The 144,179-nt window shown below is 47.0% G+C and overlaps 1 protein-coding gene across 1 annotated transcript; it reads left to right on the top strand.

The window, feature by feature from the left end:
* Positions 1-35,847: 35,847 nt before the first annotated feature.
* ITPRIPL1 (ITPRIP like 1) lies at positions 35,848-105,974 on the top strand. The gene is made up of 2 exons (XM_069619089.1): positions 35,848-35,887; positions 103,744-105,974. The coding sequence occupies exon 2, from the start codon at positions 103,770-103,772 to the stop codon at positions 105,594-105,596; it is 1,827 nt and encodes a 608-aa protein (XP_069475190.1). The 5' UTR covers positions 35,848-35,887; positions 103,744-103,769; the 3' UTR covers positions 105,597-105,974.
* The last annotated feature ends 38,205 nt before the right edge of the window (positions 105,975-144,179 follow it).

Raw genomic sequence — 144,179 nt, 5'->3', positions numbered from 1 at the left:
TGTGGCGGCTTCAAAACATACTGCAGCGGAGCTCACATTGCGTCTCAACGTGGTAATGCTGCCTAGCCTTAGCTCAGTGCTCCTGTAGCTTCCCTGCTTTTCTTGTCCTTCTGTGCCTTTCTGTTTTTCTTGTCTTCTTCCTGGATTCCTTGCTTTGTCCTTGCTCTTGCAGTCCTGCCCCTTATTACATTCCATCTCGGCTGCGAGACTCCCTTTCTGCTGTGTCTTACCTTCTACGGACTCCTGCTCCAATCTTGCATCCTCTGCGATCCTCTGGATCACTTTTACCGCACTACCTGTTACCTTTTTGCACTTGACATTTCTATTGCTTGTTACCCGGCATTTGAAAATATCTTGGACTCGACCATCAGTAGCACTTCTGGGATTTGACAGTTACACCTCAACAGTGTTTTTTTCCCTGCAATAGGTTTCTTATCCCACTTTCAACAGAGTCCTACTCCGGTTGTTACATGGTCCGGGATTCAGTTACTGGTCAGCGTGGCATCCAGAGAGGGACTTCCATTTCTTCAGGACTCTAACCTTTACCAGAAACATCGCGAGAGACGAGTCTCATCACCTTCGACTAAGGTGTGCAAAAAACCTTACAGTTTGAGATGCTCATCATCTCCTGAAGAGATTAAAGACATAATTTGTGCGATGCAGGAATTGTCAGCAGAAGCCCAAACATTGAATGCTGAGATTGTTGCTCTTAAGCAAATGGTGTTGGCATGAGACGCATTGTCTATGGAAACCCCACTTTGGGAATGGCCCTAGAGAAATATGCCAGAAAACCAAAGAAGTGCAGTCAGTTTTTGGATTCCTGTACCGTACATTTTACATTCAAGCCCTTATTGTATACATCAGACATGGCAAAAGTGGGTTTTGTGATATCACACCTCACTTGAAATGCCCTATCTAGGGCCACGCCATTGGTTACATCTAATGATCCCGTACTGGATAGCTATTCAGCTTTCCTTGCTGCCTTCAGGGCCATTTTTAATCGCCTCCACTTCCCAGGAAAGGCTTTTGGACTGCAGACAAGGCTCACAGGATGTTATGACTTATACCGCCAGGTTCCGAAAGTTGGCCAAAGAATCTGGATGGTTGGATGACACCTGCAGCATTTTGTATGGACAAGGACTGACTGAAGAACTTAAGGACGGATTAGCCGGGATTCCTAGACCCGATAATCTGAACGCCCTAGTTTCTCTTGCCCTTCAGATTGATTTCAGGCTCCAAGAAAGACATCAGGAACGAAGGAGGAACTGCTCATTCATTCCCAGAGATCAACCCACACAGACCTCTCCTGGAAGCTTTGCCTCTACAGAGCCTGAACCTATGCAGTTGGGTATTGCTAGAGGACCTTTAACCCCTGAAGAAAGAGCAAGAAGAATGTCACAAGGGCTATGCATGTATTGTGCCTCAAGATCGCATTTAGTGAAGGATTGTCCTATAGCCCCTCATAGAAGTTTGGGAAATGTTTCCCCCTGTTCTTAGACAGAGCACAGGACAGGGAGAGGGCTCCGAAATCTCAGTTCTGTCAGCCGTGGCAAAAAGATCTCTGGTAGTATTGGGAATCTCTATTGGTACCTCTAACTTGGAGCCTATATTAGCAGTAGCTCTAGTTGACTGTGGAGCGGTCAGGAACTTCATGGACATATCATGGGCCAACAACATAACATCCCTACTTGACTAAAGTAATCGGTTTAGCCTCTGGAAGGCATCGATAGAACTCCTCTATCATCTGGACCCATAGTGCACAACACTCTGCCTCTACTTATGATAGTCGCTCCGTATTCAGAGAATATCAGTTTTGATCTTATTAAGGCTGCCCATTTTCCTGTGGTCCTGGGGATCCCATGTTTATTTATTTATTTATTTATTTTAACAATTTTATTGATTTATTCAAACAAAAAACAATACAAACCAAACACGCAGTGCATATATCAACAGCTCAATTGTACATTGCTTAATTTCAGTCACTAATCCCCTTATCCCACCCCCCATTACGAGCCTATTTATTCCCACACTCTGTTTCTGCCTCTCGTGGTGGGGTCTCCCTTTCCGTGGGTTCTGTCAGATCTTGTATCGTTCCAAACAATTCCGCTATTAATGATTTCCATGCCATCAGGGTTCCCGCCTCCTCCTCTCCCCCTACATTGCTCGCCTCTTGCCATACCATGGTTTCTGCCTCCGCCCATTTCTGCAACTCTTTCACCACACCTCCACCCGCGGCCTGTGACATGTCTTTCATCCCATGGCAATCCTTCTTTTTGCGAGCACATATGCTAGATCTTTCAATTTACTAACATGCTTAAGTTTCTGCGATCTGGGGCACCCCCCAGCAAGCAGGCCCAGGCTGTATCCATAATAATCGTGACCCCCTTTTCTGCTAGTTTCTGTGCTACTTCACCCCAGAAACGCTCAATTACCGGGCATGACCAAAACATGTGTACCATGCCAGCCTTTTCTTCATCGCATTTGGGACATACTTGTCGTCCAGCATTTTCAAGCCCAGATATCCTCTGGGGTGTCATATATGCCCTGTGCGTAATATATAGTTGTATCTGTTTTAGTCTTGCATTCCTTGACACCTTCTTGTGGTACCCCAGGGCACGTTCCCACATCGCGTCTTCTATCGGGGCTCCTACTTCCGCTTCCCAGTCTAGTCTCAATTGTGTTCATTCCTTCCCGACCTTACACATCATCATCTTGTACAGTCTAGAGATCTCGTGCCCCCCTTCCGTCATGTCATATATGGCATCTATAGTAGCACCTGGTTCTTCTTCCAGTACCGTTTCGGGCCACGTTCTCCTAATCCTCTGCACCATTCTGTGATCCGTAATATATTGGCCCGTATGTAACCCCATTTCCTCCCTCAGCGCTTCAAAATCTGCGATGGTCCCCTCTAGCCAGATATGTCCCATCGTAACTAACCCCACCGATTCCCAGTGGTTCCTGATTATCATCCTTAGCTGCTTATGTCCCCCTGCCAATGCAACTAGTGGTACCTGCGGGGAGCATGGGAATGGGTTCTCCATCATCCGGCATGCCCGGCGCAACATCTTCCACCCAAGCATCATCATCTTAGGGCGCTCTTCCATTTCTATCTTGGGCAGCCAGATCATCTCTCTTAAATAAAATGGGGTACAATCATGTCCAAACAACCTGGATTCGGGGGTCACTTCATCTGACAGCCATTTGGTGATATACTGCAGTTGGCTCGCTACATAATAGACCTAATAATTAGGCAGTTTTATCCCCCCCTTTTTCATGAAAGTTCTGCAGCTTCCATAGTGCCAACCCTATTCCGCGTACCATGCCACAGGAAATCCCTACACATGCTGTTCAGTTTAGTGAAAAACTTTTTGGGTATCAGGTATGGACTATTCCCAAAATAGTGCAGGAGCCTAGGTAGGACCACCATCTTAAGCATTGCCCCACGTCCCATCATTGCTAGGGGCAACTTCACCCAGAATTTCATACAATTCTCGATTTTCTTAATGGCTACCTCGGTATTGTGCCTGTGCTCCTATTCCACTGTGTGGTACACGTCTATCCCAAGATACCGGAAAGTACTAACCGCCCATGGTATTTGTAACACCGGTAACCGTCCCACAGGGATACCCTTATAACGGGAAAATAGTAGATTTTTGAGGATTCACCACCATACCAGACAGCCCTGCATATCTCTCCATTACTTCCAGGATGTACTGGAGATTTTCCTCCGGGTGCCTCAAGTACAGCAGAAAGTCATCCGCATATAAGGAGATCAAGTGTCGTTCCCCTCCCACCTGGATGCCTATAGTATCGTATTGTTGTCTAAGCTATATTGCCAGGGGCTCCACGGGTAGTATATAGAGCATTGGGGACAATGGGCATCCCTGTCTGGTGCCTCTACAAAGTTGCCATCTTTTGGATATCACTGATCCTGTTCTAACCCTGGCCAACGGTTCACTATATAGCATCTTCGCCCACCTTATGTATCCAGGCCCCATTCCATAGCCCGCCAGGGCCACCAGCAGCCATGACCACTTGACCGAATCGAAAGCCTTCACCGCGTCCAAGGACACAGTTGCCATTTCGCCCTCGTTCCTGCTCCCCGATTCAACAACCCGTTGGAGTCGTCTATGATTATGAGTTATATTCCTATTCGGGACATAGCTCGTCTGGTCGGGGTGTATTAGTTTGCCAATAACTCTCCGAAGTCTGTTTGCCAAGACAGCCGTCAATATCTTGCTGCCTTGGTTCAACATCGACAAAGGTCTGTAGGAGCCACAGCTATGCCCAGGCTTGTTGGGTTTGGGAAGCGGTATTATGATCGCTTCTCTAAGTGACTTTGGCAGCCGACCCACCTCAAACGCTTCATTTAACATTTCTAACATTGGGGGGAGCACTTCTTCCTTATATACTTTATAAAAGTCACTTGGGAACCCATACACCCCCAGAGTCTTACTAGTGGGCAGCTGCCTCACCACTTCTTCTAACTCCTCCAAAGTAATCGGTGCATCCAGCTCCTCTCTTTCCTCAGCACTTATCTTAGGCAGTCCTATGTCCTCCAGTGTTTCTGTTATCGTCCCATAGCTACTTCCCTCCTCATCCTCATATAGTCACCTATAATAGTATGCAAACTCCTGATTAACTCCCTCTTGGGTGTCAGCTACACTACCATCTTCTCTCGTTATCATTCTAATCGTGGGTCTGGGGGTTTCGCTCTTGTATAACCATGACAAAAGCCTTCCTGTTTTATACCCTCCCGCATGCTGTCTCTCTATATATTTTTTATAGTTGAGGTTACACAGTCTTTCCCATTGCCTCGCACATTTCTGCTGCAGTTCAAGTATCAGCTCCATGTCTCCCTTCATGTCACTTCCACCCCTCAATGCCTTTTCCAGTTCCCTTTCTGTTTCTTGTAGGTCAGCCAAGATCCCACCTTGCAGGCCTTTAGATTTTGCGATGGCTATGCTGCTCATCACCACCTTAAAGGCTTCCCATAATGTGCCCGCCGAGTCCACGCTACCCGTGTTCATCTCAAAGTAGTTTATAATCTCCTCCCTCATATCTTCCTTAAAAAGGGGATCCTTAAGTGCCTCTGCCCGGAGGCGCTATGTCGGAATCCTTGCTCTCGGGGGGCTTTATTGCCATCCGAGGACCAGGGGCGAGTGGTCCGAGAGGACCCTCCCTTTATATCGTGCCTGTGTAATCTCTGTTATTACCTCCGACGTAGCAAAGACATAGTCCAGCCTCATATGTAACTGCTGCGGGGCGGAATAGTGTGAGTATTGCCTTTCTTGAGGGTGTCTCGTTATCCACACATCTGCCAGACCAAAGTCGTCTAGTAGTGTCTGCAACGCTTTAGCCGCTGGGGCGGGTCTATCAATCTTTCCATCTGATCTATCCACCCCGGGGTTTAATACACAGTTAAAATCCCCACCCCAGATCACTGCACTCCCCATACGCATGCTAAGGTTAGTACAGAGTTCTGAAATATGCTGCCGTATTCTGATTGGGGGCGTATGTATTTACAATGCATATCTCCCTATTCTCCACCAATCCCCTCATTATGACCATCCTCCCATCCGTTTCCGCCATTTCCTGCATCAGTTGAAACAGGACATGCGGCGCCACCCAGTTTAGCACTCCCCTAGCATAAGCAGAATATGTCGAGCCCGCCACAACCCCTTTCCATTTCTTCACAACCATCTCCATCTTTTCCCGTGTCAGGTGTGTCTCCTGCAACAGTGCAATGTCTATCTTTTGTCTGTGCAGGTACAACATGACCTTGTTTCTCTTTAGATAACGATTAAGTCCCCTGACATTCCACGTAATTATTTTAAGGTCCCCCATGGCCCATTAGAATTCCCCTTCCCATCCCACCGGTGCAGTCCAGAACCAACTTCCATCTCAGTCTATATAGGCTTGTTCCCCATTTCAAACTTCCCTTAACTACAAACAGCCCAAACACCCCTTCACCTCTTCCTCCCCCCTCCCTTCCCTTCCCCAACTTTACCCCCCCAACTGTTGCCCTGCTCCATCCCTGGATCTCAGGCACCCCCGCATCTAGCTCTTTCTGGCAATAGCCTGTACTCGAAGCTCAGCAGGGTGAGGTCGCCCTAATGGCTATCCTGCTACTTCTACTGCCACTTGGGGGGGTAAGGTGCCTGTGTTCTGCCGCTCCTATTTGCTGCATTTAGCCACATACTACTATCCAATTTGCTCATATATGCAATACTCTATATTCCAGTCCGTTACACATCAGAAGAATACGGGATATCCTAACCTGGCTTCAACACTACCCATCCCTACACATCTATCAATGTCTTTATCAAGTCTCCACTGGGATACCTCGGAGTGTGATATACCAGTATGCATAGAGTGGCTCAGTCACTTATCTTGCTCTCCTTGGGCCTATTCAACATCTTTTTCCGGGCAGCCCTGTAGGTCCAGCCATGTAGCAGCTTCCTCTGGGGTGTCAAAGAAGAACATTCTACTTTTGTGCAACACTTTCAATCTTGCAGAGTACAGAAGCATATATTTGATGCCAGCCGTGCGCAGCTTCCTCTTCACCGCAACATAGCTATACCTCTGCCTCTGGACCAGCATTGTATAATCAGAATAAGCTGTAATAGTAGCCGAGGCTCTTTCAATCGTTCCCCCTTTTCTGAAGTACTCCAAGATCTTCTTACGATCTTTATAGTTCAGTATCTTGGCAATTATTGCACGGGGAGGGGCTCCAGGCTTTGGTTTCCTCATGAGGGCTCTATGCGCTCGCTCCACTGTGAATCCTTGCGAGAGTTTATCGGCCCCTATTTCCTGCAGGATCATATTCTCCACATAATCCGTAGGGTCCTGACCTTCTTCTCCTTCTGGCAGACCAACCACACGAATGTTATTCCGTCTCGCTCTTCCTTCGGCCTCCTCTGCGCGATTCTCCAGGTTAGCCACTTGCTGAACTTCCTTTGCATTATCAGTGCTGGTGGTCGTGTTAGTTTTGACCGCACTCTCCAGGCTGCTCGCCCTGTCTGCCAGCGCCCTGGCATCTTGTCACAGCAGGTTGACATCTATCCCCACCGCGTCTATTTTAGCCTCCAGGGAGGTCCTTAGATCCGCCATTGCTATCCCCAAGAGTCTCTTAGTTCCGTTATGGCCGTCAATATCTGGTGGTTGTCAGTCCCCAGGGAGCTTTCCGTGGGTAAACTTGCGCCCGTGTGTGTCGACATCGTTGGAGACTGCTGTGTCTTAGCAAATGCATCCATCCTGGGTTGTTTGCTTTTGCTCTTGACCACTCTCCCCGTCATCTTGTGATCTGGATTGAGTGTCCCAGGCTGCTCTGTCCGTGGCGTAGCAATTCTATTACTCTGTTTCGCTGTGATGCCAATGAGTCACCACAGGCCCTGGCTGTTATCTTGGGGTGCCCAGTGTGGATCTGTGAGAGCTGAGCTATGTACTCGGGTGGGTTATGTCCTCCCACATTTCCAATTGGCCTATCTGCCACCCAGCGCAGTTTTATACCTTGTGCTTTTCAATATCGACACTTGATGTGCAGCCCTTGCACTCTTCGGGGCCATCTGCCTTTACTTGGCGCCTCGGGGATCGTGTGGCAGAGGAGCCACACAGACATATGCTCCAGACAGAGCGGGAAGGCCTTCTCTTTCCCTTGGCGTCCGGCACTTTTATTTCGTGTGCCCGATGGTATAGTTCCATTTGTAATAGGTGCTCAATGGGCATCCTCCATAGCTGATAGCTGCCACAGTCAGTATTTCGCCTCCGGTCCCAGGTCCCATATGTGCTTATAGGCAAGGGTATCTCCAATGGATCTCGCTAATTTCCCTCCCTCAGTGCGGTTCCTACGTCGCTTTCACTCTGCAAAATCCTGTATTTCTTTCCTCAGTTTTGCTTTGGAGTGCTACTCGTATTTGCCGGAATTTCACTCAGTGTGAACAGCACTGTGCAGCTCCTCTGGATCTCGCACCGCATGAATCGCCCCACAGCGGTTGTATGTAGTGGCTGTGGTCTGCTTGGCAGCACTCTACGGGTGGTTGCAGCCGCGGGCCCGAGGGACTCACGGCATTCCTTCAGGGCTTTGCCCTTGTTTAACAGCTCCTACACCTAGCTGTTATTCACTGCGTGCGCCTCCTCGTCCCAGTCAAACCAATATTCAGCGTTGGGTACACGGAGCAAGGGGCGAGTCGTTGTATGGCTCGTGCCGTTGTGCTCTCACTCGTGTGCTGGCATCGCTTCGTTTCAGCTGTTTTTAACCGATCTCGCCTGCCTCGTGGGAGAAGTGCCCGGCAAGCAGCGCCGGTCCCTCTCTCAGTTCGGTTTAACTGTTGCTGATCATTCGAGGCAGCAAGCCTCTGTGCCCCGGTCTCGCCCGCACGGGTGCCTTTATATCCGTAGAGCGCTTGATGCGCTATCTTGGAACCTCTGTTCCTTGTTGATCCTGCGACCCGTAGCCGCTCTTGCACGGGTCATCCACGCCCCTCCGCCTCTCACATGCAGTCCCCGTATCCAGGAGCCCACTCACCCGCGGGTGCAGGGAGCCACGTGCACGACAATCCTGTACAGCCGGGGGGGCCGCACGGTCTCCGGATGCCGGTCCTCCCCTTTCCGCATATGCGGTCACCGTACTCGCGACCTGGGTCCGCCAATTGCACCGAGCCTCACATGATGGCTCTGCGCCCTCGCCGGTGGTCCCCGCTCACCGTTCTAGGCGCAAAGATCCTCACGAACTCCAATGGGCAGTGCTCCCTTATCCGCGTCGCGCTCGGGTCTGCAACGTTGTCCTCACTGCCGCGGCTGCACCTTCTTTGTTCTCTGCCAGTTTAGATACTTTGTTCCGCTTTGCTTTTGTAGTTGTGGCAGGGGACCCTTTCAGACACCCGTGTCTCTATTCCTGAAGCAGCTTGTCCATATTTAGTGCATGTTTTCACAAATCAATGTCGGATCCACGGAGCAGCTCTCTCAGGCACGTCCTATTCCATGGCCAGTTAACCACACCCCCGGGGATCCCATGGTTACAGTTACACAACTCCTTCATTAATTGGGGCACTGGAACTTTGTTCCTCGGATTTGAATATCGTGTTGAACATTGTACTGTAGCATCTTGTACTGAGCCCGTCCCTTGTTTCACTGACATTCCTCCTGAAATACCTCCTATAGTGGCTCACATTCAGAGTTTCAAGACGTTTTTTTCTGAAGCTCTTCTAAAGGTCTTGCCACTTAATCATCAAGAGGACTATGGTATTGATGCCTTACAAAATGCCATTGCCCCCTTTGGACGGATGTTCATTTTGTCGGCTCTGGAACAATTGTGGCTCTAAAGACCTATTTGGACATCAATCTTGAAAATAGTCTTATTCGTAAAAGTTGCCTGCTGTTTCTTTGTTTTTTGTCCCAAAAAAGGACACCTGTCCATGTTTGGATTATAGGGGTTTAAACAGCGTCACTCTGAAGGATAAAGACCCCTTAGCTCTAATCTCTGATATAGTTGAGGTCTTACAAGGAGCCCAGGTTTTCCCCAATGTGGAGCTAAGGGCAGATTATCATTCGGTCAGAATACACAAGGGTGACGAATGGAAGAAGAGCTCCAGGACACCTTTTGGCCATTTTGAGTATCTCCTGATGCCATATGGTCTCATGAATGCCCTGGCAGTCTTCCAACGGTTTATGGACCAAGTGTTTTCAAACATGCTTTTTCACTTCGTGATCGTCTCTTTAGATGACATCTTAATTTACTTCCTGGATGAACAATAGCATCAAGATCACGTATGACAAGTTCTGGCTAGACTATGTGAAAATCATCTTTTGGTTAAGCCAGAAAAGTGTCTTTTCAATCAACAATCGATATCATATTTGGGCTATGTGATTTCACCTAGGGAGATTGCCATGTATCCATTGAAAGTTAGAGCTGTCCTAAATTGGCATACTCCCACTAGTTTGAAAAAGATTCAACCATTTTTGGGTATAGCTAACCTTTATAGAAAGTTCATACCGAACTTCTCTGAAATTGTTTTGCCTATAACCCATCTACTGAAAAGGTGTTTCTTTTCTGTGGAATGATGAAACTGAAACAGCCCTTCGTTCCCTGAAACATCTCTTCACAAAGTCACACTCTGACTCTTGTCTCACCTGTTTGTCCTTTGATGTCTTCTTTCTTGGGTTTGGAGGTCTCTTTTTTCCTGGTCATTGGAGACTTGTACAAGAACGGACGAGTCTCCTCTGTCGCCAGTATGCAGGTGTATGTATGCAGTCCGGATACTTGCCTCGATGAGATGGTAAGGTAAGACGTTCAGTGTTCCTGGAAGGGTCAGGTGAGTATTGGGCAAATGTCCAGGAAGGGTCCTGGAGCCAGGAAGGAGCAGGGAACTCGCACAGTTCCATGAGACGGAACTGCGAGGAAAGGTTTCGGATCAGAGTCCAGGGTCCGGGAGGAGTAGGAGACTCGCACGATTCCACAAGCAGAGTATGCGCAGAGCGGTACTGACTGGATACCGGGAAGGAACCAAAGGGAAGAAGGAAGCGGGTGTGAGTCGAAAACACGTTAATGTACTTGCCGGTAACTCGGAAAGTTAGCGTTGAGACGTGCAGAGCCGCGGGGGCGTGTCTGTTTTCTAGGAAGTGGAAGACATAGCTGGTACACTAGACAGCGGTCTGCTTAACAGCGCCGGCCATGTTGGTAGTATAATGCACATGATATTACAGCGCTTAATATACCACATATTCCAGAAGGAGCGGAAACAGTGAATCATGACAGCATGGTCCCTCTTAAACTTCGATCCACCAGGTTTACCTGGATGAGTCAAATGGAACCTCTTCATCAAACGGGGGGCGTTCATGTTGGACAGTTTCCCATGTTCGTTCGCTTGGAGGATCACCTTTCCATTCCACCAGGTATTGAAGACGACCTCTCCTAAATCTTGAATCACATATCCTGGAAAGCTCAAATCCGACCTGATCGTTGACAAGAACAGAGGGAGATCGAAGAGCCGTCCTGGTTGACTGAGAGTAGGGTTTGAGTAAGGAAGTGTGAAAAACGGGATGAATTCTCTTCTAAGACTCTGGTAATTGGAGTCGAAACACCACAGGGTTAATGATTTCCTTCACTGTAAAAGGCCCATAGAATCGAGGGGCCAGCTTATTGGGCTGTAGGTGTTGAGGCAAAAGTCTAGAAAAAAGCCAGACATTTTTCACCGATGGCATAGATAGGACCAGGTCTCCTCCTGGTATCAGCATGTCTTTTAATGTCTATCCTGGCTCTTTCTAGATGTCTTTTTACGTCCTTATGTACAGTGACTAAATGCTCTATCCAGGAGTCAACTGAGGGAACCGGGGTGGAGTGAGGCAGGAAAGTAGGCAAAACAGACGAATGGAAACCTTGACTGCAAAATAAAGGGCTTGTCTTGATTGCGGAGTGGTCAGAATTATTGTACGCAAATTCAGCTACTGGGATTAGAACCGACCAATCGTTCTGGACTTTGGAAGCGAAGCATCGTAAGTGTCAGGACCCTCGCCCAAAACCCCCTCTGGCAAACCCATTGGCCAGGTGAAGTCAGGACTCGGGCCTCTAGAGCCTGGCATCCTCTTCAAAAGCCCTCAAGGGGCCAGTCCTGGCGCCTATGGCGCTAGGCTCATACACCATGAAAAACAATGGGCTTGGGAACTACTTTATTGTATTGTCAGCCAACATGGAGGCATCCACATAGCTTGGTTCCTAAGAACCAAGCTATGCGGTCTAGTTTTTTGGGTGTGGCAGCCTAGGGACTACTTTACCTGGACTATTTTGTTGGGGCTATTTAAACCACACCCGAGCAAGCCAACACGCTTTGCGTTACTTTGCAGCTTGCAACGTGACGCTCACCATGTCCAGCTATTCCCTCGAACCTCGGAGAAGCAGAACCTGCAAGGAGACAAAAGGAACATCATTAGCAGCAGCATCTTACCTGCAGTCTTCATCTTTAAACACTCGCAGCTACTGAGAACAGCTTCCTCGAATCTGCAGCCTCCCGGACAGAAAGACCTGAAAGAGGAAGATAGAGGCAACATTAAAGAAAGCAGTAGAGACATTTACAAATTACGAACTGCTCAAAAGGCTTACCTGGCTGGTCGCCTCTCGGCTGGCACCACTCTGGACATTCCATTCGTGCTGAAGAACACCGCGACCTACAAGGAAGGAAAACACAGGTTAGCAAAGGCAAGACTTTGCAGCGCTGCGCATAGCGCTTACTTACCGCATTATAGCGCTCTTAATGCGCCATCATTTACCAGCTGGGCTCAACCAAGCCAGTTCGCCGCGCGGAAGCTCCTGTTAGGGAGAATTCTCTGTTAAGGCTAATTTCCCAAACCTAGTGAGTCCCCCAGCAGCTTTGCTGGATTTGTTGGGTTTATTTATTTCTCCTGCTAAGAGTGAGACTCTTTTTCTCTCACTCTTAGACATGATTTGAGATATCCTTTGACTTTGTAATGTGTTTTATGGGCTATGGGGTCTTTTACTCCATAGGGTTTCATTTATTTTTGGTGTGTTACACAGCACCCTCAGTGCAGTAACACAGGGGTGTCATAGTGACCCCCAAACATAGACTCCATACCCTGGGACTGACTACTGTCTCCCAGGGCATGTAAAGTCACCATTGACTTTACTAGTCTTAAATTGTGAACAGAACCAGTACAAACCATCATAGTGTGGAAGTACTGGTAGGGGTAATTATATTGCCCCTGTGTCTGTTTTTTGAGGGGGCACCGTGCAGTCCGACCTCGTCGAGTTTCTGGCTGGTGGCAGGGGTTACCACGCAAAATATTCCACCAGAATATTTCCTAAGGGATTTTCCCATTCATTTTAAATGCACCACTTTTTTTGGTGCAATGTTAAAGATACCGCTGGGTTATTTATTTAATATTTATTCCCCGGTTGGGTCTTTTTGCCAGGACTCTGTTTTAAAATGGCGTTTGTGTTCATCTCTGTAACTCCAACCCAAGTCGAGCCCTTTGTTCCACTTTTTGGCGGGCTTCTGCACAGAAACCTCCAAAAGTGGTGCCACTCTGTCTGGGTCTACAGGATGTGTGGGAGGGGGGTTTAGGCACCCTGTACTGAGTTGGCTCGGCAACTCAAGTCGCACTCTTGTGTGATTGGCCCAGTAGTGAGCCGCCCGACTCACCACTTAGCATGTTTGAGTGACAGCTAGGACTGATGAATGGGGGTTTTCTGCATAAAAGCAGGGATTTGGGGACTGGAACTTCAGAAGTCGCCACAGGACCAAAGAATCCAAAGGGGGGGAAGCTGAGCCAACTTGCAACGACGACACCACCGGTGGAGCCCTGCTGAACCGCCTCACCACTTCCCGACGACAGAGAAGTTCTTAATCGCGGAGGGTCTTCTTCCTCTGAACTGGTGGGGATAACCAGTTCGCCATCTTTTCGCCTTCCTGGATCGTCTCGTGGTCGAATCGCCCGTGCCAAGCACCCCGGTGGCCGGATAGCCACGCTTCACCACTACCGCGAATAAAAGGGTAGTACCTTTTAACCGGGAAACTCCGTGGCTGGTTTCTTCCCTGGCAGTGCAACGACCTCCAGCTTTCCTCCACGTTGAGATCTTCTCTTCCCCTGGACGAAGCACTGACTTGCACCCGCTGCCAGGAACAACTGCCCCCGCTCGAGCTTTCTCACTATTTCAGGTACTGTGTCCCGCCTGGTCTCCCTTGCAACAGACTGTTCAAGGTGTCCCGTAAATCCTTGACTCTCTATCCTGGGGTGACTTGGGACCTGCTAACTAACTTTTTCTGAACTGATCCAACCCTTTTTGAACTATCTGCAAAGACATTTTAAAGTATTATTCAACTGGGTTATTGTGGACACATTCCGCCTTGCTCTCTCCAAGAGTGGGCCTGGCCTATGAACTTTCTTTCTCTAACAGTAGACTCTGCCTTTTCTGACTTGCTGTGGTTCTTTTTAAAGTGTTGGTATTGTGTACTTTCCTAATTCTTCCTTTTTCCCTCCCTTTTTTAACTAACTTATTGGAGTGCCATCTTAGGTTAAGCGCTCACCTCTGTCTGCAAATAAGTGGTGTTTTAACTAAGACTTGTTCAATAAGTAATCAGGGATGTATATATATTGATAGTGACAGTGTTTGAACTTGCTTGCCATATTAGTGTTAGTGTATTTTACAAGTGTGTTTTTAAATAAATAATTATATACTTTTATACCAAAGCTCTGGTCAGTGTTTGCTTGTGCTACTGTATCTCTGTACCTATTTTGTATACTCTATATACTGTCTAACTCTTCTTGGGAGAAGTCTGGCTGCTCAGCCACAGCTACCAGGTAAATATGGGTGGTACAGACTGCTACCAATTGGGTTTACTGCCAACACCTGTAGTCCTAAGCCTTTTGCAGTGGTCTCTAAGGGAACTGCACAGGTTTCTGCCTAACACTGGTGTACAGCGGTGGGATTTGTATTGAGTATACATTTTAGTGTGCTTATAGATACCTTAGTGCAACTTACTGCAAAGCTTAGCACTAAAAAGTTTATTTTCTAACCTGTCAACTATGGAAAGTTATAGTCAAGAGTCCCTTGCTACAAAAACTGCTGATTGTTTAAGAGTTCTCTGTAAACATAAGAATCTCCTGACTAAAGGCAAGAAAATTGAGCTAATAGAAAGGTTGTTAGCAAACCAAAGTCTGGGTGGTGGTTCAGAGGAACCTACCACCCCAGCAAATGTAGATAACAGTCATGGTATTGATATTGATCAAAGTATTGATAATCTTGGGTCAGAACCAGAAGAGGAGGGTGAGGATGATGTAGTTGTCCCCCCTAGGCCTCTATCTGCTCTGCCAGCTGTACCTACTGGACCTTTGCCAGGTCCCACATTTAGTCCTCAATATCTGGAACTAGAGAAAATGAAACTTGAATTGGAGTTTAAGAAACTTAATACTCAAGCAGAACAAAGACACCAAGAACTGAATCAAGAACTGAGGCTCAGGGAAATGGAGCTCAAGCATGAGCTAGAGATGAAGAAATTGTCTGTTGAAAATGCTTCTCTCTCGGATCCTCTGGGAGTTCCAGTCCCAAAAGACCCCGGAGGCCTAACGAGCTTGTGGGTATGTATGAGCCTAAGTTGGATGTGTTGGATTGGTTGAGTCTGTTTGAGTATAATCATGGGCTCCAGAACATCACAGGAAATGAGTTTCATTCCTGGTTGTTCTCTAGGCTCACCCCTGTTGCAACTGATGTGGTAATGGAGTTGGGGGAGGAGGATAGAAAGGATTCTGAATGTGTGAAGATAGCTTTAATAGCTAGATTTGGGAAGACCCCTTCTCAGTACCTTAAGAGGTTTAGGACCCTCAAAAAGAATGATGGTACCCCTTGGGCTACCTGGGTGAGTGAAAGTTTCAAGAACTTAGAGGGATGGATTACGGGCTACAAGGTGAACACTTATGAGGGAATGAGAAATCTTGTACTATTGGAGTCAATTTATGATGCCTGCTCCCCTGAGCTCAGACAGCACTTGGCTGATTCAAAGTAATTAGATTCCAGGAAGCTAGCTAAGGCTGCTGACTTGTGGATTGCCTACAGGGCCACTCACAAGGATTCAGGGGTCACTCAGAAAAAGGATGAGGGAAAGCAGCCACCAAAAGGGAACCAAGAGACTTCTAATACCTCCCAACCCAAAGAGGGCCCCAAACAACAAAATAACCAGGGTAAGTCCCAGGGTAAACCACAACAGGCCAGTGTACCTTCTGGTCAACAACCAGAAGGGGGTCAGAACAAGCCACCCTTTCAGAGAGCATTTGGAGTATGCTATGTCTGTAAGGCAACTGACCACATCAAAGGAGATCCAAAATGTAAGGGTAAACCTACAGGGATCAGCACAGTCTCCTTAGCCTTCACTCCTGAGGAGGAAGTACAAATGGCTTGTGCTCACTTTGAAGTCTTTGCTAAAGAACCTTTGGGTCTTCAAGCAAGTGTAACAGTAGAGTCCATGGATCTGGTTAGTGATCAGAATAGGAGAGTGTACAACTCCATACCAGAAAACTCTAAAGTTTATTATATGGACAGTGTTCTTGTCAATGGCCAGGATACTCCTGCCAGGCGAGACTCTGGGGCCAGCCGAACAGTAGTGGATGAAAGCTTTGTCAGTCCTGAGGATGTTGCTAAGGCACCCAAAGGTCCCACTAAGATGTCTGGAGGCCCTGTCCAAATGGTTCCAATTCTACCAGCCCTCATTCAGTGTAATAACATGACAGTGAGGATTCCTGTCAGTGTTCAGACTGAGGTGCCTGGGAGAGTCCTGTTGGGGAATGATCTAAGAACTCTAGGAGTAGTATTCAGTACCCCCAGGCCTCCCAGTATGGAGACCCAGAACCAAACCAAATTGGCTAGGGAGGCCACCTTAAGGAACCACTCTAAGTCTGTGGGAACCTCTACTGAGAACCCCACTGCAAGCCCTGGTGTTGGTAAATTGACCTCTGACCCAGGCAAATTTCAGGCTGAAATGTTAGGGACATGGGAGCCCGAACCAAGCTCCATCATTATTCCCCAAGTTCTAGAGTCTGTGACTCCTCCTGCTTCTGAGGAAGAGGTGGTGTTACGCTCACCTGGCTCCCACAGAGGCGTCGATCTGAACTGGACAGCTGCGGTCTCCACCAATGTGATGCGTAGGGCCGAGATGACGGACTGGACTGGCCCACCTAGCTTTGTTTGCTTGGCCCGTAGGAATATTCTTCTGTAAATGGAGAAACTGAATTAACCACCCGTGGGGTTGAGCATAAATCCCCCCACCCCGCTGTTCTCCCCACAGATCACCTTTGATGTCCCCTCTTATAGTCTCACCTGATGGTTTGAAAAGATGAGCTCCCCATCCTGCATTGAGCGCAGGGGCGCGTTGATAACCAGTTGCTTCACTGGCTCGAAGGAATTGGTGAGTTCCAGAACAAAATTGACTCCGAAAAGTATGTAGTTCGTAAGAGTTCACATGTCTGACTTTCACTCTTGTCCGATTCCTTGCAGTTTGCAGCTTGACCCCAGCGAAGAGTTCCTCGTAGTAGCTGACGAAGTTCAGGTAAGGATTTGGCTTATCCTACACAGTTCAATAAAATAAGGCCAGAATGTAACCTGTGGCTTGCTCCCTTATTCAGGTGTGGAGAGAAAATATGAAGTTTGGGGAATAATGCCTCCGGCGGTAAAATTAGGTAAGTCTATTGTGGTGAGAAGAGTTCCCCTTGTTTGTACCTTCGTCTCACCTGTTGTCCTTTTGGTCCCCTTAGGGGCTGGGGTACGGCGAGGATGCAATGGAGACTGCGCCGACCCGTGAAGAGGAATAGTACCCTCGGCGGTAATCAGGTAAGTCTATGGGGGTAGTTACTATTGCCTCTGTTTATTCCTTTGGCTCACCTTTGCTGTTCTTGTGTTCCCCTTAGGTGCCAGAGTGCGGCGGGAACGTGCAGAAGGATGCGGTGGATCGTGAGGATGCTGCGAAGGCCGGTGAGTTCAGGGCGGCGCTGCAGCAGGCGAAGCGGCGCGCGTAAAATGCTTCTTTCTTCCAGCTTGAAGGCGCGGTGGATCTGGAATTCAGGTAAGGATCGAAGGTTTTGCTCTTATTCTAACCTCTTCTACTTCTGTTCCTCCCTTTTTCTAGGAGCTGCAGACTCGAGGCGGGCGTGACAGAAGACTGGATGGAGGCTTTCAGACACGGTGAGCGTTACGCTGCTGGATGCAGAATAACGCGAAGCGTGTGCTGCTCTTCGGGCGTGGTTTAAATAGCCTCCAAAGTAGTCCCAGGTAAGTATTCCTCCCAAGCCCCACCCGAGTAAAAAATAGTCCCTAGGTAAAATAGTCCCTTCCAAGCCTCATTTGGCTTGGAGCTCTGCAGCATGGTCTGCATCAGGTAAGCTTGCAGCATGGTCTGCATCAGGTAAGTTCTACTCTGAGCCTGGCGCCATAGGCGCCAGGACTGACTCTCCATATGAGCCTGGCGCGTAGGCGCCAGGACCGCACACGAACAAGCCCTAGCAGGGGTTTTTGGGCTTGCTCAAAATAACTTGATGCCTGCTTCCGGGGTTGCTGGACCTGGTCTGGTTCCCCGGGGGTAGGCATCATGACAGCACTCCCCCCCCAAGGCCCCTCCTAAAGTCGTTCTTCCCTGTGGTTTTGGTTTGTCTGGGAAATTTCGGTGGAATCTTTTCACCAATCGGGGTGCATGCACGTGGTCACTAGGTTCCCAAGACCCTTCCTGTGGTCCGTAACCCTTCCAGTCGATTAAATAAAAAAGTTTTGACTTCACCATCTTGGAGTCCAGAATGTTCTTAACTTCAATTTCGGGTTCCCCGTCTATAAGGATGGGGTCTGGTGGCTTGGTTAGTCTTGTCCCTGGTTGCACTGGCTTCAAAAGTGACACATGAAAGACGGGGTGAATTCGCATATTAGCAGGTAGGTCCAACTTGACGGCCACCGGGTTGATAATGGCCTTAATAGAGTAAGGTCCCAAATATGTAGGGTTAAAGGTCCGCGTTCCCTTGAGAGGTATGTGTTTTGTGGCCAACCATACTTGGTCCCCTAGCTGGTACTATGGAGTATCACTTCTATGCCGATCAGCATCTTTCTTATATTTCTCCTTCGCCTGTTTTAAATGTGCAGTTGCCTCCTTAAAGGCTTGTGTAATCGTAGCGTGTAGATGGTCCACTGCAGGCATTTCTAAGTGTTAGGGTGAGTCAAGGTCTGAGGTTCGAGGGTGGTGCCCATATAGGGTATAAAAGGGGCTTTGGCTAGTTCCAGAATGTACTGAATTATTGTATGCATATTCGGCGATCCAAAGAATGTCCTTCCAATTACTCTCAGTCTGATGTAACATACAACGCAGGTATTGTTCAAGAGTCTGGTTGGTCCTCTCTGTTTGACCATCGGTCTGGGGGTGGTGACTGGTCGATAATCTCACGTCAATTTGCGCCAGTTGACAACATTTCTTCCAAAAATGTGAAATGAATTGACTGCCCCGGTCAGAGTGCAACACGGATGAAATCCATGTATGCGAACAATGTTTTCGAGGAATTCTTTGGCCAGGATTGAGGCTGAAGGTAGTCCTTTTAAAGGAATAAAGTGGGCCATCTTGGAAAAAAGATCCACAATAACTAGAATGGTGTTAAGCCCATTACAAGGAGGTAGATCGGTAATAAAGTCTAACAATAAGGTGTGCCATGGTGTAGGCGGAATGTCTGAAGGTTGTAAGAGTCCAGCTGGTTTTTTCTTTTGACTTTTGTTTTGGGCGCAAATGCCACAAGACATCACAAATGATTTAATATCCTTTCACCAGGTGGGCCACCAGAATTGTCTTTTAATTTTAGCTTCAGTTTTTGCAATACCTGGGTGCCCCTCCATTAGGGTATCATGATAACGGGAAATGACTACCTCTTGTAGTTCCTTGTGTGGCAGAAATAGCCGCCCTTGGTAATAAGGCAGATCATTGGTGACAGAGTAGTCCAGGCCTTTCTTTACCCAGTCCTGTAGGGCTGTAGGATCAAAGAGTTGCTGGATCTTTACCTGATTGTCCTCTAATATCTGGAGAGTAGTCATGCCAAGAATACTTTGTTCGGAAATTATAGGTACTGGTTCTGGGTTCTGGGTTCTGGGTTCACTTCTGCCTCTCTCGGGATAAGGCGTCTGCTTTACCATTCTTACAACCATTCTTACAACCTGGTCGATAGGTTATCACGAAAACGAACTCGGTAAAGAACAATGCCCATCGGAGTTGACGTGACGATTGGGCATTGGCTGTTTTTAAATACTGTAAGTTCCGGTGATCGGTGATCACAGTAATGGTATGCCTGGCACCGAGAAGATAGTGCCGCCAAGCCTTGAAGGCAGATTTAATGGCTAATAACTCCTTGTCGGTAACTGCATAGTTTAACTCGGGTGCCGAGAACTTTCAGGACCAAAATGCTACTGGGTGAAGCTGGCCAGTTTCAGGGTCCTTTTGAGACAGGACAGCTCCCATGGCTAGACTGGATGCATCAGTTTCCACTATGTATGGAAGTTCAGGGCGTGGGTGCTTTAACACAGGTGCAGACGTGAATTTCGCTTTCAGCACTTGGAAGGCATTTTCAGCTTCTTCTGTCCACATAAAGCGTTTATTTTTTCGCAAGTGTGATGTGATGGGATGTACGACATGTGAAAAATCTGGGATGAATATGCGGTAGAAATTGGCAAAGCCGAGCATGATTTGTACTCCTTTAACTGAACTTGGTGATGGCCACTTAAGGATTGCGTCCACCTTTCGTGAGTCCATTCGGACTCCCTTTGGGGTCAGGATAAACACAAGGAATTCAACTTCTGTGGTATGAAAAACGCATTTTTCTAGTTTTGCATATAGTTTGTGCTGGCGCAATTTCTCAAGGACTGCTCGGACGTGCTTCACATGGTCAGATTCTGAAGAGGAGTATACTAGAATATCATCGATATACACGACAACACAAACGTCAATGAGTTCACGAAGGACATCGTTCATGAAGTATTGGAAGGCTGCTGGTGCATTGCACAACCCGAAAGGCATCACCTGGTATTCGAATAACCCATACTTAGTGCGGAAAGCAGTCTTCCATTCGTCGCCCTCTTTTACACGTACCAGATGGTATGCCCCCCGGAGATCTAATTAAGTGTATATACAAGCGTCCTTCACTTGGTCTAGTAGTTCAGGGATCAGAGGCAATGGGTATTGGTTCTTAACAGTTATCTTGTTCAATGCGCGGTAGTCTATGCACGTTCTGAGGTCACCTTCCTTTTTGGGCACGAAGAACAAAGCTGAAGATGCAGGGGACTTGGATGGGCGAATAAAGGCATTGGCAAGTTACTGGTCTAAGTATTGTCGTAGGTGAAGGTTCTCAGGTTCCGTAAGGGCATAGATCCTGCTACAAGGGGGTTGTGCACCAGGTATGAGATCGATTTGACAATCGTACGATCTGTGAGGAGGTAAGGTGTTTGCCTGTTCCTTTTGGAAGACATCCTGGAATTCTTGGTATTCTGGAGGTAGTTGCCTGACTGCTGTGGTTACTGTGGCCAGGCCTGCATTCTGATTTTTCTTTGGGTAACAGGTTTGTGCACAATCCAGGAAGGTTATTCTCTTCTCTCGCCAATTAATACAAGGATTATGTGTTTCCAACCAAGGTATCCCCAGTATTATTTGGAACTGTGGGGCTTTGATTAGACCAAACACAATAGTCTCTCGATGCCCATCCTGACCCAATAGTGTCATTTCTGCGGTGGAATGAGTTACAGGCCCAGAGGCAATTTCAGTTCCATCGACTGTGGTGATCACATCTGAGGTGGTTTTTCGGCAGAGAGGTAGATTCATCCTGGAAGCCAATTCATAATCCACATAGTTTCCTATGGCCTCGCTATCAATGTATGCCCTTACTGCGTGCATACGCGCGATGGCTGCCCTGGATCTACGAGGACCATTGGTATGATGAAATGCGAGGTCTGAGTATCCTCCTTCAAGCTCGGCAAGCGGACCTCTACGCTTGTCGGGCGTGGTCGTTTCCCGAGTCTGACTCCATATGGCTTTTATCAGCAGCTCCTACCACCTTCTCGGATGGTTTTACAGGGCAATCCCGTAGAAAATGTCCAGAAGTTCCACAATATAGACACAATTGCATTTGCCGTCTCCTTTCTCTTTCCTTCTGGGTTAAGGGTCCTTTAACCCCTCCGATTTGCATGGGTTCTGATGCATCTGCTCCTTTGGGGTTAGTGTGGGTTTTGACCAACACCTGAATCTCAAACTTGGCTCGATCAGCCTTTCTGTTGTGTTCTGGTCTGTGATCTAACTGGACCACTAAGTCTATATATTCAGTGCAGTCTTGAGGTGGGTTCGCAACTTGAGCCAAGACATCCTTGAGTTCTCCGCAAAGCCCTCGATGAAATAACGTGATTCGTTTTACCTCAGGCCATCCAGTTTCCACTATTAACCTATTAAAGTTTGCGATGTAGGATAGAAGGTCCTGGTTACCCTGTCGTAGGGGCAAAAGTTTGTTATCCATGGCCTGTCCTTGGGAGTGCCGGGCAAATAGTCTTTCCATGCTAGTTTGAAAGCCCTGAAAATCCCGAAGAATTGGGTCATCATGAGTAACTAGTGGAATTGACCGATCAGCTGCACTGCCGCTGAGATATGACAATACAAAGGCTACCTTGGCTTGATCGTTTGGGAAGGCTCCAGGTCTGCATAAAAAGTGCAAGCGGCATTGGTTCATAAACACGGCAAACCTTTTGGGATCTCCGGCAAAGCGTTCGTGTGGGGCTAATGGAATATTTCCTGGTAGGTTTATTTGCACAGGGTTATTCGATAACACAGGAGCTGGATTTCCCCCGGAACCAGGTAGGGGTGCTTGTCCAGCCTGGCTTTGCAATAGTTGCCTAGCAAGGTCATCAGTTTGCTCCTTTGACAAAATCAGTTCTCTCCTAAGAGCATTGGTTTCTTGACGGGCGGAATGCACTTCAGCCCTCACTTCCTCTAGTAATTGGGCCAATTGGTCAGTCTCTGAGGTATACATAACGCCCGGGTGGGAATTTGTGGGTAGGCTTCGCGTTCTGTTACGCTCACCTGGCTCCCACAGAGGCGTCGATCTGAACTGGACAGCTGAGGTCTCCACCAATGTGACGCGTAGGGCCGAGATGACGGACTGGACTGGCCCACCTAGCTTCGTTTGCTTGGCCCGTAGGAATATTCTTCTGTAAATGGAGAAAGGGAATTAACCACCCTTGGGGTTCAGCGTAAATCCCCCCACCCCCGCTGTTCTCCCCACAGATCACCTTTGATGTCCCCTCTTATAGTCTCATCTGATGGTTTGAAAAGATGAGCTCTCCATCCTGCATTGAGCGCAGGGGCGCGTTGATAACCAGTTGCTTCACTGGCTCGAAGGAATTGGTGAGTTCCAGAACAAAATTGACTCCGAAAAGTATGTAGTTCGTAAGAGTTCACATGTCTGACTGTCACTCTTATCCGATTCCTTGCAGTTTGCAGCTTGACCCCAGCGAAGAGTTCCTCGTGGTAGCTGACAAAGTTCAGGTAAGGATTTGGCTTATACTACACAGTTCAATAAAATAAGGCCAGAATGTAACCTGTGGCTTGCTCCCTTATTCAGGTGTGGAGAGAAAATATGAAGTTCGGGGAATAATGCCTCCAGCGGTAAAATTAGGTAAGTCTATTGAGGTGAGAAGAGTTCCCCTTGTTTGTCCCTTCGTCTCACCTTGTTGTCCTTTTGTTCCCCTTAGGGGCCGCAGTACGGCGAGGATGCAATGGAGACTGCGCCGACCCGTGAAGAGGAATAGTACCCCCCGGCGGTAATCAGGTAAGTCTATGGGGGTAGTTACTATTGCCTCTGTTTATTCCCTTGGCTCACCTTTGCTGATCTTGTGTTCCCCTTAGGTGCCAGAGTGCGGCGGGAACGTGCAGAAGAATCTTCTCCTTCTGTTCCTCCCTTTTTCTAGGAGCTGCAGACTCGAGGCGGGCGTGGCAGAAGACTGGATGCAGGCTTGCAGACACGGTGAGCGTTACGCTGCTGGATGCAGAATAACGCGAAGCGTGTGCTGCTCTTCGGGCGTGGTTTAAATAGCCTCCAAAGTAGTCCCAGGTAAGTATTCCTCCCCAGCCCCACCCGAGTAAAAAATAGTCCCTAGGTAAAAAAGTCCCTTCCAAACCTCATTTGGCTTGGAGCTCTGCAGCATGGTCTGCATCAGGTAAGCTTGCAGCATGGTCTGCATCAGGTAAGTTCTACTCTATGAGCCTGGCGCCATAGGCGCCAGGACCGCAACCAAACAGCCCCTAGCAGGGGTTTTTGGGCTTCCTCAAAATAACTTGATGCCTGCTTCCGGGGTTGCTGGACCTGGTCTGGTTCCCCGGGGGTAGGCATCATGACAGGTGGATAGACCAACTGGACCCCTAACTAGGACTAAGAGAACTGGTAATTCTCAGTGCTAGTGGAAAACCAGAAAAGAAAAGTCTAAGGCCAAAAACCTTCAGACTGTTGGACCTTCTACTGAAGACTCCAACTCAAATCCTAGTCTTGGGAGTGAAACTCCTAATGTAGGTAAGGGTAGATCTAAGAGGAAGGAGAAGCATGTACCTTGCTTATCTCCATCCCCTCCAACGAAGAGGCCCAAAACCCAACCTTCTCCCAACAGAGAAGTGGTGAGGAACTCTGGAGGCCCCTCTGGATCTCATGGAATCCTTTATAAGGGCCCCTGGAAAAAGCCTAACACAGGTTCAGAAGTTGTACCAACTTCCGAGGGACTGGTCAACCAGATCCCCTATAGTTTCAAAAAGACTGATGTTCCTCAAAGGGTTTGTAGGTCATATAGCTTACAAAGGAAAACCTTTGATTTGACCATAGAATATAGGTCAGGGTATCACCACCAAAATACTGATGGTCTCTCTAGGATGTATGTCATCGACTAGAGGTATGAGATTCATCCAGGAGTGGATTAAATCCTCCTGTTCCTTAGTGTGGGGGGCGAGTGCTAGGGAGAATTCTCTGTTAAGGCTAATTTCCCAAACCTAGTGACCCGTAATGACCCGGTAATTGCCCATTCGCGGGCGCCGGAAATAAAATGATACCAGCGGCAGCCCTGCCGGTTCTACCGGCACAGCTACCGCCAGTATCATAATGAGGCCCATTGAGTTGTCAACACTGTTACGAGAGAGTTGCATTAATACCTGAATAAAGGATATTTACTTTAAGGCAAACTGTCTCCAGAGCCTGGTCACTTTACAGTGGTGGCAGCGGTGGGATTTGGCAACTCCCCCCCTCACCCCATCATGGAGAACATTATCAAGACACTGACAGAATGCCAGCAACAGCTGCAACAGCTAATTGAGGTGCAAGGACATCAGGCACGGGCAGACCGACAAACTCTGCAGCAGGTGCTCCAAATTCAAGGTGCTGCTCAAGACTACTAGAGGAAGCTGTGGCTGCCAGCAAAACACAACCAATCATACCCCCCACTGTGTTGCAAAAATATCAGACCGGCGATGACTCCAGTTTTTTCTTTGTGAATTGTGAGCGTATTGCCAGAGCCGCCCAGTGGCCCACAGAGAGATGGGGGTTCTTCCTTGCTTCTCTGCTTACTGGTGTGATTCAGGGGGCTTATCAAGCCACCAACTCAACAGGCGACACGCCTTATGCAGACCTCAAGAAAACCATACTTGAAAGACTGGGCATGGATGAAGAAACGTATCGCCTACAGTAACGAGAGACCCGATTGAAACCCAGCGAGAGCCCCATCAGCTCTTCTACAGAATCCAGAACTTGGCTGAGAAATGACTTCAGACCAGTACAGCTACGGTTGCCCAAGTAAGGGACAGTTTGTGGAGGCATTACCTGGACCCATACAGAGATGGGTCCGACAACACCACCACCTGTCGCTATCTGAGGTAATTGATGTAGCCACTGTTTACCAGAAGGCTGGAATACCAAGAGTGTTTGCAGCCAACCCAGGGAGGTCGGGTAATGAAGCACTGACCAACCGTAATGGCCCACCTAGATTGATGCAGAAAGACCCAAATCCCTGATCCTATGTTCGAACCACCCCTGGAGGTCCTATAGCAAGACCCCAACAACCCTTGTGTTTCGATTGCGGCAAGTGGGCACACATTGCACGGTTCTGTCATAGGAAGATCAAAATCGAACCCATGGACATCAGTGCTCTATATACCCCAGAATATCACAGGAAATGTCTCCCATACACCATCACCAAACATCACAAGCTATGATTGACAGCGACAGTCGACAAACTGCCATGCAACCTCAAGTAAGTGACAAACCAAATAGTAGGAACAGGTTGATCCCAGTAAAATGTGTGCACAGTGATGTTAGGACATATCCATCCAGAGGCATTTCATTGGGAATCCATGGCTCCTTACCATTACGAGCCGCTGTGATTCCGTCCTTGCCTGCTCGGCACTTGCCTCCCTGGTTTTTCTAAGATACTATCCGCGACTGAGTGGTTAAAAGAGGCCCCTTTTTCTGACATGTGTTTAACTCCAACTAACCCATCCAGTCTACGTAAATCCCGTTCGGTCAAGAGGCAGTTGAAGGCCAAATGGAGGGAAAACCTTCAGGATGTGGGTTTAGTAGAAACTGGAAGACCACTTACCATCCTTCTGGATGGAAACAGAAACAGATGAAACCCTTAAAAGAGCATGTGAACAGACACAAGACGCTATAACTATCCCTCCTACTCACCCCTACTTCAAAGCAGAACAGGGTCTGTTGTATAGAATTACAGTTGGGGCAAATCAGTCTTAGAAGGAACAGCTGCTAGAACCCCAATCATATCGGATGGGCCTCATCCGGTTGGCAAATGACCACAGCACAGGGGTACACATGGCATAAACCATGACACAAAAAAAACGGCTCCTGAAAGTTTCTACTGGCCTGGCATATACTCCGACGTAGTGAAATACTGTCAAGAATGTTCCATATGCCAGAAAGCAAGTGCCCATATTCCACCTACGGCACCCTTACAAATGATAAGGTCCCCTGGAACCTAGCAGCAGAGGCTACCGATACCTCTTAGTAGTCGTGGACTATGCCACAAGGTATCCAGAGGCCTTCGCTCTACGGGGACCTCAACCAGACAGGTTTGCGATGTGTTATTGCCGTACTTTGCTCGAGTCGGACTGCCACAAGAAATAGTCACAGACCAGGGTAGCAATTTCATGTCCCTGGTGATGAAACGGGCCTTCAAAACCCTGGGAATCCTTCACCTGAAAACTACTATCTATCACCCCAAACAGATGGCCTCGTAGAGAGGTACAATAAGACCATCAAGAAAATGCTCTGATGTGCAGCAGGACCCACAGGATTGGCTGGTAACAAGCTCTCCCCTGGGTACTAATGGTTCTTTGGGATACCCCTCAATCCTCCACCGGATTTTACCCTTTTGAGCTCCTCTTTGGAAGGCAACCAAAAGCCATTCTAGAGATCCTGAAGGAGATGTGGGAAACCCAAGAAGAGAGAAACCTAACTGATTACGTGTGCGACCTTCAAGATCATTTGAGACATTTGAGCGAGTTCACCCAAGACAATTTGGGACGAGTACAAGGACAACAAGAAGAATATTACAACCAAACTACACTGGTACACTCCCTCAAGATAGGCGATAAAGTATTGGTTCCACTCCGTACCAATGAGAACAAATGATTGGCCCAGTGGAGAGGCCTTTATAAGGTGGTTAGAGTACTGGGACAAGTGAATTACGAAATCGAACAATTGGATCGGAAGCAACCACTGCAGAACTACCACATCAACCTGCTAAAATATTGGAAGGAACCACCAATCCCAATACTAAATACTGGCAATGTGGATCTCTCATTACCAGAGCAAATGGTCCCAAGTAGTAACAGCAACATCAATGACGTACTCCTTGGAGACCAATTAAGTGAAACTCAAAAGAAGGAACTGTTCAGGATTCTGGCCCCCATAGCTTCAACTTTTTCCGGCATTCTGGGCAGAACAAACCAGGCAGAACCTTCAATTAGAACTGAAGTGGGAAAAGAGCTAAAGTCACTAAAGAGGGCAATGAGATGTTAAAAATGGGCCCCATAGTACCATCAAGAAGCGAGTAGTGTTCTCCCATCGTATTGGTTCCAAAACCAGACGGCAGTACAAGGTTCTGCATGGACTTTCGACTGCTGAACGCTATATATGTCATGACCCCGTATCAGCGCTGGTCTTGGTTGCGCCAGAGGGGTCTGCACCATGTGTTTCATATACAACATTGCCCTACCAAGATGGTCGCCCGTTCTGTACACTCCTTCAGGTAAATTCACGCACTATGTAATGTCATTTCCACTCCCCGGCTGAATTTGAGTACGGGATATCAACAGTGGAAGCCTGCGGATCTACGCATTGCTACTCTTGTAACAAACGCTCCGAAGTTCGCACCCAGGTACTATCTGTCCTTTTTCTTTCTGATATCTACATTCTGTGCTCCGAGACCTAACCGGCATTTCTCTCACGCTTCCCCCGTCTTCAGAGTCACTGTTCTGCCTGCCATTACGGACCCGACATCTCGCTACCTGAAAACTACCTTTCTCCAATGCGGGGTCACAGGTCATTTCAGAAGGCTTACCATCACCGGCGGTTCAGTGAGCGAACTCTCCATAAAATTACTACACCCCTCCAGGCTTCACTGTCTGTAATCTTTCGTATAGCCTCTACATGAATTCTGTGTGATTTCTCTCCAGCCCAATTCCTTTGTCTCGTAGAATACTCTACAAGCCCATTTCTTGGAAGCCGTTAGCCAAACTTCTCCAGGTTAGGACCCTACAATCTCATAACCTCTCTTTCATTCTATCTCCTTTACTATATTAACCCCCTTTGTCTCCGCCTCAGTGTCTTCAGACCCACCTGTCCTGATACCTGTCTGGTAACATCATCCTGTACCTAAGACGCTGAAGACACCCCAGGCGACCTTCAACTTCCCTGAAGAGCTGCAACACACTTCGCTCTCTAATCCGGACATCAGGGTTTTTTTTACCCCAGAGGGTTTTCCTGGGTCCTCAGCTTCCCTCTGATCCTGTCTATCAGGCGGAGGGATTCTGAGTTTCCGGGGAGACTTGACATACACTGCTGCTGCATTTGACCAGGTTTGTGGCATGTTCCATATGTCAGTGATTTCTTAGTGCATTTATTAATCCACATGACAATATCCCATTACAAAGCATACCCTGTGCTGCGCATAGACGAGCTGTCTAAGGGCTATTGGCAAATCCCTCTCAAACCTGAAGACCAAGAAAATACTTCTTTCTCAACCCCACAGGGTCTTTTCCAGTTCACTGTCCTCCCTTTTGGACCGCATGGAGCACCTGTCCCCTTTCAAACCCTGATGGATAGATTCCTACGACCTCATGAATCCTATGCTGCTGCCTATCTGGGTGACATAGTCATATAAAGTTCCTCCTGGGCTCAACACACATTCGCCATCTCTTGAAAGTTGTAACAGCGCTCAAGGAAGCAGAGCTACATATCAATCCAACAAAAACCCAATTGGCTGCAGAGACAAGCAGGTATCTGGCCCATACGGTTGGACATGGGATGATAACACCACTAACTGATCAAATCTAAGCCATACAGAATTTACAAGTCGCCACCACAAAGAAGGGAATACAGGCCTTCTTAGGCTTCATGGGGTACTACCGCTGTTTTATTCTACACTTTTCTACCATTGCTGCCCCATTAACTGATGCCCTTCGGGCTGATCGTCTTGCAATTCTGCCTGACGAGGCTGTCTGGGCCTTTCACACCCTGGTTTCAGCTATTTCATGCCGCCCAGTGTTTCACTGCCCTGACTACACCAAACTGTTATTTCTGCAGGCCGATGCTACTGGTTGCGGTCTGGAAGCAGTCTTATCTCAGGGTGATGAAATCGACCTTCGCCCTGTTGCGTTTATGAGTAAGAAATTGTTGCCCCATGAACTGCCGTATTCTACCCTTGAGAAGGAGTTGCTTGCAATCAAGTGGGCCATTAAGACCTTGAGGTACTACTTGTTGGGGCACCACTTCACCTTTTATACTGATCACGCCCCTTTTCGGTGGCTCGCCCTCCAGAAGGACTCCAACCACCGGGTCCAGTGTTGGTTTCTTACCCTTCAACCTTTTCACTTTTCTACTGTGCATTAACCGGGTAGTTTCCAGCTAGTGGACGACTATCTGTCCTGGTTGGTGCACCCGCCTGAACGTCCTGGTCCTTTGGTGGGGGTTTGTGAGGGGGCATCTGCCACTCCCCGGGTCCGACCATAAACTGCATTTCTCATAATGCAACATTTACCACGATGTCCCAATGGCCTGGGCGTTTCATGTTTCTGGCCAATGAGACATACATGGCTCTACCCTGTTAGAGTCACTCCATACTCACGGTTCGGATTGAGGGGGCAGTCCCAGTCCTGTACGCGGCCCCATGTGGCAGACTCAACCGTCCTCAGCCCTGTGAAAGTCAGGTGGAGTACCGGGCTGAAGCTTGGCTTGGACAGGGTTACAACCAAGGGGTTGGATGAAATCAGCTGGGAGGCAGAACGCAGCGCAGCGTCCATGGAGCCTGCTGATTGGTTGACAGTCAGAAAGGGCCGGACTCATCAGAGGAGCACTAACGTTTGTTTCTCGTGTTTTCTTTTCCAGTGGATTACAGGCGGAGAAGAACACAGAACACTAGAACAAGGACAACAAAGGTTTCTGCTAGGCGTACTGAGATACCTTTCAGAATAACAAACGGAAGGCATCCATATTCTAGGACCTTATTTTCTGAACTTTGAGAGACATTGAGTTGTCAACACTGCTACGAGCGAGTTGCATTAATACCTGAATAAAGCATATTTACTTTAAGGCAAACCGTCTCCAGCCTGGTCACTTTACAGTACTCTATTGGATGGTTTAAAGTCCCTTCTTGGTTTCACCTGCTTCCCTTCAGTTGTAACGTGTTTAAACGCCTTGGAGTGGGCTTGGGTAATTTGAATAATCGACTCCAGGGAAGGTTAGGGTTTATGGAGTATGGGAAAGATGGAGGTAAAGCATTGACAAATTGCTCCAACGTGATAGCCTCTGACACCTCAGGTAGACTTTTTTTCCCTAACCATTCACCAAGAAGATTTGGAATTTTTCCTGCTAATTCCATGGGGCTTTCATTAGGAAGCATCTGGGTGTTTCAGAATTTCAGATGAAAGAAGCCCTTGGTTTGTCCCCCTTGCTGTAACAGGGCCTGTTTTAACTCTGAGTATGAGGTAGTTCATGGGGGGGGGGGGTTGATGTTCTGATACAAGACCTGTAGATCTCCCCTCAGTAGAGGGGCCAAATAACAGATTTTCATGGCCATGTCCCATTGGAACTGTGCTGCTAACCTTTAAAAACTAGAAAAGAAAATGCAGGTCTTCTCCTTCATGGTATGGTTGTAGGACCCCATGAGGGAGAACCTGGTGGCTTTGTCCTACCCCTAGTCGGTCGAGACTCTCCTGGTGGCACTGGTTGGCCCGGGCCTGATTTTCAATAATCTTTTCTCGGAGGACCTCAAGCTTTGTCATCTCGCTTCTGGATTCAAAGATGTCTTTGGTTGAAAAAGTTTCCAAGGGATGGGACTTGTGGTCTTCTTCCTCCTCGGAATTAGCTGTAAGTTTGGCAGAGAGGGCTGTATGCCCGGGTTTCCCCACCCTCAGATGCCTCGGGGTTGACGCTAACAATGGTTTTATTCCCCAATGTTCTATTGGTGGGGGGCAGTCAATGGGATTGTCATACACTATGGGTGAGGGTCTGACTCTCTATCTGGTCATTTACCTGCCATTCTGAAACCAAATGTGGTGAACCAGAAGAAAGAGTCAGACTAATATATGACATGTTCAAGGGTGTTCATTTAAGTAATAAGAAAATGCCTACCGCTATGAGGGTAATTCCCTACCTAACTAAACTAACAGTGCTTGTCAAATGTCCAAAAGAAATAGTCCTTAGTTCAAAACCTACTTGCTACCTGACCCTACCGCTCAAAAAAACGGAACAAAAATAGACCAGAGCAATAGCCTCATCCTTGGGTTTTGCTTGGTCCAACTACTTGGATCTCTACAAAGAAGATTTTTTAAAAGTTTGTCAATTTCTCACAAAACAGTCCTTCAGCCTCCTTTCAGGTTCTGAATGGCAAGTCTGAAGTCTTCACCCACATCCAGTACTTTCCATTCTTTACATGGCATCTAAAGTATTCATACACATCCAATACCTTTCCTTATTTACATGGAAAAAGATGTTCTTAATGCAATTCCACCATTTCTGACTTGGTATTTGTTAATCTTCTTGTTTTGGGTTTGAGCATTGTAACCCTCCATGTTCTCTCTGTTCCCAGTCTTGCTTGTTATATTTTGTATTTCCAGGGCTCCCCAAAGCCCTCTGGCCCTCGGGTTTTCTTGGCCCCGGCAACCCTTTTGGCTTCCCCATCCTCAGATAAAACTGTTGATCCATCTCAGTGCCGTTACTTCTACGGGAGCAATCTCTGCGCGGCTTGGCCACTGTTGCACTTCTCAGGCGGAGATCAGGGATCTGATATCTCTGCTGCGGTCTGGTCTCGATGTCGATTAATGGGCCCTAGCCCCACCACGACCTCCGTGTGGTCGGCTCACCAGGTGAGATGTTCCCTTTTTCGTCTTCTCTCTCTCTCGACTTCGGCTTCATTGTCATTAGGGACTCCAGCCTTCTGGCATCTTGCTAGCGATCAACTGGCTCTCCGTGCTACCGCAGACTGCATGGTATAGTGTGGCTCTGCCGCTCCAGGGTGTCTTCCCGTCAGAGACTCTTCTCTGCATAGGATTCTCTCTTCTTCCTTCTAGGTTCCTCGCTGTTGTATGTACATCATCACAAACAAGTGGGGTGTGTCGTTCGTCTTTGACTGTGGAGTTCAGGTGGGATACAGTATTACCATAAGCCAAAGAGTTTGAAGACATGTCACCATTTGGTGAATCGAAAACAAGTAACAACAGTCTTTCCGATTCCCATGTAGGCAAACAATGTATTCTGGACAGGGAGTACCTTACATGAATGGGAGTCCTTGCCCCCAAGAGGGGAGTCACTCCCAGTCAAGTCACGCTTTCCCAGACCACTATGGAGGGTCTTGCTTAGCGGGCTCACCCCCCCTCCTAGCCTCAAATGAGGTGTTTCCCCTCTCTGGAGAAGGGGCGAATAGTTCAGATTCGTCACTGTATGAATTTGTTTTAGTCCCATAAAGAATGGGCAGAGCTAAAAAAAATGTAAAGCTGAAGGGCCGGTCATCACATGAGTGCTTAAATACTTATACCATTTTAAATCAACAGACTATGCACAAAGCTTGCAACTTGTACAGCCTGCTACAAAGGCACTTAAAATGCTTTTGATCTCTATAACGTCTAGCATGGCATCTTCGATAATGCTAAAACACACCTTCAAGTGCCATTTACGCAGGCATTTAAATAAAATGAGGAAAATGGTGTAATCCCTGACAATCGGTTAATGGTAGGGCCAACACGTATGCCCCTTCTACTTCTAAAGAGGAAACAGACAAACGTGATAAATGAGACAATGGGCCTCATTCCAATTATGGCGGTCCGGAAATGAGGGTGCCACTTTCCGGACCTCCATACTACAGCGATGCCAGTAGGGGCCACGGATCACCCGGCAGGCCTGAACTGTCGGTTTTCAGGACCCTAGCCCTGGCACTGTTAGCAACGGTGCTGGTGCTTCTGTGTCCCCATTTCCATGGAGTCCTGTCCATGAAAATGTGGAGTAACCATTACTGCCGCCACTTGTGATATCCCGGTGGCACCAGGATATCAGGCGGCGGTACGGCTGTTACAGGGTTGCCGGAAACTCGCTGCCTACTGGCGGGTTTTCCGGCAACCCCGTATTGAGGGTGAAAGTGCAGGAACGTATGTACTACTTAATAACTATCATTTGGAACACTATGCAAATATTTTGCAGTACCAAGACGCAGCACCAATGCACCAACTCAACAGTCATATCAACACATTTGAGTACAGGCTACCCCGCCCTTCCACACATTATGGTACATGTATTACCAACAGCCAGAACGGAGCATTAATTACTGTCACTTTGATCAGTAAACAGTCATAAATTATTAAAACAACATTTATTCACCATTAATATTGCAAAAATGTACATTTTTTTAAAACAACACTTGATAATTATTGTAATAACACAACCTATATAATTGGTGTTATTCTCACGACAACTGTTATATGTACAAGTATCAGTGTAGTTAGTAAACTGTGTGATTAGGTGCATTTTATTTTAATAATTGATGACAGTTTAATGATGAAAGTGACAGAGTAATTAATATTCCGTTCTGGCTGTTGGTTGATACCTGTACCATAATGTGTGGAAGTGTGGGGTAGCCTGTACTCAACTGTGTTTATATGACAATGTATCAGTCCCTCATGAGTCAGCCCCCCCTGTAACAAAAAAAAGGGCTATACCCAAATTTGTATTCGACCAACTCAACAGTGCACTTCAGAAGGTCATACTGCGTGAAACTCACAGGACTATAGCTGCAAAGGGAGTGCAGCAGTGGGTCCGTCAAAAAATTCATCAAGACTTGGTCTGTCTTTCCCTCCATACCTTGTATCCCTGCTTGTAACTTTTGGAATTTTCTCTCTCCATTGTACCCTTCATATTCTATTCTAAATGTGCCGGTATTGTTGTGACCTATCTGATGATGTCTCCTTCCAGGTTCTGGGGACCAGCAAGTTAGTGGCTCCTGAGGTTGGGCCAGTGGGTGTTTGGGAGTGGAGCGATATGCAACCCATTCTCTGGTCGCCCAACTTTGGAACCTATCGCATAGCAGGGGATAATCACAGTGGCACAGAACTGCATAGTGTTGAGCGCCTGGCCTCCTCAAACACTACTAGCCCACCAGGGAAGGCATGACCCTTCAGGGCAATATTTTATCACCACTATTGAGTGAACATGAATGCCTCCATGAACAGGCCCAAGACAATCACACAGAAAAAAAGAAAGCTTTTCATTTAAGGGAAATGATTCCTCTGACCTTCAAAGGAGGAGCATAACACATGTGTAAGGTACCACAATAACCTAAATTAGCACCACCCAGCAGTTTATGTAATCCAGCACCTGACCCTTCATCACAGAATGCTCGGTCCCATTTCACTACTTAAATTAATACAGTGCTGGATATTGAACACTGCGCACATTTGATGTTTGCAATTGGATCCCCAGTTCCCATGTGACCGTACAGGTGTTTATTAATATCACCGAATGTGCCAAAAGATCCAAGCATGATATTGGAGAAAAGAATGCGTGTCTATGTTTGGCTCTTTGGAACAGCAACAGCCTTCTGAAAAAATATCTGGGCATAATCATATCTTGAACTTCTCCTTTTCAATGTCTGCACTGCCTCTTCCTAACCCACCATTTCCAATACAGAGCTCCCGCCATGCTTCCTCTCACGCACAGTGGCCCCCACTGGCCTCGCCAAGCCTGTGCACCCCATTCTCCACTGCATTGCTGTCAGAGGCGTTTCTGGGGGGAGGACGGTCTGAGGGGGCTATAGCCCTGGGTCTTTTGGTTGTAGCTCCGGATAGAAGCTCAGGGGTTACAACCAAAAAGGCTAGCTAGCCCCTGTCCCGACAGCCCCAATATTAGCATAGCCCCGGATCTTTTCCAGACGTAGCAAATTTGCTGTGCTCCTTCCAGTTCCACACTTCTGCCCATTCCTGGGTCTAGATGACTCGAATTGCCAAGTACAGAGCTGAGGTTGAAACTCGCTCTCAAAAGTAAAGCACTGGAAGTCAACTCTATCCATCGATTTCTGGCCTGGACAAGTTGGCACATTAGTCATTAATCTTACATTCTTGTTCCTACTTTTTCTGGAGATCATGCTGCACGCTGAGCCCTTGAACTGTGCCTGAAAGCATTACCTTATATTCAGTATACATGTGAACATGTGCTGTAAAATTCACATTTTCCGTGATTTTCTGCAAAAATGTCTTGGGGAAGAATCCTTCCCCCAATCCCTGTTGGGGTGGTCCCTGTTTAACTGCTCTCCCTTGCTCCGTGTAATAAGGAGGGTGGTTTGACATCATTTTTCCAAGACTTCTTGTGATTTGCCAGTCCAGCCTTGGTGGAAATCCTTGAATTTCGGAACTAGCAGCACCCCATCCCCACACCCTTACCTTGCCCGACCTAGCCCCTTAATGCGTGCCCCTGTGAGGCCTCCTCCCTCTGCCTTTGCCAGCCGTGGCCCTGATGCTGCACACCGCTATAGTGACGTCACCAGCGTAGTCACTCATGCAGGGGCAGAGGCTGCAGGCGATACACGGGCCCAAGACACTCATTCAGCACAGGGCAGGCCAGCCTTCACACGCAGTGGGTAAGGTCGCTCATTTGCATTTCTGCAAATAAGAAATGTATGATTTTATATATTTTTTTAAATTGAAACAATACAAATGGACGTTGATACCAGTAGAAATATAAGAAGCTGTGTTGTGTTAAAACCTGAGGTAGTAGATTTTTTTTAAAAAAATGGCATTTTCATGATGAGTTTTTTTGAATCTATTTAATTAATTGTTTATTTGTTTAGGTGTTGTGGTGCAGAGTAGTTATACATGTGTGGCATAATATGACTAGCCAGGTCCATAGTGAGAGTTTGCATCGGGGAAGTGAGTGAAATAAATGCTTATGTCTCTGTCACACCAGACTTTTCCACAAACGTCAAGGTGGCATGTATTCACCCTCTCAGAGAAGTTCCTTGGACCTAATTTGTTTTGCAGAAGCTTGTCAGGACAGAGGGGTAATTTGTGAAACATTAGGACATCTGAGGCGTCGTGGCCAAGATGGTGCTACAGTTTACTCGATGTCATGTCTATGACGTGGATCAAATGATCAAGCACAGAAAATATACTTTTAAGGTGTTTTATTAGGGAACCTTTACCGTGTTGGTGCAAAGCATAGCTAAAATATCAGGATTGGTTTGATGCCATTGACTAATGGTTCCCTGGTCTTTCTTGCCAGGACAAGATTTTAGAGAAAGTCTTACAACAAAGTCTCTGGGTTCAGAACTTGCTGCCTTCTGGGGTCTTTGGTGATAACCCAGCGAGCACTGATCTCACAGGAGCATCTCACCTTTCTCCTGCTCTTCGGTGCCCTGATCTTACTAGTCAATTGTTGGTTGTCTTTCTCTAGTAGCCCCACTGTCTGCTCCTCGAAACAGTTTCTCTAAGTGGAATGAATCGTCAGTCGCCGTGCCAATGGAGTAACGGTCCCATGTAACAAGTGTGGCACCACCCACAGTCCAGGATGTGGTCCATGTTAGCTTGGAAGGATGTATGGGGGGGCTCCTCTGCCTAAGATCACAGGCCCTAGGCGTAGCAGGTTAGTTACTCTCTCTGCTACCCTTTCAGGCTCCTGCTTCCTTATTCCTCCCACCTTCTCCATTTACCTGGGCACCTCCACCTTTTGGCCACCACTTTTTCACTTCTTGCCTCTTGTTCCAGCTCTCTTGACTCCTTGGTTTGGTCTTCTGGGTCTCTCCTCCAGCTTCAAGGTTGCAGTATTGTCAGGCTACCTGCACCTCTCCTCCATTCCCTTAGCTCTTACTCATTCTCTTGCTCTCTCCAACCTTCTCCCAGTGAGCTCATGTGTCCACTCTCTGGACTTTTTGCTCTGACTCCAAACACCTACACTTTAATGCTGGGCGTATGGGTTTCTATATGGTTTTTGCCATGCCTTCCAGACTCTTTCTGACGAAAGGAGACTTTGGTGTGCTAACTGGCAAAGGATTGGTTTCAGGCTCTGTCAGGCTTTGTCTTTGGGGATGGCTGACAGCCCTGATGTGGGAACCTGGATTTGACTCGTCCCTCCACTTGGGTAGCATTGTCTTGCTTGCCAAACTCTGGCGCAGCTTTCCAGTCCCACGTTGGGTTCATTTGTACACTTTTGTACACCTGCCACCTGCTGGCCGCACTTCATGTTATTGTTTTGTATCCCATGTACAGCACTGCCCCTGCCCCTTTCCCCTGGCACTTTCCCCCTCACCCTTCCCCTGCTCTTGCGCCATCTCAATGTCACTTGGCCTAGTAAGATCGTTGTCTTTGTCCTTCCTCTGTTCCCCCTTCCTTGCCTCGTCGTGCCTTGAAACACTTGTGTATAGGCACGTTACAAATGTCATATCATATCACATCAAGTGTGATTACGTGGCTAGACTAGAATACATTGTGCAGCCACTTTGGACATGTTTTCCTATTGTGGCATGATATTTTTTAAAGACAAAGCCAACAGGAGTGTGTTCTTTTGTTGGGGCATTGCCATACATTGGCAGAGCCAGTTTGAACAGGATTCCTTATAATATCACTACTGGCATTATGTGCGAAGCAAAAATGAGCATGTTCTTAAAAGGAATTCTGGCAAATATTGGTGCATCCAGCATTGAAATGTATGGGCACAGCGGGTGTAACATGTTTTCATACTGGCATATATCATGGGTGTTGTGAAATGCTAATACGCACTGTTGGTGCTTGCAGCTGTTGCACGTTTGGATTGGAGATACCCTACAAGACTAATTGCAAACTGTTTGTCTTTTTGCCCAGTTTTTCCAAAGATAGTGTGCTCTATAACGCAACATTTTAACCCAATATTATTATCCCCTTGGTTGGTACAAGCTTACTCGCTATAGGTAAGGCTATACAGTTTGCCAGTAATGGTAACTTTAAATAATATGCATGAAAAGGCTTCCACAACCTTTCTATGCCACAAATGGTCACTTTAAATCACATGCATGAAGTGCTTCATGCCTGTGATTTAAAGTGACTCTTAATGGTATACATGGGTTGTGGTAGCAGCCTCATGCATGTGATTTAAAGTGACTGTAACTGGCATAGATCGGTTGTGGCTGCAGCCTAATGAAAATAGTAGAAAGTGCTCCTATTTAGTGTACTGTTGTTGGCATGGCATTTCCTGGATTTTTTCATGTGTGTAAAGTGTATGGGGGTCATTATAAGTTTGCCGGTCCGGGAAAAGTGCAGGTAAAAGTGGCAGTAATTCCGTGACCAGCACTTTTCCCGGACCAGAAAACTACAAGTTCACTGATTTATCTCCGGCCAATTGCTGGAGGTAAATCAGGCCCCCACTAATAAAAAACAGCCAGTATTTCCAGCATCGGTATTGCTGGTGCCTGTAATACCAGCAATCTCCTCCATGGTGTCCTATATGACTCCATGGAATGGGGATTTAGCGCCCTTTCCACCGCCTGTAATATCCTGGTAATAACCGGATATCAGGCGGCTGAAACGGTAGGTCAGTTTGCTGGTATCCCGCTGGAATTACCGGCGGGATACCGGCAAATTTATAATGAGGGCCTATGTCTTTTTACTTCTTTTGTAAAAGATTGTGCTGCAAAACGAATTATTTCAGAACATTATTTTAAAAAATCTTATCCACTTAATTATTCTGTGCTCCCTCGCTCGCACTAATTTGAGGAAGTGTTTAGGCCCCTGCACTCAAAATATACACCAGGGATGACTGCCCATGAATCATGAAATGTACTGAATATGTTTTTATTGTATGACTTTTCATGCAATTTTTCTTAGAAATTGTGCTGCAAAATGCATCATTTATTTTATTGTTTAAAGCATGGACCTAGCGCGAGAGCAGCAGAGCGCTGTACAGGTTATGGGGAGCCGGCATTTGGGATGGCATCTTTTAACAGTAGCACAGTACTGTGAGGTCTGTGTGTCAGTATGTGCGTCTATTGGAATAAGTTCTTGGTCAGGTGTTGTTGAAAGAGCCATGTTTTGAGAAATTTGCAAAATTGGAGAATTGCTGGGCATTCCGAGATGACACTGGGAACGAGTTCCAGAGGATCGGTGCATGACAAGAGGATTGTTTTCAGGTCCTCTCTTTGCGGACGAGTTGTGATTCAAGCCAGTTGGTCAATTTGCTGTGTGAGGAGCGTGTGCAGCAGATATGTGTTGCTTAGCCACCAGGTACGCTGGAGTGCTACTCATGACTGCTTTGTAGATAATACAGGCAGTCTTGAACAGTATCGTGGAGTGGAAGCCAATGTAGTTTGCATAGGATTGGGGTAATTTGGTCAAATTTCCGTGCTCCTGTAATAAGACCTGTTGCAGCGTGGTTGACTGCTTTTATGGGAGCCAAGTGACCAGCTGAGAGCCCCGTCCGGAGAGCATTTCCCCCATCAATGTGCGAGATGACAAGGGCCTGCACTACGGTCCAGAAGTCCTGTGGTGGGATGAACGGTTTAAGTTTTTGAAGGGTAGAGATCCTGAGCCATACTATTTGGGCCGTCTAGGCTATGTGTTTCTGGAAGGACAGATTGCTGCCAATGGTGAAGCCTAAGGATTTTGCTAAGACCGAGAGTTGTGATTGAAATCCTTCTAGGCGCACATCATTGAGCCATTTTTGGACAAGTTGTTTTATAGCGCGCGGAGCGATGAGGACGATTTCAGTCTTGGATGGGTTTAGTTTGAGGTAGGCAGTCAACATCCAGGACCGGATGATGGCTAAGTAACCGGAGAGACAAATGATGTCCTGCACAATATTTACTGTCATGTAGAACTGAGTATCATCTGCGTATTGGTGAATGGCTATATTGGGATCTTTGAGGTGAGTGCCCAGAGGCTCCATGTAAAGGTTAAAAAGGATTGGTGAGAGGATGGATCCTTGGGGGACTCCACAGGCGACCTGGAGTCTCTTAGAACGCAACAAGTTCACCTGGACAGCCTGGTGTCTGCCTGAGGTAGGAGGTAAACCAATTCAGGACAGTGCCAGAGAATCCTATTCTGTCAGCAACGAGGGGGAGAAGGATGCGGTGGTCGACGGTGTCGAATGCAGCTGAGAGGTCGAGGACAAGGAGGCATGAGTCATTCTATTTCATGATTTGGAGAGTATCATTCACCAGCTGGATGCTGGCTTTCTCGATGCTGCACTTTGGGCGGTACTCTAATTGATAGTCATTTAGAAGGTGGAGTTGTTCAATTCTGGTGTGTAGTTTTGTAGCAACTATTTTTTCCAAGATTGTTCCAATAAACGGTAGGTTCGTAATATGGCTGTAGTTGTCCCAGTCTGGATCTAAGGTTGGTTTTTTCAAAAGAGGTAGTATGAGATCCGTCTTGAGGGTGTCCGAGTAAAAAGTAGGTTTGAATGAGGCAATCATTTTAGGAGATCCGGGGTAAAGAGAGATAATTGGTCCAGAGGGCCAGTGTGCATATCAGGTTGCAGGAGATGCGAATGCTGTGAGAGGTCAATTCGATGGTCTCTTGGATTTTGTCTATTTTTTCTAATAAAAATGTGTTGATTCAGTCGCATTTTTCCTGAGTTGCTGGTACCTCAGGGTTGGGTGAGGGTTTAGTACAATGCTTTATAACTTCAAAGAGGGCTTTTCTCTTGTTAGAGGCTGCCGCATTTGTGGTGGAGTAGTAAGCAGCTTTGGCACATTTGGCATCATTTGAGCACATTATTTAAAAACCTTTCAGAGGCACACCTCCCTGTACTTGATATGATATGATATGGCATTTGTAACGCGCCTATACACAAGTGTTTCAAGTCGCGACGAGGCAGGGGGGGGGAACAAGGGGAAGACAGACAGCGATCCTACTAGGCCAGGTGTCATTCAGATCGTGCAAGTGCAGGGGTGGGGGGAAGGGAAAAGTGCAAGGGGAAGGGGAGGGGGGGAAGTGCAGTACAAGGTAAGTAGCGTAAAAAATAATAAATAAGGCCAGCTGGTGGCAAGTGCAAGGTAGATGCAGAACAAGTGCTGGGAAGGGGGGGCTGTAAGGATACAGTGACAGTCCCGCAGTGCAGGGGGGTGCCAGGGAGGCAGTGCAAGTGGAGAGTGGCTGGGCCCTGGACCGAGGTCACTGAGAGTGGCCCAGTTGCAGATTCAGAGCAGATTCAGTGAAGAATTAAAGCTGTTCAGCAGGGGAGAGGGAGAGAGAAGCAGAAGCAAAGAGGAAGGTTTTGAGGTGCTTCCGGAACCGGAGGTGGTTCTCCTCAAGTTTCAGGGAGGCAGGAAGGCTGTTCCAGAGGGAGGCCCCTGCTGCAGAGAGAGATCTACCCCCAGCTCGTTGCTTCGAGAAGCGGCTGACCCTGAGGGAGTTGGAGACGGATGAGCGAAGGGCTCGGGAAGGAAGATATTTAGGAAGAGAGAGTTGAAGGTATTTGGGCCCCAGGCCCCAGAAGGTCTTGTGGACAATGCAGAGGGTTTTGAACTTAATCCTCGCAGCCACTGGGAGCCAGTGTAGAGATTTCAGTCCTGGAGAGATACGGTCCCTGGGCTTGAGGCCAAGGACAAGTCTCGCAGTTCTGTTCTGGATGAGTTGCAGAGGGCGGAGAGTGGAGGCAGGCAGATTAAGATAGAGGCTGTTACAGTAGTCCAGCTTTGAGAGAACCAGGGCTCGGGAGACAGTGAGCTTCTGGGGGAAGGAGAGGAAGGGAAGAATACCTCTGAGGAGGTGCAGCTGGTAGTGTGACTTTTTAGAGTCGTCTGATATATGAGGAGAGAAGGAGAGTGTGGAGTCGAAGATGACCCCGAGGTTTTTTGCCTTGCAGGTAGGAGCAGGAAGGGGGCCAAGGGAGGCCGGCCAGAGAGCTGCAGGGAAGGAGGGAGTGGGTGTGCCGATAAGTAGAATCTCAGTCTTACTGGCATTAAGGCAGAGGTCATTGGCGGGTATTAAGCAGAGGTCATTCCTGGATAGCAGACAGACAGTCAGAGATGAGGGAAGGAGAGGAGGAGGCCGAGGGTAGCCTGAAAATGAGCTGGGTATCGTCCGCATAGCACTGGAAGTTGGGGCAGAGAGCGGCGATGCGGAGGGCAAGGAGTGCCAGATACTGGTTGAAAAGCCAGGGAGAGAGGTTAGATCCCTGGGGAACACCACAGGAGGAGAAAAAGATGTCAGAGTGGAAGGACCCCAGTTGGACCTGGGAGGGTCGATTGGAAAGGAAAGAGGTCAGCCACGCCAGAGCCTGACCAGTGCTACCCAGGTCATCACGGAGACGGTTGAGCAGGATGGCATGGTTGACAGTGTCAAAGGCAGAGGAGAGATCGAGTAGAATGAGAACATACGGAGTGATGGAATCGAGGTTCGAGAGCAGGTCCTCACGGATGTTCAGGAGAGCAGTTTCCGTGCTTCTGGCAGCTCTGAAGCAAGATTGATGGTCATGAAGATTACCAACAGATTCGGCGTGGAGGTTAAGCTGGGAGATGGCCAGTTTCTTCTCTACTTGCCTTAATTATTTAGGGCTCCCTCACTACGCTCAGTCGCTCACGCTAATTAGTTGAAACATTTGGGACCATTCACTGAAAACACTCACCACCCCAAGTGAGGGCTCAACCATGAATCATTTAGAATCTTGGTGCCCCTGAAAGGGGGCAGCCCCTTTGGGGCTGTCCCCACAAGATCACACCGGCGCCAAACATCAAAAGCTGCCTTCGCCACGAGAAGCATCCAATAAGAGCAACATTATCTTCCAAGCTGAGAACCACTGCATCAAGGTGCTGACAAATGTAACACCATCAACAGCTTCTTTATAGACACGATCAGGCAACACATGGACAGCTACAAACACAGCACAGACATCCTACACTTACCAGCTGCAACATATCATGATGGACAAAATTCAGGACAGTTACTCCAGAATATCTGTCCAACACGCTTGCAGCCCTCAACCCCACCAACTACAAATATGACAATCCCCCCACATTGTGACTCATCAAAGAAGAAGCATTCACACTATTTCTCAACTTTATCAACGCATCCCTCAAACACAGCACTTTACCAGATGGACTGAAAATGGGAATGATCCTCCCCCGCTGAAGAAATCCAAACTTGACCCCAATTGCCACGCCAAATATCGCTGTATGACACATCTACTCTTCCCAAGCAAAGTGATTGAGAAGACTGTGGCCTTTGAGTTGTACGAAAGGATCACTCAGCACAATCTTCGTCAGGATTACCAGTCTGGTTACCGACCACGATGCAGCACTGACAACGCTGCCAACCAATTTATCGTTGTTTCTCTACACATCATGGACAAAGGGGATCCATGATTACTCATCCTCCTCAGCCTTTCTGCTTGCTTTGATACCTTTGAACATGAAGCCCTCCACATCTTCACAATGTGCATGTTCTACAACGAAGTCTTGAAGTGGTTTGCTGCATGCCTTTCCAACAGAAACCAACTCATCCAGATGGGCCCAAACAGTTCCTAGCACTGTCCAGTAACCTGAAAAGTTCCACAAGATTTCATCCTTTCCCCTTTCTTCTTCAACCTCTAACTGGAAGCTCTGGGGGGTATTCCTGGCCAACACAGACATCAAGATAAACCAATATGCAGATAACACAGCTGACTTAAAGATCAATTTAATCAATTTAATTAAGCACTGTTTTGTCCCTCATTTAAGCCTAGATGTGAAGTGCGTACCTGAATCTCAACCCTACACACCAAATTCATTCTCCTAAGTAACTTGACCAAACATGCCCAAGTCCAGTATTAGCTGACTGACAAGAAGCTTGATGCATTTACCCCTTCAAGTCTCGCCGAATGCATAATCTCTCAGCTTTACTATCAACTGTGAACACTCATGCAAAACAAAAATCAGTAAGAAGACCCAAGCAGCATTGTACCAGGTTGTGCTCCTCCACACATTGGAGGAGGTTGGTATGGAGGTACAATGAATACCAATAGACACTACACAAGACACTACACAAGAATGCTCAGCACTGGAATACTAAACAAATATACTCTTTATTTCTGAGGTCACACAGAAAATATTTATGATGGTAAAAATAAGTACTCAGGTTACACAGAACATAGCAGAGCATAGTGTAGATATAAACAGTACAAGGCCAGTTATGGCCTTACTCACACTTTACCCTAAAACAAAAGCCCAATACATGGTGGCAGGCACAATACATATAGACTTCCAGAGGCGAGTTGAGGAAAAGACAAGACCCCTCATCAATATTATACAAAGTAATGATCATCAATCAGGATCCAAGGTACTACACATAACTTAGCACAGATTTCCTGCTACATTCTAAATTAAGAATTATACCTAATGCATGTGCACATAACGCAGTTGTAGCATGTAGGTGTAGCAAACAGGGCAACACATTGCTCAACGCAGCCAGGAGGCTCTAAAGTTCATGATATGTTTTAGGAAGACAAGCCCAAGGCCCAGAAGAGCATACTACACATCAAGGAGTGAAACAGCAGTATCATAGTGAAACAATGAATATCCTACGCAGGAGTGTAATACAAACATTTAAAGATCCCTAATAAATCAGGGAAAGCCTCTGAAAATCAGGGCTTAGTGAAGAACTCCAGGACACTAGGGGTGTGAAGGGGGTTGGTGGGGTAGACAAATGGCACAGTCCAGGGAGGTACCTTTCAGTGTTGAAGAATGTGCCCCTAGGAAATCACAGGACAAAGGGCTTCATCACAAGTTTGGGGGTTATCCGGCACAATTACCACAGAGAGCGAAAATAGCGTTACTGCCGGGTCGTGCAGCAGTATTAGCTCTCCATCACAACCTGCTGTGAAAGCGCCCAGCGGTAACGGCGCCAAAATAAGGGCTTCCATTGAGAAAACGATGCTAATAGCGCTACTACCGGCGATCCCAGTGCTATTAGCGCCGGTGGAAATTGCATCACCGCCAGAACGGGAAGCATCGTGATGGCCATTTTGAAAAACACAATCCGTTAAATCCACTTGCTGCAGCCATCTGGTCCTAGTAAGCAGAACAAATGTCCCAGGAGAGGATAAGAGGCAAGGTGGCTGAACAACGCATGCAGAAACCCAAAATTAGCCAGGGGGAACTTGTGGTCCTCACAGATGAGATAGTTTCCCACTGTGAGGAACTGTATGGCAGTCGCCAACGGAAGAGCAATGGGCAGCGCAGGACAGCCATCTGGACTTGCATCTCCCAGAAGGTGACAGCAGCATCCAGCGTACCCCATGACGAAGAGGACTGCTGCAAGCGGTGGAACAACCTGAGGATCTGGATGCAGGGACTGCTGTCCCAACACTGCCAGGAGTTCCTGGCTACTGGAGGAGGCACTGTAGAGACATTGGTCCTCACCGCCCGGAGGAGAAATGAAGCACAGTTCTCGACCTCTAGGAGATAGAGGGAGTTGGCAGTGCAGAGGCAGGTGCCAGCAGCCAGGTGGCAGGTGAGTCAACACCCTCCAACACAAATGCATGCACAAATGACAGCCCAGCATAGGATGCCCCAGTGGATAGGGACACAAGTCAGCAGACCCAGAAGCTGGCATGCCAACAAGACAGAGTAACAGGGTGACACATCAGCCACCCTCCACATCAGCCATGGGGCAGGGCCCCAAGGGGACCCCTGAGCATCACAGCAGCGGGAATGAACCAAAGAAATGCCATGGGCACCACACCTATACTGGCACACCCTGTGCCAGCCGGATTGAAGGCCGTGAGCGACCACAACACTATGCAACAGTCACACCAGCATGTTGCACGCCTAGTAGGTATGCCCTCTGTCGGCATGGCAGACAAGCCACAGGGAAGTACACGTCCCACACACTGACATGTGTCCAGCCTGCCAATCACTGTGCACCACAGCGCAGCCCTGCTGGCTGCACAGCGGTGCCCTATAGAGCCATGACAGTGGCACCCGGGGAGGGGATGTGGGGCCATGAAGGACCACAAGCATGCATGCCAGTTGTAAGCTGCCCCAGCATGGACACCCTTTGCTACCCATACAGAGGCCAAAGACCAACAGGCCATGGGTCACACACCCATCATTACAAGCAACCCCATGACGCTGGACCCACATGCATCCTGCCATGACCAACTATGCCTATTTGCCCATATGTTTGGGGTCACACTCTGTACAATATCAATTGTGCCTTACCTGCTTGGTATTAGGTAACCCACCTTTTGGTTTAGGCCTGTACTACACAGGTTGGTAGTGTGACTGAGCAGCCAGGCCTATCTCAAGAGGGGTACGTGTGAGCTGTAGCAATACAATTCATATTTACAAGTAGCCAAGAAACACACTCAAGGTGTCTGATATACATATTTATTTAGTTAACATCAAGGTTTAAATAAGCATTCTTCGAAAGGGCAATTTATGTAGCAATCAAATATACTTTAAAATGCTTTTCAGGATCAGCACAAAAGTTAGTGGATACTCTTTAGATATGCTTCATACACAATTTCTACACCCTGGGGTGACTTCAATCACAAGGACAGTAATGGCATTTATATATCCCACTGGTTACACTTTGCATATTCTGAGGTTGCAGAAAGGAAAGGTTAAAGGAAGGGAAAAGGTTAAACAGGTTCTCAGTACATGTGAGTATACTAAAATCTTCCGATGAAGTCTAGACAAGCCTTTCCCAGCAGTAACAGTCTAAAACAAGTTACCACCTATGATGGACAGAAATATCAAAGTCAATGGGCTAGAAGAGTCTGCAGGGAGCCAGGACAGCCAAAGTCAATTGGGAGCAGTCTATGGGGATGAGGCACTTCTTAGATTAAAGTCTTGCACAAAGTTAGAGTTTGTAGAAATCACATGTAGACTCACAAGCTGTTAAGCCTGTGGAAAGCAGATTTGGAATCATCTCTGCAGGTAAGCCAATGCAAATCTCAACTTAGAAGAGCACAGCTAAAAAGACACGGAGGTAAATACCCCAAGTCCAAACAGTACCTCTGGTTAGAAGAATAGTGGTCCAGCTGGAGTTGGTCCTGTTGCAGCGAGGCAGACCCGGTGTTACTGAGCCTCAGTTGTGGGGGCAAGAGGGAGGACGCCTGGAGGGTTCCTGCGGTGGCAATTTGGAGGTCGTCGGTAGCTACGGGCTCTTTTCGGTTCACTGGTACTTCACGGTTTCAGCGCTGGGTAAACAGCACCACCGCGGATCTCGGATACCGGTTGGGCTTCCTTCACACCTTGGGTCATGCACTCTGGTGAGGGGACTCAAGCTCTGGTCGTCCTGCTTCTGGAGGGTCCTTAGGAGACTCCAGGAGCTTCTGGCTGGATTTCAGATGTTGCACTCGACTACGGATTTCTCAACCCGCGGCACTCGGTTCTTGCAGCAGCCAAGAAGTACAGCCAATCAGGGAAGATGGTCCAGTGAAGTTCGTTTTGGGGTTAGTTGGTCCCATTAACCCAAGGGAAGAAGTCGTCCCTTCCAGAGCTTTTCTTGTCGATTAGAAAAAGGAGTTTCAGCACAGCAGCAAGGCTTCACCAGACAATTCCAAGGTCCAGGAGGATCAGCAAGCTTCGTTCACGGTTTCTTCTTCAGGTGTTTCTCCCAGTGGTCGACTGTTCTCTAGTCCCAAAACCCTCACCTTTTAAGCAGGTTTTTCCAATTCATGCACATCCTAGGCTGCCAATCACACAGCAGGGTGGCAGCCAATCAGGACTGGTTGCATTCAGGCATTCCTAGAGACAAAGGACAGGGGAGTTTTGGGAACCTCCCTCACATCCTGCCTTTCCAGACACACTGGAGCCAGAGGTGGGCTTCAGGGCTGAAACCTGCCAAAGGCAAAGCTAACAAAGGGCTCAAACCTGGCTCAACGCACAGATTAAAACCAAGAAAGACCTCACAAATAGAAAATGGTGAAAAAAGACTGGGGCCATTTTGACGAAATGGTCACCCATGGGTGCTATACTGCAGCCGAGGATTCAGCCTGCGGTAGAATAGCACAAGGGTAGGAAAATAGAACCACTGCCACCAGCCATTGAAAGTAGTGAGGGCAACATAATTTGTTTTACATGAGAATGTAGGATAAGGGGCTACTAGGTAACCCCCCCAGCACTCCTCATAAGATGGGGTGTGTTGGACCTACAAAGAGAAAAGGTAAGTAAAGTCAATTTCACTTTATTATTCTTGAGAACAGTAGTTCACACAAGAAAAGGTATTTAAACCTGAGAAATCTAAAGGATATGTCTGTGGCACTGCACTGAAGGTGCTGTCTGTCACGTCACCATACAAAAACTAGATGCCTATGGAGTTTGTCAGACTCCAAAAACAGAGGAAATACAATCCAAATCAGGTCAAAACACACAAGGAAGTGAGAAAAAGATCTCACTCACTCCAGAGTTCAAATTAAAAAGTCCTAAAGTCCAGCAAGGTTGAAGGGAATTAGCACAGAAATGAGAATTCTCATTAACACCTTGCATGCCAACACATGTGAGGAACCATAGCTGACAACATTCCCTATGTCCCCTACAGGCACTCGCGCATCGTCAGCGGAGGAGGAGGAGCATGCAGTCCCATCAGGGAGCGCCACCTCCAGGCCCTCAAGGTCTGCCACCACCACTCTGCAAAGGCCTACACAGGCCACACCAAGGCGGTGTCCCAGCCCGTAACGATGCAGCAGGGCAGAGCCAAGGCAACGCCCACACCACAGGCCACCAGGAGCAGTGCAGGGCCCACTGCACCCACACCCGCAGCTAGAGGTACAGACACTGAAGCCACACCTGCTGCCAGGGCGACTGAGGAGCTACAGGAGGACACAAGCCCGGTGCCATCACCTGCCAAAGGACCACATTCCCTGGAGAGCCCTCCACGCTGACAGTGCCAACACTCTCCAGAGAGCCCTCCACGCCACCACCGCCAACACTCCCCAGAGAGCCCACCAGGCCGCCGGTGCACATGGTCATAAGAGCCGGATGTGGATACTCCTACATATGTCTCCCCTGCATACAGCCCTGGGCCAGTGCAGAGCCCCTCACAAACACAGCACACTACAACACGCATCATGATGTTTCCGAGGCTCGAGGACATGGAGTGCAGATAGCGGCAGATGGAGGAGATTGGGCACACCGCACACCTGCAGGCCATCAGGGACAGCATCCAGGGGGCTACCAGCAGGGTTGTGCGTGCTATGGCGCGGAACAGGGCCGAGACGACAGCCAACACGTCTGCCCTTACACTGTATGCCCAACGTGTCAGGGAAATAACAGAAGGTGTCTGCACTGGCAGAGACCATCCAGCAGAGCATGGAGGTGCAACGGCAGCAAAACCTGGGGACAGGCTCTGTCCCATCCACTTCTTCCACACTCACAGAGGGGTCACAGCAGGGCACGCCGCAGCGACAGTCACAGCACCTTCTGTGCCCAAAATCATCAGGGGCCGGCAGGGGTGGAAAGAGGCCACAGTTGTTAAAGACTCTGGGACACTGATTGCCATGAGTGGCCAGGCTGGGGTTTTGGTGATGGGAGAGGGGAGGAGGGATAGGGTGATAGGGTGTTGGTGGTGGGAGGGGGAAGGGGGATAGTATGATGGGGATTTGGTGGTGGGAGGGGTATGGGGGTAATTTGATGGGATGTTGGTGGTGGGGGGGCGATGGAGGATAGTGTGATGGGGTGTTGGTGGGAGAGGGAAGGGGGATAGTGGGGGATAGTGTGATGAGGTGTTGGTGGTGGGGTTGTGTTTATTGATTGGGGTGGTGTCACACAGTGGTGCATGGCTTGTGCCATGTGAAAGTGTCAAAAGAAATTGTCTATCAGTCCCTGGCGTGCCATTCTCCCATCCCTCATGTCATCTCTGGAAATGCGTACGTTTTCCTCTGCCACAGGCACTGCATCCTGATCCTCTGGGGTGGCATGTCCATGTCAGGGGGTCCCGGAACATTTCTCTTCCGGCATATATTGTGCAACATTTCACACAGTTATTTTGCTAACTTTCTCTGGAGTGTACATCAGGGCTCCACCGGTACGAGTGAGGCAGCGTAAATATGCCTTCAGGAGGCTGAAGGTACGCTTGATACACACACTGGTCCTGCTATGATCGTGGTTGTAGGCATTCTCTTGCAATGTTTGTAGATCATGCGCAGGGGTCATTAGTGTCATGAGCACTGCTCCCGAGAAGCCAAGTCAAGCCCAGCATCCCCGGAAGCAGGCTCACGACCTTCGTCCCCGGCTCCAGCAAACCCCTATTGGGGCCCTCTGGACCATGTCCTGGCGCCTCTGGCGCCAGGCTCATAAGGAACCTCAGTCCCGGCGCCAGGGGCGCCGGGCTCATAATTCTTGCAAAGGTGCTTGGGTGGACCTACCTGTAGCAGACCATGCTGCATACTCACCTTTGCAAATGCTGGCAGGATGAAGTCCCCAGCCTTCTGCTGGGAGGAACTATTCCCTGAACTGGGACTACTTTCTTACCTGGGTGGGGCTGGTGCCACTCCGTAGCTCTGGAACACAGGAACTCTTTTACCTGGGCGAGGCTGAGGAAGAAGACACCCAATCACTCCAACACTATTTAAACCACACCCGATTGGGAAAACGTGCTTCGCGTTATTCTGCATCTGCAGCAGGACGCTCACCGAGTCAGCTCCAGCATTCTAGTGACATCTCCAGCTTCAGCTCAGCAACCTGTGGAAGAAAGACACGAGAACTATACTTACCATCCAGGAATCCAGACACCGGCAGAACCTGCAAGCAAAAGAAACATAAGGTTAGCAAGTTGCAACACGTTCGCAGCCGCGCTCGCTTACCTGATCCATCTGTGCTTTCACAGATTCTTCGCGGCCTTCTCTTCAGCAGCCTAACGGCACTTGTAAAGACAAAGAACATTGTTAAGTAGGAATCGGGTGAAGGCGGCCGCATTTACTTTTCTTACCTGCTTTTGTGCGCGTATTACGATCTCTTCAACCGCAGCAGCCCGGCACCTGAAAACAAGAAAAGACATTATTTAAGTGCCAATAAAGACTGCAAGAAAGCCTAACACTTACGTGTTTCCCCACGTGCATCCGTGACTGGGAAAACGCCCGCAAGGTCCCGACACCTGCAAATAAGAAAAGAACATTGTTAGAGGTGCTATAATAAGGTCACAGATCATTATACTCACGTACTTCGCACGTGCAATGGCAACGGACGAACAACGCCCGCAACATCTCAAGACCTGAAAACAGAAAACAAGGGACATTATTGAGGTGTCATTGAAATTCCCATACCTACGTACAACCGCACGTGTCGTGCTCTCAGTGACCACGCCCTCAGCATCCAGGCACCTGAAAAAGACAATGCAAAGACTTCATTAAAGGTGCCCATCTCTTCAAGACTATAAACTCTTTATACCTACTGACATCTGCTCGTGCAGTAACGGCGGCATCACCTTTTGGCATCTCAGCACCTGTGCCACTTCTAAGGCCACAAAAGACTTTGAGGACCTCCAGTGACGTAACTGGAACCCACGCACCCCTGCATAAGTCTCAGGATGGAGAGCCCAGCATTTATACGCCTAAGGTGAGAGCTCACCAGGACATTGGACTTTCGGAGAGTTGGCGATTAGTGAGGAGGAAGTCCAGCCAAACGGTCATTAACCCTTTTTTCTTCCGCCTGCAGAAACCTTACCCTGCAAGCCAGACGGTCAATAAGAGGAAGCCCAGTCCAGAGAGTCATCCGAGCTCTACGCTTCTCAATTGAAGAGACTATAACAGTTCAGCCGGGACCAGCGCCTCCGTGGGAATCAGGTGAGCGTTACAATTAGCCAGGGCATCTGTGGGTATCCGGAGTCACCTGCATAGATGGAGGCACAGGCGTTAGTCACGGTGTAAGGTGTGGGGGTGGACTTACCCAATATCAGGTCAATGCACTCCTTGTGCATGCAGATGGGCCTTCTTTTCACAGCATGTGTCTATTCTATATCTGTGCATGCAGTGTCACTCATGGCCATGCATTGTTTGTGCTTTGCATGCACCCTATTCCCTTGCAGCATGTTACGTAAGGTGTCTTTTGGTAACATGTGCAGGAGACATGGTGGTTGTCATGTGGCATGCTGGGTTCCCCATGGACCCTCTCTGGCCGTCTGGTGGCAACGGGTAGGCATTGTGGGCTAGCCGCACATGAGTGCATGGGCGTGGCACTGGCAGGGATGTTGTTCTGTGTGTCAATTTGGCCATTTCTCTGCATTGCTTTGGTGGGTGCATGTTGCATTGTGGTACCTGTAGTCATGTTGGTTTATTTGGTTGATACTGTATGTGTACTAATGCTTCTCCATACAGGTAAGTCCGACATGTGCATGCTCCCTGGTTTGTACTGTGACGTTAGTGCAGAGGTGGTCAAGTGTAGATTTCGCATTTGCTTGTTATTCCATCCTTTGTGTGGTCATTCGCACCGCCCCCCCCCCTTTGGTCATGTGACCCACAGCACATTTGTGCTAGCTTTCCTACCCACCTACTATCCAGGTCCATTTTCTCCTGTGCCTCTCCATGTATCCTGGCAGTGTGCTGTTCCATAGGACCAGGGCATTGTCGGTGGAACCAGGGTAGCGGGCACAGCAGTGGGTGATGATGAGGTTGGGGTTGCAGGTCACCTGCACATTCAGGGAGTGGTAATGGTTGTGGTTTTGGTACACTGCTTCATGGGCTTGGGGGCCACCAGCCCAACATTGGTACAGACCACGGCAGCAATCACATTTGGCATTTGGACAATTTGGACAATGGCATAGAACTGTGCCTTTATGACATTGACCTGGGCTGAGGTGGTAGGCAGTGAGCTGCACTTGCCGTGGGAGGGCTTCAAGCACCTGGGCAAGCACTGCCCATCATGGCCATGGAGTGCTGGAAGGTGCCAGTTCCAAGGAATTGTAGGACAGACACTAGTTTCAGCAGTGGGGACACAGCTGTCTGGATATTGAACATGCTCCCTATGTCCTGTATTTACCCTTGGGATTGGGGTACACCTTGCTTGGGCTCTCCTCCTCCTGCCCCCCCTGTACTCCCTGTGCCCTGGACCGGTTGTCCAGCCTCTCTACTTTCAAGCGCAGCATGGGCAGCTGCCTGTCCCAGCTCACAGTGGCTAGTTGCAGCATGTTGTTGGAAACAGTGTTTGGGGTAGGGGTGTGCCTTATGTAGCCCTCTGGGATGGATTGGGATCACCTGTGGCTTCATTTCAGACACCTGTGTTCGTTTAGCCCCAGCTGGGGGCTGGAGGTAACTGCGCAGTGTTTTCAGCATTAATGCCGGTTTTTGGCACTAATACCGCCGGACATGGACTTGTGATGCGGCTGCGTTTGCGCCTCGTGTGGCTGTCTGGAATAGCGTCGGCTGTAATAGCTCTGGCTGTAATTGCACCGGCTGTAATAGCGCCAGCTGATTTTACAGTCTGTTGTATTTGCGTTGACTCATTATCCGGCAGAGCGGTATCCTTTGCACTAATTTCGTTACTGCCACTTTTAAGGGTCACCGCCAGACTTGTGATGAGGCTGAAAATCTGTAAGTAATTAGCAGAACAACCCAATAAGTAAAGGCTTCTTTTTTTTTAATTCAAGTTTTATTAGGTTTTCAGAACAACAGTCGAGTTATTAAAAGCATAACTTCTGGGCACATGCCCACAACAAGAAAAGCGATACGACATTGTACCTTGGTATGTTCTCCCACCCTCCCCCCACCCACCTAAGCCATTGTCTCGGGACTCTCAATCCGCTTATCCATGCTACACAAATTGGGGCAGCTCCGACCGGGCTCCAGGTTGTCAGTGATTAACCGATTTTTCGTATCAGTTTGTTCAGTATCAAGGCGTGTTTTGGGCCGGGTCAAGGGCCCCTGGGCGCCTTCGGGCGAGTCCTTCCAGGTTCTTGCCCTGGCAGCTCTGGCTGCGAGCAATAGTGAGTGTGTGAGGTCTGGTAACTTTTCCCAATGATCATCTTTCCCCTGCAGACCAAATATTATCAGGATTGGGTCCTGTGGGAATATCCCCTCCCCCGCCTCCTTAAGCCAGCTAAGCACTTCCGACCAGTAAGCTTGGACCTTCCCACGTGACCACCACATATGCCAGTAGTTGGCTCTTTCCCCACATCCATGCCAGCACAATGGGACTACATCGGGAACATCCTCGAAAGGGTGATCGGGTCATACTGCCACCTGTGAAGAAGTTTGATGGCGTGTGTTTTATATTGGCAGGAAATTGATGTTTTAAATGATCTGCTGCAGAGTTGCCCCCAGAGGCCGTCCCCGATTCCACAGCCCAGGTCCCTCTCCCATTTCCTCCTGAGGCTTTTGGTTGTTCCCTCCCGGGGGGCCAGGAGGGCAGCATAGAGGAGTGAGATAAGCCCTTTCATTTCCACATGGGTGTCTAGGATTTTCTCTACTAGGGCGAGTTTTCTTTGTACGTGGGGGTTACATTTCTGTTGCATTAGGATTCCCTTAAGCCGTTAATAAAGGAGTGGGGAGAGCCTGCCGATTCCCAGTGCCTCCCCGAGCTCTTGAATACTTATAAAGGAATCCTCCCTCACCAGCTGGCCGACTCTACAGAGGCCTGCTTCAAACCAGGACTCGTAGTGTTCGTGGCCTGGGATTTCTTCCAGCACTGGCGTGGACCAAATGTGGCTCACGGGGGAGGGCCAAGTGGTCACCTTCTTCCCGTGTCCCTTCCCTTCTAATGCCTTCCACATTGTGCCTAATATCGGGTGGTCCCCAATTCTTCTTGGAAGCTTTTTCATTGGGCCCCATAACCATTCTCCCACCATGACTGGGCTCAGGAGGGAGTTCTCAAGGTAAACACATTGTTTGTCCGGGTCCTCTCTGAGGTGTGGGGCCAGGGCCCTGAGTTGGGCTGCTCTGTGGTACATGCGCTGATCCGGGATGGAGACCCCCCTCTTTCTTTGGGGAGGGTGAGGGTTTCGTATCCTATTCTAGGTCTCTGCCCCTGCCATATGAATTTCATTATACGCTTTTTGGCTTCTTTTAGGTGGGCTTCCGCAGCCTCCAACGGGAGCATCTGGAAAAGGTATAGGACCCTGGGGAGGAGATTCATCTTTATGGCGTTTATTCTTCCGATCCATGAGATTTGCCCCTTACACCATCCCTCCATATCCTTATATAATTTGTCAAACAGTGGGGGGTAGTTTGCCTGGTTTAAGTCCTTGTGGGGTCTAACGATATTAATCCCCAGGTATTTTATCCCTTCAATGCAGATTTGAAGTCCCAGGGGGGCCAGCTCGCCCAGATTTCATTCTGTGTCTTGTGCGAATGGGAAGATCATTGACTTGCGTATATTAACCCTGAAACCTGAGAAGAGACCGAAGCGTTCTATAACCTGTAGGGTGGCTGGGACTGTCAAAAGCACCATAAGAGAGGCAGGTGTCGATACTCTCCCCCGAACCACAGAAGCCAAATGAAGTCGACCCTCCACCCGTGGTTGGCACAGATACCTGATATTTTAAATACAGGATACCGCGTGGCAGCCAATGGGGGGAAGAGGGTTAGGGAGAGGTTGTGGACGGGGAAGGGGAGGTTAAGGGAAACCGGATAGAGGTTTAGGAAACACCTACAGTGAATAGGTTAGGGGGAAACACAGGGAAAACACCCTACACTGTCTAGTAAACCCTGACACATAACACACACATAGATCACAAAATATGCCCCCTTAATACAGGCTGAATCAGGATCTTAACTAGTGTAACTGTGCTCTCTAATAGCCCTTTGATACAGGCACATGTAGTAATTATGAGGACATAGAATACATGTATGCAAGCGTAAATGAAACAAACTCATGGGATATGATTCCCAACATGAAGTACATGACACATGGCCCGTTGAGCAAGCAGAAGCAACATAAACATTCATAGAACATGTAGGACCAAAAGTGTGAGTTCAACACCAACGGAGAATGGATTCCAACAAACATATACACTGAGGGAGCAGCCTAATGCCATGCTGGATGTGGTACGTCCTGACCGCTTACTGCCTCCATAGTAGAAACATTCATAAATCCCAAAACATGGACTAATCAAAGTGTTCGGCCCATATGATATGCTCCTCCAAGTCTTTCATATGCAAACATTGCCCCACGTTAACACACAAAAAGCAACAAAATCATTGAGCACTTATCTGTGCGTCTGGGAGACTCGCAAGCCGTCTCAGACGAGAAATGATGACGCCTTGATAGAGGCCCCGTTCACGGAGTCAGCACCAGTATGGGAGCGGAGCCTGAATGAAGCGACGCAAGTCCTCCTTATACTTCCTGAGCTTTGCCCCTCGTTCTTTCTAGGACGCGTAGTTCACTGTGTGCTGCTGAGATCACATACCCGGTATCCTGATGAAAGGCGTGCGCGGACCGCACCAACCTCCGGCATGGCTTCGCCTCGTGAAACAATAAGCCACACCTGCCGTGCGCCGTTGGCACATGATAAACTGTTGTTAATTACTGACAGCTGGCCAACGCGCATGGCAAGGACTACGAATGGACAAGGGGCTGCTGGGAAATGTAGTTTATCCAGCCCATTATAATCTCTTTTCAGATTTAAACACCTCTTTCGCCTCCACCACCCCATATTCCTGACAGGGACTGATCTTGTGGGTTCCCTCAGATGTAGCAGGATATCGTCTGCTTAAAGGCCAAGTTTAAAAGTCTGGTCTCCCACGTCTATGCCACGAACCATCGGGGAACCTCTGAGATATTCTGCGAGTATTTCCATGATCATGGCAAACAAGAGCGGGGAGAGGGCACAGTCCTGCCTAGTCCCTCTTTGGAGGCCGAAGACGCGAGAGAGGCGACCATTAACCGTAACTCTCGCTGATGGATCTACATATAGGGCCTTGATGGCTTGCCTGATCCCCACTCCAAACCCCAGTTTCGTAAGGACTTCATGTAGAAATCCCCAGTCCACTCGGTCGAATGCCTTTTCAGCATCGATGTCCACCAGAACCGGGTTGCCCCCTTTGGTGCTGCTTCCCTCATAATGTGCACCGCTTTGCAGAGGGTGTCCGCCCCCTGTCTCCCCTGTATAAAGCCTACCTGGTCGGAGTGAATTAGTCCCGGCATATGGCCATCAAGTCTCGTGGCAATTATCCAGGTGAATAGTTTTGCATCCACATTTAGGAGGGAGATTGGTCTGTAGGACCGGCAATCGGTCGGATCCTTACCCTCCTTAGGGATCACTGTGATTAGCGCTTTGCCGAAGGACGGGGCTGCCCTCCCCGTCGTCATGATGTTAGTAAATAGACCTGCCAGGAACCCCGCCAGTTTGCCCCCAAAGGCCTTATAGAAGCCTGCGGTGAACCCATCTTCCCCTGGGGCCCTTCCCAGCTTTAGTCTCGATATTGCCTTGAGGACCTCCTCTTCAGTTATTGGGGAGTCTAGGGCCAATGCCTCTGAGCTACCGAGGACGGGGAGGGTGACCCCATCGAGATATGCCTCAAGTGCCACCTTCTCTGCTTCTCCTCCCCTTCCATAAAGGGTCTCATAGAACCCGGCAAATTTCTCCGCTATACCTTCCGGATCAGCTCCTTCCCCCTCTTCCCCGCCTCGATTCTTGCTACCCATCTGTCCGCTCGCTGGCTTCGGAGCTTGGACGCCAGCATGGCGTTTGCCTTATTGCCTTTTTCGTAATATCTTTGACGCAGGTGTTGGAGGCCCGCTACAATTTTGCCCATCTCAAGTTCTCTAAGCTCTTGCCTCTTCCCCCTTGCATCACCCAGGTCCCTCTCCCTCTCCTCCTCCCTCTTCCCTTCGGACCTCTCCAGCGCTATTATCTCTGACTGCAGTCTGTGGGTCAGGAGGGTCCTTATCCATTTTTTGGAAGCCCCTTCCCTGATCAGTCTGCCTCTCCAGGTTCCCTTTGCCGCCTCCCATACCGTCTCTATGCTGACCTCTGCCGTGTCACTCAGCTCAAAATATTCTTTGATCGGCGTACCCATCTCCTCCTTAAAAACCGTATCCCGGAGTAGGAAGTCATTACATTTCCATAGGGATTCCCTGGGTTTCAGACCTAGGATACTAAAGTCAGATCAGATCGTGATCCGACCAGCTGACCGGACGGATGTCACAGGACTCCACTCTGGTCATGTTCTGGTATTCTGTGAAGAGATAATCCATTCTCGTCCTAGTACCGTGGACTGCAGAGTAGAAGGTATACCCCTTTGTGGTCGGGTGTAGCTCCCTCCATATGTCTACCAACCCATGATCCCACATCAAGTCCTGAAATTTCCCAAGTGGTCAACCCCCCCCCTGCTGCCCAGCGGAACGGCCTCTCCACTATGGTCCAGTTCCCGGTTTGCCCACATGTTAAAGTCCCCACCGAGCAACAGAAGACCTTCAGTTTTGGCCATTATCTCTCCCATTGCCTCTTGGATAAATTCGATCTGGCCCACATTGGGGCAGTATATGACCGCTAGGGTGACTCTGGAGTTGTGTAGATTACCCGATACCACCAAGGATCTCCCGTCCTCCCTTCCTCACTTGGTTATCTCTGTGAGCCTCTGGTTCCTGTGTAGTAGGATCCCGACTCCACCTCTCTTTGTGTGTGCGGATGCCCAGAAGGTCTGGCCCACCTGCGATCCCGGGATGGCCCTCTCCTCCCCCCTCACCGTTCTGGTTTCTTGGACAAAGAGGACATCCAAATTGGCGTTCTTCATTTCTCTCCCCATGAGGGAGCGCTTGGCTGGTGAATTTAGCCCCTTAGCGTTAAGAGAGCCTATCCTCAGCGACTCGGCCCGGCCCTTCCTCTCATTGCCCGCCATAGATTCTTTGCCTTGAGTGCATCATTTCCCCGGTTCTGTGTGGACTGCTCCGTTTCCATACAAAATTGGATCGGTGTTGAGCCCACGAGTTCCTTTTCCCAGTCCCCTCCCTTACCCCCTCACCCTTTATTCTTGATGCCTGCCAACAGGCAAGCCACCAGGGTGAGAACATGTCCCTCCACCGCATTTCTCTTGGCAAGCTCTGTGTCCCCGGCCGGGGGTATGTAATTCGAGCCCTTGCATTCTTTATTAGTGAGTTTTTATCCACCTAGTCCTCTCCAGCCTCCACCGTGGGGGTGTTTGGTTTCCTGAATTTTCTCCTGCCCTTTGTCATCTTCAAGGGCCCTCCGGTTCTCTCCTGGGGTCCGGTGTTGCCTGTATGTCCATCCTGTTTCCTTCCTCCGGGATGTCTACCTTAAGCACCTTATGTCCGGGTCAGTGAGCCACTAGGTGAGCGGCCGGCACTCTCTTCTGCGGGTGAGCGTGAGGGTTGAGAGGTCCTGGTATATTCGGATTGTGTCTCCTTCGAAAATGAAACTCTCCAGCCTTTTAGCCTTCTCCAACACCTCCATTTTCTCCCTGTAGCGGAGGAAGCGCACAACGATGGACCTTGGGCCTCCCCCTCCACCACCCACCTCGATGTGCTCTTTCCAGCTGGACTTCCTTGCCCCCTCCAATGTGAAGAGTTGGTTTATGAGGCCCTGGACTTTCCTTCCCAAGTCGGCGGGAGTCTCCCCTCTCTGCTGCGTTACGCCCATGATGCGCAGGTTATTTCGGCGTTCCCTGTTTTCTAGATCATCCATCTTCAAGACTATGTCCTCCTCTCTTTTTTCTAAATCTGTCAGCCTCGCCTCATACTTCATGTCCAACAGGTCCATCTGGAGGTGGTTGTTTTCCATTCTTTCCATTTTTTCCTCTAGAGTATCCACTCTCCCCATGAGGTCTACTATTGAGGCTTGTATATCAGTTCGGATTGCTTTAATCCCCTGGAGAATGTCCTTGAGATCGTCCTTCATGAGCGCTGCAGCGGAGGGGTCGCTACTTGTGGGCATGTTGGCTCTTTTATTTAATTTATTTTATTTTATTTTATTTTTTATTTAGAATAAAAAATGTAAAAAAATGGGACTTTTTTTCTTGATGTTTTGACTATGAACCGTGCGCCTCACTCAGGGCGGTATATGACCGGTGAAAGCGTTGGAGGGAGATGATATGCTCCCGCCCTGCCTGGTTCTGATATTCCACTTGGTGGCCCCGGTCCCTCTTTATTTTCAGGATTCTATGTTTACAACCGGGGGCCCCGGCATTGGCCTGGGACTCCTTGGGGGACACAGTATTAGGGGCAGGGGCCCGCCTCTCTGGGTGAGCCTCCGTTGCCAAGTCCGTAGGCCCTCCAGGGGCAGGTTCGGCCCATTCCACTCCCTCTGGGGAGCGGGTCACTCCTGCAAGTCCCCGCGGGGCTCTGGGGGGGAAAGGGGAGGAGCGAGCCCTCCCCGGCACGATCCCTCGGCACACGCTCCCCCCACACCCTCCTCACCTCCTCCTGGCTCCTGCTGGGGCACACCAGGTTCTGGCTCCTCCACTTTTGGCCCTGGTTCGTGATGGATTCTGTTCTGGCGTATGCGGGAGGTGGGGAGGTCACGCTCCTGACAGGTAGCTCCTGGGGTCCTGCCGGGGCCCCCCGCCGTGCACCACTCCGTGTCCTCTCTAGGCTCTTGGGGCCCAGGCTGGGCCCTTCCCCACCCTCGGGCCCGTGGGGTGCCCGGTTCCAGCAAGGAATGTGCCCCGGCACCCTCAATTCAAGGCTTTGGGGGTTGTGGCGGGGGGGGGGGGGGTCGCCCCAACCCCAGCTCTCAGGTCCCGTTCTGTGGTGGGGTAGGGGGAGAGTCTCGGCGCTTGCGGCTCCGTAGCTGTCCTCTCGGGGGCCGGTGGTACTGTGGGGAGAGCTGTCTCATGGGGCTTAACTATGGAAAGGGCTTCGAGGCGGGCCTCTCACGGGTGGTTGTTCTCTGGAGCCTGCAGGGGCCCTGTGCGCGTCTGCGGGGGTCTGCGCACTCGGCCTCGGCTCCCTCACTGTTGGCCCGGTGCCTGCGCATCTCCGTTCGGGCGTCTGTGGGAGGTAGATCGTCGGGCCTCTGTCACTCACCGAATCTGTGGCCTCCGGGGGTCCGCTGGGCGCCCCCCTCCCGTGCGCTGCTCCGGGTGCTCTCCAAGCGCCGGGGGACCGAGCTGGGCCCTTGTCTATCTTCGGGCCCGTGGGGGGCTCCGCCTCAGCGGAGGATGTGCCCCGGCGCCCACCACACGAGAGTTAGGGCACCAGGGTGGGGGGGTCCCAACCCCCTGCCCCAGGTCCCGTTCTGCGGATGCAGAGGGCAGGGGGAGGAGCCCAGGCGAACCGGGCCCCACAGCAGTCCTCTCGGGGGGCCGGTGGCTCCGTGGGGCGGGCTGTCCCTGTGTGCTCTGCTTTGCGGGGAGTCCCACTGTGAGCGTTCCACCGGCCATGTCTTTCTGGATCTTTGATCCGGGGCCCGTCCTTCTCAGGTCTCTGGGGGGGGGGCGAACAGCTAGGCAGCCCCCACAGGGCTCGGGTCCTCCCCTGCGCCACACCAAAATCCCGGCCGGGGATGTAGATGGCACACTAGGCCCTGCAGTGCTGGAGGAGCGCGAGAGCTACACGTCCAGCATGCTCCGCGCCCCCTGGTGGTCCTCAAGGCTTCTTTTTAAAGGGTGAAATGAAGGATCTGGTCACCAAGGAACATGCACACTGAGCCAACTGAAACCCTGATTGCCCAAAAGAAGAACACCCATCCTTCACAGGAGTGAGACCCACCCTCCAGAAGTAGAATCCATGAGATGACTCCAGGAGGACAGCAGACCCCAGCACCTCATCAGGCAAACGTGGATGGCAGTTCAGAAAAAATTACCCCTGCAGTTGGACAATGGTGGTTGTGACCACAGACTGCCCAGACAAGCAGATTTGGAAGGGTATTGGACTCGAAAACAATTTCCAGGCAGAGGTAGCTTCCAAGACCAAGGCCCTGGTGAGAAAATGTGGTAAAAAGCTCTAAAAAAGGGTGGAAGAAAGACTCTGGGTGCAAGGCCTGACCCAAGCAGATTAGGAAGACTAGTAGCCGGTCAATGAAGACCCAGGAAGGATGCCCACCAAATGAAAATGTAAACTAGAGCACAAGTCAAAGACACCAGTTCCACCAGCATGGTCAAACTGGGTCTCAACATCCGCTAAAATAATTTGTTGGTGCCAAAATTGCCCAGCAGTTAAGCAGATCTGCTCAACTTCCAAGAATCCAGCAGCATTAATTTTAGGAACAGGGCTTCCCTTAAATGTCCCTTCAGTGAGAGGGCCTGGCTTGGGGCCAGCCAATCAGGCTGTGTGCTGTGACCCATAGAACACAGCTAGATTTCCATGACAAATTTAGTTCAACTGTTCACATAGCTTTTGTCACTTGGACACTTTGACACAGCTCCTGTCCTCTCGCCCTTGGAATACGAGCTGCTGTCAGAGACCTAGCCATTTTCTGCCTACCTTCTATCTGGCAATAAATTCACACATGCATTTACCACTTCTTTAATTACAGTTCAACACAGACCATTGACTTCCAAAGGTCATTCATCCACCATAGAGCTTCGAGACCATACCAATGGCATTAGGCGCTATACAAATATCACCTAACATAACATCAAATAAAATAACATACAAGAAGTTCAGCATTTTTCTCAATCTCAATCCCAATGCAGTTTATCACCAGATCCCATTATACAAGGCCTCCCACTATATAACAACTTTTTAATCACATGTGGGTCTATGCGGCTACAAAGGTCTTAGCTTCAGTGTGTCATTTGTCACTGAGTTCTTCCAAGATCCCATCAGAGGAGTCATAGCATGGATCCCCGGAATCATCAACGTGCATGATGACATCCTCATATTTAGCAAAATAACTGTTGAACAGTACCCTCGGCTAAGAGAAATCCTCCAGCAGCAGAGACCATGGACTCACCCTCAACCAGAGGTAGTGTGAGTTAAACAAAGACAAACTGGATTTGTGTTCCAAAAGGACTCCAGAGCCCTGCAAAGTCAGTGGAATTAAGTCAGTGCAGACTTACCAAAACCAATCAAAAACCTGAAGCTTCTTTGGCACAGTAAATTACTGTGGGAGCTTTGTCTCCAACCTTGCCTTCCTCACAGAGCATTTGCAGCGTCTAATCAGAGGTTCGGAACTCTGGGATGGAGTGATCAACAGGCAGCAGCATTCTGCGTCATCAAGAACGCAGTTCCTGAAAGGAGCAGGGAAACTCTAAACTCTGGGCCAGAGTATTATTGTTATACAGAAACCTGAAAAAATTGTCCATAGGGCGAATTTATTTACCACAATGGTGTATCAAAGTTTATTTGACATGATACAAAAATTCAAAGAAGTCAGTTAATTACATGCTATTACACACTTCATTATTGTATAACATGACAGAACAACAAGGAAGTACATAAAAATGGCTAAAAAAGTCAACCACAATAAGCATTCATAGTGCAACATTCAAACCATACTCAACAGTCAGTGTCATTCAAAAATACAGCAAATACTAAAAGACATACCAACATTCATTAACAGTAGGAAGCGGGAAATACAAATCCTCCCCACAACTAATCTGATTCTTTTTGTATTTCTAAAGGCAGCAATAGAACCGATTAAAAAACAATCTGTTGCAAAGGTGGATCTAAGAGAAAAATATATGAAGATCGCATTCCTTTGAGATTAACTCAACCGGTTTGGACGTAGGATGTAGATTTGACAACGTCTTCATCAGGAGAAAGATGTAACACAACGACGAAGCTGAAGATGTTCCACAAGAACAGAGCAATATTTTTTGATACCCCCGAGGATGCAATGGAGTGGCTGGATGCACAGAACTGTCCTTCGGGGACAGACGACCAGAAGGAGAGTGGCACAGACAAAATGATGCAGTGTTTCCGGAGGCCGAGGTGCTGTATAAACTGTAACATTGGGACTGGATTATAGTCTAGAGACGTAAGAGGATGGCGGGTAGAATAGGCTGTCGCATATGATCGGGAGACACAGAGTACCCGAACTCACACCTCACTAGATAGGTTAGTTGGGTTACCAGAAGTGCGGTAATCCCCTGCTGGCTTACTAGTACCGGCTTAGCCAGGATAGGACCAAATGCAGGATTGCCTGAGATCCAGGGATGGACCTAGGCAACAGTTGGGGTTGGGCCTGGAGGGGGGTGGGAGTCGAGTTGGGGAGTTTGCTGTGGTAGTTGTTAGGGAATGAGCTTGCACCCACGCGCTGCTGCGCGTAACACCAAAGAGGAGGGAGGTTAGAGGTGGGAAAGGATACGGCTGAGGATGGGTGACCTTAAGATAGTAACCTGGAACGTTAGGGGGCTCAACAGTTATTTAAAGAGGAACAAAATAATGATGTATTTGAGGAGACAGAGGGTAGACATTGCCCTGTTACAGGAAACCCACCTCACTAGGGAGAAACAGGAGGTGATACGAGAAAAGTTGAAGGGGACTACTGTTGGGGCTACATATTCGGCATATACTAGGGGGTAATAACCTGGATCGCTCCACACATACCTTTCCAGCTAATACAATCCACAGAAGACCCAGACGGGAGGATGCTCACGATACGGGCTCTGATCGAAAACAAGGAGGTGTGTATTATTAATATATACGCACCTAACCAGGATACTGTAGCTTATTTCAAGACCCTGTATGGCAAAGTCAGCCTGTACCTGGGAGGTGTAGTTATATGGTGAGGGGACTTCAACTGCACGCTGGACCCAGGAATGGATAGAACGGACGAGAGACACAGTAAACCCACCCCCGCTGCCAGATCTTTGAATACCCAGTTGGGGGAACTTCAGCTAGTAGATATATGGAGGTGCGTCACCCACAAGACAGACATTATCCGCACTATGCGGCCCCACAAAACCTATACACACGGCTAGACTACATGTTTACTGTAGCATGGTAACATCTGATGATACATTGGCATAGAACCTGCAGGGATTCCAGAAGGAGAATGTTGAGGAAGCTGGAGGCACTGAAGAAGCAGTTAGAGAGACTGAAGCATCCTCCTTCAGAGACTCCTGCTATATCCCCTTTTTATATATATATATAATTACAATACTTAAATATATTAATAAATCTGTTTATACCCATATATATATGATTCACGCCTCATATGTAATACTACATTTGGCGACGAGGAACTATCTGATGAATTACGACGGATATTGATCAGGATCAGATGAGAAATCATTGCGGCGGTGAGTGTGAACCTTATTGTGCATACTTGATACGACACTGTCCGAGCAAGTGCATCGTGAACGAAAGGAACTATTGTTTTATATACATGTGCTTAAATGAACTCACGGCTGCCGTTAGTCATATGCGCGAGCCCCTCGTGCCGTGCCCTCAAGTTAAGCATTGTTTGAACCTTACCGCGAGCTTCCCGTGTGGAAGGGAGCTCGTCTCTTCAAGTTAGAGGAAAGCACCTGCTACGTAGTGACGTGCGTGCGTGCGGCCATCTTGGATCGGGTGGCTACAGGATAAACAAAGGAAGCTCACGGCGACCGTTGCTCCAGTGGGTGAATTGTTTATCCAAGTGAATACAAGTTGTGCAAGCGACGACTTGGAGGGCATTTCATGATTAGACATTGCAACGGGCTACAGCAAGTGTCATCGTAGACATTATAGTATAAAAAAAAGGGAACATTTTATCAATGAGGAGCTGGTAGTCCATTTCTCCTCCTACTCGTCCCAGTACCTTGTTAGTGTGTCCATAGCAGCAAATGTACATTAGAGAATTGGTACACTGAGCTACAGGGAATTGTATTGGATAAAAGGTCACAGATGAAACACCACAGTACACCACAATAGAGGAAGTGTTGCGCCAATCATACAAGGAATAGTGTGTTGTGAAAATAAAAGAGCACTGCGATAAGGTGCAGAGGAGCCGCAGCTATCATTAGGAATAGTGGATCAGGTGACCAACCTGCAACTGGAAATATGTCAATGCACACTGTACCACCACCAGCCTTGTTTCTTCTTGAGGCTGGAGAACCAAACATACCATGGAAGAGATGGTTGAAGTCGTTCGAGCACTATGCTTCAGTGGTGTGTGGAGCAAACTACAGCATGGAGAGAAAGCAAGCACTGCTACTCCACTGTTTGGGACCAGCGGGACAAGAAAAGTTTGAGGACTTGCCGAACTTACCTGATGGTGAAGGGGATATGAATGAGTATGAAAAGTGTATTGCAAAGTTGAATAGACACTATGAAAAGAAGCTGAGTACGATCTTGGAAAGATACAAGTTTGGAAAGAGGTCACAGGAGAGCGGAGAAAGTGTGGAACAGTTCATAACGGTCCTGAGGAAACTAGCGAAGAATTGCAAATTCGGACCACAGCTTGATGAGAGACTTAGAGACCAATTTATGTTGGAGTGCAATAGTGCTAAGATCAGAGAGAGACTATGGGGAGAAGATGATCCTAATCTAGATACATTCCTGCGCATAGCCAAGGAGGTGGAGCATATGGAGAATTGTGTAAAGACACTAGAGGAAAGAGTGAAAACTACCACAGTGAAGTCAGAGAACTCTATCAATGCAATTCAAATGGCAAAAGTTGATGAATCCACCAATCAAAGTGCGGTGGTGAGGCGGAAAGAGGAGTCTAGAACTCAAGGCGCTTACAAATATGGTGGTGATACTAGAGGCAGAGGATTTGCACGTGGATATGGAAGCTATAACAGAGGACGCTTTGCCAATAACAGACGCCCCCAAGTGAATCAGAGAGGTAGCGGAAGAATCAGAACGTGTTTCAGGTGTGACAGTGCTACACACTGGGCTAATAGTCCTGAGTGACCAGCTATCCACATCATCTGCAAAAACTGTAATGGCAAGGGTCATATGGCTAAATGTTGCAGGATGGATAAAGCGAACATGAACTGGATTGGGGGTGCAGAAGAAAATGAAGAAGAAGAGTGTGTATTTGCTGTCAGTAGCACAGTGGATGGTGTGGAATTGGAGAGTCCGAAGACCATTATTATGATAAACAATAAGCCGGTAAGAATGATGACGGATTCAGGAGCAAAATACACGTTATTACCTGAAAGAATTTGAAGAGAATTGGACCAAGATGTTTGAATGAATCGGATATTAAGCCAAATGCCTATGGAGGTATCAAGATAGACATTGTTGGATGGTTTGAAGCGGAATTGGCCTTCAAAGATAGGTCTGCAAAAGCTAAGGTGTATGTATCAAGCAAAGGGAGAAACACCTCTACTCAGCTGGACGCACCAGGCATGGCTGAAGGTCAAGTTGGATGCTAGTGCTGAGGAGTCTGTCTATGCAATTGAATCCAGTGAGATGTCTACAGAAGCAGTGAAAAAGGAAGTGTTCAAAGATGAAATAGGGTGTGCAAAAGGGATTACGCATAAAATACAGCTCAAAAAGGACTGTATTCTAGTAGCACAGAGGCTTAGGAATGTGCCATTGGCAATGAGAGATGAGGTCAAAAGCGAACTAAAAAAGTTGGAGAAAGAAGGTATAATAGAGAAAATTGACGCTTCAGCATGGGTATCACCACTGGTTGTGGTGAGGAAGAGCTCGGGGAAGGTAAGGGTATGCATTGACCTCAGAGAATTGAACAAGTGCATTATCCCCGAGAGGCACCCACTTCCCAACATTCAGGAGTTGTTATGTACCATGGGACCTGCAAAAGTGTTTTCTACGCTTGACCTTACTTTGGCATATCATCAAATTTGTTTACACAAGGACTCAAGACATTAACTCCTGAGGGTTTGTATCAGTATAAGAGAATGCCGTTTGGCCTCATATCAGCAGCATCTGTATTCCAGAAGACCATGCATCACATTTTTGATGGTGATAAGGGTATTATATTTTTTCAAGATGATATTCTTATATTTGCTGGAGATCGTATGGAGCATGACAGGATTTTGGATGGAGCATTAAGGAAACTGCAGAAAATGGGTATGACATTGAGTAAAGAGAAATCTAAAATTTACAGAGAAAGAATTGAGTATTTGGGTCATGTAATATCTGAGCAAGGAATTGCACCCAAGCCGGATTTGTTGTCTGCAATTAATGATTTGGCTCAGCCGAGCAACAAGGAAGAGTTAAGAACATTCCTGGGAATGGCTGAGTATTACTCTAAATATGTTAGGAAGTTTGCTGATCATACGGCTGCGTTGAGAGATCTCACCAGGATGAATGTTAAATATGAGTGGAATGAGGAGTGTAAAAAAAATTTTGTGTATATAAAGAATGCTCTCACAACTGCACCAGCACTAAAAAATTTTGTAAGGGGCCACCGAACAGTAATCACTACTGATGCCAGCAATGTGGGCCTGGGTGCGGTGTTAGCGCAGCTGCATAATGGTGAGGAGAAAATAATTGCGTTTGCCTCGAGGTTATTAAAAGGAGCAGAAAGGTCGTATTCAACTATTGAAAAAGAGGCCCTAGCCATTGTCTGGGCAGTGGATAAATTTAGGAGTTTCATTTGGGGAATGCAATTTGAAATAAATACAGATCATAAGCCACTTGTAGAACTATTTATGAACAAAGGATTAGACAAAGTATCGGCAAGGATACAGAGATGGGTGCATAGAATGCAAGAGTTCAATGTGGTGGTTAAGTATATTCCAGGAGTGAGGAATTATGCTGCAGATTGTTTGTCTAGACTTACAAACATCCAAGAAGAAAACAATGGTGATGGTGAAGAGAATCAACAGGAAATGATATGCGTTGTACAGGACACAGCTGTTGCTAAGGAGGAGTGGCTTGAAGGAATGAGTAAAGATGCAAAGCTACAGTTTGTGATGGAGAATATACACAAAAGACAAGTACCTCTCAACAAGATCAAGGAAGCGGATGTACAAGGACTGTGGAGTGTTAGGGATGAATTGAGTGTGCAAAATGGATATTTGCTGAGAGGAGATAGACTGATTCCGCCTGAAAATGTGAGAAAGAAGATTGTTGATCTAGGTCATGAAGGAATTTCCAAGACTAAATCAAGGATAAGGAATACGTACTGGTGGCCGGGATGTGATGCAGAGATCGAGAGAGCCACAAGAAACGGTATCCTTTGTAGTCAATCGGATAAGGGTTCTGTGGGCAATGAGTATCCGATGGTCATGACTGATGTGCCGGACAGACCATGGTTGAAAGTTGGAATGGACATTATGGGTCCTATATGGAGTGAAGGCAGCCAAATGTTTTGTGTAATTATTATTGACATTCTAACGAGATGGGCAGAAGTGAAATTAATGTCTAGTGTCACAACTAAAAATATTATCAGTTTCATAGAAGAAGTATGTGGTCAGGAGGGAAGGATATCCTGGAGTTATTCTATCTGACAATGGTCCACAATTTTTTCAAGAGAAATGGAGGATTATCTAGGAAAGAAGTCGATTAAACATGTGACTATGTTACACCCCGCCGTGCACATCACTCCAGAAGATGGGATTGTTCTTTAAAAGGTACGCACAAACATGTTTTCCTTCCTTATGGTATGCGGCGCTTCATTCCCCCATTCCTTTCACAATGGAGATTGCGGCAGGGATTGAACAAACTACGAGTACCATGATGCTCCACTGCACTATCATGTGCCCTGCGCCTCCAAACACCATGCTCTGACGTTTTGCTTTCTCTTTCGGATAAATGCAGTCTTTTCATTCAGCTCGCTGCTTCTGATTGAAGTTGCTGACGCCTTTGAAGTTTCGTCTTCGTCCTTTCTTGAAAATCTGGAATTCTTGACCTTTGCCTGCCTAACGGACCGTCTTGTCTGCTGCTTTGTACTTTACTGCCAGGTTAGTGTACCAGGACCTATTTCTTGTTTTCACGGACTGCCTTGCCAAATCGATTTTGTACTTCTGCTGCCCGCACGTTAACAGGACCCTTTCAAGTCTTGCTCCTAGCCCCGAACAGCACATCTAACAGGATTACCGTCTGGGATTCATTGACATTTCTATCAAGTCTGATATTGGACATTGGGAATTGTGTTTACCTTTCTTCAACAAGTGCACTGGGGGACGCTGCGCAGAGTGTGCACCAACCCGGAACTAGTGCGCTCCTCGTGCCGTTCGGGTTAGAACCCTCACTAACATTCCCATTTATTATTTTATACTGCCGTTTGTTTCACCTTGGATTGATCCCAACACTACTAGTGGTAAGGAGTGTTTCTTTCCTATTCCAACCTATTGTCATAGTTCCTTGAATAGTCTTGACAGGGATATTGTCTTGAGGTAGAAATAATCCATCCCCGGTCTGCAATTATAGAACTCATCTCTTCTTCTTTATTTTTACAACTGGTAAACCGTGGCGGTGTGTTCTCCCCGCTCTTTTGGGTGATCGGGCTCTTGTACTGTTTTAATCAGTAGGGGGTCATATCATTTTAAAGATCTATTCCCTCACAGAGAGGAGGCTCGGTTGGAGGCCCCATCCGAGCTCTTCAATCAAACCCTACGAATACCGGTCCTGGTCACCTCCTTATCCTCATCCTGGTTGGTGAGTAACAGACTAGTGCAATTTATCATCCTCAGACCAATGGGGTAGTGGAAAGATACAACAGGATTCTTAAAGATGCCATTAGATGGGCATGGGCTAATGGTGTGTGTTGGAAAGAAGCAGTTAGGAATGTCATCATGGCACACAGGTTTACCCCACATAGTTCTACGGGTGTATCACCATTTGAACTAAGCAGAGGTAGAAAGGCAATCACCAAGTTGTGTCCTGGATGGATGAGTGAGGTGGTAAAAATGGGAGTGACAACCAGTAATGCCGTTGATATGATCAGACAGAGACAAAATAGGAATAAAGCATGGCATGACAAGAAAAGGTTTAAGGGTAATGAAACAATGGAGGTGGGGTGTTGTGTGAGAGTTAAGCTGCCAGAAGCACTGAGAGTGAAAGGGATGAGATGGTCTGATCCTATCCAAGTTATACTAGTGTTTAAACATGCTGTACGGACAAGTGATGGAAGAGTATGGAATAATGGTAGAGTTATGAAAATAATCAGTAAGACTACCAGTGAGAACGTGGAAAAAAGTGATGTTGGTGTAAACAGAGAGAATCAGAAATGTTCCTTACCAGTAAATTCCATATATGTGCCAACTGTGATGAAGATGCCAGCATCAAAGTTTGGAAGGAAGTACCAGAGACCGATGCATTTGAAAGACTATGGAAAGTAAAGACTTTTCTAGAAAGAAGAGGGATGTGTAGCATGGTAACATCTGATGATACATTGGCATAGAACCTGCAGGGATTCCAGAAGGAGAATGTTGAGGAAGCTGGAGGCACTGAAGAAGCAGTTAGAGAGACTGAAGCATCCTCCTTCAGAGACTCCTGCTATATCCCCTTTATATATATATATATATACATATAATTACAATACTTAAATATATTAATAAATCTGTTTATACCCATATATATATGATTCATGCCTCATATGTAATACTACATTTACCTCATCAGAAATGGTCGGAGAGATAGTGCAGGTGGAATACAAAGCAAGGGTCCTCTTGGACCACTCACCATTGGTCTTAAAATGGCAATACATGCCCCCCAGAGCCAAGATCCCCATGTGGTGGCTCAGAGCTGAGGCACTGAAGGACACAGCGTTTAGAGAGGACTTGAGGGAGGATATAGAATATTTCGAAAAGAACACTGGAAGTGTAAAATCTGCGGGCACTTTGTGGGAGGCATTTAAGGTGGTGGTGAGGGGAACAGCCATATCTAAATCCAAAGGACTCCAGGGTGGCATTGTCCGGGAACTGGAAAAGGCAGAGGAGGAGCTAGAGGCAATCATGAACAAGGGAGACAGCTCCTCGGGGGTCACCAAAGCAGTTAGTAAATTACAGCAAGAGTGAGGGGAACATTGGGAGAGACTATGTAACCTAAGTTATAAGAAATACACGGAAAGGCAATGCGCAGGTGGTGATAAATCAGGCAGGTTGCTGGCATGGCTGTACAAAAACAAAGCGCCCAGGTCAGTCATTAGAGAAATAATAGGGGAGAACGATCAAATACTAGATACCCAAGAAGGAGTGAATGATGGGTTCCTCAAATTCTACCAACAATTGTACCAAGATGTGGAGGGAGGAGGGTGGAGTGAGATGAGGGAAACATTAGAAGATAATGGCCTGCCGAAGCTGAGCGTAGAGGAGAGGGAGGAATTAGATGCCCCGATCACACTGGAGGAACTGGAAGCAGTAGTTAAGGGACTACCTACTAGCAAAGCCCTGGGAACCGATGGATTGCCTAGTGAATTTTATAAAATGTACAGCACAGAAGTGCTCCCCCCATTGCTGGTCACACTGAACGAAGCGCTGGAGAGGGGAGACTACCCGAGTCCCTCAGAGAGGCAATTATTATCCCACTTTTAAAGCCCAATAAGCCTAGCATGGATTGCGGATCATATAGGCCGCTATCCATGTTAAACCAGGATAGCAAGATCCTTACGGCTGTGCTGGCAAACAGACTGAGACAAGTCCTAGGCAAACTCATACATCCAGATCAGGCCGGATACGTAACACATAGAAGCATATCCGATAATCTTTGGAGGCTCCATCGCATCATAGAACAAACAGAAGAGGATGCGCAAGAAGTGGCCATTGCCTCCCTAGACACGGTGAAGGCATTTGACTCAGTCAGATGGCCATGGTTGATGGCGGTCTTGAAGGATTACAGAATGGGGCCCATGTACCTGAAATGGGTAGAATTGTTGTATAGCTCCCCGCTGGCCAGAGTCAAGACAGGGGCGATTATTTTGGACAAATGGCAGCTTGGCAGGGGTACCAGACAGGGATGCCGTTGGTCCCCGATGCTGACCATCCTTGCATTAGAACCCCTGGCGATATACCTCAGACAACAATACGAAACTGTGGGAATTTATACTACGGGGGGGAGGGTCTGCACCTTATTTCACTGTATGCAGTCAACATACTGCTATATCTGAGATACCCAGAGGAAAACTTGCAATATGTCTTGGAAGTGCTGGAGCGATTTGCGTCGCTCTCCGGGATAGCAGTAAACCCTATGAAGTCGAGCCTGTTCCCCCTGGGCAGACATAGGGGAATCCCACAGGAGAACCTACCAGATACCCTGGAAGACTTAGTACCTTCAGGTACTTGGGTGTAGATATTTACCACATGGTGGAAGATGAACACACACACAACGCAGAGAGGGCAGTGGTTAATTTGGACAAGAGCATGAGATTCTGGGCAAAGCTCCCCCTGGCCATGGTAGGGAGGGCAGCGCTGCTGAAGATGGTAGCATTACCCAGGCTGCTACACTTCTTTGTGAACATCCCCTATATGATACCTAAGCGATTCTTTGGGAAATTACAGAGCTTATGCAGAGGCTTCATATGGCATAACACTAGGAACAGGATAGCCTTATGGAAATTGCAGAATATGTACGATAGAGGGGGTATAAAATTTGAGCTCTACTACCTGGCTAGCCAATTAGAGTATGTGGCTAAATGAGTCTATGCCAGGATGGTACACATGTTGTGCGCATGCCCAGAGATAGCGAAATTCTGGGGTGAAATCGCCCATCGATTGTCAGAGAAAGGAATAAAGTTGGATGTGGAATCAGTGTGGGCATGTATGGTGGGGAGCTTTACAGGCTTGCACGCATGTGTAGCGCGTCACCTGTATTCATTCCACTACCGACACTCGAAGAGGTTGAGCCGCCGATCCGGGCATGGACTGCAATTCATGTAAGTCTCTCTCGAATTGGTGATCTTTCGCAGCGTTAGGTGGAGCTTGTTATTATACGCTAGCCCGTCATTGTGCATGTACTGTTGCCTGGACCCTTCGTTCTTGTGTCAGATGGCTGTGTCGAGTTAGTTTACTTTTTGTACTACTTACATTTAAGTTGGTTCGGTGTTTCTCCTGATAGCGCCACAGGTAGTTAGGCACTTAGCAGGGTATTGTGTTGTGCGCCTATGTTTTTAATATATTTACTGCTACTTTGCCGCTTAGTTAGTATATTTAGTACTCAATTGGCACATCACCAGTATTTTCAACACGGATGTTGGCTATTCAATTACTAATCTAGTCGAGTGAGCTCCAGCCTCTTTTTGGTGTTGTCCCACTCAACTAGCTAATGCTAGCTGATCAGTACTGTTCTGCCCTTACGAATTAAGGGTAGCTGATTAGTTCTAGTCTGGCTTCTGTTTTTCAGTTAGCCAGCCCTTATAACTTTGGAAAGCTGTTTCTACACCACAATTCACCAATTGGGCATTTTCACGACGCTTGTCATTGAAGGGCAGAGCTCAGAGTAGCTGGACTAACATTCAGGTAAGTTTCCTTACAACATATGGCATATCTCTGTTTGCGTCTTTGGCCCGATCTGCCTAATTTTTCTTCTTTACTCAGGTTCTGTGAATTTTCCTGGGACTGGTTGGGGCCACTGGCAGTAGTCATTCTATCTTACTTCCATCTTGGCTGCGACAGCTCACACGCATGATGTCGGTCCTTGTGTACCCTTGTGCAACCTCAATGGCTGCAGGCACTACATGCACTTTTTCACCCTCCTTATGAAAATCACTTTTTCATTGAACTCATCTTCTCCACGGTGTTGTCCGTCTGCCATCACCCACCACGGTTTCCTTTGGGTCTCACTAACCCCTTGCTCTGGCCTTTAAACTCTGTGGATTGGGGACGACTTTTATTGGTTTTTTAGATGCCCATTGTGCACCTTTAATTTTACTTTTTACGTTTCCCTTAACTTTATAGGCCACATGTGGTGTAGACATCTTTGGTATTAGAGTTAGCTTTTGGGCAGGGCATTGCCGCACATTTATGTAGTTATGCTCTTGTCTTGCAGTTCTGTTACATCTTTCTCCTGATGAAAACGTTGTCAAATCTACATCCTACGTCGAAACCGGTTGAGTTAATCTCAAAGGGATGCGATCTGCATATATTTTTCTCTTAGATCCACCTTTGCGATATATTGTTTTTTAATCAGTTTTATTGCTGCCTTTAAAAATACTAAAATAATCAGATTGGTTGTGGGGAGAATTTGTATTTCCCGCTTCCTACTGTTAATGAATTTTGGTATGTCTTTTAGTATTTGCTGTATGTTTGAATGGCACTGACTGTTGAGTTTGGTTTGAATGTTGCACTATGAATGCTTACTGTGGTTGACTTTTTTAGCCATTTTTATGTACATCCTTGCTGTCCTGTCATGTTATACAATAATAAAATATGTAATAGCATGTGATTAACTGACTTCTTTGAATGGTTGTATCATGTCAAATAAACATTGATACACCATTGTGGTAAATAAATTTGCCCTGTGATCAAGGACTCTAGCCACAGATTGGCCTACTTTGATCCCAAGAACCAGATGGAACTTGTTGTGGACGCCCTTCCCCATGGCCTTGGAGCTGTATTTATGCAGCTCATAGTTCACTTCCACAGCTGAGGTGGTTTCTATCGCTTTCACATGCAGTACTCTCACTCCCTGAAACAAGATACACACAGATTGGGAAAGAAGCCATTGGGGTGCCTCTAGTTCTGCCTCTATTCTGTATGGCTGCCTGTTCCAAGTAATAACAGACCCGAAACCCTGAATCCCCACTTTCAATGGGTCAGCACTGCGCCTGTCTACCCGGATCAAAAATTCGATCCTTAAGCTGTAAGTGCCTGATATCTGGTTTTGTTGTTGCCTCTGGAATAGTTTGATCACCTTTGCCTTTACTGTTGGATACTTTGCCTTATTGGCCCAGATGTCTTCGGACATTTTTTGTGGACTCTCCTGTTATATTAGTACGTCCTCCTTGTATCCTTTTGGACTGTTTTTCCCTATCGTAAACCCAAATAGTAGAATTAAAATACTGTACCCGCAACAGAAAATTGGCACCAACAGTTCGACACAAATTCAGGGCTCCAATAAGCGAGGAGGTGAAGGAAGATGAAGCATTAAATGAAGCAAAGTCTGAATCATGCCCAAACCACAAAGAGGCTACCTTTACTACCGGGGCTATAATGTGGCCTTGTCCAGAGGAGATGGGAGTCATACGTTCCTGTTCCCTAAAAGAAAAACAAGATATTTTATGGCTGATTATGCCAATCGGCATTTAGATGAATTAGCAGTTAGGTCGTCTTGTCTGAGGTCTCTCATTATAGTATGAAGGTGGAAAAGGTGGTCTTCTCAGGTTTTACTCTAAATGATGATATCGTCAATGTAAGCTCCACAAAAGTCGGAATGGGGACATAACATTTTATCCATTAGGTGTTGGAAAGTGGCAGGTGCGCTGTGCAAACCAAAATGGAGGACTTTAAATTGAAATAGTCCTAAGTGGGTTGAAAACGCTGACTTTTATTTATCTGGCCCATATACCGGTACCTGCCAGTATGCTTTTGTTAAGTCTTCTAAGGTGGATAGAAAGTTGGCTGCTCCGAGTTTATCAATTAGGTCATTGATGCATGGCATGGGATATGCATCGAAATCGGATATCGCATTGACTTAACAGAAGTCTATACAGAACCTCCAGGAACGGTCAGGTTTATTTTGTTGACCAACACGATAGGGGAGGACTATGGGCTCGACGAGGGCTCGATAATATTAGCTTGCAGCATTTTGTTTACTTCCTCGACCACAGTCTGTTTACGGGTCTCTGGGAGTCGATAGGGTTTTAAATGTACCACTTTTCCCTTAGGTTTTCTAATATAGTGGTAGGTCCCTTTTATTCTTCCTGGCTTGTCTGAGAATATATCAGGGAAGGATGTGATTACATCTCTTAGATCTTCTTGTTTTTGGGCAGACAACTCAAGAGGGATTAGTTGAATGTTGTCTATATCTTCTGGAACCAAACAAGATAGCACTTTGGCATGGGTGGCTGACGGGTTCTACTTCCACTCCTTTAAGAGATTTATGTGGTATAAATGAACCTTCTGCTCTTAGTCCAGTTGGGCTACTTTATAAGTGCAGGTGTTACGCTCACCTGGTCTCCGCTGAGGTATTGGGGCACGGTAGCAGCCCTCCCAGGGATGAAGCTCCTTTTGTCTATTCCTCCCTCTCCGACTGTGTGGGGAGCTGCAGTGATGAGCAGTGCGGTTCCTGTGTGAATATAAGGGGGGTCGTATGAGTATGCAGCCTGTGGTCCCTGACCCCTTCTCCAGACCTCTTCTCCCTGGATGTGGCTTCCCTGGGGTTGCACTACTCTTGAGGTACACCTGCTGAATGATGATGATGAGCTCTCCGTCCTGCTGCTTCTGGCAGGGTTGCCTGTTGAAGGGAATTAAGTTCCTTCAGTGGTTCCTTATCGTGGAAGTCCAGGCCAGCTGCGACTAGTCCACTTCTCTTGTAGGTAAGTGTTTCCCTTGTTTCCACTTGCCCTCCGACTGTTGTAATTGTATTTGGAAAGTTTGTTCTCTGTCCTTTGTATGTAATGTCTCTTTTCTCTGCTCTCTCCCCTTGCAGGTAGTGTAGCGGTGCCGGCGGTAGCTGCTGTAGAAGAAGCGGAGCCGGTGGTATGGAGGAGTAGGGCTGAGATGGTCCGACAGCTGGTAAGTAGCCTTTAATGGTGCCTTGGGGTGCGCGTTGGTTTTTAAATGCGACGCGACCCTGGGTTGGGTGTTTTCAGGAGTTCTAACCTTGTCTTGTCTTCTTTTCTCATTTCAGAACTTCAGCTTCGTGGGACAGAGAGCGCAGGTGCTGCGGCGTCAAATCGGGATCTGACAAGAAGATGGAGCGTGGCTGTGAGATGCGAGCCAGGGTCCAGGTAAGGATGCTGTTGTTGCAGGATCACGAGGTAAGTAGCTGGTCCAGGCGGCAGTGAGCGTCACGTTGCACGGAGGTGTAAAGTAATGCGAAGCGTTTGCTTGAGGGGTTGATGGGTTTATATAGTCCTGTTCCCGGCCACGCCCAGTAGCTCTGGCCTGCCTGCTGCCACACCCGATGAGTCAGCATCTGAAGACCAGGCCTACGGAGCCACGCCCGATGAGTCAGCACATGGGGATGTTCTCTAGAAAAAAAAGCTTTCAACACCTGGAAATAAAAGCACTCAGCACTGAAGTCAAATAAAAGCACTCCTGCACTTAAATACAGTGTTCCTGCTCACATCTCTATATGAGCCTGGCACCAAAGGCGCCAGGACTGAGTCCAGCCAGGGCCCCTGTGTTTATGAGTCCCAAAGGGACATAAGTGAGTCAAGTGACCCATTGCCCCTGTCACTAGATGGTGTGGTTTTTGTGTTCTGGGGCCCGTGGCCATGATAGCAGATTCCTGTTCATTCTACTATTTCATAGTGCCCATGCCACTTAGAAACAAGCTTGTTTTCAGAGGTGGGTAATAGGACCAATACTTTCTGCCCTATAGAAAATGATCTCAAGCTCACTTTCTTATCGTAGTTAGATTTTTGATGACTTTGGGCCTTTTCCATATGAATGCTGACAAGATCCCGGACAAGTGTCATATGTTCTCACATTCGGGTAGCGGTTTGCGAGAAGGGAATAGGTGCCTCTTCTCGTTCTTCCCAGGTTCCCAGAGTATGGCTAGGACATCCCTGGGTTCTCTGCTATAAAGTAACTCGAAAGGGAAAAATCCTGTAGAGGCCTGTGGGGGTTTTCCTCAGTGCAAATAGTGCCCACAGGATTATTTGGTCCCAGTCCTTCCCATCTTTATCTACTAGTTTCCTCAAGATTAATTTTAAGGTCTTGTTGAATCTTTCGACTAAGCCATTGGTTTGGGGATGGTACACAGAAATTCGTAAGGTGGTAATATGGAGTAGCTCTTTGACCTCGGCCATGAGCTTACTCGTAAAGTTTGAACACTTATCAGTCAATATTTTCTTGGGCAAGCCAACCATTGAAAAATACGGAAGGAGGTGTTTAAGGATTTGCTGGGTGTTATTATTTCGCATTGGGAATGCTTCGGGGTATCTCGTGGCATAATCAACAATCACTAGGACATGCTTGTTGCCAAATCAGGATGTTTCTAGAGGTCCGATAATGTCCATTCCGATTCTTGACCAAGGGACTTCTATGATGTAGAACTTCCCACTGATATGCGCTTGGGTTTTCGTTGGTCCCAAATGACCCCCGGTAAAATGAGAGTGTGCGATCTCCAGTACAACATTTTCAGTGGGACCGGGGAATCACCAACTGTGTTTTGTATCAATCCTTCACTTGATGTTTCCCTTCTGTTTAACAATCCCTGTTTTAAGAAGAAAACGGGGCTTCCCTTTTCTATACCTTCTCCTTCTGGAATAACTTGTAGGAAGGCCTCAGCGAGAGCAGGATAATTTCGCTGGGCAAAGGTTAGACCGGGATAGATGGTGGGTTCTTCTCCCTTCGTGCCTTCACGGTTAGAAGGTTTATCAGCTTCCCCAAAGCTCAATGCACCTCTTTCCGTTTTGTCTGGTTTGACTTCTTGAAAGCGAGGGAATAGTGCCCTTTCCAAAATTCCTTGAGCAATTTGATCCCCACAATGTACTTCAAATGGGACTTCGCCATTGTTTTGTAAGAGAACCTTTACGTCTCGTTAGAAGTTGGGGTCGATGATGCTGGTTAAAACGTCTTTACTGAACTTCAATGCTAGGCCAGATTTTGGGGCCAACCTGATGTAACACCCTGGAGGGGGTATCAGAACTAAATCAGTAGAAATCAGCCCTCTTCCCAGGGCGAATGACAGCTTGCCTACTGCTAAACATATCGAAACTTATTGATTCTTTTATGGCAACAGAGGGGCTAGAAGCTCATTGACTATGTTTCTGAAACTGCAGGGTTCCCCAATTTGTTTCAGTTGAGTCCCATCCCACTTCTGACACCATATGTAAGGAACTCATGGTTGCAACAGTAAAGACAGACGCAAGTGATCACAGTTCAAGGGTGTTTATTGAACTTTATAATGGGTGAGATAAACCCCTAATCTAAACCTAAATGTAAGATGGGAGCAAGCTACGACCATCAAATAATAATAAGGCAGTCCTAGTGGTGCCTTGTCAAATACTAGTTACAAAAAATTGTAGGATAATGTTCACCAGAAAAGAAAGAAGTGTTCACAAAATAATAAGTCAGAATGGTATGGCTGTGTCCCCCTTGCCCATGTTTTAAGCATGGGACAAGGCAGGATTCTCGAGCACAGCACACTCCTGGACCTCAACAGCACGAGGTTCACAGTTCAGTTCAACAATATCAAAAGCCCTTCAGAGGCTAAGTCTCTTTCCTGCAAAAGTCTCTTGCCTTAGAAGTTTTGCTGATTAGAAGTAACAAACAAACAAACGTTCTCTCTGTGTTCTAGTACCTTGTGTGATTGCTCTTCGCCCCTAGGATCTCCCTTCCACCGGACTCGGATCCTCCTTACAAAAACGGGCCTCCCTCCATCGGGTTTACTATGGCCTTTCCTTTACACAGTTCATGTATTTCTCAGTTTTATCAGAAAGTGGGGTTTCTTTCTCTTTAGCTTTCTTTCGACATCCCTCTGTCAGGTTCATGTTTGTCAATTATCACAGCTCACAATCATAGTGGAAAGCAGGGTTCCCTTTCCCTAGCTTTCCTCTGGCAATGGGTCAGAATCTTTAGATTGTACAAGGGATTTGACGTGACCCTTGTAGGACCACTCTGATGCCTCACGCCAGCCGTTCCTACGGTCTTCTGGTTGTTGTAGTTTCAAAAACAGGTCCCGGTCAGAGCTTTTTGAAGGAGCCCCCACATGGTGCCGGACCCCTCTTTAACTGGACCTCAACTGTACTTTCTAATAAGTTCAAACATACACACAAGTCCTTTCTTCTTGCATTCAAAATGTTGCTACTCGCAACCTTGGGCTTATCACAGTTCGGATTGATATCAGCTTCCTACACCTCACCGGCTGTGCTGAACCCTTTGGCTTTTGTTCTGTGGAGTCAAGGATAGTACCACGGTAGCCAGCTTGCCTCTCCGCCTGCGTTATCAATGTGGGAGGCCCCAGTGTACCATTGACCTCTGTTGCTCTGCACACCGGCTGTAACTCCCGGTCTTATGATTTCCCTGCTTGAGGCTTTGTGGATCTGAGTTGAAAAGGGCAAGGGAAATTCCCCCTTCGTCGTCCTTCCAGGTCTCACCGCTTTTCTTCTCCCTTTGTACTGCCGGTTTGGTGTAGCTGTCTCCTGGTGCGTTCGGCCTTGCTTGAAGTGTGCTTTCATGTTCTGCCTTTTATCCCCGTGGGGAAGGTAAAAGGCCAACAGGTGTGTGAGGTTATTGTCAATTGCCTGACTCTGCCTGACCCGAGTGTTGGGACATGTCAGGTAAACAGCTCTGGTGTAAGTCCGTTGTCTGTTACAGTGTAAAAAAATTGTGTGGGAAAGGGGTGGTGGGTAGAGCTTCTAAGTATCCTACAGGGTAGGATGGGGAAAGGTTACAGGGAAGGGGATACCGTGTCTTAACCCTCAGTGTTCTACTTCCACTGCCCGAAGACCCCTCGCCCAGGTGATCCTCCCCCACTGGTCCACCCCCAGGAACTGTATCCAATAGGGATAGCCGTATCTAAGCCACCTGGGCGACAGATCTCTGGGGACCAGCGTGTGAGACACCTTCAGGTTTCTCACAGCACCCCGGTCTCGAGTGACATTCCCTTTGCACACACTGGTCCTCAGCGTTCCTCCCTGGTGGTTCCCTTGCTTTGCTTATGCTTCGCCGGCTGCCTTGCTGGTCACTGCGAGCCCTGCTTATGCTCTGTGTGCTTTTCCACACTCGCTGGCAGCTCCACTTTCCTTTCAGGGATGCTGGTGGCGTCTTTCCTTCTTTCTCCTTGATCCGCAGCTCCAGCTGCTCTTTCCCGACCATGGAGGCTTCTGCTGCTGCGGGACGTCAGTGGCACAACTCGCCCTGGGCTCCACAAGTCTCCTGAGTAATCTGCCGGTGTCCTGGCTTCTGTTCAGGACCCACCACAGCTGCCTCCTCATGAGCAGGATCCCTTGCGGGTCTCTCCCACACAGGCCTCACTGTTGGTTGTCCTCTTGCTGCTCTTTTGGTCTCCTCTTATACACTTGCAGGTTGTATGTGTGGGCCCTCAGTTGGACTTGCCTGACTGTAGTTAAATGGACCTGCCTGTTCTTCACAGTACTCTGCAGGCATCTTCCTTGTCCCAGTACTAAAGTGGTGAAAGGAGCGACTAGTCTTCACAATCCTAGTCGCCTCTTCATCGTCCCAGTAATGTCATAGGAAAAATGTGGGATATTGAGAGGAGATGTTTGACAATAGCCATTAAGGCCGGGGGAGGGTTAGGTGGTTTTCAATAGGGAAAGGGGATACCATGTCTCGCCTGTGGGTACCTTCTTCCGAATCCTCAAGGACCCCCCGCCCAGGTGATCCTCCCTCGCTTCTCCACCCCCAGGGTCAGGATCCAAAAGTGATGGCCTTTACCTGGCCACCTGAGAAGAGGATCCAGGGAGTATGAGTGAGGATACCATCTGGTTTCTGACACAGTGCAGAACAACCAGGTGTTAGCTGGTTTTGATACAAGCACTATGGGAGAGAATCCCTCACGGAAACGCTCGATCATCGTGATCCAAAGCACCTTTTTCACTGCTTGTATTTTTGTCATCTGCGGTAGTATCATGTCATTTTCTACCTGACTATGTACTTAGAAATTTGGAGAACGTGGGCTCTAGGATGGAACCGACCTTGCTGAGCTCTAGTATTGAAAATCTGTTTAGTTAGTTTTGTGGCAACATCACAGGTTGGTATTGAGGTGCAAACTAAATAAACTAACGGTTTTCACAACCAAGCACAAAACTGTGTGAAGAATACAATTCTTGTTCTTGACAAACGCAAGGTATACAGGTTACGTCCTTCTCTCTAACTATGTACTTAACAGACAAAGCCAGCAAAGTACATTTAGATGGGTTTGCTGTTAGACCAGTCTTGGTTACGGTGTTGCATACAGAGATTAGGTATTTCAAGTGCTCCTCCTATGTCTGAAAGTATATGAGGGTGTCATCCAAATATGCTCCAGCATTGTTTTTGTGAGCCTGCGTGGGGCATGGGATATACATCATATTGAAAAACTGCACTGACTCATTGTAGGTTAGTGCAGAACAACCAGGTTATACCTGGTTTTGATACAAGCACTATGGGAGAGAACCCCTCACTGCAATGCTTAATCGCAGTGATTCAAAGAATCTTTTCCACTTCTACTTCTTAGCTTCAGGTAACCAGTAATCTCTTAGACGAACCACAGCGTTTGGGCTTGTTATAATGCAATGACTCATTATCCCCTATACCCTGGGACTGGAACTCTCCCAAGAACATTCTCAGGTCATTTGTTGTATGGCTTTCAAATGTTCTTTGTAGCATTCCTTACCTTTAGAGACCCTACAATGTTTTGTCCTCTTCCTGATTGGTAATACATGATACATTGGGTTCTTCTTCGTTGAGGCAGGGGATCCAGTTGATGTGGTATATCTGGGTCTTTTTTTGGCTGTCAGGCTGGCAGATCTTATAATCCAGTTCTCTGATGACTTTGGTTACTGTGAAGGCGTCATGAGTCAGACACAGACAACGGGTTCGAGTTTTCTTAAACCTTTATTTAACTGAAAAGGCAGGGTGGATGAATGCCTAACTTACCCTATGCTAAGGTGGGATTTCCCTACCTAAAAATAGTCTACGTCAGGAAGTCCAAAGTAAAACATCTGTCTGTGTCCAAAATCTATACTTGCCCTCACAACTAAAAGCACACAATGTGTAGGGATGTCAGCATCAAAAGGAAATTTATGGGAAACAGATCGACTACCCCTCTCTTTTAGTCCTGTATAGATCACAGGTGAAGGTAAAGGTTAACCTGTACACTTTGTTAGTAAGGTTTTCGCCTTGTTGGGAAAAACTGCACAGAAATGCAACTGAATACAAAAATTCTATCTCTTTAATAATCGTAAAAATACCTTAAAAAACATTACAAACTAAATACATTTTCAATCATACCATTTAGTCATCATTCATCTGTTCTAACAGGGGAATACTAGAACTTAAAAAACTTTGTGCATAACAGTAAATCAGAATATGCATTCATGACATGGGAAAAAAACATTAGATTTTCCCTTAAGCAGTCGACATATGTTTCGGCCCGTTATAGTGTACCACTTCTGTCAACAGTGGTCACAAAGATGAATATTGGGCCATCTTCAGGACAACGGTTACTTTTGGTAGATTATTCTTGTTCCCCAATGAGCACACAAGCACATCTAAAAAGATAAATGTACATGTATTAATATATAAAAGGAGATAGAAAAGATTTGTAGTTCCCAACTGGATTGGATCAAGGCAATGGCTAGGTTATACTATTCTAGACACACACACTAAACCCACCTATGGTCCATAGACTGAAGTTTGGACTATTGAGCTTGGTCAGACTCTCGGATGCATCCCTGGTCTTGGTTCCTATGGATAATTAGAAACAACAATTTCTTAGTGTTATGTTCTTGCTGATATGGACAATTTATTTAATGAGCTTAAAAAACTTACAGGTTAGCAACTTCTGTATCTTCATCTTCGAAATCGATCTTTATTTTTCTGAATTCCACCTGGTACCATTCAGAGGCAGGACATGGACTATTATTCCTGTAATTGTGGTGCTGCCTAAATCAAAGGAAAAGAGCACGCTAATAAATGGATATATTGGGGCATTTAATATCCAGATTTAAGGTTAAAAAATAATTATCAATCTCTTTGGCCCTTTTGTTACTGTTGTTATTTACACGTGGACTCTGGGCCACAGATTGTTATACATTTCTAGGAGCCTATAATTAAATATACTAGGCTTTCGATGTTCTAAAGCGGCTTATACATGGTGTTTTAAAAGCATTGTGGTCTTGCGCCTGAGGTCTGTAGCCAAGGGATACATGAAGTGGCAGTGGCTAGTTGTTATATTGTCTAAACATGTTTTAAATGAACTGCTGTCATGAATTACAAAAACAAGCAGTGTTCGAGCATCTTAGCACCGTGGTCACAGCCTTGCAACCAACAACATTACTTTTCAGTGTTTGTTTAAAACGCACGTGTTTACATAACCTGCTGCAGTCATTGCCGTTATTATCAGATTTTACGAGCGAGCACATCTGTCATTTCAATTGCAATGCCATACTGACAGTGCGGATAAGGCTTGTATAATCTAGACCCCTGGATAGATTAAAGCTTTGCCAGCGCTTACCTTGATCTATGCCGTTTGTGCGCCCAAGTGAAAGCTGGAAATCTGCAAGACCGGCGAGAGCTCGTTCTGCAGAGTGATGGTGTGTTTAAATTAAGTCACGTGATTGGAAACCCGTGATTACCTCACGTTTGTAGCCATTAAAACATGGATACAGGGCTGCTGGAACTTGTAGTGTAAGGCCAATAAAGGCCGTATTTTATTTTTTATTGTAAATAGAAATGGCCGCATGAGTGACATATTTTGTAGAGTTGCACCTGGTTATGCAATGTACTCAAGCTATTTATAACAGCTGCAGGCATCATATATTCAACGAATGCCTCATATACTACCCAGTTGTAATGCAGTTGTATTGGGCAACTTTAGAGTATTTACACTTGCATGGCACCTCTTTTTGGTTCAAGGAGGGAGACCTATAGGTTGTATTATCGGTCTTGCAAGAGTATGTGGGGAGAAAAAATGCTTCTTTATATTGGTGGTTTTTAAGTGCCAATGTGCAAAAGATAGCCCTGGTTACCAGACACTCAATGTGGCCACATGTACCGTCTCTTTGTTATGGTGAAAAAGCCTAGCCATAATTGTCTAGCGCGAAGATGTGTCCACAACCCATCTCTTCTTTTTTATGCTGGACTGCTGAGCGGTATTTATACCGGGAAAGGGATGTGCTCTATACTTCGGATGTTTGCTATATTGGTTATAGCTAAATGTCAATGCGCACTTTAGGTTGTGCCTGTACTCTGAGTTGCCTAGTGGTAGTCGTGGAGACATACTGACACAAGTTTGTTATATTATCTTCAACATTGAGGATACTGGTAATACATGGCCAATTAGAAAAAGTGAAGGGGGACCCTTAATGAAGGGGGACCTTCAATGATATTCATCTATCAAATGTTGGAAAAGGGGTGGCATCAAATGAGTGCATTCCATTCTATGGCGATGTTAAGGCCATATTTAACCGTATCTAGATTATAAATCCATTTCTGCTCGCATCTTGTGAGGTTGAGATCCATATTGCCTCCTCTCGGGGATGGTTTGATAACTTGTATGACACACCATAATAAATCTGTGCATTTATGTTGTTGATGGATGTAATGGGCCACTAAGGGTTTGTTATCAATTTTATTCCGAATGCAAGATTTGTGTTCACAAATTCTCTGACGTACCTGTTGTTTAGTCTTCCCTATATATGGGATACATTACTCACCGTAATCGTATTTCTGATGCTTGTATCTGCTTAGATTCACATGCTGTGCATAGGCCGACATCTAGTGGAAGCTGCGGAGTATTACAGTTTGTTTTTCGAAACTCAAAAATGGGCGTCGACACAGGCGTGCCAGGCAATTGGTGAATGTCTATAGCTGTGCTATGGTGTTACGTAGTTGAATGCTTTTCATAGTGGTGGTCTGTGCACAGACTGAACATTTTCCACAACGATGGTGCCCCACAACTGGTGGTAGGCCCCAGAGTTGTATCTGGGTGGTAATCGCCTTGGGCACAACGGGATAAGTGTGGACCAAGGCGTCCTTGATGTTGCATTGTCTTTTAAAGGCAAAACGAGGCATGGGAACATTAAAATCCTCAATTTTGATCATGTACCAGTGCCTTTTAATGATCTTTCTAAGATGGCTACTTATAGGGCTATATGTGCTGACACATGTTATTTTTCTTCTTTGTGCCGGTGTGTGGATTCAAGACTGGCGATCCTATTGCTGTGCAGTGCTCTTTTATATGCACGGTGGACTGTCTTTTTCGGATAGCCTCTATCTTTTAACCTTGTTTTCAAGGATTTCCCATATTGTTTGTACATCTCAACTTGTGTACAGTTTCTGCGGATGCGCAGAAACTGCCCATACGGAAGTCCTTCTTTTAAGCTCAAAGGATGGAAGCTGTGATAATTGAGTAATGTGTTTTTATCTGTGGGCTTCCTGTATAAGACTGTTTCTATGCTACCTGCATTGGTTTTTTGTATTTGAAGATCCGAAAACGGTATGGTATGCAGGTCGGTGTGTATAGTGAACTGTATATTAGAGTTCTGCACGTTAAGCCATTCATGGAACTTTGTCAAGTTGTCAGATGTATCTCTCCAAATCATATAGATATCATCGATATACCGTAGCCATGTTATAATCGATGTGGAAAAAGGGTTAGAAGAATCAAAAATGAATTGTTGTTCAAGGTCATCCATATATAAATTTGCCAAATCTGGGGCGAAAGTCGCTCCCATGCTTGTGCCCTTTAGTTGATTATAGAAACGTCCGTTGTATAGGAAGAAATTCTCTGTTAGAGCTAGTCTTATGCATTCTAAAATGAATGCGGTGGGGACACTGTTGAATGCTCTAGTACGTCTGTCTAAGTATTTTGCCATCACCTTCAAACAATCCTGTTGTGGGATACTGGTATAAAGACTGACCACATCCAAAGTCACCAAGATGTCGGATGGATTGAGTTGAAAAGTCTCCAATGTTTTTAACATACTGGTCGTATCTTTGACATATGATGTCATTTGGGACACAAAGGGTCTTAAGAACCAATCTGAATAGATTGAGAGCGGCTCAAGAATAGAATTTATCGCCGCTACAATGGGTCTACCAGGGGGTATTTTGTCGTTTTTATGAATTTTTGGAATGATATAGAAAGCCGGAATGGTAGGGTGTGTATTGACCAGAAAGTCTTTTTCTTCCGGATCTATCCATCCTTTGTCCATTGCATGTTTCATGAGACTACCTATCTCATCTTGGAGCCTTGGTGTGGGGTCTTGCGCCAGTTCCCTATATGAAGTTTTGTCATTTAGATGTTTCATTGCTTCTGTTTCATATGCTTCTTTGCCCCATAACACTATTCCGCCCCCTTTGTCTGCGGGCTTGATTATAAATGAGTCGTTAGACTGTAGGGATTTTAGAGCCTCTCTCTCAGCCCTTGTAAGGTTGTCTCTGGAATTGTTTTTGGTTCTTATCGGATTTCATGAGAAATTCTTTGTTCAAACGCTAGTATTGCAGGACTAACCATTGCATTTGTAGGTGTAAACTTTGAAGGGGGTTTGAGACCTGTAATAGTCGGTTCTTTTCTCGATGGTGTCGGGTTCCTAAAGAAATATTTTAGACGTATTGTCCTTTAGAACTTTTGAAGTTCTATTTCTGTCTCAAAGGATTTTGCCCTAGTGGTTGGAACAAAAGACAAACCTTTAGAAAGGACACTAATTTCCATGGAAGAAAGGGAGTGTGAAGTTAAATTGAAGATCGGAACTACCAGGTTTGGGGTGGGCCCTGCCAGTTCCTGGTATTCATCCGGGGTGGTCCTTGATTCTTGTTGCAGCCGCGTTTGCCCTGTCCCCGAAAAAATTGGGGCGGTCGTCCTGTTTGGCTGGTATCTGAACCACTACTTGTGGAGGCATTTGAAGAGTTGGAAAAGTTGACAAATGGTTTTTTCCTATTGCCTGCGTTATATGCTCTACCTTGGTTGGCTTTCTGTAAGTCTTCATAATTTTCTACAAGATAAGGGTACGTTTTTATCTCCAAAAAGGGAATAGTGTTCAAAGTAAAAGTCAAGGCTTCTTCAAGCTCTCTAGCTTGTACTCAGTTCCCCTTCCCCAAGTTCAAGGTAGTTCATCAAATGCATGGGTTCCCTTCCCCAAGAGTTCAATTCTTCCAGCTTCCAAACCAACACTTGATTTCAAAACAGAATAAAGTATTTGCACAACACAGGCTCCTTTGTAGGTGGCTTCAGCAGCTGTTCATTCAGGGTTACCCGGTCTAAGTGCAGTTGTCAGACCGCACCGTCCACCCATTACAGGTCACACAACCGTTACCCTTCCTTGACTGCATGTCCTTTGCCACCTGTCCACTGCTCCACCTAAGCATGGAGGGTTGCCTCTGTCATGTGTGTCACACTCTTTCGATACTGTATTATGACTTGGTTAACCACCTTGTACTTGTCACACCTCCTGGTATTTCCTTGGCTCTTGCCAATGCTTGTTTATGCAGTTCTTTGTACTCTCTTGGCTGTAACCAATGTTGGCCTTTCTCATGCTCTGCATTCAAGTCCTGGTGTTCCCTTGGCTTTGCTTCCACTTGTTTCAGTTAATGCAGTTCATTATATTCATGTGATTCATATCTCCTTTCAGTAAGATCCACAATTCTTTATTTTACTCCTTTCAATATGCCCAAGTATTTCCAACTTGCTTTCAATTTGTTAGCTCTTCAAATTGCACTTTAACTTGCTTTCAATTCGTTCGGTATTCAAATTGAATCTTAACTTGCTTTCAATTCATTTGGTCTTCAAATTGCACTTTAACTTGCTTTCAATTTATTTGGTATTCTAATTGTGCTTCAACTTGCTTTCAATTGGTTCAGTCTTCAAGTTGCACTTTAACCTGCTTTCAATTCCTTCAGTATTCAGATTGCACCTTTACTTGCTTTCAATTTGTTCAGTATTCAAATTGTACTTTAACTTGCTTTCAATTCGTTTGGTATTCAAATTACACTTTACCTTGCTTTCAATCCCTTCGGTATTCAAATTGCACTTTTACTTGCTTTCAATTAGTTCAGTATTCAAATTGTACTTTAACTTGCTTTCAATTTGTTTGTTATTCAAAATACACTTTAACTTGCTTTCAATTTGTTCGGTATTCAAAATGCGCTTTAACTTCATTCAGCATCATCGCCTGCCAGCCTGGTGTTCCGCCTCTCTCTGGTGTCACTAACCAGTCAGTCTTACGGCTCCTCGCAAGTCCTTCCACTGCCAAAGGTTCCTGGTTCTCTGTGCAGTCGCTTGCGTCTTCTCCCGGCAGTCTCCCTGTGGCTGGCGCACATCTAGCAATGCTTCCACAGCGAAGCAGGATAATCAGGACCACTTCCTTCGGTCCGGCCGGCCTCCTCATTACAGCTTGCCAACGGCTTCCAGCTTCTTCCACTGCCGCTTCCTGCTGTATACACACTGCACTGCTTCCCACTGCTTCCCAGGCCTGATATGGCATTTATAACGCGCCTACACACAAGTGTTTCAAGGCGCGATGAGGCAAGGGAGGGGGAACAGAGGGAAGACAGAGACACCGATCCCTCTAGGCCAGGTGACATTGAGATAGTGCAGGGTAGGGGGAGGGGGAAAAGTGCGAAGGGGAAAGGGGAGGGGGCAGTGCAGTACATAGGATAACAATAGAATAAATAAAAACCAATTAATACAATAAATAAGAAGTGCAGCCAAGTGGTGGCAAGTGGATGGTTAAGTGCAGGCATCAGGTGTCAGGTGCTGATAGGGGGCTGTAGTGATACAGAAACAGCCCCCGAGAGCAGAGGATACCAGGGGGCAGTGCAGGTGTGCAACTGGCGGGGAGGGGCCCTGGGCCCGAGAACAGAGGGTAGCCAGGTGACCAGTGCAATTTCAGATTCAGCCAGGAGTTCAGCAAGCGAGAGGAGGAGAGAAAGCAGAAACAAAGAGGAGGGTCTTGAGGTGCTTCCGGAAAATGACCGTGCTACAACCGACTGTGCTATAGTCGACTCTATTGCTGTCAGGCTTCCCAGTTTTAAAGCTCTCCCCTCCATTTCTGTTACAGAAAAGACTAGACTGCTCACCAGAAAAGCGGCAGTCCTTTTTGTTCTTGTTGTCCTCCTCGTCCCAGTACTTGGTCCTCTTCTTCATCCCAGTATCAAACTGATGCAATTTGGGGGATACTTTAGGGGAGTCACAGTACAAGGGCTGACAAAAGCCCTGGAAGGCTTGCGGGATGGAGGGTTCATGGTGAAAGGGAAATGGGGGATACCATGTCTCACCGAAGGACGTCCTCTCCCCATTCTCTGAATCTCCTGCAACCAGGTGATCCTCCCTCGCATATCCACCCCCAGGGTCGGAATCCAAAAGACACTGGCCATCTGAGAGGAGGATACCGGGGGAAAAGAAGTGAGGACGCCCTGAGGTTCATCACATTACCCAATAAGGCTTGTGCCATTGGCCCAGAACTATTATGCAAAAGGACAAAATATCCAACTTGAAGGTTACAAGTCTCCCATTCTTGCTGTAGCCTCGTTGTTGTTTGAGCTTTTTGTTTGTTGTTGCTCACCACCTGCAATCACTCTTGACTTTTATAGAGGAAGTCTGTCAAGTTGGTTTGGCTTTCTTCCTAGCCTTCCTGGTCTTCTTTGACCATGCCTAAGACTTTCCTTGAACTACATTCACATACCAACGCAAAACTAGAGAACGTTATTTATGCTTGCATAGTCTTCTGAATGGCAAAGGCAACCAAGGTCAGTAATTGCTCCTAATACCGCATGCCATTGTCAACAACCTTTCTCAGCAGGTTCTTGAGTAATCTATTGAAACATTCCATAAAGATATGCACCTTTGGGTGAAAGATTGAGTCCAGTAATGTTTTGCTCTACGTGAGAGATTTATTGTACTCTATTACATTGGATATGAAGCAAGTCCATTGAAAGATCTCATGGGGAAACCACAGCATCAAAAATTATGGATTTAAAGTCTCCAGTACTTTCTGAGCTGTATTATTCCCTAAAGGGGCATGCCACTTGTGCCTGTCCTATTATGTTCTTTCATCTCCTCCGCCTGCATGTGGCAGACGGTGCTGACACTTTTACTCAGTTGGACACATTAATGGTTCCCATGCACTTGTAGTGTTACCAGGACTTAAGTTTTGTTTTCTCACCCACTTAGTCTTACCTAAATCATTTAAGATTATAAAGGCTTTCCATTAAATTGCACAGGTTGTGCATACTTGACCTCTTGCTGTTTTTATTTTATCATGTGATGGGGCACATCAAAACCTTTACTGCTTGTTACTTGGTCACAAAGACTGTGACAAGGAAGAAGGGACATGGATGTTGTGATGTGACATTTACAGGAACATCCTTCACAAAGAGATACCTGCAGAATATTTCCACAACCTCATGAACCACTCGCTGCTGGCAACAGGAATCGTACGAAGGAGTTTTAAAGTGGCCGACATTAAACCACTTCTCAAAAATCCTTCAGGTAACACAGACAGCCCCACCAACTACAGACATATATCAAACATCCGTTACCCGGAAAAGCTACTAGAAACCTACATATATGGACAAATTCAGACACATATAGAAATCAACCATTTATTGGACCAGGCACAAGTCGGCTCCATGCCTATGAGGAACTGAATCAGCACTACCCTCCATCTGGGACGACCTAAAAATGTACTCTGACTCCAACATTACTTCCACACTGTTAGTACTAGGCCTTTCAATAGCCTTTGACACAGTCGACTAAGCAGCTCTAATCAAAAGAAGCCAAGAAGTGGGGATAAGCAACACTGCACTGCAATTTATAAAATCCTTCCTGACAGAAAGAACGGAAATCACCCTCCAGACAAGACTCATCCTTCTCACCACAACTCTTCAACATTTACATGACCCTACTTATGAAACTCATCAAGGTCATGGTTTCACTTGCTACAACTTTTGTGAGAAACCTGAAGGTGTCTCACGAACTAGTCCCCAGGGATCTGTCATCCAGGTGGCCAGGACACGCCCATCACTATTGGATCCAGCTCCAGGGTGTGGACCAGTGGGTGAGGATCACCTGGATGAGGGGTCTTCGGGAAGTGGGTACCCCCTTCCTTGTAACTCCTTTTCCCCATCTTACCCTGTAGGATATTTAGAAGCTCTGCCCCCAACCCCGTTTTCCGACACAAACACTTTCTTACACCGTGACAGACAACGGACAAACACCAGAGCGGTTTACCTGATATGTCCCAAAACAATGGTCAGGCAGAGTCAGGCAATTGATAATAATCACACACACCTGACGGCCCTTTACCTTCCCCACAGGGATAAAAGGTGGAGCACGAGAGCACACTATGAGCAATGCCAACCGCACAAGGAAGTAGCTATTCCAGGACGGCAGTTTAAACAGAGACGAAAGGCGGCGAACGATGAAAGAATGACAAGGAGGGAAGTGCCATTGCCCTTTTCAACCAAGACCTGCGAAGCCTCTGGAAAAGGGAACATAAGACCGGGATTTACAGCTGACGTGTGGTGTAACAGGTGTCAAAAGTGCACGGGGCCTCCCACGTTGATAACCCAGGCAGTGAGGCACGCTGGCTACCGTGGTACCGTCCTTGGCTCCAGAAGCAAGACAAGCCAACAGGTTCAGCAGAGCCAGTGAGTCGGAGAAAGCTGAGAGCAAACCGAACGGTGTTGAGCCCAAGGTTGTAATCGACAACATTATGTGAATGCAAGAAACTTGTGAACAAAGAACTTGTGTATGTTTGAATTTTTGGGAAAGCCCAGAGACGGACCAGCTGCAGAGTAGTCAGGTGCCACAGGAGTGCTCATTCGAAGGACTCTCACTGGCACCTTTTGTTTTAGTGCTGAAACTGCAAGTACCAGAAGGCCTTATCATTTTGTGAACACTTCTTTCTTTTCTGGTGAACATTATCCCACACTATATGGTAACTTAGAAGTAAGGATTGGCAATAGGTTTTTTAGTATAGGCCCTTTTTATTTGACAAGACGCCACCAGGACTGCCTTATTATTACTTGATGGTTGTAGCTTACTCCCATCTTAGCTTTAGGTTTAGATTAGGTGTTTTTCTTATCCATGCATACAGTTTAATAAACACCCTCGAACTGTGATGACTTGTGTCTGTCTTTACTGTTGCCACCATGAGTTCCTTACACTATTCAGATGTGTCATACTCTCGCCCCCCAAACTCTCTGCATCAGGAACTCTGCTTCAGTTCTGTGGTCTCCAGCCATGTTCTTGGCAGTTGCCATTTGTAAGGAAGGCATGGTATAAAACAGTGAAGACAGACACAAGTGATCACAGTTCAAGGCGTTTATCGAACTTCAATGGGTTGGTTGAACGCCTATTTAACCCTAAATCTAAGGAAGGGAGCAAGCTACGACCATCAAATAATAATAACGCCATCCTAGTGGAGTCTCTGTCAAAATAAAAGGGCCTATACTAAAAAACCTATGGTCTGGATCCAAAGGCGATGGCTGTTCCCTGGACACCTGAGAGAGAGAGCCCCGGGACTAGCGGGTGAGATACCCTCTGGTTTCTCACACATGGCACTTCCTGGACGGTCCATACGTGACAAGACTTCATTCACCGGCCATCACACATGGCTGTGCCGTCGTGTAACATGATCACGTGATCCACGCCACAGCTGGAAGTCTATTTACTACACCGCCTTCCTGACTCTGATGCTTCTCAACTGTTGGTTTCCCGGCATCAGATGTGTGTTTGTTCTTTGTTCTTTGTCTCCACAGTGTTTTGAACTCGCCACTTCTCTGAAGGACTGGTTTGGATTTTACCACCTGTCCTTGGTATTTGGCTTGGTGTTTTCTGGGTGAAGACTTGATTGTTTTTTTTCCTTCTTTTTGGATTTTCCTGATATTTGTTTTTTTGGATTGACTTTCTTGACCATGGATTGTCTTTTGGATTTCTTGGGAAATTGGATTTTTGATTTGGCGTTCTGGACCCTTTCTGCTGACTCTTGGATTACTGCTTGGAACCCTTGACTCTTTTTGGAACTGTAAGCTGTGTCCTGGATATCAGCCCCCTCCCTCTAGCAGTGCGTCCTAGTGCCACTCAGATATGCCCTCCATCTACCTCACCCTGGACCTGCACCTTGGATGAACCAGGTACGCTATTCTGAGTAAGAGGGTATGTTTTGCAGCGGTGGGGCGGGGGGTGTTACTTGCTCAATGCACTAACACTTTCTGTCCCTTCCTTTAAGCTGTGAGATCGCCCGGTAGACACGCACTCTCTCCATCCTTTTGCACTATCAAGCAGCCAGTTGGAGTAAGTTATTGATTCCCTGGCTGGTATATTGTGCAGAAGGCAGTTCACTCTCCTGGGATGACAGATTGAGAAGACTGTCCCACCTGGGTGTATGTGAGAAACCTGAAAGTGTCTCACCCGCTAGTCCCCGGGGGCCTGTCATACAGGTGGCCAGGACACGGCCATCGCTTTTGGATCCAGTTCTCCGGGGAGTGGAAGTTGGACACCGGACGGTGAGGCCCAGTTTCCCCTTCCCTATAACACCTTTACCCCATCCTACCAGTTAGGATACTTAGGGATTCTTAGGATACTTAGGATTCATAGGGATTCTTAGGATACTTAGGGATTCAACCCCCCGCACCCTTTTCCACACAAACACTTTCTCACTGACAACTCGCTTTGAGGGAAAACCCGAGCCATATACCTGACATGTCCCGAAACAATGGTCAGGCTGGGTCAAACAATTACTGATCATTACACACACCTGACTTCCATCACACTTCCCCACACGGATAAAAGGCGGAGCACGAGAGCAAACTCTGAGTGAGGCAAAGCACATGAGGGAGCAGCAGTTCCAAGATGGCAGTTTAATATAAAGCGAAAGACGGCGAGCCCGAAAAGAAATACAACGGATGGGCCGTTGCCTTTTCACCGAAAGACCGTAACTGTTATGAGCCTTCACGAATAGAAAACATAAGACCTGGAATTATATGATATGATATGGCATTTATAAAGCGCAAATACACAAGTGTTTCATGGCAGCTGAAGACTCCTGCATTGTGTGTCGGAGGCTCTCCTGCGGCGATTGTCAAGGCAGGGAGAAGCGGTTGCCGCCGTGGTACTGTCCTTGGCTCCCACAACAAAGAAAAGCCAGTGAAGGCAGCACAGCCGGTGAGTTGGGGAGACTGATACCAACCCGGGCTGTCTGGAACCCAAGGTTGCAAGCAGCAACATTGAATGAAGGAATTTGAAGAGGACAGTGCATGAAGCATATGTGGCAAATGATGCAAACATAATTAATGCACTAAATGAGTGACTGAACTTTTCAATGAAGATAGATACCGTAAACAGAGTGGTCCGGCACCACGTGCGTGCTCCTTCGAAAGTCTGTTAGGTATCCAAACCCAAAAGGGGACAAATGTAAAGAGAAGGAATTGTAAAACGGAAGTGGTCTTGCAATGGGTCAAGCTAAACCCTGTGCACATTCGAAAGTCTTTGATACTAGATTGAAATTGGTTTTAGCCCGGCTCAGCGATACTAATTGTGTTAAAAAAATTTAAAAAGAGATCTGAGCCTGACTGAGGGGGATCAAAAGAAAGGGGATCTGAGCCTGCTGAGGGGGATCCGGGTGAACCGTGAGTCACCCGAAAGAATATCCTGCGAACATTATGTTAAAGAGATCTGAGCCCGACAGACGGGGATGAAAAAGGAACGGACATTGTACTAAAGAGATCTGAACCCAACTGAGGGGGATCTGGGTGAAAAGTGAATCACCTAAAGTGAATACTTGTAGAAATCCAAAGAGGAAAATAACTTTTCGTTTGGTTGCATCAGGCCATCTGAATGAAGAGACTGAGACTGTGCTACGCGCAAGTAAACTGTCTTGTCCAGTGCTAAAACCATGGGGAAGGGAGGCCAAGGCCTGAACATCCTGACATATCGTTTTGAACACTTCTTTCTTTTTGTAACATTATCCTGCATGCTGTTTGTATTTAGAGGTAAGGATTGGCAATAGGATTTTTAGTATAGGCCCTTTTATTTTGACAAGACACCACTAGGACTGCGTTATTATTTTTTGATGGTCATAGCTTGCTCCCATCTGTAGATTTAGGTGTAGGTAGGCGTTTATCATACCCTTGTTGAAGTTCAATAAACACCCTTGAACTGTGGTCACTTGTGTCTGTCTTACTGTTGATACCATACCTTTCTTACAGTGTACTTTCGGGGGCAGCGGGGAAGCCGTAGCAGCTCTCATGCAAGCCATAATGGCCTTGTGGACCGAAATGAATATCCCGAATGCAGCGATTCATCAACGCCTTCATGACATCCAGGGAGGGTGTTTACCCCTTCCTCCCGATGATAAATTTGGGGACAATGTACTGTGAGGAATCTGAGGGGGTCCCCACTTCTTTCCCCAAAATATCCTCCTCCCAGGTGGCTGGGGAAAGGCCGTCGCTTTCGGATCCTAACCCTGGCCTGCCTACCTCCTGGAATCGGAGAGACTCCCTTTCCGTTAACCCGAGGCAGTGCAGACCCTGGAAGAGAGGCGTGCCGAGCCGGGAGCAGCGACTGCCACAGAGTGCCTGCTGATGCACAGAGCAGCACCCGGCGACAGCGTAACCAGTGAATCAAAACAGACTGAATTACTCTGGAACGGTGTGGTGTGAACCACATAGTTTGTGCAGGTGGGAACGCTCGCGTGTTCATGAGGGACCGGGTAATCAGTCGAAATGCCGGTCCAGCTTAAAATACAGATGATTGATAAATACGCTAACCTGAAGGCGGAAAGAGATGAATGAAAGTATTTTTGTGAATACCACATGTCTTCAATGTTGTTGCACTGTTTCTCCATTGCTTCAAATGCTATGTCAGGCCCTTGTATCCATTTGACATCTTATCTGGGCAACTGACCCTATGATACCATCTGAGTATCATGAATTCTTAGATGGTTTTGATGAATGGCAGGCTGAACACTTAGACCCTGCATCGTTTCTATGATTGCCCAATAGACCTCATACCAGGGGCTCTGATCCCGTCAGGTAGAGTGTACTGCTTGACCCCTAAGGAATGTCACATATATTATTAAAGGAATATCTCGACAAATCCATATGCAAAAGTCACACTAGGCCTTTGCGCTCTCCTGCAGCCACTCCCATCTTCGGAAGGGGGCTTGTGTCAACTACAAACAAATCAATCAGGTTACCATAAATAACCAGTGCCCGATTCCATTGATCTCTGTACTTCTCGGCCAGTTAAAACAGACTTCCATTTTTACAAAGCTTGACCTGAGAGGGGCCTACAACCTGGTCCGTATGCGTTGTGGGGACGAATGGAAAACCGGCTTCTGTACATGACATGGACTTTTCGGATATATGTTGATACCATTTGGATTGTTCAACGCCCCTGCGACCTTCAATAATTCTTGAACGATATATTCCAAGACATCCTAGATATATACGTCATCATGCATCTAGACTAAATATTGATTTTCTCGCACTCTTATTCCAGTCATGTTTCAAATTTACACCCACAGAGCTCAACTACATGGTAACAGAAAAAGAGCTTTTGCAATCAAGGACGTGTTACAGGCCTGGAGACATCATATTTTGGGTGCCAAATGGTTTTTACAGATCACAGTATTATCCGGGATGTGAGCTCTCTCAAATGCATGAATGGTAGCCATACGCATTGGCGCCTGTTCTTTCCAGCATTCGAGTTTTTGATTAAACACTATCTTGCCTTGAAACATGGCAGAGCCGACTTCTTGTCTCGCATTTCCGGCAGAGACCTGTTGCCCTGCTATCCGGCCAAAATTCTCCCGACCAAGCATTCTATTTGTCTTTGTACTTTGTACTCTGCCCGTACCAATGACCACCGCCATTAAAGACTGGTTATACTCCCATGGCGATAAAATCTAAGACTGCAATGTGGAATTCCAGGAGGCACCTGTACATTCCTACTCAAGGAACCAGGCAACAACCCCTGGAATGGTCCCATGACGTCAAGTTTCATGGGCAGCCCGGTCAAATGAAGACCATCGCTTTCCTCAAATGCTGGTGTTGGTGGCCTGAGATGAAACAACCATTTTATGACCTGTGCGATAGGTTCTCAAGGAAAGTGCATATGTTGTAGACACATGGGACTGGTACAATCCATGCCAATTCCCCACAAACCATGACAAATGGTGAGCATGGATTTTATTACTGATTTACTGTTGATGGGGTGGAAGAACACCATATTGGCGGTGGTCGTCTGTTTCACCAAAATGGCCTGCTTAGTTCCCTGCTCTGGTCTCCCTTCGGCTCCTGTTCTAGCTGATCTGTACTTCAAACACATTTCTGTCTCTTTGTGTTTCCCTCCATTATCATCTCCGATCGTGGATACCAATTTACCTTCCATTTTTGGCAGGCCCTTACATCACTCATGGGCATCGACGCATGCTTCTCTGCTTAACATCCGGAGACCGATGGCCAAACAGAACGAGTTAACCAGACTCTTGAAAAGTTCCTGTGGTGCCTTTGCTTACGATAACAGGATACCTGGCTATCCATGCTGTTTATGGCTGAATTTGCATATGATAATGCTCCCCATTCATCAATGGGTTTCTCTCCCTTTTAGACATTATACGGCCAACACCCTCGAAGCCCGCCTCTACCCGATTTCCCCAGCCCTGCTGTCCCTGCTGATGATGCATGCTTTTCACACCTTCAGGACGTTCACACACAAATTCACAAATTCTCTCCAACCTTAAAGACACTCAACTATGCATGCATGCATATGCATATTGGCATCGTCAACCAGCACCTGCTTATCCTCCTGGTGACCTAGGTTTTCTCTCTTCAGGTTGCCTCAACATACCCGGTTCCCGCAAATTGTTACACTATTTTCTTGACCCCTACAAGATTCTTTGTTCCATTAACCCAGTTGCTTACCGTTTGGAGTTGCTGCATTCATGGCGTGTTCACCCTGTTTTTCCACCTCTCTACTGCAACCGTACATACTTAATAAACGCCTACTATCTCGTCCCCCCTTTACAGTTGGGGTCTGCGGATGAGTACAAAGTACGGACGTTTTTGACTCATGTCTCTCTCATGGTTGCCCATTTTACCTGATCGGCTGGAAGGGTTACGATCCGGAGGAGCGGACTTGGGAACGCTTGGAAAATGTTCACACTTCCCACCTTGCTGTCTTGTTTCCACTGGCTGCATTTGGATTGCCTGCGTGGTCCGCAGTCATTGGGTGGGGGCTCTGTCATGTTCTCGCCCCCCTAACTCACCACGTTGGGACCTGCTTCAGTTACGCGGTATCCGGCCACTTCCTTGGCAGTTGCCATGGCACATCCTGGACGGTCCGTACATGATGAGACTTCATTCTCTGGCACGTCACGCACAGCAGCGCCCTTGGGTAACATGATCACATGATCCACGGCACAGCCGGATTTCTATTTACTACGCTGCCTTCCTGACTCGACGATTCTCAACTGTTAGTTTCCTGGCATCAGAAGTGTGTTTGTTCTTGTCTCCACAGTGTTTTGGACTCTGCGCTTCCCTGAAGGACTGGCTTGAATTTTCCCCTCTGTCTTTGGTATTTGACTAGGTGTTTTCTTGATGTAGACTTGATTGGTTTTTGATCTTGAGTTTTTCCTTCTTTTTGGATTGTCTTTTTTGACCCTGGATTGTCTTTTGGATTTCTTGGGATATTGGATTGTGGATTTCGTGCTCTGGACCCTTTCTGCTGTCTCTTGGATTAGCGCTGGGAACCCTTGACTCTTTTTGGAACTGTATCCTGGACATCAGCCCCCCCACCCTCTAGCAATGCGTCCTCATGCCGCTTTTTGGGTCCCTTGCTAGTATATTGTGTAGAAGGCAGTTCACTCAACTGGGATCAGTGCATGACAAGATGACACGCAAATCATCAACACCAGCGTCGAGATAGACCAAACAAACCCTTAACAACTGCCTCTAACAAATCAACGGATGGATGAGCAGCAACAGCCTTAAACTCAACCCGGACAAAACAGAAATTATGCCCAACAACCTTGCCATTCAATAGCAGATACCATGGTCTACCAAAATGGTAAACAGACAGGAAGTTTCCAATGATTTCCTCTTTTTTAATGTGCTTAATACCAGAGACCACTCTCTAAGCACAGGACCAGGCTTCAAACCTTTGCTTTGCGTTGTCTTGTTTCCAAGAAAAAAACATTGCACCTGACCTATCCTCCCAGCCCAAAGTAATTAAAAATCTCTGAATATTGATGGACACAACGACCTGGCACTAGACGCCAAGTCAATGCAGTAGTGAAGAAATGCTTCTTCCATCTACGCACAATCAAACAGACACTACCCTTTCTCACCTTCCCACAAAGACCCTTGCCATCATCTCTCTCGTCATGTCAGGAATAGACTACAACAACAGCATCTACCTTGGAATGTCAGACTACCTCACTGAAAAACAATAAAGGATACCGAACACAGCAGCAAGAATACTCCTTAGACCCAGTAAGAGAGAGCATATCACATCAGAATCCATACACTGGCAACCGGTTAAAAAAGGATGCACTTCAAAACATTCTGTATCATCCGCAGAACAATTTATGACCAAGGGGCAGAATTGCTACAAGAATAAATCTCCATATGTAGACCAAAAGGAACCTTGAGATATAGCGATGCCATACGTCTTGAACCCAAACAATATTTGAAAATTAAATATGGTTGATCAGCCTTCTCATACATCTCAACAAAACTCTGGAACACCCCCCAACGAAATCCGCACAATAGAGGAACATTGGACCTTCAGGAAATCCCCCACAAACCTTGCTCTTTGCCAGCCTAAACATCCAAACGACGGTCCAAAAAACGCGTGCAACCTCAATACAAAAAGGTACACCATGAATTATGGGTTCACGTTTTGGGACATCAAGTCCAAGTCAATTAAGATGAGTAGACCCCATCGAAAGAAAACGTAATATCTCTAACCACTGCATAAGGGATTTCCGTCTGAACACCAATCTTCACAACATTGGCATAAGGATCTCCTACCAAATACAGCACTCACACACGGATACCACAACACCAAATCTAAAATCATACAGCAAAGTCCACACCTCCTCCAATAACTCACACAATCACAACATGCTCAATTCCATTCTCATGTCACAGACACACATAAATAACGTATACAGACTCACACACTCGAACGCCCACCAATCCATACCACCTTGAAGCAAACCCAGCACACAGTGACAGGTTTTCCTGAACTGAAACAACCAATAGAACAACATTAGCACTCTTTTTATTTTTCACTTTATTTTCATTTTCAATTACAGAAAAACAAAGTAAATACAGAATAACAATGACTAGGTCAATAGTGAAATTCGCATAGAACATCATTTAAGAGATATCAATTAAGGAAAAAGGAACCACAAACTATAAAACATCCCAATAAGAAGTACAATCAACGACCACACATACAGGACCACAAACGACAACATAAAACAAAACATAAACACCCACAACACACAACATATATTGTAAACTAGACCAATCCGAAAATTCTCAAATGAAGCACATTTCACCCATAAAGATCAGAGAAATGCCCCCATTGTTCATCATAGCATCCTTCCTTGTGCAACTTACATACCACCTAAAAGCAAATCTAACACTGTTCGTTTTTTTGGGCTGAAACTACCAACAGAACAGCAAAAGCACTCTTGTGCTCTCCCTGTCCTCCCAGTTTAGGGCCGGGGTGTTCTACATCCCAAATTAGGGTTCATGCATTCACTCTAGACGCAGTGCTGCACCTCTGCAATGGAGAGCAATGTAGATTACCAGTAAGTAACCGAGATATAACATTAGACTACATTACATTATATCAGCATGCACCTCTTGCGAAATGGTCTTCTTACAGGGCAGTAACACATGTTTCTCAGCTTCTGAAGTCAAATGTTTCTTTTGTAACCATGAAGAGCATTCACCTATCACAAACTTTTCATTTTATTACATTAAATTCCTAATTTAACACATCTCACTTTTAACTGTAACATAACGAATTTTGCCTTTTTTCTTTCAATTTCGATCGAATTGAAAAAAGGCGTCCCTCAAACTCAGTTACAATGTTGTTTACTAGCGCACTAGGCCCTACCATTATGTTTGCTATATCCAGAAGCCAGATGCTTAGATGGAAGCGAGATGTCTTTCTACGCAGGTGATTCGGGGCAGGCTTTCATAGCTCGAGTCGACTACACAAGCCTGCCACTTCTTGAGAGATTCTGATTTCAGAAGGCACATGAGAGAAATTGATCGGGGTCTATTGATAACACAGCAGTTCAGAACTGTGGAGTAACGTTGCTGAAAATGTTGGGGGGGACATGTCATCTGAAAAAAAATGCCCCATTCAAATGAATGCGGACAAAATCGTGTGCCATGAAAGTTGGGGGGGGGACAAACACCCCCCTCACCCCCTAAAATTACGCCCATGGCAGTTCTGCCACTGCATCACAGAAGGATTTCTGGGTGGAGAGGGCAGTCTATGGGCGAGGGTGGGTTGCTACTCCGAGAGGGAAGCGCAGAGTTAGAGAACTGATTGATGTTCAGTGTTTAGTAGCGGTCTCTGTCATACTTAATAATGATGGACATCCTGCACGGTTTGGGGAATTCACAGTTCCTCTTTCAAACAACCAAATCTAAATTGTCCTTGTTTGTCGCAACTCAGAATCCATTTAGCACATTGAAGTCCATTCAAGAGTTGTAGGTGTCCCTGTGTTTGACATTTAAAATGATGGGGGGGGGGTGTGTGAGGAGGTTGGGGATAAGGAATTCTCTTGAAATGTATGCCAGTCATATGCTTGAAATGTCTGCCAGTCATATGCTTGAAATGCACTAAGGTTAGGCTGGAAATATACATGCTATGGTTAAATAAATAAGAACATTTAATTCATAAAATATGACATCCAAGTTCAATGATGGGAGAAAATGTGTGAGATTTAACATGAAATAAATGTTGCTTGTGCTGGTGGCCAAACTTACTTCATGTTTCTTTCCCAGGGCTGTCCTTACACAGATTGACAATATGCTCTCTATGTGCTTTCCCTACAGCATTGTCAGATGTTCACGCAGCTACCATGGCTTTACTGAGCATGTACGTCCTCGTGGTCCTGCTGCAGCTCATCAGAGGGCCTATGCTCTTCCACAAATGGGACGATCCACAGGCCATAGACCACATCGACCAACAGAAGTTGCTGCAACTGCGGAGGCACCTCATGGAACAAGAGTTTGAGTGGCATGGCCTGGAGGACCCATGGTGGGAGGAGAAACATGACGTTGCGTGGAACCACATGAAGACCCATGAGGTGGCATGGGGTGGAAGACTATGGAACCTAGGGCTTTTCCTAATCTTTCTACTGGTGGAGCTGTGGTGGCAGCAGCTGCAGCGGGAAGCAGTGCTCGGCCACATGCAGAGTGAAGAAGAGGACTACGACTTAGACATAGTGTTGCCATCAACCCACCTCTGGCCTGGTTGCATGCCAGCGAGGGCCACCCTGGATGCCTTTTATGAAGGGCACATCCAGCATGGGATACAGGATCTGACTCATGGCTGTGACTTTGTTGAGGGTTTTACGGACAAGCTGCTGGAGGCCTGTCGGATCCTGGGGCGCAAAAAGGGTGGGCTTGTACTGGAAAGTGGACTAGGCATAGGCAGCGCATTTGAAGGATGGGGTGGGAGCAAAGAGCCCACCTACGATGTTTTGGTGCCATTTCAGCCCCCACAGGGTTACACTTTCCGAGCGAAGACCACATGTTTGCAGAGTAATTTAGACAGGTGGGGTGTATGTCAAATCTCATTGGAATCTCAGTGCCCATGCACCTGTGGTGAGGCACCGTGCCAGCTGCACCCTAGGGGAAGGGTTTACCACAGCCGACACGGTGTGCCGCTGGACACACTGTTGTGTACTGAGGCTCACCTGGACACGCAGAAAGTGCACACTTGGTTCCAAGTATTGGTGGACAAGGCCTGGGGACTCATCTCATACAAGTACGACTTTAATCTCGCACTGGTGCCCTCCAGTACATGCAAGTTGAGACTCGAGTACAAATCAGGCCGGGTGTTGCACATAAATATGATCCCCGCAGTGCGCCGCAGCAACTCCTCCGTCTTCCTGGTGAGACCAGCTTTGGAGACGGCAGATGTGTCTGGCGTCTACTGGATGGAGTCCTTTGCCCTTTACGAGTGCCAATTCCTAAGGTTAATGAGGCGCTTCTTACCAGAGAACAGTTGCCACCTGAAGTGCCTCAGTATTATAGCCCACCTGAAGGAGAAGCCACCACCACCTGGCAATGCTGCCCTGACCTCTTACCACTTCAAAACAGCACTCATGCACCTGCTAACCACACGGTCACTGGATGCCTGGCGACAAGAGAGAATTGCCCAGAGAACACAAGATATGCTACGCTACCTGGGACGTGGCCTGAGCGAGAAGCGCCTCTATCACTTCATCATCGGGAATGCTGCATTGCCTCAGGAGATTACAGTCCCTGGAGAATACCGCAGTGCTGACTCGCAGAATCTTCTGCGTTCCCTGGTGCTGCAACGCAAGCTTTATGGGCAAGCAGAGCACGAGTATGAAGAAATGATATCTGCATTGACTGGCCTTACCTCTCGAAACCCTGACCCAACAGTGCCTTCGACCTCCCCATGCCCTGACCCAATGGTGCTCCAAACCTCCCAAGGCCCTGACTTGACTATTCCATTGACCTCACAATTCCCTGATGTCAGGGTGCCTTTGACCTCTCAACACTGTGACATGCCTGTGCTCGAAAATTCTCAATACCTTGACTCAATGATGCCCCAAACCTCCCATTGTCCTGACCTCATAGTTCCTCAGACCGCCCAAATATCAGACTTCCCTGTGCCTTTATTGCAAACAGCCTCTGACATCTCATTGCCTTGACCTATCCCTGGCCTGGCACTGCCAATGCCCAATCCTTGCAGTATCTCTTAACTCCCAATTATCTGTCCTGACGGTGCCGCTTGTCTCCCAATGCCCAACATGACGCTTTCCCAGAACTCCCGATGTCCAACATGACGCTTTCCCAGACCTCCCAATGCCCTGACCTAAAGGTTCCTCACAATGTCCAATGCCCTGACAACACCCATCACCTCCCAATGCCATGTCTAAATCAGACACTAACCACACTCTCAATATTCTATTGAAGCTTTTACCTGAAACAGTCCCTCGCCCTAGTACTAGCATATTACCTTATAGAGCTCGAGAAAAGAAATCATACATTTATCTGAATTCAATTAAACAACGTGTTCTCTGCAAGATGAAGCTGTGATGTATGTATGTGTACATGACATGGAGTGAGACAACTTAAGATCTCAGATGTGTCTATAGGAGTTACTTTGAGTTTTACTGTATCGGTACAAACAGGCTGCATTTCAAATACTGTCTCTCTTCACCCTCTGGCTCATGGGTACTGCATATGGTATGTATCACATGAGTACATTGAACAAATACTGCATGCAGTCAATTGTCCAGGATTATGGGTTATGGTACTGCTCAAACGTGTGCTGCCACCACAAACCTTGGTAGTAAAATCACCTCCACACACACACACACACAGACAGTCGTTTAATTATATTTTTGTTCCTTCACTTGTGGGCAAAATGATGGTGGGGTATCACCAACAGTGAATAACGAATAACGAGGGAGGGAGCATTTCAGTCCCTCTGTGAATTGTTTCCCCACGGGACTTCTGCAGAATGAACTGCTGCGCTTTCATATGTATTTCCATACCTTCCAATGTATTTTGTTTTTCTTTTACTTCCTATGGTAAGACATTTAATCTATGCGATATTCCCAAAATACTGCATATCGGGCATGACCTTATCGGTGGCAGCAGAATTTCTCAGATAAGGCACTGGCATCCTGAGATCACCACTGTGATCTTACAAGACGGTAAGATAGCTCAGCGGGTTGAGTGCTCTTTGCTGTGATCTGAGTGTGATCTGCAGGTCGCAGGTTCGAATCCTGGCAAGGCCAACTCAGCCTTTCATCCTTCCGAGGTCGATATATGAGTACCAATTTCGGTTGGGTGATATTGTATGTAAATATGTGCTCTGTAAAGTGCTTTGGATTAAGGTGCTATATAAATAACACATCATTATCATATTACCACTGTGATGACTGGTGCAGTAGAAAAGCATTATAACATAACAAAACAATAACTGTAGGATCAGCATTAAAATGCAGCTGTCTCAGGCCTGCCACATTTTTGGGGAGGATTTACTAAGCTCAACAAATAGTGCAAGTAGCACTTTCATGTTTTGGTTTACGTTTTACTTACCCTATTTTTTGGGAGCTTAGTAAATTTAGGTTTATTTTTGACCTCAGTAAATCAGCACAATACATATATACATATGGCGCTGATTTACTAAGCTAAAAAATAGTGTAAGTAAAACTTACACCACAAAATGGCTCAAGTTCTACTTATGCCATTTTGTTTAGTTTAGTACATTAAGGGCCTCATTACACGGAAGGCGGTAATGGTTAACGGCCACCGTTAATGGTAACGGTGACCGTTAACCATTACCGCCTTACTACGAGGTCCCTTAGCGGGTTGGTGCTTTAACGCCTGCTTTTTGCAGGCGTTAAAAACCAACCCGCTAAGGGACCTCGGAGCTAATTACGGCACCGCAAAATTGCGGTGCCGTAATTAGCGCCTTCCCCATTCCCATAGAGCCCTATGGGGCAGAAATGGGAATGGGGAAGGGCAATGGCGGAAGGGGGATTTACCGCCCCACCAACCTTGGAATGGGGCGGTAAATCCCCTTTCCGCCAAGGCGGTGCCGGTAATTTACCGGCATGGTCCAGGGTGCTAATAGCACCCTGGATCACCGCCTTCCGTGTAATGAGGCCCTTAGTCTTACTTAAGCTACTTATGTACCTTAGTAAATCAACCCCATATGTCTTGGAACAAATTCCAGGATCACAGTGTTTTCATCTTGCACATTACATCTGCAGAGGTTCTACTACAGAATACATGGATGAAAGCAGACATCCCTGCCCCACCACTTGGCACCAAATCGCTGCCATAAACAACTGTAATGCAAAATCATAGAAGGCTGGTTATCTTTTTAAATATACAGATAATAGTAAAAGCCATGCATACTCCATATATGCTTTGGCATTGAGGTTGTGCACAAATAATATGACGTCACTGAATGGCTATTGCTCAGTTTATATAAATTGTGACGGGTCAGAAGAAGGACGTGGACACGTTATAGACATGATTCACAAGTTTTATTAAAATAAAGGATAAGGCCTAACTTTCCCTGCATTTAAGGGTGGTCCCTGCCTATATTATTAACTAAGGTGCTTGTCTGTCAGCAGTGAATGTCCAAAGAAATAGTCTGCTGTCCCAAAACATCCCTAATCTGACCCTACTAATATGAAAACTAGCTTACATTTGGAGAATTACTTCCATCTCCTTTTGGGTCCAGTCTATAAGCTTGTTTATACGTTGAAAATATTCAGAGTGTCTCTTATGATTTCTTGGACCAGTCTCTGTAACACTTTAATTGCGTTCTGGATTTTCCCTTCTCCTTACAATCTATAAGCTCCTGGTTATTATTTCCAGCATATCCTGGGAAGATACTATTAAGATAGTCTTTCCATCAGGGTTGAGTATAGCTGGGTTACTTTGTTCTACTTAATTCTTTATTTGTTTCAATTGTCTAATTCCTCTGAAGTCTGGTTCAGAGTATTCAGCCCTTTTGATATGCTCTTCCTCGTGTTCAAATTATCTGAGGACTCTCCCCTTCTCCCCGGGTATTGTTACCTCTTGTTATCTCTTGTTCTATTCTCGTAATGTTATTTATTTTCCTTGCATCCCAATTATTTAAGTTCATCTGATTCTGGGATATATTTGTCTCATGACGTCTATTGAGACAAGTTGTTTGCACCATATAATGGGGCTCATTACGAGTTTGCCGGTAAATCCGCTGGAATACTGGCAAAAGAAATTACCGATACTGCCACTTGATCAGGTGGTATTACTGCTGGTAATACCGCCAGATTACAAGTGGTGGTTTGGCAGTGTAAATCCCTTTGGGAATATTTGCTGGTATTACCTCCGGCGGTATTACCGGATGGTTATAAATGGAGAAGTTACCTCCAGTTTCTTACCTCCAAACATCAGTGGTATTACCATCTGGTAATACCGCCGGAGGTAATACCGGCAAACTTGTAGTTTGGCAGTGCAGGAAAAATGGAGGTAAACAGAATTACCTCTTTTTTCCCACACTGCCAAACTTGTAATGAGCCCCTATGATTCATGCTGAGCCTCCCATGATCCCAGTTCTCCACTGGTACCTACTATAATGAGGGGGAATGTCCTGGGGAGCCGTGTCCTTCTGCAACCTTGTCTCAGGTGTCGGAGCGTGGCCACCTTGCCTTCGGCATCATATTTCTCCATCTGGTCTCTCTTCTCTTCACGGTATTCTGATCTTCCAACGAGGTCCCGGATGCCTTGCGGTTCTCTGTGCACGATGGTATCAATGATTGTTCTTGAACCGATGGTGCACCACAGGCCTTCTGTGGTTTTGCCACCACCTTTGTTAGGGCTCCTGCCCTGTTGATCTCTTGTGCTGGGGTTGCGTTATGACTCTGGTATCCCAGTCTCCTCTCCGGGCCTCTGCCCTGCTGGTTTATCATGCTGAGGTTACGTGTGACTCTGGCATTCCAGCTTGCAGTCTCTGGCGAGTTTGAAACTTGCAGGCTTCCTCGCTTGAGTGTCTTCTGCCACCACCAGGCATAAGGCAGCGCAGGGCCCTCTCTAGCCCGCATATGCATTCTTCTCTCTCCTCTCTCTTTCCAGGGTACGTTATTTAACATACTTGTCTCAGTGAATAGAATATTATGAGTTAAAGGGACTGGGATCTCTCAGGAGTTTCTTCGTCCCAGTCTTGAATTTTAGAAACCGCTGATATTGGAAAGGCTGTCATGTAGGCCATAGTGTGTACGGCTCTACGGAGTTCCTCACAGGAGCGGGAGTCTTTGTCCCCTAAGGGGGAGTCTCTCCCGGTGAATTCCTACTTGCGGGTGTTTCGGAGCGTTATCACGTACCTAGACTTACAGGGGGACTTTTTGCTCAATGAAGAAGGACCTTATTGCTGCTTTTTTGTTATAACTTTCCCTCTGCTGTTCTTGTGCCGTTACCATATTTGAATGAACTATTCTCCTAACAGATGCCATTTGTTCTTTCAATTTGTGCACCGTTTTGGATAGCGTGATTGTGGCTCTTTCCCTTTCCTCCCAGGTTTCTTTAAACATATCAACACATCTCTAGGTTCCCTTCCATACAACAATATAAAAGGAGAAACTCCTGTACATGACTGAGGAGTTTTCTGAATGGCAGCCAATGTCCAGGGTATCATAACATCCAGTTTTTCTCATCTATTTCAACAACTTCCTCAAAATATGTTTTAGTGTTTGGTTGAATCTTTCAACTAATCCATCTCTTTGGGGACGATAAATGGATGTTCTGAGTGTTTGAATTTGAAGCAAGTCCTTCACTTCAGACATAAGCTTACACATGAAGGTGGAACCTTGGTCGGTTAGAATCTCTCTTTGAAAACCAATTCGGGAAAAGAATGGTAACAAATGTTTTAAGATTTGTTGAGAGGTATTAATCCTTACAGGAAAAACCTCTGGATATCTAGTGGCACAATCTAACATACCTAGGATATATTTATCACCTTATTTTGAGGTTTCCAAAGGTCCTATTATATCCATTCCAATCTGACATAACAGTACATCAATAATAAGTAAAGGTTGTAAGGGTGCATGGGGGAGGAATTTCTGAACTGGTGTTTTGACAAAGTTCACAGGTGTTTACATATCTCTTAATATCAGCATAAATGCTAGGCCAGTAAAATCGGTTCACAATTTGAGCTTGGGTTTTGTTTCCCCCTGTTAAAGGAGCATGTGCCATTTCCAATACAATGGGCATCATCACGAGTTGGGTGGTAGCCCTTAAATGTGGCGGTAATAGTATTACTGCTGCATTTAAGGATGGCCCTATCACGAGTCTTGCGTGTTTACCCCCAGCTCAGAGCTGCACCGAACATTCCCGAATTGGATTCAATGGACCCAATGGGGAATGGGGACTTACAGTTAGCACCCAACCCGTGATCCGGCTGTAATACTGCTGCACCGGTGTGCGCTAACGGTAATTAAATTGGGCAGGATTACAGCCCAGATACCGCCCAACTCGTAATGAGGCCCAATGTCTTTATGACCTTTTGGTACTACAATCTGGGTCCAGGGTTTCCCAGAGGTTTCCCAGAGGGATCCACATTCCCTCTGTATAATATGCCATTCTGCTGAAAAAGAAATGGTCCACCTTTTACTCATCATCATCATTAACTTTATTCGGAAAATAAATCTCCATCAAAGTGACATTTTTACAGTACAAACCATTAAAAACACGATCTACATTAGTATCTGTATTGTTCTCGGTATCTTAAAATCATTATGTATAAAATGTACATACAATAATAAAACTAATATCAACTTATATAAATCCCAACCTTGGTACACACATCCCACCCAACCTACTGCTCTACCAGTATAGTGCTCATTCTAGTCCCTAGCATTCTCTTCTTGAATGCAGATCTTAGAAATGTTGAGACTGCTAGCACATATTCAGGATGGGTGTAACATTTTAGTTCTTGGATAGCTAATAGGGTTGGGAGCTGGACTAAGTGTCTCCAAACCGGGGCAAGCCAATGCCCCCTTGCCAGAGAATGGGCCTTGCAAAAAAAGAAAAGCTGCACCTCATCCTCAAACCCCCTTCCACAAAGAGGGCATACGGACGAAGGACAAGACCCACTCTTCCACTTAACAGATTCATGGGCCACTGGGAGTATGCCTAATCGAAATCTAGAAAAACAGCTTTTTAATTTTGCTACCATCGGGAGGTCCAGATGTCCCTCCGACCCCCAGACGTCCTTAAACTGCAAATAGGCCCTAGCTTTTTCCCCCCTTAGGCAATTATCAGCCATCATACTCCATGCCCATTCTTTGAAATTATTCTTGACCACCACCTTATAGGCACTACCCAACCTTGTGAGGTCACTCCATAGATCCCCTAGTCCAGGGGTCTGCAACCTTTGGCTCCCAGATGTGTTTGGACTACCATTCCCATCCGGCCTGTACAGCATAGTCAATGTCAGGAGATCATGGGAGTTGTAGTCCGAAACATCTGGAGAGCCACAGGTTGCAGACCCCTGCGCCTAGTCCAATGTTGAAAAGCATGGTTCTTACATGCCTGAACCAAGAAAGTTTCCTACCACCTGGCATCAAGAGAACCTTCTCCAAACCTTCCCTAAACAAAACCAAGGCTTTATTATTCTAAATACGCAGCCAATAAAACTCTGGCTGCATCATAATAGCATATTGAATCTCAATAAGGCCAAATTCGCCAAATTTGATTGCCACTCTACCTTCCTTTTCATTGATAATTTGTTTAAAGGCCTAAGCCAGACGAGAATCATTTTGCTGAGCGAAAGCTAAATCAAACACAATCTCTTCAATCTGTCAATATTCAAGGGGGGTTTGTGTGTTGATCTGCTTCTCACCTCAATGTGGTTCCTGAATTCTTAATTTCTTTAAGCTTTGGGAATAAGGCACATTCCAAAATGCCTTGTGCTATTTGTGCACCAGCTTTAACTTGATAAGCTTGTTTCCTGTTTTTTTTGCATTAGACGTTTATGTCGCCTCGATAGCCTGGGTCAATCACCTCTGCCAACATGTCTAGGCCATACCACCAGGTTAAATCAGACTTAGAAGCAAGGTGAATATAAGTACCCTTAGGAGGTGTGAGAACTAATATTATGTTAAGAAAACTTTTACAGCGCACGGCCACCCAAGGGTATCATGGTGCTAGAGAGATAAAGTGAGACAGGCAAGCCACGCCACACATAGTTAAAAAAGATAGGTTTTGATGGCCTTTCTAGACGACAGATGGTTAGATAATTCTTTTATGGATACCGGTAGCTCGTTCCATAATTAGGCTGCAGTGATGGAGAAAGCACGGCCCCCGATCTGCGCCCGGCGGAATGACGGAACGCATAACAGTTTAGAAGAGGCAGAGCGCAGACATTGTTTAGAATAGTAGCGTGTGAACTTAGTGCATATATATTCCGCACCCAGGCCATGTAATGCTCGATGGACAATGTATAACTCTTTGAACTTCACCTGCTGGGCTACTGGGAGCCAGTGCAAGGCGTGTAGGACGGGAGAGATGTGAGCTCCATACGGAGTGCCTGTGGCAACCCTAGCAGCAAGATTTTGAAGACACTGAAGCGCAGAATCAGACCTTTGGGTTGGGCCAGATAGAGAGAGTTGCAGTAGTCAAGCCGACTAAGCAACATAGCAGCCACAACCGGAGGCCGGAGAGTTGCAGGAATCATCAGGAGAGATTTTTTCAGAAGTTTGAGCTGAAAATGCCCTGATTGGCACACAGAAGTAACTTGGGCGTCCATGAACAGGGATGCCGAAAGCACCACACCCAGATTCTTTACCTTCACCGCCGGAGCAGGAAGAGGATACCCAGAGTGAAGGGTTGGGGGGACAGCCCAGACTTGTCTCTGTTCATTTTAAGCCATTTGTGGTTCATCCACTCCCCTGCGGCAGCCAGGCACCTCCAAAGGCACGACGACACCTCAGCCTGATCAAGATCTAAACGGATCAGGATCTGGGTGTTGTCGGCGTAGGAGTAGCACCTGACGCTGAAGGAGCGGATGACACACACAAGGGCCCAGATGTATATGTTAAAAGGAATCAGAGGCAAGGAAGAACCCTGTGGCACCCCGCAGGTCAAATTGCAGGGGGCTGGCCGAAAGGGGGGGCATAGAGAGAGACTCAGTACGGTCGAACAGGAATGAAGAGAACCAGGCTAATATCTGGCCAGATATCCCTATCTGCGCAAGACGGGACAACAGGATGGGGTGGTCTACAGTGTCAAATGCTGCAGACAGATCTAGCAGAATAAGGGCACCAACCCCACCTGAGTCCACAAGCCTGGCCATATCGTCCTGTACCGACACCAGAAAACTTTCAGTGCCTGTGCCCGGCCTAAAACCTGACTGGACAGGGTCCAGGAGGGAGGAGGACTCAAGATATGTGGACAGTAAAGGGGAAACCAGGGATTCCAAAAGTTTAGTGAGAAAAGGAAGCAAAGAGATTGGGTGAAAGTTGGACCAAACGGAGGGATCCAATTAAGGCTTTTTTAAAAGAGGGGTTACCAAAGCAGATTTAAGCTCCGGCGGGATATACCTCGACTGGCAAGAATGATTAATGGCAGCTGTAATTTCTACCAGAAGATCAGGAGAGATCTTCTTCATAATCGATAAAGGTACTGCATCTGATGGAGCGCAGGATTTTAACTTAAGAATGACCATTGACACAATCTCCTGGGAGAACATAGGAAAGGATGACCATCTTGGCCCCTTCACTGTGCTCTGAGATTCAGGCAAATAATTGGTGTCAGTGGTGGGCCCAGTTGCCAGCAAGATATTGGTCCGGATTGTCTCTATTTTGGCCACAAAATACTGCGACAGCGCATCGCATAGTTCTTGAGTGGGAGAGACGGTGGGAATCAAAGTAATAGTGGACGGGAGGGACTTAACAACAGAGAAAAGAGCTTTGGGCTGGCATAGGGCAGATTCGATTTGCCTCGCAAAAAATTGTTTCTTAGTGGCAGCAATAACTAGCGAATAGGTAATAGAGCAGGCCTTATATTGTATTTTGAGATTGAGATTGTAGGTTCTGCGCCATTTACGCTCTGCCTGCCTAAGTTTAAGCCGAGTGGTTTTCAACATATCAGAGAACCATGGCTCAGGTGCAGAGGTGCCGTGCCTACTGACAATGCCTACTGACAATGCCTGAGAGAGAAGGGCGAGAGAGGTGACACGTGCCACCTTACACTTTGCCGCAGCTTACTTGGCCATGCCTTGTACATCGTCATCACGCCAGGAGCGGAGCCAGATTTTGTCAGGGACAGTCTTAGGCGGAACGCCTATAGCTTCGAGCTCACCGGTCACCAAAAAATGGTCTGACCAAAGTACTGGCTCAGCTGTCCGAAAGCCCAATAGGGATTTCTTAGCAAGGATAAGATCTAAAGTATTGCCTAGCTTGTGGGTGGGACCTAACACATGTTGATATAAATCTAAATCTAGCAGGCTGTCAAAAAAAGAGGACAGACCTGGGGGTCTAGGCAAATTGAATTTGAGATTAAAATCTCAAAGTACAATCAAATGGGCATGACACATTTGAAGGTCAGTCAAAAAATCTGCAAAAAGTTCAAGAAAGTTCCCATAAGTGCCAGGGGGACGATAAACAAGCAAAATGTGACAGCTGCAGACTGGAGATACAACCCACCTGAAAAGCATGGCCTCCATTGCTAGCTGATGAGAGCAGCTAAATTGTGAAATAGCAAGCTCAAATCTAAAGATCGCAGCAATCCCACCTCCAATCTGGGGGTGGGGGTGATCAGTGTGAATAAGTCGGTTGTCAGAGGGGATGGCTTGCACCAGGGGAGTAGCTGAGGAGATCTGAAGCCATGTCTCGGTAAGGCACAGTAAGGCCGGCCGGCGGTCCTCTAAGAGATGATAGATTTCATCTGCGTGGGCAAGTAAGGAGCGGATATTAAGTAGCAGCAGTGAATGGCCTTTATCTGTGGGGATCAAAACTCTTTCCCCTGGTTGAATGAATTCTCCCCTACTACTGCAAATGTCAAATCCAATAGAATGTTCAATAGCTATAGGTGGACTGGAAACTCTTTTACTAGGTTTCTCAAATTTGAGGGTTCCCCAATTGGTGTTAATCGAGTCTGATCCCACTACTGACACCTGTATGTGAGGGGTCAGTAAGTGGGGTCAGTAATGTGAGACTCACGACTGTGTTTAGTTTTCCTAAGGTATGACATTTTATTTTACACAAAAATAAAAAATAAACCCTAGCTAAACCTACTCTACCAGGGGATTCCCTACCTAGTCTAGAATCTAAGGGAAAACCTATCATACGCAACACTAACCCTCACACTAAACAAAAGAAACATTCAAAGGAACATATAAACAGCATAAGTAAAAGATTACCAAAAATGACCAGTGTCTTGGATGATAAACAGCATAAGTAAAAGGTTACCAAAAATGACCAGTGTCTTGGATGACTTCTACTTGTGCTGGGCAGATCTTGATCTCCCAGGAATGTCCCAAAGTCAATTTTCTCCAAGGAAAAGAAAGTCTTAAATCAAGTCTTTAAAAGTTCCACAGAAACAGAAATTCACACAAATAAAAATCCACTGATAACAGTTCCTTCTTCGCTTGATAAAAAGATTCCCTTTCCAAGTTCCACAAAGAAAACAGCAGCACCACTGTTATTCCTGGATTACCTCCTTCCAGGAAAGAATGAGTAACATTTAATACAAAAGTATTACTCTGCTTATCAACAACTCTTCTTGTATCTTTTGCAGCTTCTTTGAATACAGTTTGTCAGGATGCTTCTTCTTAGGGTTTGCTTCCTCTTTAGCAACACCCTTCTGCCACAGATACTGTGAGCACAGGCTCCCTCGCCCCACAGTTTGCTTCTGCTACATTCAAATAATAATGTTCTGACAAAAGTATCGACAACTACAGTTATACTGCTGCTATTACAACTTTGTATTTTAGGCAACTTCAACACGACTCTTTGACCTCTACATGTTGGCAAGGCACTCTTCTCTCTTGTATGGCAGGAAAAGGCAGCCTCTTTGCCTTCCTCTTCTGTCTTGCAGCTACCACCAAATCTGTCTTTATCTCCCAGACTGCTTCTTCTCAACTTGAACAGTCTCAGCTCTACAGATTTAAATCAGTTCTTTTTAACAAGTACCCAGCTCCCTTCCCCAGCTTCATATACACCTTCTTGTCTCCAGTAGTTACCCCAAAGCTGTATTGCCACTCTTGCAGCCTTGGATAACCGTGCCACCCTTGTATCAGTGGGCTCAAAGTTTTACAACTTCAGCATCTTTAAAACAATGGTGTTCAGTTGGCTGCACTACTGGCTTGGGTAATACTTGTTCTTTGCCTGACATCAGCAGCTTTTACGACTGCCACATAAGTATTCAGTATGTTACAAGGTGTCCGTTCCTCTGTGGAAACGAAATTAGGCACAGATCATGAGAATGATCTCCAAATTTAAACATGTGCATTCCCTCTTTTCGGTCAGCATTATGCATCTAAAGAAATTGGGAAACAGTTTCATGTGCGCAACCTCTTTCAATGTTAAGTGGGCTTGTAACATTGCGGGAAAGTCAGCTTCTACTTCATAGGAGTTACCGGTAACGTTCTCCTTTTTAATAAGAGACACTCAACCTTTCGGCAACAGTTTACAGCTAACAATGGGGCAAAGAGAAGCTTTCTCTTCATGCGTGTACTTAGCTTTGATGATATATGCCTGTGATACAATTTCCTTGTAAAGCCAACTTCCCATTTCTGGGAACAACATTTACTCATTTTAACTTGCATGCAAATATAATTTAAGCTGGCTACAGTTACCGGCAAGGTATTTCGAATGATTTGGAGCACAGAGCTTGTACTTCCCGACTTCATTTTTTCTGCTGCTGCTGCTCCAGGCACTCTTGGGATCCACACCCCTCTGCAACATGGCTGTCTTCGATCCAGCCTCATTATTTGTATTTATTAAATTTTTAATCAATTTTTATATAGCGTTTTACGCCAAAGTGCTTTACAAGAGGACCAAAAGAATACAATAAGCATTGTAGAACAACATGTGAATCAAGTAACAGAGAGCAGTACATGCAACAGTTTACAATAGTTTACTTGAATGCAGAGGTGTAACATGAGTGATGTAAGACTGTAGTGGGAGAGGCAACGAGGAGGAGTTAGGATGGGTGGTAGGATCAAGAGAGAGAGGTAGTAGAATATGTCAGGATGGGTATTGGAGGAAATGTGATTTTAGAGAAGATCGGAAAGAGGGGTAGGAGGAGATAGAGCGGATAGGGAGAGGGAGGCGGTTCCAATGGTAAGGAGCAAGAAGTTGCAAGGAACGGAAGCGGGATGGGACACAGGGTGATGGAAGAGGAGCGAGTAGGAAAAGATCGGCAGAGGGTTTAATGGGATTAATGGACGGCTGTCTTCGTTCCAGCCTCATTAATGGAGATTCTTCCTTCCTCCAGCGTCCCTCAGCTTGCTTCTGCACATGGGCCCTGGTGGATGCATGACTTCAGCTCTGCACTCGCAGCAATTAGGCACACCTGGAAAGACTGCCTGTTTCTCCCATTCTCTTCCAATGTTGCCACAGCCAAACAGCGTTTGTAAGCACAGGACCAACTCAGAGCCTACAGGTGAAATCTGCTCTTCCTCTGCTCCGGCGTCCCTTCTGTGGTCACACTTTATAGTGAACTGCCAGCCTCGTGCTCTGCTTCTTCTACTGCTACCTCTGCCAACCTTCCAGCTCCTGCTCCAGTTTCTTTCTACTGTTCCTTACTGCTGCAGCCCTTTATGCCCCTCAGGTGGGCTAATTGGCTTCAGGTACAGGCCCGTAGGACTAATTGCCTGGCCTTGCCAAAAGCTATTAGGCCTGCTTGCCTGACCTTGGCTCTTACATGCCTCTTCAGCCCTAGTGTTCATCGCAGTCCCTGAGGTACTGTGGGACATGTAGTCCATTTTAGAGAAATGTGTTTTTCCTTCTTCGTGAAAATGGCAAAAGTCCATCAGAAGGGTGGGGTTACCGGATAGTTGATTCGACCTACATAGGATCCTCCCGCAGTATACCACCCCCAGGGTCGGGATCAGAGACCACCTGCCTTTCCCTGGCTACAAGAGAAGGTCCCAGACCAGGTTCTTGTCAGATTCTCCACAGGGCCCAAACTTTTAAGACCCATGAGAAAGTGCTAGTAAACGGGATATGGGCTAACACACTCAGACTCAGGAAGCAGACAAACAGCAGTCAGAGCAGGCCTCCCATATCCTTGGGACCTGCAAGGCAGTCAACCCATAAGAATAACCTTTGTCCATGGAGATGTGGAGCCCTATCCGACGGTGCTCCTGGCCCTGGAGGTTAAAAACCAACCGATGACTATGACAACAGCAGTTGTACCAGGTCTCCCCAAAGTAATAATAGGCACAGACTTTCCAACTTTTAGCAAACTATTAATACCTGCTGGAGCTAAAAACCCTGTGTGCTCCCTACTCTCTTTGCAATCTTGGGAACCTTCCATCGAACTTTCACACTCATGCCTTCATCTGATAATAGAATCTTGTCCAGATGGCATGGGTCTTATGAAGTCACAGAACAGATGGGGCTTTATAATTACAAAATCTCAATGCCTGATAGGACAATTAAAACACACAGATATCTTATCAATCTGCTCAAAGAATGGAAAGAGCCTATATGTAAAGAAACTTCTATCATGCTTACTACTTTATTATCCAAGGAAAATCAGGAGAATCAATTAATATCCGCCGAGCTGCCTCAAAATCTAAAACAGGATTTATTAGATGTGTTGGTACAATTTCCTGATGTATTTAGATCAGAACCCGGTAGAGTGAAAGGAGTGTATCATTACATCCACACTCCTCCAGGACAAGTGGTACACCACAATCCTTGTAGGATCCCAGAAAGAAAACCAGTAATTCAAGAAGTAGAGGCCATGTTAAAAGCTGATATAATTGAACCTTCACAAAGCCCCTGGTCTTCCCCTATCGTTCTAGTAGCCAAACATGATAATTTCTGGATTCTGTGTGGATTTCCGAAAGTAAACAAAGTATCTCAATTTGATAGCTATCCAATGCCCAGAATGAATGACCTAATTGACAAACTAGGCGATGCTAAATTTCTTTCTACTCTTGACCTTACAAAAGGGTATCTGTGTGAGGATAATACTCACTTATTTCAGACAGACAGATCAGTTGGATAGAAGAAGGGAACCAAGCGGACCGTTTCCTTTGACTGATCGTCCTGATAAAACAGGAAATCAGGGAAGGACCCGACCACCGGTCTCAAATGAGGGAAAAGGGGGATAAACCCCCCCCCCCCAAAAAACTTGTGGCAACTTCTCTGGGAGTGATGGTAGAAGTCTTTCAAATGATGACAAGACAACTTAGCACAAACTCCAGATGAAACAATATCCACAGTGAAGCAGAGAATTGGCATACAGCAGGGAACAGCAACAAGGAATGAGGAAGCAAGGAGCATCAGCAGGAAGGCAAGGAGGGAGAAGAGCAAGGAAGAGGATACCAGAAATAAGGGAACAACCGCAGAAGGGGGCATCGGTAGGCAGTGTTACCTTTGTTGAGACGCAGCGCTCTAAAGAACGAGGAAGTGTTTATCTATTCCGAAAGTTGACGTGGGGCAAACAGCTTGAAAAAGACTACACTGTGCATGTTGCAGGGAACCAAACTAATGACACAGCATGGCGAGAGCGACGCCATCGCCCCAGGGACTCAGAAGTCTGACAGCATGCCCCCTCCCAGGGACCATCAGAGTAGGCTTCCAAGGGTGCAGTCGGTGAAATCGTTGGATCAGCGCTGGGGCATGCACATTGGAGGCAGGCTCCCAGGAGCACTCAGAGACATCGTAACCAGCCCAATCAACCAGGTACTGTAAACATCCGCTGAAATATCTGGAGTCACAGTGATGTTGAATAAATAATTCTGGAGAATCGTATATAATGAGAGGTGGAGGTGCAGCTGGCTTTCTTCTGGAAGAGGAGGCAGGTTGGTATTGTTTCAACAGGAGGCAAATGGAGTGGAAAAGCAGAAGTGGGGAAACCATAGGCACAATGAAAAGTTTTTTTTGGGGGGTGCAGGAGTTCAAATATACATAATACAAACAATAAAAAATACACACAACCCATTTCCCCTCCCTTACTACCCCAGAACTCCCTCACCTCCCGGTCCCCCTTCAACCCTTGTCCTCCTGCCCTCCCCTGTACACAGGATATCAAGATAGTAAGTTCAAAGTATGTTCAGCATTCGCAGAGTCTGCGGGCAGTAATGTTCCATAAAGTCCCCATGAAGAAAGTTCAAGATCATTACCCATTCCGTTGAAAATTTAGCTTGCTCCCCTTGGATTGTATATGTAATTCCACAACTTATAATACCAGTCTTTTATGTGTGGAGGGTCAGTAGACTTCCATTTCTGAGCTACTGACAATAGCTCAGCCATTTGAAGACTATGGAATGCTTTCCTCTCATATTTCGGCAAAGTTCATTGTCTTGTGGCGCCAGGCCCAAAAGACTTTACCCAAGAGGTCTTTTCATCTTGAGAGCAAACATTACCTTCATATTTTCCTGCACCTCCTCCCAGAGTTGAGACAACTTAGGACACAACCACCATATGTGCAACCAATCACCCTTCCCACCACAACCCCTCCAGCAAGAGGCCGGAACCGATGTAGAAATGTTATGTAATCGTTCGGGGGTATAGTGCCATTGATACTTTCACTTGAACCAAAATTCCCAAATGTGTATAGTTCTTGTCATTTTCGGAATATCTAATCATAAGCGGGACCACGATTCCTCTGTAGGCATATATCCCAAGGTCTTTGCCCAAGCCAGTTGAAATGGAAGGGCACTTGGTGAAGGTTCATCAGTTAAATGCTTATATAATCTGGAGATCAAGTGTTTATCCCCCGAGCTAGAAGCTACAAACTGTTTAAATGGTGCAAGTGGTCTTAGCGCCGCCGACCTGTTGGATGGGGCCAGTCAGTCAGTAGTGAACTTGAAAGTATTGGAAGTGATGCCTCTCTTGGAGGGCCAACTCTTCTTTACATATCACAAAATATTTGATCTCTTTGTCTAAAAACAGGCCTTGTAACTTTACACATCCCTCCCTTTTCCATTCAGAGAAGGAGCTAGCAGGGTTCCCTGGAGTGAACTGAAGATTTGCAAACAAAGGGTTGAACGGGGAGGGAAATTATGTAAAACCGTGTTGACAGACAGCTTGATACTAAGTATCCTCCACTACCCTTGTAATTAAACTGCAATGAATATTCTCGGGTCTGTCAAGTCTAGGTAGCCATAATTTCTCTCCCATTCTTGGACCCACTATAGCTCTTTCCATCTGTTTCCACCTTTTATTTCTATCTTCTCTAAACCAATCCTTAATAACTTGCAACTGTGTCGCACAGTAATAATCTCTCAAATTAGGAAGGCCCACCCTTCTTCTGAAGGAAGCATTAATGTTTTCAGTGCATTGCGGGGGAGGGTTTATGTTTCCATATATACTTTGACATTATTTATGCAGCGTTTGGAAAAAGGAAACTGGAATTCGGATCGGGAGAGCCTGAAACAAATATAACAGCTTTGGTAAGATCACGATTTTAATTGAGTTCATCGCCCCAGCCACAAAACCATTAAAGGGCTCCAGGACTGGACCAGCTTTTGAATTTCGTGTCTAATAAGGGGGGAAAATTGACGGAAAATAATTCCCAGAGTGAACATGTTATGTTTACTCCCAAATCCCAGATGCTCTGCGGCATCCATCGAAGCTGTGTCTTTTTTATTGCGATAGATAATTCACCTTGTTTAAGACCCAGATTCAAAATTTCGGACTTTTATATTGATTTTAAGACCAGACACTCTACCAAATGTTTCCAGTTGAACAGAGGCCGCAGGTAGTGAGATACTCGGGTTACAGATTGTGAGGAGCATATCATCCAAATATGCCATCCGCTTGTGAGTCTCTCCCCCGAAGGATATACCTTCTATTTGCTCCGATTGTCGAAGCTGTGATAATAACCGTTCTAAATACAGTGCATAGAGAAGCGGAGAAAGAGGGCAGCCCTGTTTTGTTCCTCTACCAAAAGAAACCTTTGGGGAAAGTTGACAGTTGATGAGCAAATTAGCAGAAGGGTGCATATAGTTAGCCTTAACCATTGCAATATATTTTGGACCAAACCCCATAGCTCGCAAGGTGTTAAAACGGAAGGACCATTCCACACAGTCAAATGCTTTTTTGGCGTCTAATGACACCAGGACCGCTGCGTTCTCACTTTTAGCCACCTTTTCAATTAGATGACAGATTCGCCGTATGTTGTCATGGGTTTGTCGCTCTTTTATAAATCCCGTCTGATCGGGATGGATAAGGTGAGGCCTAAGGTCCTGAAGCTGGTTTGCAAGAATTTTTGTCTATATTTTTGCGGCAATTTTCATGAGCTCAATTGGGCGATATGACACGCATTTAGCTGGGTCCTTACCTGGCTTCGGAATTATAATTATTTTACCCTCTTCCATTGAGGCTGTTATTTTGCCCCTCTTAATAAAATAATTACATAGATCTGTTAACTTAGGGGCTAAGATTTCACAAAACCTTTTATAAAGGGAGGCGATATACCCATCTGGTGCGGGCGCTTTATTTATTGGAAGGTTAGTGATGACTGATAATACTTATTTTTGGGTAATGTTATTATTTAAATTTACTCTATCTTCTTCCGAAATGTTCTCCAGTTAGATTGATGCAAATAATTTTCTTGTGCTATCTGGTCTGGGGATTCTGACTCATATAAAGTAGAATACAATGCACAGAATTGGGCTATAATATCTTCTATCACTGTTACTTTCTTTCCCATTGTATCTTCCACTCCTTGAATTGCCTGGGACGCTAGTTTCTGTTTTAATTGTCTAGGTAACATTCTGTCTGCTTTATATGCCTTAATGCATACCCTCTGCTTTAAATATAATAAGCTTTTTTCTGCCTGCTTAGTTCGCATTAAGTCCAATTTACCTTCAGCTATGTGTTACCGCCCATGAAAACTCGGGGATGTGTCTAGTTCCATTTGTTTTAGGGTATCCTTTTACCTCAGAGTTCAGCTGTTTCCATTCTACGTCTAAGCTTCCCCTTATGTGCCTGTATTGCAATATGTTTCCCCCGAAGGGTTGCTTTAAACGCGTCCCAGACCATATCTAAGCTCACATCCCCATCCAGATAAGAATCAAAATATTCCACAAATTTCCCCTTGTATTTCATTGCACGTAATCGGATCTGATATTAATTCTTTTTGGAACTTCCAGCTCCAGAGTGTGGGACCTACTTCGGGAATTCTAAGGTACATGGTCACAGGGGCATGGTCTGAAATGGTGATTGTGTGTGTCTCGATTTCTGTCACTCTTCCTATGAGCCTAGTTGAAGCCCAAAAATAATCTATTCGGGAAAAGGATTTGTGAACATTGGAATAGAATGTATACGCCCTTTCATCTCCTTTCAAGGTAGGCCACATGTCCTTACGTTTCAGCTGGTCAAATGTCTGTTTAAGAGCTAGTGATGGTGGAGGTCGAGCATACATAGGGCCTCATTACGACCCTTCTGGTCTGGAAAGAACGGTGGCGGTAAAAATGCTGCCACCGTTCTTTCCGGACCGGCTGATTCAGAGTCCTGCAGGCGGGAGGTGTCACTCCCGCCAGGTCTGACCTGGTGGGAGTAACGCCACCCGCCTGCAGGCGCAAATGGAAACACTGGCTCCGTCATAGACGGAACTAGTGTTTCCATTGTCCCCATCCCCATGGAGTCCTGTGGGACTCCATGGGAATGGGGACTTACAGAATTCCGCCTCCGGAATTCCCGGGTCACAACGGTCTTAATTCCCCGGTGATTCCGGGAATCACGGAGCCGGAATGGTAATACGGGTCCGGCGGCAGCCTTCCGGATTTTCCGGCACGGTTACCGCCGGACTCGTAATGAGGCCCATAGTGTTCGAACTTCTATTCCGTAGTGGGTCCCATACGATATTCAGATCCCCATCACAATCATTTCTCCCTGGCCAAACTGTTCCAAATTGGACAAAACCGTCTTCAGAAAACTCTTTTGGTCTGTGTTTGGGGCAAATATAGATGCCAAAATTAAAGTAATCGGACCCATTTGCACTAAAATGTAAAGAAAATGGCCCTCTTTATCAGCTAGCACCTTCATGATGGAAACCTGTAAGTTTGTCTTACCCCCGCTGTCTTACCCCTTGCAGGAAAGTACTAGGAGGAGAAAATCAACAGAAGAATTTGAACTGCAACACATGGGACTCAACCCTGTTACTACTGCATGTTGTTGGGGTTTAACCCAGTTACTATTTGCATTAAATAAATTTGACTGGGAACTAGAGTGCCCGCCTGACCTACTTTTTTCAATTACCCTTTGCATTAGCCTGCCTTATTATCGGGTATTGCTGTAGTTTTAATTTATGGCGATCCTGATATTTAATATGCATCTCCTGTAAAGCTATAAGATCGGGCTCATGTGTGTTTAGTAAGCGTTCCAATTTCCTCCTCTTTACGGGGGTATTAAGCCCCCTTATATCAAGTGTCAAGCACCTGGAGGTAAAGCCACTAGAGCAGGACCCCCACCTTAAAACGCAGTTCTGACCGCTTCTTTCTTTCCCTTTGATTTTGGTACTGTGTACAAGCCCCCCGCCCCCAACTTTCCTGTTCAACTCCCAACCTGTACCCACCGCCTTCCCTCCCCAACATTCCCCCAACAATTTCCCCTACACCCTGGTGCAGAACATCTTTACTATTCTCTCATTGGCCTCTGTTCTCAAAGATGCCTGCCACTTAAACCGGGGATATGTGCAGGGTATCCTAAAACCCTAATTTTTGTCTTTATTGAGTTCCTGGATGAGCATCGGTACTGCCCCAGCTGTACAGTATAACACCCTTAGACTGCAAAACAGTGACTTATTTCTCCTTAGTGCCAGCATCCAAGTAAAGGTTTCTCCGCTAGTAAAGGGCCTTTCTGCTTTCTTGCCTGGGTCCGTTGCATAGATGTTAATTCCCAGTGTCTTGGTCCTCGAGGATCGTAAGGTTGCATTCCAGTGCTACCACTGGTAAGGCCAGGTTGGTCCTCCTGATCTAATTGCAGGATTCGAGCTCCCTCCTCTTTCGTTGTAATCCAGTGCTGTTTACTCTCCCAAGTGAATAGAAGGCCAAAGGGGAAAGTCCATCTGTACAGTATTTTATGGGTTCGTAGATGTTGCAGGATCTCTCGCATATCTCTTCTCTTTTGTAATGTCCTTGGAGACAGATCCCGATATGATTGTATGTCATTCCCATTAAGTAATATCTGTGTCACTTTCCTGGATTCCGTAAGAATCTGTTCCTTCTGCGGATAACTTGCCAGTGCCACCAACGTGTCCCTAGTGTCATGACACTTCAGGCCGACTCTATGAATTCTGTCTATGGGAATGGTCTCCTCCGCGTCGGTATTTAGTAGATCCTTGAAGACACCTGTAACTTCCTCTCTTAAGGCTGAGTCAAGCACCGATTCTGGAATGTTCCATATGCGTATATTGGATCTCCTTGATCTATTCTCCAAATTCTCACATTGCGGCTCCACATTATATGTTGTTCTTGCTAACTGTTAAAGGAGCACCTCAGACTTTGTGGATTCTTGTGCTAAATCTTGTAGTGCCTGCTTATTTGTATCAGTCCTTCCCTCAAGGGAAGCAATATCTTTTCTTATACCTGATAGGGCGGCTTTAAATTCTGTAGTGAAATTGTCAAATTGTAGTTGTAAAGAATCTGCAAGTTTGTCCTGAAAAACTTGAACGCATCGTTCAACGTCTTCTTTTGAGGCCGCCATCTTGGGAACCTCGCTGTCCTGTTTTGCTTTATCCAGCTCACCCATGTGTTCAGGATTCTTTTGAGGTCTGCCCGACCTAAGCCAACAGCTTCTTATTGGGCTAACTTCAGAAGTGGGAGGGAGCGAGGAAGTACGCACTTTTCTTTCCCTCTGGGTTCTGACACTGACTGAGTGCTCACCCGAAATTATCCTTTTAATGGTATCAGTTATATGTTGCCATTTGTTCTGGAAATCTCAGTGTTCTTTTGGCTTTCCGGGAAGTATGTAATATTAATGAGGTGGCATTTATATTTTCCCTAACCCAGATGAAAGGGTTGCTTCACCCACTAAACCTACTCGCCCAAAGTCCACATTTCTCCTCTCTCAGGCACTGTTGGTGTAAGTGAGTGACACTTGTGGGCTCTAAAAGACAAGGGTGGATGGTATGCGGAAGTTGCCCTTATCTGCTGTCCCCCTAATTCCTGGAAGACCTGTGCAATGTTGTTTTTAAAGTGTCTATGGTCTCTCCAGGGGTTAGTACTCAGCTTCTTGCGCTGTCCATGGGTAACCTTAAGCATGGACTGTGCCGTGTCTCTCCTGACCAATATTATGCTTTACAGATGCGGTGCAACAAAAGCATTCTGCCATGGCAGACAGAGAAGATGATTTTCAGGTATCATACAGGCTATGCACTGCCGGGCTCAATGCGGCATAGTGTTCTCCGGCGGTGGGGGCTTTGTGCTGCGCGGGGGGATAAAGCGGGTGAAGCAGAGTCACCTGGATGAAGCAAAATGACTCACCCTTGCTTTTAATGTCCCGCCCAGAAACAAGGCCACCAGCAGGGCTCCCTGGGCACTTTCCACCATGCCGGGTAGAATCGTGGGCGTTGTCCCTGAGCGCTGCCATTTCGGATGCTCCATATCTTCCCCCTTCACTTCAAATCTGACCTCTGCAGTAACAAGAAGGCTGAGGGGAGCTTCCATCTCTGTGTCCGCCCTCTGCCGAAAATTAACCGGGCCTGCATATCATCCCCCAAGGGTCCATGTCCGCCTCACTGCTAGTCTCGCCCCCCACGCTGCACAGCTCTGCGGTGTTTCTACTCTGCACAGCCTCTGAAAGCAGCTTCACTGCATACCGTTCAGGTATGCTACGTTTTCCAAGCACGCGGAGCACTTTTACAACTTAATTCGCAGTATTACTCTTCATGTGGGGCACAAAGCTCGATCTCCGGTGTCCTCTTAGCTTATCAGCCATCTTGGATCCCCAAAAGGTGTGGTTTTGATTGAGGAATGGTATGAATTATTGTAGGCAAATTCTGCGGTCGGGAGCAAGGAAACCCAATCATCTTGTGCTGAAGTGGAAACACATTGCAGATATTGTTCCATTGTTTGGTTCGTCCTTTCGGTAAGACCGTTTGTGGATGACAAAGAAGAGACCAGACGTATATTGTGATCCTCTTGTCTGAAATGATGGAAGTGGGTAAACCATGTAGACAAAATACATCCTTAAGAAAGATTGATGCCATTTCTGCAACTGAAGGAAGTTTGGGTAGTGGACTGAAATGAGCCTGTCTGCTAAAGGCATCTACAGTTACCATTATGGCGGTACAGCTTTGTGGTGGAGGTAGGTCGACGACAAAGTCTGTAGCGATGGCTTCCCATGGACGAGAAGGCAGAGGGGTCTGTTGAAGTTTCCTGATCACAGCTCGAGTGGGCCTTTAGTTCTGTGCACAGGTTGCAACATGTTTTACGTCTATTCTCATTGTGTGCCACCAGAATGATCGTTCCAATATGTGGATACCGTCATGACAAAATTAAAGGATTTGTTGTTGTAGAGCAGGATCCAGTACAAGGACCCTGTGTTGTTTACAGAGTAGTCGTTCCTTAAGAGATACACGTGGCTCCAGGATGGTCTGGGGATTATCTTTCAGGAAGAGAGATGTCCTTTCTCAAATCCTTTGTACAAGAAATGAAACAAGAATATCTTTGTTCCCATAATTTTCTTTTGGGGTCGTTGGCTGGTGATTATATCAGTATATCCTCTAGACAGAGCATCAGCCATGACATTAGATATCTTGGTTCCCATAATTTTCTTTTGGGGTCGTTGGCTGGTGATTATATCAGTATATCCTCTAGACAGAGCATCAGCCATGACATTAGATGATCCTAATATATAAGCAACAAAAAAACTGTACTGGGCAAAGAAGTAGGCCCAGCGGGCTTGTCGCTGTTACTGCATTCCAGTTTATGTAAGGAGCGCAGGTTCTTATGATCAGACCTGATTTCCACTGAATAACAGGCCCCTAACAGAAGATCTCTCCATTCAGAAAATTCTGCCTTAATAGCAAGTAGTTCCTTTTCTATGACAGTGTAATTCTTTTCATGAGGAGACAGAGTATGGGACCAATATGCCAAGGGATGTTCCTCGCCGTCCGACTGTTCTTGCAAGAGAATAGCTCCAATGGCATTGTCGGAGGCATCAGCCTCTATGATAAAAGGCTTGGAAGGATCTGGCTGACAAAGTATCGGGCCGAGGAGAAGATGGTCTTCAGATGCAAAAAGGCTTTTTAGCTGCCGAGGACCAGAGGAAGGGAACATCTTTCTTCAGAGGGTTGGTTAAAGGTAGGACAATGGTGGCATGGTATGGATGAATGTTCTGTAAAAGTTGGAAAGACCAAAGAACTTTTGAATGTCTTTCACTGAAGCAGGTGTTGACCAACTCGGGATGGCTTGAATTTTACATGGGTCCATGTGTATGCTCTTACTATATAATATGAAACCCAGATAGGGAACACTCAGAACTCCAAAAAGACAAACTTATCCGGTTTCACCAATAGATGATGTTCTCGTAACCTAGATAAGACTTCTTTCACATGAGTATGATCTGACAGGTTCCGAGAATAGATCAGAATATCATCTAGATAAATTATCATAGTATGAAATAGAAGGTCAGAAAAAATGTGGTCTACGAAAAGCTGAAAAACTGCTGGCGCATTTGTCAAACCAAAAGGCATAACCTGTACTCAAAGTGGCCAAATGGGGTACAGAAGGAGGTTTTCCATTCGTCGCCTTGGGTCTTCCTGTCATTTCTAAAAGCCCTAGATACTCTCGAAGGATTTTTTTAGGAGAAGTGCAGGTGTGCCATGGACAGGGCTGTTGGGAGCTTATCTTTTCATGTACTTTTAACCCTTTCATGCCAGATAAACCGTGGTTATTGCGTTTGGCACGAATATGTGGCATGGTTCCAAAATGGCCATGCCACGAGGTTCTTTGTCCTGTCCTTTGACCATCTTGCCCCTTCACCTTCCCTAGGTCGAGCCGACCCGGGTCAGTCCTTATTTGGGCATGCATTCTCCCTCGAAATGCCAAGGTTTCGCAGGCTTCTGAATGCCTTGTGTGTGTGCTTCCAGGATGGGGGCTGGACTGTCTGGTTCCAATACACATCCTGGGTGCCAGAGAGTCTGGTGTGCTGTGAATGCCTGGGACCACCGTGGTCCATGATTGGTACATGTATGTTATGCCTGTATGTGAGCAGATCTCCCATTGGGTCCTCTTCGTTTTGGCGCGAAGGAGATTTTGGATAAGAGGCTCCAAACACCCATACCACATCGATCTCTGTATTTCTCACTGAATGAAGGATATGATCCAAGTATCCTGAAACTAAGAAGCCGAGTCGAGGAACCGCTGGTGACCCGCTGGAAGGTAGGCCACCCTGAGCCCGCTGTCGTCCCGCTGGACCCCTCTGCATCTCGTCGTCCTAGAAGGTCTGCGAAGAAGACACTTCGACCCATTAGAATAGTGGGAACAACTATTCTCGGCACCTTCATCAAACCCTGCAAGTTAGCCTTCTCGGAAGTGTCCCTGGGCCAACCAGTGGGCTGACCAGCTTGCGCAGGACCTTTGCTCTGATACGGCTGCCATTTCGAGGATGCCCTTGAAACTTGGTACATCGCAAGCTCTGTATTCACGGCACTCTCACACCGAATTTTGTACACTTGGCCTTCCCAGGTCTGGAGTAAAGAGAGAGCGCCCGAACCGGAGTACACGCGGTTACTGTGTTGCCCAGCTGTGGTGACGAACTTTGCAAGTTCATTACAGCTGTGCCCCTCTGTGCCTTAAAGCCTGCTACAGCAGAACTGGCCTGATCCATCCACCAGGAGCGGAGAAATCGCCTCTGTCCCATTTGGGAATCAACACTGTAACTTCGCTGCTGAAAGCCGCAGAGCGGTGAGATTACTGCACTTGAACTAGCAACCTAAGTGGACTCGACTGCCGAAGTTTGGTCCAGAGTTGCGCCGGGGGTCGGTGAATAATTGCAACCCTTACTGGTTGCCCCTAGCGCATCCATCCATTTTTATGCACAAGTGGCCCCTGAGGGCCCCTCTCCTTTCTACTGCTAGTGCAAACTAGCAAACTATTGCCAACTCTTGGAACCTGCTCTGCCCTAAAGGGGAGACCCTCCACGAATAGTGGGAACCTATTCGTGGAGGGTCTCCCCTTTAGGGCAGAGCAGGTTCCAAGAGCATCACCTCACCCACTGTCATGATGCCTACCCCCGGAGCACCAGGCCAGGCCCAGCACCCCCGGAAGCAGGCATCATGCCCTCGGGTAAAAGCCCAGCGGCCCCTTATAGGGGCTCTTTGGACTCAGTCCTGGCGCCTTTGGCGCCAGGCTCATGTTGGACATCAGTCCTGGCGCCATAGGTGCCAGGCTCATAAAGGGAGGTGTTTTGTGCACTTACCTGATGCAGACCATGCTGCACGCTTCAGGCCTCTCTGAGACCTGAAAGGGACTATTTTTTCATAGGGACTATTTTTTCACTCGGGCGTGGCCAGGGAAGGATACATACCTAGTTGGGGAAGGATACATACCTGGGACTTCTTTGGAGGCTATTTAAGCCACGCCCAGACAGCAGCTCATGCTTCGCGTTGTTCTGCTTCCTGCAGCTTAACGCTCACCGTGTCTGCTCCTGCTCCTGGACTCCAGCCACGCCCGCCTCGAACCTGGAAGACCTGCAAGGAAGGGAGAGAAGAGAAAGGTGAAAACCAAGGATTATTTCAAACTTCTTACCTGCATCCGGAATCTTCTCGCCAGCATCCCTGAAGAAAGACTTCCATTTAAAAGCATTGCGTTGCTCGCTGCAGCGCCACGCTTCACTCACCTGTCCTCGAGACATCTCCCGGCTCCATCGCGGCTGTCAGCATCGGACGCCACATCTCTGCACCTAGGGGAGAGAGGAAGAAACAAAAGGTGAGCAGAAGGAACACAGAAGGAAAACCTGATTAACAGCCATAATACTTACCGGCTTTTCTTCCACATTTCGGGTCGGTGCCGCCCGTTGGCAGGTACCGTACCCCGGCCCCTATGGGGAAAGGACAAGAGACATTTCTGGGGAATGATAAGGACATTTAGAGGGATCGCCCTCATCACTACTCACCTCGGCAGTTTAACCCCTCGATGCATCGCCTTCATTCTGCACCTGAAATAAAGGACAGATCACAGGTTAGAAGACAACATAAAGGGGGGCCTCACTTGAACTTTGAACTTTCATACTTACGGCGCATCGCTCAGGAAAGTCAAGTGGATTTTGCCAGCGCCATTCTGAAAACCAGTGAAGTAACTGGACGAACGCGCGCCCCTGCACCAGAAGCAGGATGGAGAGTTCATCCTTCCAAACCATAAGGTGAGCTTAAACCGGGGTTTGGAGGAAGTTAGAGAGGAACGAAGGGGGAAAGGGGGGAGCTAGCACACTATTCTGCAAACTTTTAATCCCCTTTCTCATCTGCAGAAGGATATTCCTACGGGCCAGGCAAGCACGATTTGGAGGTCCTGTCCAATCGGTGTTCCGGGTCCTGCGCATCACGCTAGAAGAGGCCACAGCAATCCAGACTAGACCAGCGCCCCCGTGGGAACCAGGTGAGCGTTACAGAACGTGAAGCCTTCCTACAAATTCCCACCCAGGCGCTATGGAAACTTCCGAAACTGACCAGTTGGCCCAATTACTGGGGGAATTACGGGCCGAAGTACACGCCACTCGTCAAGAGACTAGTGCCCTCAGGAGGGAAGTGATTGTAATAAAGGATAGAGCTGATGACCTGGCTAGACAGCTTTTGCAAGGTCAAGCTGGACAAACTCCTTTACCCGGTTCCGGGGGAACCCCGCTCCTGTGGTTTCCAGTAACCCGGTGCAGATTAATCTACCTGGAAACATGCCGCTGGCCCCACCTGAACGCTTTGCTGGGGACCCCAAACGATTCGCCGTATTCATGAATCAGTGTCGTTTGCACTTCCTATGCAGCCCTGGGGCCTTCCCTAATGATCAGACCAAGGTAGCCTTTGTGTTATCATATCTCAGCGGCTGTGCTGCCGATTGGTCAGTCCCACTGGTAACTCAAGATGACCCGATTCTTCGTGATTTTCAAGGATTTCAAACAAGCATGGAAAGGTTATTTGCTCGACACTCCCAGGGACAGGCTCTGGATGACGAACTTCTATCTCTGCGACAGGGCAATCAAGACCTTCTATCCTACATTGCAACCTTCAATAGACTAATTGTGGAAACTGGTTGGCCAGAGGATAAAAGAATCACGTTATTCTATCGAGGTCTATGCAGAGAACTTAAAGATGTCCTGGCACAAGTTGTAAATCCGCCCCAAGAATGCACTGAATATATAGACTTAGTGGTCCAATTGGATCACAGGCTGCAAAACAGAAAAGCAGATCGGTCCAAGTTTGAAACCTGGGTGTTGGCCAAGACCCACGCTAACCCCAGGGGGGCTGATGGCTCGGAGTCTATGCAAATCGGAGGGGTTAAAGGACCCCTAACTCAAAAAGAACGGGAAAGAAGACGACAGATGCTATTATGCCTTTATTGTGGGTCCTCTGGACACTTTCTACGAGATTGCCCGGTTAAGCCGCCCAAGAAGGTGGTAGGAGCCGCTGATAAAATCCATGGAAACTTTGTATCGGGAAACGACCACGCCCGGCAAGCGTAGGGGTCCGCTTGCCGAGCTTGAAAACTAACTCTCAGACCTCGCATTTCATTGTGCCAATGGTCCTCGTAGAATCGGAACAGCCTAAACGGTTGCATGCTATAAAGGCATACATCGATAGCGGGGCTATAGGAAACTATGTGGATCGAGAATTGGTCTCTAGGATAAACCTCCCTCTGCGTCCTAAAACCAACAAAGATGTCATCACCACAGTAGATGGAACCGAAATTGCCTCTGGACCGGTAACACATTCCGCAGCTGAGGTGACACTTGTAGGTCCGGATGGCCATCTGGAGGCAGTTGTGTTTGATGTAATCAAGGCTCCACAGTTTCAGCTTATTCTCGGAATCCCTTGGTTAGAGACACATAATCCTCAAATTGATTGGCGAGCGAAGAGAATAAACTTCCCGGATTGTGCACAAACCTGCTACCCAGAAAATCCAAAAATTAATCTAGCATCAGTAACCTCTGTCCCCGTGTAACTACCTCCAGAGTACCAAGACTTTCAGGACGTCTTCCAAAAGGAACAGGCCACCACGTTACCTCCCCACAGATCGTACGATTGCCAAATCGATCTGGTGCCCGGTGCACAACCCCCTTGTAGCAGGATTTACGCCCTTACTGAACCAGAGAATCTGCATTTGAGACAATATTTAGATCAATACCTCGCCAATGGTTTCATTCGCCCGTCAAAGTCCCCGGCATCCTCAGCTTTGTTCTTCGTGCCTAAAAAAGAAGGCGACCTTAGAACTTGTATCGATTACCACGCATTGAACCAGATAACTGTTAAAAATTGTTACCCTCTGCCTCTGATCCCCTTGACCAGGTGAAGGACGCTTGCGTATACACCAAGTTAGATCTCCGGGGGGCTTATCATCTGGTACGAGTAAAAGAAGGCGACGAATGGAAAACGGCCTTCCGTACAAAATATGGACTATTCGAATACCAGGTGATGCCTTTCGGGTTGTGCAACGCGCCTGCAGCCTTCCAATTCTTCATGAACGATGTCCTTCGGGAACTCATCGATGTCTGTGTTGTCGTGTATATCGATGACATTCTTGTGTACTCCTCTTTGGAATCTGATCACAGAAAGCATGTCAGGGCCGTCCTAGAGAAACTGCGCCAGCACAAACTGTTTACCAAGCTGGAAAAATGTGTTTTCCATACCACCAAGGTTGAGTTTCTCGGATTCATCCTGACACCTAAAGGGGTCCGAATGGATTCACGGAAAGTGGATGCCATCCTCAAATGGCCATCACCTAGTTCGGTGAAAGGTGTCCAAAGCATGCTTGGTTTTGCCAACTTTTATCGCAGGTTTATCCCGGAGTTTTCACGTGTGGTGCAACCCATCACTGCACTCTTGCGAAAAAATAAACGTTTTGAATGGACCGAGGAAGCCGAACAGGCCTTTCAGGAGTTGAAAGCTAAGTTCACGTCCGCACCTATTTTGAAGCACCCGCGTCCCGATCTCCCATATATAGTCAAAACCGACGCGTCCAGCTTAGCCATGGGAGCTGTCCTGTCTCAGAGAGACCCTGAAACCAACCAACTGCACCCCGTAGCATTTTGGTCCAGAAAGTTCTCACCGCCGGAGATAAATTATGCGATCACCGATAAGGAACTATTAGCCATTAAGTCCGCCTTTAAGGCTTGGCGGCATTATCTCCTCGGCGCCCGGCATACCATCACCGTGATCACTGATCACCGAAATGTACAATATTTAAAAACTGCCAAGGCTCAATCGTCTCGACAGCTCCGATGGGCTTTGTTCTTTGCTGAGTTCGATTTTGTAATCACCTACCGCCCCGGCTATAAGAATGGCAAGGCGGACGTTCTATCCCGAATTGGAATGGAAGAAATAGACACAAACTCAGAACCTGTGCCGATAATTCCCGAACAAAGAATTTTGGGGATAACCACTTTACAAACCCTTGAAGACATTCAAGCACGAGTGAAACAATTCCTGGACTCTTCAGCCTTGCAGGATTGGATCAAAAGGGGGTCTAACTTTTCAATCAAGGATGGCTTACCTTACTTCCAAGGACGCTTATTTTTGCCAGAAAAGGAATTGCAAGAACTGGTTATTTCCCGTCATCATGATACCCTGATGGAAGGACATCCTGGCATTGCCAAAACAGAGGAAAAGGTTAAACGACAATTCTGGTGGCCTTCCTGGCGAAAGGATATTGAATCTTTCGTGATGTCCTGTGGAGTTTGTGCCCAAATCAAAGGTCAAAAGACAAGACCCGCCGGTCTTCTTCAGCCCTTAGACATTCCACCAGCACCTTGGCACACCCTGTCACTAGATTTTATCACAGACCTGCCCTCTTGTAATGGTTACAATACTATTCTGGTCGTGATGGATTTATTTTCCAAAATGGCCCACTTTATTCCGTTGAAAGGATTACCTTCAGCCTTTGTTCTTGCCAAGGAATTCCTCGAAAATATCATCCGTTTGCATGGATTCCCGTCCATACTAGTGTCCGATCGGGGAAGCCAGTTTATTTCTCATTTTTGGAAAAAGTGTTGTCAACTGGCACAAATCGACGTAAGACTCTCGACCAGCCACCACCCACAGACCGATGGTCAGACGGAGAGAACGAACCAGACCCTTGAACAATATCTACGATGTATGTTGCACCAATCGGAGGGTAATTGGAAGGACATTTTATGGGTGGCTGAATATGCATACAATAACTCGATACACTCTGGAACTGGTCAGAGCCCCTTTTATACCCTATATGGACATCACCCTCGTACTTCAGACTTGGACTCACCTCTGAGCCTTGAAATGCCCGCAGTGGACCATTTGCATTCTACGATTACTCAAGCCTTCAAGGATGCAACTGCACATTTGCAACATGCGAAAGGGAAATACAAAAAGAATGCGGATCTGCATCGAAGAGAGGCGCCTCCATACCAAATAGGGGATCAAGTATGGTTGGCTACCAAACACCTATCACTCAAGGGGCCTCGAACTTTTAATCCAAGGTATTTAGGCCCTTACTTGATCAAAGCTATAATCAACCCAGTGGCAGTCAAGCTCGATCTACCAGCTAACATGCGGATTCACCCCGTTTTTCATGTGTCACTTTTGAAACCAGTGCACCAAGGAACCAGATTAACAAAGCCACCAGAACCGATTCAGATAGATGGGGAGCCTGAATTTGAGGTGAAGAACATTTTGGATTCTAAGATCTCAAAATCAAAACTTTTCTATCTAATTGATTGGAAAGGGTACGGGCCTCAGGAAAGGTCTTGGGAACCCAGTGATCACGTACATGCACCTCGGCTGGTAAAAAGGTTCCATTGGAATTTCCCAAACAAACCGAAACCTCCAGAAGGAACGACCTTGGGAGGGGCCTTGGGGGGGAGTGCTGTCATGATGCCTACCCCCGGAGCACCAGGCCAGGCCCAGCACCCCCGGAAGCAGGCATCATGCCCTCGGGTAAAAGCCCAGCGGCCCCTTATAGGGGCTCTTTGGGCTCAGTCCTGGCGCCTTTGGCGCCAGGCTCATGTTGGATATCAGTCCTGGCGCCATAGGCGCCAGGCTCATAAAGGGAGGTGTTTTGTGCACTTACCTGATGCAGACCATGCTGCACGCTTCAGGCCTCCCTGAGACCTGAAAGGGACTATTTTTTCATAGGGACTATTTTTTCACTCGGGCGTGGCCAGGGAAGGATACATACCTAGTTGGGGAAGGATACATACCTGGGACTTCTTTGGAGGCTATTTAAGCCACTCCCAGACAGCAGCTCATGCTTCGCGTTGTTCTGCTTCCTGCAGCTTAACGCTCACCGTGTCTGCTCCTGCTCCTGGACTCCAGCCACGCCCGCCTCGAACCTGGAAGACCTGCAAGGAAGGGAGAGAAGAGAAAGGTGAAAACCAAGGATTATTTCAAACTTCTTACCTGCATCCGGAATCTTCTCGCCAGCATCCCTGAAGAAAGACTTCCATTTAAAAGCATTGCGTTGCTCGCTGCAGCGCCACGCTTCACTCACCTGTCCTCGAGACATCTCCCGGCTCCATCGCGGCTGTCAGCATCGGACGCCACATCTCTGCACCTAGGGGAGAGAGGAAGAAACAAAAGGTGAGCAGAAGGAACACAGAAGGAAAACCTGATTAACAGCCATAATACTTACCGGCTTTTCTTCCACATTTCGGGTCGGTGCCGCCCGTTGGCAGGTACCGTACCCCGGCCCCTATGGGGAAAGGACAAGAGACATTTCTGGGGAATGATAAGGACATTTAGAGGGATCGCCCTCATCACTACTCACCTCGGCAGTTTAACCCCTCGATGCATCGCCTTCATTCTGCACCTGAAATAAAGGACAGATCACAGGTTAGAAGACAACATAAAGGGGGGCCTCACTTGAACTTTGAACTTTCATACTTACGGCGCATCGCTCAGGAAAGTCAAGTGGATTTTGCCAGCGCCATTCTGAAAACCAGTGAAGTAACTGGACGAACGCGCGCCCCTGCACCAGAAGCAGGATGGAGAGTTCATCCTTCCAAACCATAAGGTGAGCTTAAACCAGGGTTTGGAGGAAGTTAGAGAGGAACGAAGGGGGATAGGGGGGAGCTACCACACTATTCTGCAGACTGTTAATCCCCTTTCTCATCTGCAGAAGGATATTCCTACGGGCCAGGCAAGCATGATTTGGAGGTCCTGTCCAATCAGTGTTCCGGGTCCTGCGCATCACGCTAGAAGAGGCCACAGCAATCCAGACTAGACCAGCGCCCCCGTGGGAACCAGGTGAGCGTTACACCCACCTTCCTGAGCTGCTACAGCCCCTACAAAAGACTCTGTTTTGCCCAACTGCACTACCGCGTGCGCCAGAATCCCAAGTACATTTGAGCACCCTCATCTTAGGGATTGGACTGCCTTTCAGTTAGGATTGTGTTTGATGCAGAACTGCCTAAAGACTATTTGTACTACCTGCTTCCTTCCCTTTCTAGGTTGTGGACCCATTTCGTGCATTAACCCTTTAAGCCCCTTTTGGTCTTCTATATATGTGTTTTGATTGGATTGTGTTGGCTTAGAAGTATAACTGTGATTTTTATTGTGTGTTGAACCTCAAAGGCCTTGAAATAAATGTATTTGTATTTTTAATATATATATACACCAGAATGGGAGTGATTTGTAGGTGTCCTTTACCCTGTGTGCTCATTGAGGTCTTTCAGTCACCCTCATCCCTCCTGAGACCTAGTCTTGACCGGCGCTAATGCGACCTTGATTGGTCTGGCTTGTCCAGAAGGTTACCCTGTTCCAAGAAACTAGGCTGGCCTTCTGAACCTCTGCCCACCAGGTCAGAGTTCAGAAATCTGTCTTAACAATCGCGCAAATGCAGGGGAGGTGGGAAGGGGAAAAGTGCAGGGGGAAAGGGGAGGGGGCAGTGCAGTACATAAGATAACAGTAAAATAAATAAAGACAATAAATAAAAGTGCGGCCAGCTGGTGACAAGTGCAAGGGTAAGTGCAGACATCCAGTGTCAAGTGCTAGTAGGGGCTGTAGGGATACAGAAACAGTCACTGAGTGCAAGGGTTGCCAAGGGGGCAGTGCAGGTGTGCAACTGGCAGGGAGGGGACCTGGGCCTGAAATCAGAGGGTGGCCAGGTAATCAGCACAGTTTCAGATTCAGCCACGAGATCAGCAGGGGAGTGGAGGAGAGAAAGCAGAAGCAAAAAGGAAGGTCTTGAGGTGCTTCTGGAACCAGAGATGATTCTCCTCAAGTTTCAGAGAGGCAGGGAGGCTGTTCCAGAAAAGGCCCCAGCAGAAGAAAGAGATCTACCACCAATTCGCTGCTTAGAGAAGCGACTAACCCTGAGGGAGTTGGAGGTGGATGATCGAAAAGCTCGAGAAGGAAGATATTTTGTAAAGGATAGTTGAAGGTATTGAGGTCCCAGGCCCCAGCAGGCCTTGTGGAAAATGCAGAGGGTTTTGAAGTTAATCCTCGCCGCCACTGGGAGCCAGTGCAGAGATTTCCGTCCTGGAGAGATACGATCCCTGGGCTTAAGGCCAACGACAAGTCTCGCAGTCCTGTTTTGGATGAGTTGCAGAGGGTGGAGAGTAGAGGCAGGCAGATTTAGAAAGAGGCTGTTGCAGTAGTCCAGCCTAGAGAGAACCAGAGCTCTGGAGACAGTGAGCTTCTGGGGGAAAGAGAGGAAAGGAAGAATACCTCTGAGGAGGTGCAGCTGGTAGTGTGACTTCTTAGAGACGTCAGAGATGTGAGGAGAGCAGGAAAGTGTAGAGTCAAAGATGACCCAGAGGTTTTTAGCCTCGCAGGTGGGAGCAGGAAAAGGGGGGCCAAGCGAGGCCGTCCAGAGAGTGACAGGATGAGGTGGTAAACCCTTTACTGGCTGTTCCTGCAAGATGTCGAGATATTCAGAGTATTCACTCGGTACCATCTGTATGTTTCCAATGGGGGTCACCGGAATGTTTCTTTGACTCATAAATGTAGGTTTGGTACATGAAGTGGAGGGAAAACAATGGTCCTTGCAAAAGGTTGAGGACAGATGTACTAAATGATCGGACCAGTCGATCGCTGGGTCATGTGCTTGAAGCCACTGCATACCTAAAACCTACGTATAGTGTGCAGCCTTGATTAGGTCAAACACTATGATTTCCTGATTGTTTGTGATATGAAGAGAAATTGATAATGTGTGGGAAGTAATCAGCCCAGAACATAAGGGTTGGGCGTCTATTCCTTCCACTGGTTGTGCTTCTTTCTTTGACACCCAAGGGATGTTTTTTTTTGTGCCCATTCGGTAACCATGAAACAACCAGCGGATCCACAATTGACAGGTGCGGCTGTTTCAATGGTGTGTCCGCTGACAATCAAGGATACTCATAAAACAACTAGAGAGGTGATTGAATCAGTGGATGAGCATAATGTCCTGGAGGGACTCTGTTGGATTTTCTCCCATTCAAATTTCCCTATTTTAGACAGGATATTTGTTTCCCAAACGCCTAGGTGGAACCAGAAGCAGGTTTCAATAAATGGGTGTTAGCACCACAGTGCATGCATAGTCCCATGTCTCTGCCCCTCTTAGGCTCATAATCTGTTAGAGGACCCCGGGTGGCACACATTTGCATTGCCTCGGGTTCCATTAATCTAGCCCCCTTGACAGTGAAAGGTTTGGAAGGATGTCGGCTCTTCTTTTAATTCCTTCGTTCTTGCATTCGAAAGTCAAGCTGCATGACTGATGTTAACAACTCAGAAAAAGAGGAAGGACAGGGTACTCTTGCCAATTCATCCTTTAGTTCCTCATGCAACCTTTGGCAAATTGTGCGGACTCAGGCCAGCCGGTTTCTGTAGCGACTTGTTTGAAACGAGTAATGCAAGATAGTAGATCCCCAGAACCCTGGGAGATGTCCAGTAGAGTTACTTGCGCTGAATATGCTAGCTCAAGGCGATCAAAATTTCCTTGAGTGATCGAAGAAATGTAGGATAGTCTCCCATAGCCAGACTGTCCAAAATGACTAGAGTGGTAGCCCATGCCAGAGCATTCTTAGTAAGGTTTGAAACCATAAATCCAATCTTTGCTCAGTCCGAAGAAAATGATAATGGTCGAAATGAAAAATACACTGAGCATGTGTTTATAAACTCAGTCAATCTTTTTGGGCTTCCATCAAATTTTTCCATGTTAACTGAGGTGGTCAGGGGTTCAACCCCTAAGGTTTCATGTGCTGCCATTAATTGCCACAGCGTGGTATTTTCAGCCTTCAGAGACTGGACTTTTTGTGATAACGATTGGACTCCATTCATCAGTTCTTGTAACTGAGACCTTTTATTTTTTTGCGGGCGTCTCAAACTCTGAGAATAATAGACTCACTTACCGTCTGTGATTTCAGACCGATCAGCCGGATAGAAGAAGGGAACCAAGCGGACCGTTTCCTTCGCCTGATCATCCTGATAAAACAGGAGATCAAGGAAGGACCCGACCACTGGACTCAAATGGGGGACAAAAGGGGATAAACCCCGAAAAAAGTTGTGTCCCGACATAGACGTCCACAATGTGCAGATAGTATCAATACAATCGTGTGTCTCATCCAGGTTAGAAACATCAGGGGCAACATACACATTAATCAGCAGCATGGCAACAGGCTCACCCTCACCATCACCTTTAAACAAGATCTCAATGGCCAAAACATTTCTATTATTAGTAGTCAACTCTCAGAATCTAGGACTGTCTCTGGTGCACCACCGTGGGTCTCTTCCTCTGTCTCCTCACTTGTGTCTCCCGTGGATTCCTCAGGGGATTCTTCCTTCTTCTTTCTTCTTTGGAGGGTTGTCCTTTTAATCTTGCTCTTCTTCTGGAAGAGATAGGGCTGGCTTCCCCGGAGGCCACTTTGCCTACTAAGCAATCTGCCCGGCAGTGGGGACTCCGAGGAGCCAACCCCAATACAGGGAAAAACCGTTAGGCAGAAAAACCATGGCGTTGGTGTTCTTGAGTGACAAAGGGCCTCATTCCAAGGTTGGTGCTAGTCATGGCGCCATTAGCGCCATGACTAGCACCAATACCAGTACCGTGTCCGCCCTCGTCCAATGGGGACTTACCGGTCTAGTCTGACCTTTGCGGGACCGGTAAGTCCCCATTGAAAAAGCCATTCCCCATTCCCATTTCAACCCCCATAGGGCTCAATGGGAAGGCGCTAATAACAGTACTGCAAATTGCGGTTCCGTTATTAGCTCTGAAGTCCCTTTGCGGGTCCTGTCCATAATGCCTGGTAAAACCAGGCGTTAAGGACGGGGCCGCAAAGGGACCTCGGAATAGGGCGCAAAGGGATTACCGGCACTGGGGTCCTTACCGGTGCCGGTAATCCCTTTGCACCCACCTCGGAATGAGGTCTAAAGAGTCTTGCAGGCTTGTATTTCCAAACAGAAGGTTTCCAAGGGTCCAAAACGTAGGAAACTGATACCAAAGAGGTAAGTGTTTCGGATTGGAGATGTTTTAGGTTCGTACAGATGGAAGATTAGAAGCAGGAATGTAGTACCCAGAATGCAGCAGGAGGGAACCAGGTAATGGACTGGTAAGTATGTAAATGGAAGGAGGAACAAACAAAGAAATGGGAAGCCAGGCAAGGAACAGAGGAGGAAGACGAAACAACAATGGAGAAGCCACAAAGCAAGGGAATCACCTGAGCCAGCGGCGGGACTCTGGGAGAGGGTTGAGTGAGCACAGGTCCCGGACCGCGGCTGCTGCTGAAAGGGAAATAACAAGAGGAGAAGCGGGTGCGCAGCACACCAAGGGAGAGAGTGAGAGAGTCAGTACCGGAGGAGCGGGACTGAGGGAAGGCAAGAGGGTGGAAATTCGTGCATAGGACATAGCGAGACTATGAAGCGGCTTGACCAAGCCAGAGCAGGGTTGCAACACACCTGCGCGATGCACTGTTCCTGTAATAAACATAGCGGCGGCCATGTTGGGAGGAGTCTACACCGCTAGGTGAGGTGCATTCAATGAAGCCTCGGCCTTTTCCAAAGTCTCACGGCTGATTCGTGACATCAACTTCTTACTATTTGTTAATAGTTTTTGTTTTATTACGATAACAAGGCCGGCAAAGGGACGCCATCTCATACCCTTCATGGCCAATTCCTGCAATAAAAGATAATCGTCCATATATATTTGCGAGGTAAGCCATGTCTCTTGCAAGAAAATTATGTTGTATTCAAGTAATAAAGGAAGAGATCCTTTATCTGTCAAAACATGTTTATGGTCCCTAGTATTCCAACTCATGATCTTACAAATTCACTTGCATCCAGCCAGCTGCTTCATCAAAAACCTTTGAAACCATTCCCACCCTAATTCGTTTTCCGACAATTCCTCTGGCCCTTTTACAAGCCCGGTATTACCCAGGGCCGCTCCAATGGTACTTATGGGCAGCTCTGATTGAGTGGTAGCAACACTAATCAATGGACAGGTGTGAGTTGGCCAATCCACCACGTAACCTGCACTGAGGATATAGGCCTGATGGGCACGGATGAGGAGTGGCACTTCTGATCTAACACAATGCACTCTAGCAAAGATTTCACCCTTGACGTCCACAGGTTCCACAAAACCAAAATCACTTGTATACTTTTTTACATAGGGATAATAAATCTGATCTGTTGGTTTGCTTCTCAGTAAATGTCAGGGGGCTCGGGCCGATCATAAAAATATGTGGGTCCACTTTGGGTACCTTACTATCATCCGGTACTTGGTTAAGAACCAGACCAGTTACTGCCCCCTGAGAGGCTACCCACTCGGAAACACCCACAACTTCAGTTTGGAGGAATTGATAATTTTCCCCTTCTTCGGGTACTGCCAAAACCGCATCCCCAACTAACCAGCTGGTTAGTGTGCCAACAGACCCAGGCAATCTCTTTCGCTTGCGATTAGGTTTTTTCGTTGCTTTCTTAAGTTTTTGTTGCTCAGTGACTATAGATGTTAAATGTAATGGCTCTATTGGGGGTGGGGTAGGCGCAGGGGGACTTTTGCTGGAAAACAATGCCCCACATTGCTTTTTCATGTTTTGCCAGGCGTCTTTCCTTCCTGGTCATATAAATGGATAAATCCACGTTAGATTCTTGAATAAACTGGCAATCCTGTAAGGCACCATGTTTGTTCTAATGATGCTCATTTCCGGGGACTCCAGGGACCTCAATTTCTTGGTTAGACAAGTCCCGGGTAGTTTGGCCCAAGCCTTGAAGCCGATGATCTATAGATGAAATAGCCCTGCACTGCTTTTGTACCTCTTCAAGAATAACCCCACAAAGTGTAAGAAGAATTTTAACAGCAAAATGCACCACTCCTGTAGAGGTCTTGGTTGTGTCAGCAGGGTCCAATGTTGACTCCCACACATGAAACAGGGTATAGATTTGGAGAGGGTGACAAGCGTTGCCTCAAACCCTGAGTAGGTGTGGGCTCAAGCAGGATTAAAGGCAGTATT

This window comes from Ambystoma mexicanum, chromosome 10 (genome assembly GCF_040938575.1).
Source record: "Ambystoma mexicanum isolate Mex_15411 chromosome 10, UKY_AmexF1_1, whole genome shotgun sequence".
Lineage (NCBI taxonomy): Eukaryota > Metazoa > Chordata > Amphibia > Caudata > Ambystomatidae > Ambystoma > Ambystoma mexicanum.
Note: the sequence above shows the minus strand (reverse complement) of the source record. Positions and strands in the feature narration are given on the sequence as shown.

What these genes read in the sequence shown, in the direction of transcription:
- ITPRIPL1 (XM_069619089.1), top strand. Translation starts at nt 103,770, where the DNA reads ATGGCTTTACTGAGCATGTACGTCCTCGTGGTCCTGCTGCAGCTCATC.